The sequence below is a fragment of the Micrasema longulum genome, unplaced genomic scaffold (genome assembly GCF_059751315.1).
Source record: "Micrasema longulum isolate JH-2025_06_02 unplaced genomic scaffold, ASM5975131v1 h1tg000031l, whole genome shotgun sequence".
NCBI classification, from domain to species: Eukaryota; Metazoa; Arthropoda; class Insecta; order Trichoptera; family Brachycentridae; genus Micrasema; species Micrasema longulum.
The window spans coordinates 1,342,450-1,486,628 of NW_028277238.1; the positions used below are offsets into that span (position 1 = coordinate 1,342,450).

At 31.4% G+C, this 144,179-nt stretch overlaps 1 protein-coding gene across 3 annotated transcripts; it reads left to right on the forward strand.

The window, feature by feature from the left end:
* The first annotated feature begins 1,771 nt into the window (after positions 1-1,771).
* On the forward strand, positions 1,772-56,004 carry LOC148285500 (adenylyl cyclase X E-like). 3 transcript variants are annotated; one of them, XM_088224668.1, is made up of 19 exons: positions 1,772-2,310; positions 9,284-9,430; positions 13,332-13,488; positions 15,888-16,073; positions 24,937-25,086; positions 27,618-27,736; positions 30,110-30,254; positions 37,056-37,192; positions 42,945-43,094; positions 44,523-44,667; positions 44,754-44,813; positions 45,172-45,320; positions 46,485-46,652; positions 47,645-47,957; positions 48,655-49,018; positions 49,257-49,435; positions 50,755-51,025; positions 53,579-53,703; positions 55,704-56,004. In XM_088224668.1, exons 4-19 carry the CDS (start codon positions 16,065-16,067, stop codon positions 55,899-55,901), a joined length of 2,682 nt encoding a protein of 893 aa, XP_088080794.1. In that variant the 5' UTR covers positions 1,772-2,310; positions 9,284-9,430; positions 13,332-13,488; positions 15,888-16,064; the 3' UTR covers positions 55,902-56,004. The 3 variants fall into 3 exon arrangements, with proteins under 3 accessions (XP_088080794.1, XP_088080780.1, XP_088080787.1); XM_088224654.1 differs by having other exon boundaries at positions 1,802-2,310; positions 15,888-16,087; XM_088224661.1 differs by having other exon boundaries at positions 1,805-2,310; positions 13,332-13,478; positions 15,888-16,087.
* Positions 56,005-144,179: the final 88,175 nt, after the last annotated feature.

The following is a 144,179-nucleotide window of genomic DNA, read 5'->3' on the forward strand; positions in this document are numbered from 1 at the left end:
GTTTCAAACGACATTCGTTTGAAAATGCTCTAACAAGGCGAAACAATTGTCAAGAATTATTTTGTTTTATATTAGTAAAAATAAAATAAAGTGTTCAGTAGACTCAAATCAGTGTTTGATTTCTTGTATTATAAGTTTAAATATGGAGTTTAAATAGGTTTTAAGCCCTGTATAGTGTATTTACTCGTATGCTTAGATTTCAATAGTATCATTTCAAAATTGTTTTCCCTCTCTGTTGCAATAAATCCTAATCTTGATGACTCCCTGCAGCGGAATTGAGTTTTGTCAACAAATATTCGACCATACTCGAAATATTGTTAAATAAATAATGCACATTGCAATCAATCACTATTAAAAATGAATGGTAAAACAATAAACCAGTACGTTTTTACATCTTTGCATTTCTTAAAATAAAATTTCATATTTTACAATGGATGCAATACGTAAGCTTCCATAAGAAAATAAAATATTTAAGTAGTAAAACAATAAAAGAATAAACATAATGATTGTTATAAAAGACCTTATGGTTGTATAATTATTTTACTACCGAGATAAGGAAGTTATATTAACATCAAAAAAGTCTCCCTAGTCATTATATATCTTTAACCCTTTAAAATCCAGTGCAAAATAAAAAAAAAAAAATCCTTAAAAATACCACCGCTTTGCTTTACCGAAAACTATAAAAAAAAACTTTTTTCCGTAGTTTATAAAATATATATACTATTACGTAAATAAATTCGGCCTCGTGGCGTAATGGTCAGCGCTTTTGCCAACCATGCAGAGGTCTTGGGCTCGATTCCCGACAAAGTTGACATTATTTTTTTATTAAGGTGTTTATACACTAGAATATTTCGTATTCCCTGGACTGGTAAGGCCCCCATAAAATATATAAAAAACAAAAAAAAATGCATTTTTAAATTAAGCGTGGTTTTATTTGCAAACCCGGCTAAATCGATTTTTCTTTATTTTGAGCAAATAAAAAAAAAACTAATATAGTAATAGCTTCAACTTTTTTTTTCATTATTTTTTTTATCATAACCCGTTAATATTTTTAATAAATAATATTTTGAATAAGTTTCAATTCGTACCTCCCTTGATTAAGATCTTGGATTTTATCGAAAGTAGTAATTATAGATAATATTTTATACTGACAACGTTTTTAAATACTAACTGTATTTTTTTAAAACATCATTGGTAATAGATATTTTTTTTCGTTAAATATTTATAAGTTAAAATTCAGTTAGTCAACAGTTAAAATTCATCCAGTATCGATAAAAAAATCAGAACAATTTTTTTTTGTTCATTGTTGTTACCGCCGTTTTAAATATGTTAATTAGTAGTTTTAATTTTATGTATATATTGTTTAAAATAGTTTGTTTTATTTAGAAATTTTGACTTAAAACGTTTCACTGGGAAAAATGCCTAAACGATTTAATATCAGTTGGACTGCATTCTAAAAAAAGATTTTGAACGAAATAAAAGATCGAGATTGTAACAACGTATACGTAAATTAAGCAGAATCATCTGATTAATGTAATTTCGAGTTTAAATTATTTAAATTTTGCCAGATTACTAAATGTGTCAAAATAAACGTTAAACTCTTAAAGATTGATAAATACCAAAAGAGCGTGTAGTAAGCATTAGTACATTCGTAAAACAGTAAAGTACACGCAATACGATATACAATAATTTGCACAAGTGTTCTCATTGGACAGTCTTATACCTAATCTTATCGATACTTTTAAGTATAAAAATTATCTACAATCAAATCGATTTATCTGTATTCTTTAGCGAATCAATTATTATATCAAGTATATCGCTTCCACACAGCGGTTGATATTAATCAATTATTTAAATTCACTCCTAGTAAAACGTAATTTATTTAAACATTTAGTAAATAAACATATATATTTTATATTTAACCGCTGTTTTAAAGAATGTGTGTATAAGTGTGCTAAAATATTTTGTAAAAAAATGTTTAAAATGTATGGTGAAATGGAATTCAATTTACTTAAAATTGAAAATTTACAGGATAATATTTGATAGGAATCATAAAAATTTCTAGATATTAGTCAATTTTAAAAATTTCGTGATGTTGTTATGTTGTTAAGTGATTAAGTTTACGCTTTGTGACACAAGATGACTTCGGTTCGAGGTTCCGTGCTAATGCAAGTGGCTGGATTAGAGCTGCTTGCAAGGAATTCTCTTAATGCTATGAGACATTCTAGTTTACTTTCAAGTATTGAGGAATTTCGGGAAGAAGAGAGGGGTTCGGTTACAGACAAAGAGTGGAATTGGAAAATACTAAGGGTACATTTTTTACTTTTATTGTAAATTAAATGTAATATTGTTGTTGCTTAGAAAATAATTACGTTGGTTTCAGAGGATTTTTTATAGTAAAAGGAATATGTCGATTACAGTAAAAAATAAAATAAATAATTTTAAAATACTATATTACATTGAAAAAAATATATTTGAAACAAGCTTTACAAGTAAAACATGATTACAAATGGAAAAAATGAATTTAAAATGAATTTCGTTAAAGAAATATGGGTAATAATTTATAAATAGGTATGTGTAGGTTACTAAGCTGCAATGATTACTGTTGTTTCTGTTAGGTTTGATTTCGTTCGAAATTAAATAATAAAATACAAAATGAATAATTAAAATCGGGTTGTGGTCCTGTGGCTAGTGTCTCGGACTCACGGACCAAAGGTCTGTGGTTCGAATCCCACTCTACCCCGACTTGATTCCATTTTCTAATGGTGAGTTATTTACAACTCGTTGAAAATGGCCCTCAAAATGAAATATTTTGGTAAATCATAAGAACGCAAATGTTTTTTTCTAAAAAAAAATATAATTTTAAAAATCAAACGTTATTCTTCAAAACCAGCTGTTGATCATATAAAAACTTTATTTAATTTTTTTTTGTAAAAAAGTTTTGTCGATTTGAAAATGCTAAAATACTTAAATAAATGAATAATACAATTAGAAATATGATGCCAAACTCTATGGAATAGATAAATAAATCAAAATTAAAAAAATAAGCACTTTTACCATACATTATTATATTGATTATGATTATTAATATTGTTTTCCAAGCTATTATTATTATGGTTATGATTATAAATACTGTTTTTTAAGCTATCGGTTTACATGAACTCGGCGAATTTAAATTTTTCTTATATTTTTATCGCTTCACTCAAATAAAAAAAGGTAAAATAATACACTTAAGTATAAAGCTCAAACCGCACTAGAGCGGAACTGCGGGGGACTGCGCGAAGCGTCGTGGCTGGTCGGTGTAACACGAAATATTATTTTCTTCGTTTTGGATGAAACAAACCGTACTACAGCGAGCCACACTGCGCGGCACTACCTACAAAATTTTGTCTCTGAAGTGCAGCGACCCTGTAGTGCTGTTTGGCCATGAGTCGTTTCATCTAATATGTGGAATGAATTGTGCCTATTTGCTTTAAATAGTAATAAAACTAAACAAATCATTACGCTATTTCTCCGTAGGAGTAAGCAGAGAGAATAAAACGTCAAAGCACTCTGTTTTTATGTACGGACCCAGTAAAATTATAAAATAAATTGTGTTCATACAATTACACTAGTAATCATAGAACCACTTTATTTCTTTAAAATGATTATAACAACTGTTGTTTAATAACCCCGAAGAGAATAACGCGTTTTTGTCGAAACTAGTGGGTTGTATAAACAAATAAAATGGTTCACATATTACAATGATCCACACAGTTAGTACTACAAACAAAAAATATATCTTATTTATTGTGTATGCAAACAATTGGTAGAATTCCATATTTAATTTGGTAATGTATCCAAAATAAAACAAGTTTATTGGATTAAAATTCTACTTTATGTTTTATAACAAACTTTTGAGTTGTTTGACATTTTCAACAAACGAGTTTGTTTAAAAATGTCCTAACAAGATGAAACGCGTCACAATATACCTTTTGTATATTTTATAAAAAACAAAGTAGAATTATAATCCAATAAACTTGTTTTATTTTGGAAACATTACCAAATTAAAAAAATTATCAATGGTTGGTATAAATGGCCACTTTACACACTGTGTAACATTCAGTATTCTACTAATATTCGTTACAATTCTCATAATTTTTTCATTAGTTAATGTTGGTAAAGTTAAAGAGTTTAAACATTTTTTTGTGTGTTGATTTTGATAGCTCCTTGGGGGTAAAGTCTTATCTACAGAAATTTGTACATACTCAAAATATTGCTTTTTTTATCGGCTATCAAACTCAACCCTACCGTAAGGATGAATAATTTTCACTCGATTTCATTTTACCTGAGAGTAGACTCTTAAAAATAATATATTAAAAGTAAATCTACAGAAATATTACTATATTATGTGGATTTGCTAGACAGTGCCGCACAGTGTGTAATATGACTTGTCTGGTTTTACTTTAATACTATTAAGTTTATTATTAGCATAAAAAAAATTATGTAACGTACCATCGAAAACACATTTGGCTGTAAGTTAGTTTGCATAGCAAACTTGAGTTTTGTGTTGTGAAAATTGGGAAAATGTACAATGGAAAGCAGAGAAAATTATATGAAAAACACATTTGAATTTGTTGTAATAAATTAAATCAAACATATTTGTATAAATTGAAAAAAATGTGTATTGGTATATACAAACATAACATATTGCTACAATAGTATTATTACAGTAATCAAAAATAAAATAGCTACATAAAGACATATTTAAAAAAAAAGTTTTTTATTCGCTATCGAATTCACTGTCTTCAATGTACGTATTTTATGATGGATTTTTAGGTAAATTTAGAGCTTCTCTCGCAAAAACTTTTGATTTTCTTGGAGTGGATGTCCTCAAACTAAGAATTAACAGGTCTGAGAAAATGAACAACATCAGTTTCAAATCTCTATTGGTTAAGATCCAGGAATTAAACAATTTACAACAGATTCTTGTGATTTAAACATCCGCTCAATTGTAAGATTCATAATGCTTTGTAATTGTAATTGTGCATATGTTTTGGTTACAGTAATGGTATCTTTTGGTGGATAGCAAGCCTTCTTTGAGGTTTTCATTTGATAGTAAGGTGGATATAAACTAAATTGACGTTTTTTGGATTAGGAATGAGTAAATTTTTAGGTGTGTACTGTGTGGTTCACATCAAGAAAATAAGCAAAAGCTTCTTCACTTGTGTATGGAATCGGTTTGATTAACTGGAAACGCCCATTTCTTTTTATTTTATTGGCACGTTTAGGTGATGCAGTTGAAAGTTCTTTTAAAATATTGGCTGCATCCCTCTTTTTTGATGCTCGCAACGCTACCTCAGCTGCTAAAGTAGTTTCTTGTAAAGATTGATATTTAACAATATTTTAAACTTTTTTTTTTAAATTGCAGCACTGCAATTATCAAAATCTTTAGTAAATCCATCTTTTTGTTTCAATTTTTTCTTATTTGATGCAATTGTTGATAAAATAAAAGGATGAAATACAGAAGGAAACAATAACTCTTTATCCAGCCAGTTTGCATTTTCTGTAAAAAAACATTGCTTCACCGCAGTGCTTTTTCTTTCGCTGGTAATTTATTTTAGAGCCATGACGCTATATTTATATAAACATTTTTTTTATGAAATTTTTATTATAGTTTTGTAAATTAAACTTATCAGTTGTATAGTTCCAGAGGCGTTTATTAAGGGTATTCTTATTGCTATTCCGCCATACGCTATAAAATTCTCATCTTGAAATCGGTGCCCGACCCACTGAAAAATAAAAATATTTTCTAAACGGGGGAATTTGGGGAGTTGTAAATAACTGTATTGTAATAATAAGGAATGGAACTTAAAATACATATATTTATATCAAAACGGGCCTTGTGGGGGATTTTTTTTAGGTCTAAGTGAATGCACAGTTAAAGTATTTTCATCATTTTTTTTAATGTTTTATAAATTGGGTGAATTTACGTACTAACTCGAGTAGATCAATTATTTTTTTAGAATGAATATAAAAAACATATCTTGTTCTATAAATTTCCGTTTCAAAAAAAATAATTGAAATCACTACAGTTCAACGCACGTCGAATCAAACCGGGCGTTGGATCGCGACTGACTGGGAGATGGAATCTAGTGTCAAGGCGTTCATCAACTTTGCGACGTGATACATAATACATATTCACGCCTAAAAAAAGGTATGAAAGATTACACCGGTCATATATTAAGATGTTTCAATGCTCAAACATGTACAATTAAAATATGACAAAAATGATTAAAGTAAAGCTAGATCAGTCATATTCCATACTGTGCGCCGGTGGGAAATCGACTTTACATTAGTGAATTAAGTGGGTGATTTGAGAACATAAATGAAGAGGTACATATCTGATCTGATATGCGTTGAAATTTTCGCTAGACGTACGTCCATATATTATGTTTACCAGACGTACGTCCATATAATATTTTCATGGCAAGATAATTTATTCAGGTGATTTTGATCTGAATAGTCAATCCGTACTTTATTTGCTGAGTAAATAAACGAAGGAATTTATAAGGAGAAATATGTATATACTTATGTACTAATAATAATGAATCATGAGAGATCACGACTCAGCAATAAATCAAAAGGCATTTTGTATTGAAATAAGATAGGATTTAACGAAAATTGGACACTCACTTTGTAATTATACATTAATTTATTATGTTAATAATAATAATAAATAAAATCGGAAGTACTACAAGCAGAACAAAAAAACTAATTAATTTAAACAATAACTCAAATAAAAAAACCGAATTAACACGAATTTATTAGATGTGTAAAATTTTTGGGTAGATTAAATTATATTTACGTAATTATTAATAAAATAAAAAACCTTATTTGTCGATAATTCCGATTTTCCTCTAGTAGGGAAATATCACGTACTACGAATACCGATAAAAGTAAACGAAATGGGTTTAGAATAATTAATTATATTTTTAAACTCAATATGACTATTGTAGAGAAATGTTTTCATATAAATAAAACTTCAAAAAAATAATTATAAAAAAATATGTCACTAAAAAAACGCGACATTTTTGGTATTGATAGCTGTGACGTCAAGATTCGTGACGATGTTGACGTGAAGAAAATGAAAAAAATAATTATCATTATAAATTCAAAAAAATAATTTAGTCCAAAAAAACACCCTAAATATGTATTTATTAATTATCGGCCGTAGCCAATTTGTAGAAATTGTATAAAATAGTTAAAAAATAATAAATTATTACATACATATAAAGTTTATAAATCTTACATATTCGTACATATTTTGATAAACACATAGGCACATTATAAATGTTGTACACGTTCGTGTAAATAAATTTAATTTTAAATATTTATAAACTGATAAATTTTTGGTGCATTGGTTATTATTGTAATGTCAGTAGTATCTATTTCTTATGAACTACTAAATTAGTATGTTGAACCAATATAGATAGTATGATTGTTTGTGAAAAATGTTTCAGGGTGTCATACTAATTATATTTATTCTCCTAAAAAAAAAACATTAAAAAAAAAAAACAAGTTGTATTTATATTTATGTATAAGGGTGTACAAATAAAACATGGTATTATGCATTAGCTAGAAATACTGCGATTATGATCTCTGTATACTTAAAAAGTGACATATTCCGCTTGTCGATGTGGTCTGCAAATTCATTGCGCGAGGTTTTGCATTCGATGTACAGGAATATTGAATCCAGACACTGTCCGGCTGTTATAACTAGCACTTAGTTTTTACACATAATATAAATAATGTAGATGAATACAGAGGGAGAACCGAGGAGTACAGGAAATGTTTTTTTTTTCAATCAACTAATCGGCATTATATATTTTTTTACTCTATAATAAGTAATTGATCCATCTGCCAATCTGTAGCACTAACTACGCACAACACTCTTTTCTCTATCGCTTTTGCTGTAACTATAATTTTTTTTTTCATCAATTGATATATTTAACACGCCCCTTAATTTATTTAAAAATAAATTAGGGCTCATTCTTTCTGGCTGCGATACGGTCCCACTTGTTATTTAATTATGCTCATACTTACACACACCTGAGCACTAAATCCTACACAAATACACACAAACACACCTCTACACTGACTCTCATACAAATACACATAAATACACCCTTTTGTTGTACCGCAATTTAATGGTGTGATTTTTATTTAGAAACTTCGCTGTCTGTCTTTAAACTGTATCTTTTTTTGTTGTTATATCATTGTCGACTGTTTGTTTCTATAAAATAAATAAATAAATAGTTGATATAAATGTGTAATCTGTGAAAATTGGTAATTTAAAAAAATGTATTCGTAACCATGTATTTTTGTTGTTGAAGATTGTGGGATTTTCATCGAATTAGTAAATATGTATAGTATATTTAATAAATAAATACACAAAGAAATAAATAAATAAAAGATAAATAATTAAATAAATAAAGCTCCATACAATACTGCATAGGACAGTCCTTGAGTATATCTGCGTCCATGTTCTAACGGGAAGTTTAAATTTATCTTCAATTATACATATAAAGTAAAATTAAGTTTTCTGTATAAAAAATAGAAAACGTATACGATTAATATTTATCAACATGTTCAATTAAAAATTACAGATGAAGATATCTTGAATTTGCATACAAATTTCACATTTTCTGATATAAATATCGATGTTGGTTTATACCGTCTCGATACGTACCGATGCAGCGTATTCCGATTATTAACTGAGAGTAGGCATCGAGTCAAAAACATTCGTCTAGGATTCTCATAATCTCTGCATCAATAAATTATTATCACATGCTTTGTGGTATGTTATAACAGGGTTTTTCCGTGTCCGGTCAGATGAAGAATGAGTTTTTTGTACGAAGTGAAGTGGAATGAGAACTATAAAAAAAATATTTTTTGAATGGTTCGATTCCCAAAAAGGTCGACGTAAAATATTAATTTATTTATACAGATTTTACACTGCAATTTCAGTACTTCATAACCGGTCTAGAATCCAAAGCTTAAGACTGATCATCTAGCCTTTGTTTTACATATTACGAAATGACGATGGTCTTAGGGTAGCTAAATATCCGTATGTATGGTTTTATTCGTTTTACCTATATTAGTAATCTCAGTCTCAAAACAGGAACTGTTGTTAAGGGAACCAAAACGTGGTTGCTGCATAATTATTTCACCGTATTATGTATAATAGGTATAATTATATTTTGTTGACAATAAATTTAAAAATGATTTTTATTTGTTTCAGAATCAATTTTTACAAAAGAACTTAGAAGACTTGTATAGAAAATACGATGATAAATTGATGTTAGGATACCAGTCACTATTTTTAATTTTGCTGACTGTCATGTCCCTTACTCATATTTTAATTGTTGTTTTTGTAACGGGAGTAACCGTAAGTATGTTTTTTTTTACATTTATAAAAATATTTTAATTTATATTACTGATTGAATCGGCATTAATTTTGTAGAATAACATGATTAAATATAAAACAAATTGTTTTTAGACCACATGAGTGCATTTCAATCCACTGCTAGTTTCGAAAGGCAATGAAGGCATAGTTCTTTCCATCTACAGGTGTTATTATAAACTAAACAAATATAAACCATTAGAATTGATAGGGGTGGGAGGAGATAAAAAAGAGAGGGGGGTTTATATAATGGGAATATCATAAGTAATGGATTTTTCAGTCCGGAATTTTTAAATATAATATTATGAAGTAATGTTTTTTCCGAGTCATTTTTTTTTGTATTTCTAGATTTATAGCTTAAAAAATTTGAATAAGGCCCAATCTCAAAAAATAGTCAAACAATTTATAATAAATGTAGAACTACAAAAAAATTCTAGGAAAAAAAATTGTATTTAAAAATCCTCACCACTACTCACAATACTCTCGTTACACAGCCCTCTCCCTCCTTTACTAGCTCCTCCTACCCCTCTCAGTCACCAGATTTTTTCAGTTTATAATAACACCTGTAGATGGAATTAACTGTGCCTTACGAAACTAGTAGGACATTGAAATAAACGCAAGTGGTCTAAAAACAAAATGTTTTATTAATTTTATATTTAATAAACAGTTAAAACGTTAACGTTTTCGAATTAACTATTTAAAAATAAAATAGGATTGTGTAAGTCAATGGTTTCATTAAGAGGTTCTAAAAAAAGTCGAATGGAAAAAAGGATAAAAGTATAAACATAATGAATTTAATTGTTTTAAAATACTTTTACTTCAGGCATGCTTTTCTGGTTTAAAATATAAACACCTTCGTACTTAAGCAATCTAACATAAAAACACAGTCTTAAAACTTAAGTCGGTTAAGCTTGGACAAACCCTGTCCCCATAATCTATATTTGTGAAACCAGTGCAAGTTAGTCACAAAACCTATGTTTAACTTTTTGAGAACGAATCTTATTGAAAAGGGTTGTGGTCCTGTGGCTAGTGTCGTGGACTCACGAATCAAAAGTCCGAGGTTCCAAACCATACTCTACAAAAACTGAGTTTCTATTTTCTAATAGTGAGTTATTTACAACTCGTTGGAAATGAAAACATGGTTTGACAAAGTAAATATATAAATCTTAAGAACCGAGTTGTGGTCCCGTGGCTTGTGTCTCGGACGCACGGATCAAAGGTTCGTGGTTGAAAATGGCCCTAAAAATGAAATATTTGTGTAAATCATAAGAACGAAATTATTTGTTTTGTCAAAAAAAAACATAAATATTAAAAATGTATACACGAGTACAAAATAGTAAGTAAATAAACATTGCGTATTAACAGCATATATATACGTGTGATGATTCCGATTAAAATCATGCAATCTAAATGGGTTACAAAATTTCAAATGTAAACATGTAAAAGAACGCAAATCTTTATTAAAATTGCGATTAAAATGATCAATTTGGTCTATGAAAAATTAAAGCACATATGGCAAAAAGAAAATAAGGAATTTATAAAGAAGTTTTTGGCACCAAAAAGTGTTGGTACTTAAGTAAAAGTTAAATAACAAAAGTACATTGCAGTTGTAAACAGAATCTTAAAACAAGATGTTTATTTTTACGAAAATGGCTATTTTATCACACCTAATTAAAACATTTTTTTTTATTGTAGCTATGTATGTATAGTAGTGATTGAATATGTATTCTTTGTTCATACATATATGCTAATTTAAAAAAAATATTTTCGGTGTCATGAAGCATTTTAAAAAACAGTGTCGTGAATCAAAAAGTTTAAATATTTTTTTATGTATTATTATGAAAATAAAACTTTGTTATCAGTGTTACACAATTTTATTCTTTTACAAGAACACAACTATAGTTTCGGGAGAGCACTCCTCCCATCGACGGGTGATATAAAACTAATATAATAAACACAGAATATTGTTCACAATGTCATCGAATAAGTTTCACTGATTAATCTGTTTATTTTTTGTTTAGATTCGATGACATTGTGAACAATATTCTGTGTTTATTATATTAGTTTTATATCACCCGTCGATGGGAGGAGTGCTCTCCCGAAACTATAGTTGTGTTCTTGTAAAAGAATAAAATTGTGTAACACTGATAACAAACTTTTATTTTCATAATAATTTATAATGAAGTGTTACGAAGTGAATGCCGATTCAATTAAAAATATTTTTTTATGTAATTAAAATAACAGAATATTAAAAACGTTTATTTAACCTTTAAGTATGTATAATAAATTTGTTGATGATGTTTTTATTATTATTTAGTCTGCCGAATTAAAATTACATTATGGCCTCATAAAGGTGACAAGATAATTTTTAAACTCTAGTATTAATGTAGATAATGTATTTCAGGAAATGCAATACGTAATGTTTATTAATAATGAAGGTATATTTAGAAAAAATGTGTCATGTTAAAAAATTATAAAATAAAAACGGAAATATCAGCGAATAGCATAACATTTTAAAATATAATTTGAGAATGTATAAGAAAACTCGCGTTGTACATGATTAATATATTACACATAAAATAACACTAATAAAACGTAATTATAACAACAAGAAAACATATTACAAAATTGGAACATATGAATTTTATAATAAGTATATTTTTTTATTTATTTATTTATTAAAAGCATACAAAAATTAACTTATAAATTATTATATGTTAATTCATATAAATTAGGTCCTACAAAACTGCAACAAATGCAATTCGTTAGCAGGTGCCTTTAATTAAGATATAAACACTTTTCCAACAATTTTTCAACAATTTTCCAATTTTTATACTTCTTCTTTTACCAGGTAGTAATTCAACAATTGTTTCCAGGCGTTGCCTAGTAGGTGATTTGGTTCAGCCGGATGAATCTCACCCACGTGATAAAGGTTTCAGCTCTTTCACTTCACAAAAGTCAACAGATGGAAGAGTTGAGGAAATGTGGATGTTCAAACATGGGCAGAATGGTGAATGTTACACAGTGTGTAAAGTGGCCACTTAAACCAGCCAATGACAGGTCATAAGCCCTGTAAATGCCTAGACTTCCAAATTTCTCCTCGAAAACGTTTTCCCTCTCTGTTGAAATAAATTTAAATATGAACAACTCCCTAAGGAGGAAATCCAGCCAGTCTGCAAGCATTTGGACATAATCAAACATTGTAGAAAAATAATATATTATATATGACATGAGAAGAGAGAAAAGAGCTCATAAGAAGGTTAAGGGATGAGGAAATAGAGTGGAGGAGTGGAGGAGAGAGATTTTCATAATACACATAGTTGACCAATTCAAAACTTTTGATATTATAATAAAATAAACATAATTAAAGGAATATAAACTTATTACACACTAGCAAAATTTGCGGCTATTTGAGGTGGTGCGGCGTCAGGATGCAGTTCAACAAAATATATGCTCTTTTACCGTATCATAAATTAATGTTATTGCGTTGCCGTTATGGCCAAGCTATGGCATTGCTGGCTCAAGTCGACCTGTGCCCCTTTACCATGTTACAAATTTGATGAAATTTTAATCGTTAGAAGGCACAACTTGAATAAGGTCTTTTTTTACACTTTCAAAAAAAATCGACTTTGGTCCAAATGTAAAATCTTGTTTTTATTGTCAAAATGAGGAAAACATCAAATCGTATCTATTTCCCTTGTGTGTCATTGAATGGAGTTTCAAATGCCAGTAAAAACTCCAAATAGCAAAAAATCCGACTTGGGCCCCCTTTTCGTGACACCACAGATATAGTCATTGGAAAGGATTAAAATATCTGACCTTAGCCTGTCAAACAAATTGCCAAACTCAAAACGAAATTTTTTTCACGTGTTTATTTTTCTTTCAGTGTACTGATGACATCATAGCTGTAGTTTGCTATTCTTTAAGAATTATAATTGCTGCTCCAATAGTGGGAACAGCTTTCTCAGTAAGACTAACTACAAGATATAAGTGGTTAAATAATGTCTCCTCCATCGCCATTCTTTCAGTTCTGGTAATTACAGGTAACTTCAAATTAATAAAACTATAAAAATAATGGAGATTAAATCAAAAAATAACATTCTTCCTTGAACGGTAAATATCGATAGTTTTCACCATTCTTTCAGTATCTATAAAAAATCAACATTGTTGTTTAATATGATGTCTAAACCATGTTTATAAAAATGAGAAAGATGCCTTACGTGAGTATGGTAGTCAACTTTAACGTAGGCCGAAGGTAAATGTAATACAGCATGATGAATGATCACTAAATCCAGCCAATAATGATCAAAATCTCTGTAATATATCTAGGCTTACGTATTCTCAAGAATTCTGTTAAAAAAATAGGGTTTTTTTGTTTATCTGACCTCCATCATTTTTATAACAGTTACATTTATATTATAACATATTATCGCTGTATGAGTTAATTATAAAAAATATTTAAAAAAAAATGTTTAAACTGAATGATGATTTCATAAATAATCAGTTTTATACCATACTAATTAAAGAATTGTTTTTTATTATTAAATTAAAACCACTTCCAAAACCACGGTTATTATAGTAATCGACACATCCTTAAGACAAACTATCAAGCATTTTAATTGTATGTATGTACATACTAGTACATATTATATTATTTAAAAACATTTAAACGTATGAACAATTAATTTAACCCACGAAAGCTTTACACAAAAGTCACACATAACACGAAATTTAGAATCCTAATAGTTCATTAAAATAATTTGCATTTATGCTTAATGGTGATTATGAATATAAAACGTGTGATTTATTTTATCCGTCCCCTAGGATCATATTTAAATGCCCTTTATGGATCATTTTAATGATACTTTTATGACATGCCATACATTAAACCCAACAGACAATGATATTAATTACTCGAGTAATAACTATCCTTTAAGTATTTCACATCTCATGAGATGTAATTTATTATTTTAATTATTGTGTAACCGCGTAACCAACCTTTTGTCGGTTAGACTACGAAACACATTAATATTTTTATTGATTCGGCTATTTTTTATAACAAATTACCTTACATCGCAATCTTAATTTTCTGCTTATTCAACAGTTCAAATGATTTTAAAATCAACCTATCCGGTACAGCTACTATTCGCCACAAATGTCTTTTTGCAGTCCTTGCCGAAGTATTTAGACATGCGACATTTTTTGGCTAGGAAAAGCTGCAATTTTTTTGTTTATTAGGCAGTTCTTGACTACTGCCATCTTGAAATCTTCAGTTATATAAATTATGCATACTCGTGTAAATATTGAAACATACAGAAATTACGGAACTAACTAACCTTTCATCTGTCAAACGACGATTACGTAATACAAACCAAACCAATTAGCGCGCGTTCGCAATCAATGCGTGCGGGTGACTAATTTCTAATTTCGCTATTTAGGAAGGTACTAGGAGTGGAGAGGCAGCAAGTGAGAGAATTTTCCAAAATATCAAAAGCACGAGGTGCCGGTAGTCCATCATAAGAATGGTTAGTGATCTAGGGTGAACGTAAATGTATTTTTTACTCCTAGTTCGCTTGACAGTATTTTATCTCTCTAAAGGTGCATTCTGAAAGGTAATAAAAAAAAAGAATAGATGTATTTTTTTATAGGAAAATAATCTTTTTACCTGGTAGGATAGCATGTTAATATAATATAAATTATGTATTTATTTATTTAGGAAATCATACAGTCTTTATATTAGATTAGTGTGAAATCTGTAAGACCAATTACAGATTTCACACTAATTTACTATGAATGCAGGAGGAGAGGGAGAAAATAATAGAATTCTAAGAAAGTTAAAATATGAATATTAAATAAAAAGAACATAAAAGGGAGAAGACATTGTATAGCTCCAACTCTACTTTCCTCCCTCTCTCTCTGCTTCCATGAACATTTTAATTTCTTTGTAAAAATTCACGATCAACAATGATTTATTAGATGGAGGTAGTAGATGTCCATATAAATAAGTATAAATTAAGAGTTGAAATCAAAAGTTAAATTAAAATCAAAATTAAAAGTTAAAATTAAAAGTTAAAATTAAGAATAAAGACCAAAAACTTAAAATTGAAAGATAAAATTAAAAGTCAATTTAAAAGTTAAAAGTCAAGCGGGAGATAAATTTAAAATGTCTTTAACAGATCTAATAAAAATATGGTATTTACAATGTAATATGTCGATGTCACTAAAACTGTCATTAAAGGTAATCTGTATTCTTTGAAGAGTTATCAATTATGCTACTTGGGTTTATTTTATACCATATATTGGTAATTTACAAGTGTGCGAGCCTTAAAAATAATAACTTAGTACTCGTTTAATAAACCTATGTAATAAGCTATATAAACCCATTTAAGCTTAAATAAATTTTATTATTTTTGTTGCTATAGGTTTTTTAAAATTATTTTAGATGCTTGTGTACCAGTTCTTAGTACGGCGGGCCCAGCCTTACGACCTAGTTATGCAACTGTCACCCTACTTGCCTGTTACGTTTTCATGCCGGTTAAAAACAATTATGTGGCTGGATCAATAGCGATAGTGATCTCAATTTGCCAACTGGCCGTTTTGTGGACCGTCACCTACCTGAATGAGCCTAGTAAGTATAGAAAGGTATGTAACAAGGAGAGAGATGTGGAACTTTAGAAAAGATACAATATTACTATTTTGAATCAATAGATCAAGGTCATTAGTACCGAATGTACACCGAACGTTAAAAAAAAGACTCGATAAAAATTTAACGGAGTTGGTAAACGTTTTTCTTACTATGTTTTATAAATAGCTAGGACGCTAGCCACGCACAGTAGTTCGATATTCGATTCCAAGAGAGATCAAATGATTTATCTGTATTATTATGTAGGTGCATATAATATGCATTTGTGTGTTCGTTTTGAATCAACGTTCGCGTATTGTCAAACCTTATTTTATTGTTGTCATTATTTCGTATTTACTGCATTTTGTGGTTACCTACCGTATTGTATAGGACTCGTCGCACATTATTCATTCGATGTGTATCAGTTTTTTTTTTTTTTTTTTTTTTTTTTATACGCCTCCACTCGTTTGCGAGTGATTGTGATTTTGGCTCTTAGAAACAAGAAAAAGAAATTTAAAGAATATACGCTTCAGTGAACGACAAAAAAAAAACCCATACCCACGAAAAAATATAATATAATGTGAGGTAGTTAAAATCAGTATGAAAGAGTTGTGACAATAAAATATTATTACTGTATAAAGTAAACGTAAACATAAAATGAAATTTCGGGCCAAAAGTAAAGAGGGACATTCAATTAGACTTATTAATTAAATTATGCAAATAATATTTAACAAATTCAAATATTTTTATTATTTGTCCTTAGGAATTTAGTCAGAAGTAAATAAGTATCCAAATCATTCTGGGCTAGTAAAAATTTTACGTTAAGAGGGAACGTATTATATTCTTCACATATATTTTGAAGGAATTCACTTCTTTCGAAGAGGGGACAGTCAAAAAACAGATGATCTAATGTCTCGTCGTCATTTTCACAAAGACACATTGCCGAAGTAAAGACACCTATTCTCGATAAATGCGAGGCAACGAGACAATGTCCTATTCTCATTCTTGATATTAAAGAGATGTTCAATTTTGATTGCTTTTCGATTTCAAACCATGGTGTAACGGGGATGGAGCATTGAATACTCTTATAAAACAACCCAGTCGAGGAATTCTGCCAGAAAATTGTCCACTCAGATCTGATTTTATTAATTATAGTTGGTACACAATCGTCAGTAGGACGACTAAAGGAGTGCATGATGCTTCCATGAAGGCATGCTTCCTTTGCTAGGTGATCAACTCTTTCATTTCCAGAAATTCCGATATGCGAAGGAATCCAACATAAGGTCACCTTGAAATTTCTCTCGAACGCAAAAAATATAAGATATTTTATTTCACAAATTAGTCCATCATTACTACCATAAATTCCAGATTTCAACTTTTTGATCAGACTTAGGGAATCAGTAAAAATTATTGACATAGGAATCTCAAGGTGTATAACTTCCATTAAAGCCTCTTTTAGTGCAATGCACTCGGCAGTAAAAACTGAGGAATCGAAAGGCAGTATGAAAAGTCTACTTAATTGAAAAGTTGGAATATAAAATGCCGCACCACAACCTTGGGCTGTTTTAGATCCATCAGTAAATATAAATGTGGAACCAGGCCATTTTTCTTCTATATTCGCCAAGAATGTTTGGTTATTACCTTGGTGATTCAATCGAGCAAATGATTTATCAATACTTATATGTTCTTCTATTTGAGAGGAAAATATTAGTGCTTTAAATGGAGTAGAAAATATTGGCAAGTTGTCCCTGGGGTAAATTGTAAATACTGACTGAATATACTGCATGGACGAACACAATAAAGGAATAGATCTGCGAGCGTTTGTTTCATTTGTCATCTTTTGAGTTAGAATTGACAAGGATTTTATCAAAGGATGATCCTCAAATTCAATTCGTTTCAAAACAAATTTTATTGCAAGATATTTCCTGCTCAGCAACAATGGCATTTCACCAGTTTCTACCTGTAGAGATACAATAGGTGAGGACCTCATCGCTCCTAAAATTAAACGTAAACTCTTTGACTGAATTTGGTCTAATTTTTTCAATTGATATTTTGGCAAAGGGTCAAAAAAATAACTGCCATAATCGAGATGACTACGAATCAATGCTTTATACAACATTTTTAAGGTCGACGGGTGAGCCCCCCACCACACTCGAGACACGGCTCGAAGAATGTTAAGGTTCCTCTCGCACTTTGCAACAACCTCTTCTATGTGTATATTCCATGATAATTTCCTATGGATAGTCATACCCAAGAATTTCACTGACTGCTTAATTGGGATCGGTATTTCCTGAAGTTTGATGCATATATCCGGTATTTTATGTTTATTAGAAAATATTACTAATTGACTTTTTGAGGGAGCAACTTCTAAATAATTACTGCTCAGCCACAACTCTAGATAATGCATTATTGTCTCCATTTCGATCGCACCCTGCGTTATGTTTTTATGGTGGAGATAAATAACAAAATCGTCAGCATATTGTAAAATTTTACTCATACTTGGGAGGAAACTATGTAGGTCTATAGTATATATGTTAAACAGCAAAGGGCTTAGAACTGAGCCTTGTGGTAGGCCCTTATAAACAGTACGCATAATCTTACCAGTAGGGGTTTCAACTACTAGCTCTCTCTGGGAAAGCATATTGAATATTATACGTGATAATTTTTTTGGAATACCTGACGTACAAAGCTTTCTTTCCAGAAAAGGGAGGTTAACGTTGTCATATGCACTTGCTATGTCTACAAAACACGCAATAGTGCACATTTGTGATGTCTTTGCAGATTGTATATCCACGTATAGTAAAGCAATGTTATCTAGACAAGACTTTGCTTTCCTGAAGCCGAACTGAGTGTAGGGAAGGAGGCGTTCAGTTTCAACATGCCATTCTACTCGAGCCTTTATCATGTATTCTAGAATTTTCAGCATACAACAAGATAACGCAATAGGGCGATATGAAGAGCCTTTTGATGAACACTTACCAGGTTTCAAAATTGGAATAATAAGTTGTTGTCTCCATTTTATTGGGACCACAGAAGAATCGAGAACATTATTATATAATTTGAGAAGTTCAACGCGAAAGGAATTTGGGAAGTGTCTTATCATTTGATAAGAAATAAGATCTATACCAGGAGTAGAGTCTCGTGCATGACTGATAGCTAAAGACATTTCTTCCAGAGTAAATCTCTGAGAAAGCCAACTTGGTGACACAACTTTTTGTGCTTCCGAAAATACTTCACATTCTTGAGGAACGTACGGGGGAGCTAGTTTATTTACAAAATCTTCAATCCAATCAGTAGAAGAGCTAGATAATGATGATAAGCACCCTTTGAATCGACGTACAGCACTCCAAATTTGAGAAACAGGTGTTTCTGGTGAGAGTGAGGAACAAAACTCACGCCAACCTTGACGTTTTTTGCGCTGAAGAGTTCTTTTAGCTAATGCTTGAAGTCTCTTCAGTTCTAAAAAATTACCCAAAGACATGTTATACCTATACTCACGCATCGCTTTTTTCCTATCAGAAACTATTGAAGTACACTCATCATCCCACCATGGGGGACACTTAACTTGCTTACGTTTTGCCGTTTTCTTGGGGATAAGTTTATCTGCAACTGAGTACACTTCATTAGTTATAAATGATAGCATTGAGTTTGTATCTTCGAGTTCAAAAAAAGGAAAGCTAACCGCTTCCAAGGCAGTTTCAAAATCTTTCCAATCAAACTGTCTCAGATCGTAACCTCTAGGCTGCTGGTTCAGATAAATTGAGTGTAAGGTTCGTTCGAAAGCAAGAATAATTGGGAAATGGTCACTTGAGTGTGAGTCGTCTAAAACCGACCATTTAATTAATCCCGCTAAGTCCGACGTGCAAATAGATAGGTCGACTGCGTTTTGATTCTGTGTGGGGGGGCAAGACGGGTAGGTGACCCATCGTTAATTATGCATAAGTTAAGGCTATTCGTAAAGTCTAAGATAGCTCTACCACTAGAATCTGAAGAATTACATCCCCATGAAATTGAATGGGCGTTAAAATCCCCCAAAAGAATAAACGAAGATGAGAGCTTTGTAGTAATAGAATCGAAGTACGAACTATCAAAATGCATTTTTGGAGGGATATATATAGAAACAAAAGAGATTCCCGATATATCTATTGCAACAACTTGGTAATTTATGTGTGTTGGTATGGTGATGTGAGTGAACGGAATTTCTGATTTGATCAATAATGCTGTTCCCCCTCTACCATCAAGACGATCGTGTCGAACCGTCTTATACCCAGGGATATTAAAAGTGAAATTTGGTGGAAGCCATGTTTCTGAAATTGCAACTATGTCAACATTATGTTCTTGAAGTAATGATATAATTTCGGATTTGTTTGAAACAGCACTTCTGCTGTTCCATTGTAAAATAGTAAATTGTTTTGAGTTAAGTATCCACTTCACCGCCATTTTTAATATTATGAATTAGAGAGTTAATTATAGGAATAAATGAAGCAGCGTTGGACGGTTGATATGAATTAGGATTTGATATCAAAGTAAGTAGAAGTTTAGCAATAGAATCAATTAGACTAGAAATATTTGATGGAACAAGTTCTGATGATGTTGAATTCGATGAATTGTTTTGGGAATAAGCATTATTTTGAAGAGCACAGCCATCCGCAGGATTGGATGCCTGTCCATTCCGATAAGAGAGAAGTGATTCATGTTCCTTTGAATTCCATGCCTGAACATGTCTTGAATTTACAGCAGTAGACTTTATAGGAGGCGAAACCATTGTGATGGGAGTTGAAACGCGTTTAATATTTTTGGAAGTTTTTTCCGCATAGCTAATGGTAGATGTGGGATGTAAATTGGAAGCTTCCTTGTACGTCACATTACCAGCGGCCATTGTATGCTTTATATTCTTTTGTCGAGTCAGTTCTGGGCATGAAAAACTAGAGGCACTGTGCGAGCCATTGCAATTTACGCATTTAATGTTTTCAGTCTGGCATACTTCTCCGAGGTGAGATTCCCCACATTTGTAACACCTAGGGATCGATCGGCATTGTGTTTTCGTGTGGCCAAAGCGGCAACATTGAAAACATAAAATAGTTGGAAAAATATATTGCTCCACTTTTAAAGAATTATGAAACAAATAAACGTTATTGGGTAATGTTTGCCCCTCGAAAGTCAAAACAATCGACTGAGATGGTTTCCATGTCACAGTTTCACAAGATTTATCTTTATAATTAAGACGTCGAGCCTTAATTACCTTACCACATCCATAAGGGACCTCGATTGACTCAATAATTTCTTCAATTGTAAGATCTGTAGACACACTTTTTACAATTCCTAATTTGGTTACTTTAAATGACGGTACATAGGCTTTCAGGGAGTTAGTAACGACAAAGTTTGATGTTAAAAAATTGTTTGCTGCAACGGCAGTCTTAAATGTCAAGGAAATTTTAAATTTGTTTTCCACTCTCACACCTCCTAATATAATGTTACTAATTTTGTTGGTATATAAGAGTTTACCAAAAGTGATAGGATGAAGGGGTTTTGAAGATTCTTGGTATTGAACGAACACCAAGAATGGGCCAGAAGCATTCTCCGAATAGGTAAATGATGGAGAGGAAAGGTCGGGAGCAGGGAAAGGAAGTTTGCATGGTTGCAAATCAGGGGAACTGGGTGCCCTGGGTCTTTTTCTATGCTCAAGATCAGGAGGATCCCCAGGATCCTCCATACTTAAGCCTAAAACAACGAAATGCGAAAAAGAACGCAGTAACAGAAATTAAATAAAAATAAATAATAATCAAAAATCGAAAACTTGTCAAACGCTCCTCCCTCGATGTCAAGTTATAACTTGACTAATCCAGTACAATGCACCGAAGAAATATTGTTATTCACACAAAATTGTACGCGCTGATAACAAAACACACAACCGTCCACTGTCGATGCTACGAGACCAATCTTGTGTATCAGTTAAATTTTAAAATAAAATGCTTTTTTCTTTTTTTCAGAACACGGTTTTGAAATTTAACATACTTAAAAAAAATACAATTTATATCATTTCGTCATTTGAATTTTAACAAAAAGGTTTCTAACTTTTTACTAAGCTCTTTATTGTACCATTTTTAATACAACTTACAAGTTTTAAGCAAATATTTTTTTCATACTTACGCACACACGCACCCTCTCCCTCATTCATTCCCACACGCACATGTATCCTCTCCCTCATTCATTCACGCATACACACATTCACATACACATGAATACAAACGTCACACAAATACAATTACTAAACTTCTTTTCTTATATATTATGTGTCATTATATTTACAGTGGATTTTTTTAATTGGCTTTAGTATTGTTAAGATTTTTCTAATTATTTTGTTTATGTAATAGCTGTAAAAATCCCAAATAAAATAAAATAAATAAATAAATAAATTAGTATTCTTTGCAGTAGTTGGATCTGTTTTAGTTCCAAAAATCCCGAGTAGGTGTACAAAAGTTATATCAAGTCTCACATTTTTGACATAAATCAAAACATTTAAGTTCTACGAAATAACTCAGTGTCCAGACAGATAAAAAATACAGTTCTGTGTGAAATACAAAACTTTGGACGAGTGGTTTCGACTCAATTACTACTCTCAGGCAAAAATTCTGAAAAAGGAAATCGAGTGGAGAAAAGTCCGCCTCGCTGTGCAGTGGTTGGCGTATTTGCCCACCATTCTTGAGGTCCTGTGTTTGATTTTATGTTGGAATATATTATTGTTACTAGCATCTTAAGAGTAAGACTGATCACCTCACTTTTCATGCGACAAAAACTATCTAGATTTGCTGCATTTGGCGTGTCAATGCAGTTCAATACGATTAGAGAGATAATAATGTACGAATTGACAGGCGCCGTCAGTTAAATTACTAGCTATGAAACCGGCGTCGCCAGTTTGATTCCAGCCAGTTGTAAAAAAAAATTCAAATGCAATCCAAATATTTTTTATCAATCGGGCTTAATGTGGTGGTGCATTTTTCACAATTTCCTTATCCATATCCATATCCTGAAAAAGCAGATGCTTAGCAGGTTATTCATTGAAAAAAAACGAATGAAACTAATAAAATAATTTTAATAACATATATTGCAATGTATAAGTGTTAGTTTTACTTTTTAAACAGTTGTCATTTTGCGTTTAATAAACACAAAAAAAATTCGAAAATGTTTTGAATTTGTCAAAATTTTTGTAGACAAGAACTGGATTCACCATACCAAGTTACATTCGGATTTAACTTCACAAACGTAAACAGATGAAAGAATCGAAGGAATATAGATGTTAAAATACAGGCAGAATGGTGAGTGTTACACAGTATGCAAAGTGGACACTTAAACCAGCCAATGACAGGTCATAAGCCCTGTGGATGACCAGACTTCTAAACTCTCTTCTTTAAAAATGTCTTTTCTTCTGTTGTAATATGTTAACAACAATCTTTCTTTTAGCATAAAACGTTATTTTATACTGGATTCTGAAACATTAAAATAATTACTTTTCATATACAACTTAGGATATTTTCCTTACTAAAAAGAACTGTTACACGTTTGGTATGTGTAAAAATATGTTTTGAAGGGACTTAATAAAACCTCAATAAAAATGGTAGAGAGCTCCATACTAAATTGCTCTAATTAGTGAATAAATTCAGCAAGCACAAAACGAAAAAAAAAACATTTTGCTGCGCAATTTTTAATATTGCTAAAGAATTGTAAGGATTTTTCCTGTTCATATTAATGTGCACCTTTAAAAAGCTAAACGAGTCATATTTATGATAATTTACCTTTGAAACTCGTTAGTAAAACGTGCAAAAAGCATACAACGTATTATTTAAACAGTAAAATTAAGAAAAAACAAAGAATTAGGTACCCGTACTATACACGTTCAGATAGTTTAAAATAAAAGTTTGTTTTTTCAAAGTAACGCTAAATGCTATTTTTATGTTCGAGTTCTGTAAAAAAAGAGTAGCAAAACATAAAATTCTTGTAAAAAGTAGTAAATAGATACATAAGTTTACTTTGACCATCTTTATAAATCCAAAAATATAAGAAGTTTGTTTACAACATTCGAAGAAAAATCATTTGCCAAAACAACGTTAAATTATTAATTATTCAAAATTACACTCGTTTAAATATAAGTGAACTTACTAAGGTTTTTTAGACTATAATATGCAATACATAGTTAATATTTATTAAATTCTTAGAATGTCACGTCTCAGTTGGTGTAGTGAATAGATATAAATATTAATAGTATTTAAATTAACTGCCCTATTTGTAAAGGGCACAATTTGAAATCTTCATTGATGTTGTTGGGATTCATCTGGTAGAATTATTTCACCGTAGGGAGTTTAGGAAAAGTGGATGTTTAATTGGCAGAATGGTGAGTACAATACAGCGTGTTAAGTGGCCACTTAAGCCAGCCAATGACATATTTTATGCCCTGTAAATGCCTAAACTTCCATAATTCCTTTTCGAAAATGTTTTCCCCCTCTTTTTCAACAAATTTGGATCTGAATATTTAATATTCCACGTAACATTAAAAAACATTATTTTTATAATCAATAAAACGGCAGTAGAAGTCTACAATTTTATCATAAGATTTGCACGCGCAGGAAATGAGATAATTTACAGATAAAGCTTTGATGTTTTTCCCCTTTAACAACTTAAGAATTTCAAAATTGCGAATGAAAGATAGATTAAATTTATTTCAATATCACTGATAATCATTCCTTTGGCGCCTAATTTTTATGCATATTATATTTTCTAGTGATAAAATATATTTTACAAAAATGTCTTCTTCATTGAAATACTATACTAGACATGTCAAATTTGCATTAAAAATATTTTTTCTTAATTTTAGCTAGGTGCAGATTTGCTGTTTTTACTAGGAATTAATTTCCTTGGTGTATACTACAGATTAATGAACGAAGTTGTCAAGAGAAGATCATTTCTTGACAAACGGGGCTGTGTTGAAGCAACCCTTAAATTAAATTATGAAAAGGAACAAGAAGTAAGTGACATTTAAGCTTATTTAACCCTTAAAAGGACATATTTTGTGTTGATTTACGTCTTGCAAACCTAATTAAACATGTTATTTTTTAAGATTGTAAACATATTGCATTTGAAAATCTGAGTAGTAAACTGATGTACCCGTGTACGTTGTAACAATACGAAAGCGCTAATTGGTCAAACAAATAAGTGGAAGTGTACCAAGTATTTTAATTTATATTATATTATATTTTATTATTTTATTTTTATTATTAATACTAGTATTTACACGTATCTTTATTTTTTTAATTATAAATGGTATATTCTGTAATTTATTTTTGTTCTTCAATTTTTAATTACTAACGATATATTTTCAAATTTATATTTATGCTTCAATTTTTATTATAATCGGTATGTTTTCCAATTTATATTTTTGTTTAATTCCTTTATTACTAATGTTATATTTTATAATGTGTATTTATGCTTCAATTTTTATTATTATCGGTATCTTTTCCAATTTATATTTTTGTTTGATTTCTTTATTAGTAATGTTATATTTTATAATGTGTATTTTTTCTTCAATTTTTATTATTATCGGTATGTTTTCTATTTTATAATAATTATGTCTCATTTCTTTACTATTAATGCCATATTTTCTAATTTATTTTTATGATTCAATTTTTATTATTACTATCCACATGTTTTCTAATTTATATTTATATTGATTTTTTCATATGTTATATTATTATTTGAATTTATTAAGCATCATTTAATGAAATAATAGATAAAAAAAAAACATATGTAAAAAATAACGTCCTTCCTAAACACAGGAATTTCCTAGCTAGTTGGGACCTAAAACAAAGAAACTCTGTACATTTTAAAACTGTGAAATACAAAAAAAATAAAATAATAATAACTTATGTGTAAATATAAGTTACTATATCATATATGTCATTGTTTAAATGTTAGTTAATTTTTGTATTCAACCACCTAACGACTTTTCTTTATCTAGCGGTTTCAAGACTTACCTATATCTTCGTCAGGACATTAATTACACTAACTTATATAAATGAAAAAGCTGAAAAACTTTTTAGAATAATTATTTTACAAAGCGAAAAATATAAAAAAATAAATTTTGCTCTCTTTAAAATAAAAAAGTAGTTACTTTTGTATCGAATTAAAACAATTTGCATGTATTTAAGTGCGGTTTCTATGCTAAAATCTGTTATTTATCAGGTTAATGCTCTAAGTAACTGACATAATCAAAGAGAATGATTGATCGATTTGTTTGTGAAAATTATGAAAACTGTAAGTGCAAGCAAAATACAAATTGTTGAAAATATGTGCATATCACTGTATTTAAGTAGTTTAGTATCAATAACCATTTAATTTCGTCTACGGGATTAACTTGAATGTACCTTTGTTTTTTTAAGGCTCAACGCTATATTCATCATTATCATCGTCGTTCCCTTTCCACAGCTAACAGTGCATAGGACACTGCATTTGTACACCAAACGCATTGTATATTAATATTTTTTGTAACATAAAGGGAAACACAAGCGTAAGCTTGATATTAAATAAATGAAAAGTACTAATATAATAAGCAAAAAAGTTTTTGCAGTGCGATGAAGTTGGTGTATAATTTATAATTTGTTTAAAAAATACAGAATTAAAAAAAAAAAAAACCAGAGTCAACAAAAACATGATCATTATTTCAAAGAAAAGGTAAAAATCAGAATAATTTAGAGAAATGGGGTAGTAACAAAATTAAATTTTATATGAAGTAGCAAAAAAATACGATGATGTGGAAAAAACATTCACGAAGAAAAAAATATTGAAATTCATACCTGAAGGTTAAAAAACATGCGTAAAAAACTTAAAAATGAAATATAATGTGTTAATTGTTATTATTATTGCACACATAAAAATATACTTTAAATGTATCCTATTTCATCAATAAAAAAATAAAAATAAAGGTAAGATGATCAGTCTTACGCTTTAGATTCCAGTTAAAGGACTTAACTGCTCCGATTACATGACCACGATAAAGACATTGTTTTCACAAATATTCAATACCGTTTAGTCTGTTTTTTTCTTTTTTTTAGGGATATTTCTCATTCGGTACTAAAATAAAAATTAATATTTTTTTTATATACATGAATATTATTAATAAGTGAAATATGATTTTCAAATCTTTTCTGATAATAATTGTCTTATTATTTATTGTTCTTATAACAGATAAAAATATTTTTAAAATGTAAAATCATCATCAAAGTTAAAAAATACATTCGCCTTCATGTTTTTTTTTTAATGTCACAAAACATTTTTCGCTTTGTAGTATGACATTTTACACTTTTTAATTTATAAAATTTTAAGTCCCGATGACAAAAAAGTAAGTATTTTTATATATAAATTTATGTATAACTCAAAAGTAAAAGTTATTTTTTTCTTTTATTTAGTGTGTATAATTTGAGCTAAATTTCGGTATTGAAATTTTATTTGAACTTACAAGCTTGTCGATTTTCTGCAACTAATTTTTAATTACTATTTCAGGAACGGCTTATGTCTAGTATATTACCAGAACATATTATATCGATCGTAAGAAACGACATAAGTGAAATATTTCGTAAGATACAGACTGAAACATACCCATCACCTATAAAGGTTTTCAGGTAAGATTAAAAAACTTGTGTAGTAATTAACATCGGTGTCCAGTACTGAACTTTCATGATTAGTAATAATGTTTTTTTTCTTCATATAATGAAGTAAACTTAACTTATTTTAATTTATGTAATTTTTGTACGTCATTTTGGCGAACTTATTGCCAAATAGCAATTTCTTTCAACTAAGCAATAAAATATTTTTTTTATTTATATAATTCAAGTTTCAAAACATATTTAATAGAAAATAAAAAAATAAAAAAACTGACGACATAAAAAAATTGAAATAACTGTAATTGTATATAAATTACCTTAAATCAATACTATAACACAATGGAATAAAGAGGAAATAAGAAAGGAGGAGTGATTAAGGAAGAGAAAGGAGATGTTTTTTCAGATGTAATTTCGTTTTTTTTTTTCGTTTTTTTTTTTTTTTTTTTTTTTTCGTTTTTTTTTTTTTTGCACCACAACAGGCCAGGAGGCCTAATTACAGTGGTGAATTATATTACAGAACAACCAGGCTTGAGAAAAAACACATTTTAATTTTTGTTTTCTCATCGGGAATCGAACCCGGAACCTTCCGTGCGTGAGTCAAGCGTCTTGACCACTACACCACGGAGGCCGCCACTGAACTGAGATGCAGTAGTAACATTATTGATAGTGGATGAGAGATGATTCCACAGTCGAGCCGCATGGACACTAAATGTATTAGATAAGAAAGAGGAATTATGGATGGGTATTAATTAAGAAGATGCTTTGAGTACTAGTATATATATTTATTTAAATGACTTAGCTACAGTTAAGATACTTGACTCACTCACAAAAGATTCCGAGTTCAATTCCCGGTGAAAACACAAAAAATAAAAATGGATTTCAAAAAATGAAAAAAACATACAATGCAATGTTACGTGAAATAAGTGTTAGAACCTTTGTCTGTATAAACTGCTTTGTATCGTACATCTTAAAATTTTACGGTAAAAATACATGTTCTAGATGTCTGCATTATATTATCAAGTAGCAAAATCTAAACTCTGAGAAATGTTTGATAAATAATCAAGCAAAATATTTTATTGATTTCACAAAATGGCAGTTGTTCTATAAAATCGTTTTAAATTTTTCATCGTTATTTAAAAAAACCGTTGCTTGTGGTAATATTCTCTTTGCCATTAACACAGTGTACGATGAAGATAAATTGGCATGGGTTAGCTCGAATTCATATATGTTGATCGTGTTTACGAATATAATATTGTAAACTATTATTTTATTGCCCTTGTTTGTCTTTTCTATATGGTTTTATGTTCTTTTTGTGTACGTATGTTGTTTCATATAGCTGCTGTAATTGACTTAGGCCATATATGTAATAAATCAATTAATAAAATCAATATAAGCCAGAAACAAAAAGTTCAATACTTAAAAATGTTAAATGGGGGCAAAGCAAGATTGTAATTTTAACTAGTTATTATTACTTATTTATTGATTCCCTAAATAATTTATTTTAAATTATTACTAAAATGAATAAACTGACATCTCAACGAAAATTTTACACCTAAAATGATTTTGTATCTATGATTGAAAGATTAATTTATAAAAATACATGTTTTGAGTATGTTGCGAAAGCAATGAAACTGGTCACAAGTTGTTTTGAATTTGAGGATTATACGTACTATCACTGGTGTTGTACAATCATATACACTATGAATGGAATTACACTGAAACTTGTGTACCTGGGCAGTATGTCTAAAAAGGATAGAATGACTGAGAAATATACTAAAAGGAAGGTGAGTGCCGGAAACAGAGTGAATGGTGCACTTAAATCAACCCTGGCAAATAAATGTTTGTCACAGGAGGCAAAATTAGCAGTTCTCAATGGAGTCCTGGTGCCAATCTCTGTGTACGGGAGTGAAGTATGGAATTGGAAAAACAAGGATGCAAGTAGGGTGAATGCTGTCGAAATTTGATCTTAAAGATAAATGTGTGGTAAAACTATGCACGATAGGGGAACAAATGTCAAGATCCGTACATTATGTATGGCTGAGATAAGCATTATCGAAAAGAATCAAGAAAGGAATTCTGCGGTAGTTCGTATATGTTGAGTAAATGGACAGAGAAAAAACAGCTAAAAAGGTTGCTGATGCGAATGTTGATGGATGCAGAAAAAAAGAAGACCGAGAAAAACCACGGCATGACCGAATCCAAAAATACTTGAAGATGGACATGTCAAAAGTTGGAATAATCGGGGCGCGTGCATGAGAAGATGTGTAAATATGGAGGAATCGAGATCTGCAGACAAAGACATACTGATATCCTCTCTGCCTACCCTTCAAGGGAAACGGCGTTACGGTTCGTTTCTTTGTTTCTTTATAAATTAGTATTGTATTTTTACAGTCACCTGTACATTGAAGAACATAAGAACGTCAGTATTCTGTATGCAGATGTTGTTAACTACACTATGATAACCACCACGTTACCTGCAAGAGTGCTTGTTGAAACTCTTAATGAACTCTTCGGGAGATTCGATGAAGCTTCAGAAGTAAGAAAACTCTACATATTAATAGAATAACAACACCTATCCGTACATTGAGAATTAATTAATTTATTTAAAATTCCAACAATTGTTATCCTGGATTACTTTCAGACCTGTCCTATAATTACATTCCACTTTCTACCAATATAATAATATAATAGCTCTTCTGTTCTCACCAATATTTTATCTTTTAATTTCAATTATTACCAAGTTTAAATTGAACGTAGTTATGCAGAAAGCAGCTAGTCCACAATTTTGAAAAAAATGAGATATTGATGTTATTGAGAGCAGTAAGGTCAATTCTATGTTCTGCTAAAAATAGCCAGACCGCTTTCATACAAAATTCACGATCTGAAAATGGTGTCGATCACAAAAACGGCATTTCTCAATTTGCAGAAAACACCCACTGAACTAGAAAAATCTTCCGGTACTTTAAAAACCACTCAAACTGATCAATTACATAAAAAGATTCTTGTTTTTAATAAAAAATATTTAAAAAAACGAATGTTTACATTGTTTATCATTTGTTAAAGGCAAAAATATTCCAACTGTTGTATGGATTTGATTATTCAGTCTTTTCATAAAGTTGCTATTATCTCAGTTTCACTTTTCTATAGCTGGCTGTTTTTGCCATAACTACGTTCAATTTAAAATCTTTTCGATTTTTAAAAGTTTACATGATCCGAGTTCAAACCTTAATTTACAAGATTAATGTTTAAATGAAACTTATGAAAATTTTATTTTAACAATATTTTATACGTGTAAATAATTATATTCGTGACCTTAAATCACATAAGAGCAGGTTCATTATTTATTTTTACAACCATATGTCATTATTACCATATAGTTTGGTAAACTAAATGCAGTTTACTTTGGTCACATGTTGCATAAGGGTAGGATGATCAGTCCTACACTTCAGGTGCCAGTCTAGAACAACGCAACTAAGCAGCTTCGACAACTATTATAATTTATATTTCACAGCCACCCTGCTAGAAATTGAACTTAGGACCTCTAAAACGGTAGGCGAACGTTACAACCAATACACAACGAAGCAGACTTATCTCCACTTGATTTGCTTACTTAGGATTTTTAACTGAGCGAAAACGAGTCGAAAATGAAAACGAGAAAAAAAGGACTGTATTTTTTTATTTGCTTGGACACAGAAAAACACACAAAAAACATACTGGCTTCTTAATCAAAAATAATTTCAAATACATTCAAATCGCTACAAAAATCATACATTTTTCTAAAAACGTAGATTTATTACATTTGATTTTTTTTTATGAAAGAATTAAAATAGGCACATTTCTAAACAGAGACGAAGAACATGGTTTACATGTTAGTAATTTGACTATTCAGTTAACTACTCGTCAGTATTTCAATAAAATAAATTCACCTTTAAATTTAGTTCAACAATGTTTGAGTATGTCCAAATGCTTGCAGACTGGCTAGATTGCCTCCCTAGGGAGTTATTCATATTTAAATTTATTTCAACAAAGAGGGAAAACATTTTTTAAAAGGGAATATGGAAGTCAAGGCATTTACACTGACATGCCTAGACTTCCACATTCTCTTCTCAAAATTTTTTTCCCTGTTGAAATGAATTTGAATTTAAATTTAGTGTTTATCTTTAAAAATGAAAAGATACTAAAAAATACAAAATATCTGACACTATCGTATGACAAACACAAAGTTATCGGTATTATTTTGTGCTTAAACTGAAAATGCTTTCTCCTTCATTACACTCAAATTTTGGTCCAAAAGGGTTTAATAAAGAAACGCAAAAAATAACATGTGTGTCCCATGATGATCCCTACAAAATAAATTTCTCTTTTTAAAGGCACCTAATTTCATCATTTATAATATTTTCAGTAAATTTTGCTTTCAACCTAAAAACAGGGGGTAATGAATTTGACTGTTTTACGGGCTATGGCTACGAATTTATCTGGCAGATTTACGGTCGAATTACAAAATAACGAGAAAATGTACAAAACAAATTTACGGGCAAAATAAATATTACGAAAACTGCGTGTTAATGCTAAGTTATAAAAATACGGAAATATTTATTAGAAAGATATTGCGTGACGCTGAAATTAGAAATATAAAGATAACACCACTTGATGAAGTACTGAAACCTGTTTTTTACCCAACTAAAAATAAATTATGAAATAACATGCTAGTTGAAATCGTTGTTGTTAATTTTACAGGATTCCAATTTTAATTTAATTAAATAATTTTACCCCTATCAAAATGTATGAAGTTGCGTTTAAATTTAACATGCTCGCGCAGTGAATGGATACTTCCAACATTTGAAAATACATTTTAATATTAATTTTCCAAAATATGATATTTAAAATCACGTTTGTGCCGTATTTATTACCATCACATTAAAATAAAATAAACAGTTTTATAAAGCTGTTGAGGAATGAACAAGGTGTCAAAAATATCTCGTCCTAGGAGGAGGAAAATTTAGTATGTTGACTGTATTGTTGGGGAAGAAAGATTGCTCAACTCGACTAACCTGCTGATGATGAAGCGTGACGCATGCTGGAACCCTGGTGAAGCTAACAGTCGTGAGACACTGGTACAAATTGTATGGATCTGACGGTCTAAAGAACGCAAGCACAGCTCGCTTGAGAAAATATAAGTTGAGCACGTCAATTGTTTGATGTTAGATGAGTACTGATAATTATATTGTTTATTCCGGCACTCACACGTAGAATTATTGTTACATGGAATGCGCTGGGAAATGGAAAAGACGGGTAGGTAGATATGGATTGGGTTAAGAATTGGTCCGAACAAAAGCAGATATATATATTTTTAGCGATATATACTCGTAAATATGTTTTGAGTTCACGTAGAATAAATAAATAGCGCTATTTTTGGGCTCTCAAAGGCGCTTTACAATTGTATATTTAAATTTACATTCCAGCTAAGCTAAAGTGACATATTGTATTTTCTGATAAAAAATTGAGGGTATGATAAAATAAAGAAGTGGGATTTTAGTAAGGATCTGAACTGACTAGGACTGTCAATGATTCGTAAGTTTGAAGGCAATTGGTTCCAGGCAGAGAGGCCGGCAACGGCAAAAGCACGATTTCAAAATCTAATGTTTGGGGAGCGCCAGATTTCGACAAGTTTTGCTCTGCCTGAATCAAATGCTGACCTAAAGGTAGATTTTCTTTGACATGTATTTTCCCTAATACATAGGTCTGATAGGTATCTTGTCAATATTTAATGTCAGCCCTCCTAGGAATCGAACCCGGGATTTCTAATATGGCATGCGAACGCGTCAACTAGTACACTACGAGGCGGATTTATCTCCATTCGATTTCCGTTTTCAAGATTTTTACCTGAGAGAAGCCATCGAGCCAAGAACGTCCGGGATTCTGGTTCTATTTCACACACATAATTTTTATTGTTAAGAGGATATGCGGTGCCCGGTACCAGATAACTTTGATGAATAGGTTTTTGAGAATTGTGGCGTCACTCTCTCGCAATTGCCTCCCCGATACTGTGCGAAAATGACAAATGCACGTCGGACTGATTACGCCTAAAATCGACAAATCGACGTCTTGTCGTCCCGTTTTCCACACTTCAAAACTAAAACAGTATTAATATTAAATTTTCTGGGTCTTAACCTTTTGTATAAAAAAAACCATAATTATATTTGTATGACGTACGTCTGAAGATATCAGATATCACTGGGCGCTTGTAAGGGTTTGTGGGTGGTTTGAGTATCTATAATAATAATCAATTTATCAAATAAACAAAATGGTAGGGACACGACAATGGTAAATATCTATAGTGTGAACAAATTCATTGCTTAAGTGCCATAATCCAGATAGAAAATATGGGAATTCGTTTGAAGGAAGAAAAGCGAGCCCGCGTTTTCTCTTAATCCGCCTGCGCACGGAGAAAAATACACATTTATTATAACTAAATACCCTTATGTACTCGTATATCTATGATTATTTGTATACCTCAATGGCATTTGTAGTGGTATCTTATTTTTTTCTAGTCTTTAGATAGACTTACTTAGTTGTGTCCGGGCCGATTAAAAATACAGTTCTGTGTGTGTGTGGAAAAGAACCAGAATTCTCTACGAGTGTTTTTGGCTCAATAGCTACTCTCAGGTAAAAATCCTTTAAAACGAAAATTGAGCAAATAAAAATCTGCCTTGTAGTGTAGTTGATTACGCCACATTTAATGTATGTGTGTTACACGTTAAATTTTTTGCTTCCTACTGGGCCCTGGTTAAGATGTTGCAATTTTTACTGTTGGCAGGTACCACATTTTTGTCTCCGGCCCAACATAATACATTATTAAATTACATATGACAACAAAAAAACCAAAATAATAAAATATAAAAACCGAACTGTCATTATGCATGTGCTTTTGATATTCTTAGCGCGATCGAGAATAAATTATTTTTTCAATCAATAACTCACTTAATCCAGTGTGTAGTGTAATAATAAAGGAACCACGTCAAGTGCCCCTCTATCCTGACCACAGGATCTGATCTGATCTGATTCTGACAGCCGTGACAGGAGTTCCAAACAATAAGGTGTCAGAACCCCGGTACAATGTAGGAAATTGCATTCATTGTATCAGGGCAAAATGTATAAAAGATAATGCATCCCGCGAACCAGACCAATTTCGGGCGTTCATCTGCCAACAGGCAAGTGCCGCGATCAGTAGTGGTTGACTCGTTTTCACTATGTTAAAGACGTAAAATATTTGTTAATTAGGTGGTTTTACACTGTTATATTTTTTTATCCCTGTACTGACACTTTACCTTCCTAATCGAGATACGCTGCGTTAATTTTTATATAGAATGCTTTATGCACCATCAGGTGTGGAGAGAGTTTGGTGATGATGATAATGAAAAATAGATACTGGCAAGCGTTTCATAAAAAAATAATAAGTGAAAATACAAACATACTTTAAAAAAAAAAATGCATTTAAGAATAAACAAAGAAGACTAACTAACTAACTAACTCAATAAACAGAGACAATGAACAAAATTTTCAGACAGTTTTAAACACTACGTATTTATGTTTATAATCAATTTATCTACATATATATTATTCATATTACAAAATACACGATGAAAGAACAAAAACATAAAATAAGCTATACACTTGTTGAGCAGTTGATTTAATATTGGTTTAGGCGAATGAGACAATCCATTTTACTTCTACCTAGCTCCACTATCCATTTTTTTATAGCATTTTTAAACATTTTCTGGTTACTAATTGTTTTAATAGATATATTTATGTTTTAAGCATTTAATATGCTTGTCCACACTTGATGGTGAATATAAAATTGTATTTGTACGCTTAATCTAGCGTATATTGATCACCTGTTACATGAAGTAAGGTGTTTAGTTTAACGTTTCAGTTGCCAGTCCAGGAACAATAAAATATTGCGGTTTAGAACTACCTTTCAAATCAGCATTTAATGTCCACGAGAAAAGTCCGCCCTGTTGTCATCAAGTGGTTAGTAACGAAGTGTTTTTATTTCAATTTAAATTATAAAATAAATGATATCTGTATCCGGTCGGATAGAAGGCACAACTCCGACTGTGAAATATAGCAAGAATTCTGGACGAGTGTGCTTGACTCGATGGCTAATCTCAGGTTAAATCCTGAAAAAGGAGAAACGTCCGCCTTATAATCTAGTGGTTGGCGCGTTCGCCTACTATGCTTTAGGTCCCGGGTTCAATTTCAAGGTCGACATGAAAGAAGTGGTTTTAAATTTAATTGTATTTAGTACGTAAATACGCGGTACACTGCGCTTAAAAAGCGTTCATAATACCAGCTCTGGGTTCTCAATCACAAATGCTTAACGCGATTTTTATCATGCTTATTAAAAATCCTTAATCGAAACATTTTGTTAAAAAAAAAGTTTTCGCGTCGGTAAAAGGGAAACATATTTTTTTGAACCAATTTAAAGAAATACGGGCGTACGCAATACTGTCGAGTAAAAAAATATTTTTTCATAACATATTAGTACCATAAAAAATATTTATAAATTTATAATTTTGAACTCCCGTGAAAACGTTCATTGCATCGGCCACGCCCCTTATACGTCACAATTCATGTTAATTTTGAACTTTGTTTGTAACCGTTAAATTTTTTATGTAATATCGTCAGGAATCTTGACGTCACAATTATCAATGCCAAACATGTCGCGTTTTTCTAGGGGCATATTTTTTTATAATTTCTTTTTAAAAGTTATGTACAAAAAAAAACATTTATCCACAACATCCATATTGATTTCAAAAATACAATTATTTTTTTAAAATCCATTTTACATATTTTTATTGGTATTCGTAGTATGCGATATTATCCTATTACCGACAAGTGTGGATATTGTGATTGAGCAACTGGACTGTTAGTGTAGTATTTGGTCATTATTTGTGTATAGGTACTTGATTCTTTCTATTTTTGGAAAATCAGTTATTTGTAAATGTTCTACATATTATATTATTATTAAATAAAAAAAACATAGCCAATGAGGGGTGGGGACGACGTGTTGGCCTCTGTTCATACATCCTCTTCCCCCTCAATAAAATGCATAAAGTTTGCAAATAATGTTTTTCCTAACTTTCCCGTATGTTGATGGTGGGTTTTTGAATCTTCTCAATGTCCCTGGACTGGCATCTTACCTTTCCGTAACAGATGATCAACATTAGTTGTATGTGCTTTTAAATGCAGCCCGGATAAGGGTTTAATGCTGATGATGAATCATTAAAACTGACAAGTGTTTCGCCAGTAAAACAATTAAGATTCGTACTTCCAGGAGCACGATGTTCTCAGGATAAAGTTCTTAGGGGATTGTTACTACTGCGTGTCGGGGGTTCCAAAGCAGAACCGGCTGCACGCCAAGAGCTGCGTAGACCTTGGGCTGGACATGATATCCATCATCGCTGAAGTGAGGTAAGCCTTTAATTCGTTACGATTGCGGTGTGATCATCATGCGAGGGTGCTAATGTACGGCGTAATTACATTTTTTTGATTGACGGTAGGGGTGGTTTTGCTCTTGTACTGTGAGAGAAGTGTCGAGAATTCGTATTTCTCGTAAATGAATTTTGCTTCGGTTAATTTGGTAGTTTGAAATTTATTGCAACAGCGAAGGAAAACTTTTTTGAAATGATAATACAGAAGTCTAGGCATTTACAAGGCTTATGATCTGTCATTGGCTGGTGTAATTGTTCACTTAACACTGTGTAACATTCGTCATTCTATTTGTTTAAAAATACACATTTTCTTAACTCTTCCATCTGTGGACTTGATGATGTAAATAAGCTTAAGCCTTTATTGATGTAAGTGAAATTCATGTGGCTGCATTATTTCATCTACTTGGCAACGTTTTTCTTAAATATTTTTTTTTGTAGTTTTTACCACTCAGTTTAATCCACAAAAGTACGTCCAAGTGTTCGTAAAAAAAAGATTTCACTCACTAGGAAGTTATTGATATTATGTTTTGCCCCATAGACAGAAACTTTTTTTGAGAATGGAATATGGAAGTCAACGCATTTAAATGGCTTTAAATCTGTTATTTGCTCGTGTAAGTGCTGAAAGCATTTGATTTTAGAGCGATGGTTGGCAATAAAGATTTTTTTTTTCTATCGGTAATTTTTGTTTTTTTTCTGTGTCAGAGAGGTTGAATAATATATGTGTGAAATAGAATCCAGAACCCTGGATGAAAAACGAAATCGAATGCGAATAGTCATCATCGTATTGTGGTGGTTGGAAAGTTAGCCAACCATGCTTGAGCACGCTGGGTCGATTCTTGACCAGGTCAGCGTGAAATATTTGTGTTAAAGGTGGTTCATAGAAATATTTTAGTGTTTCTGGACACTCGCCTGCAACGCACGGCTGATCACCTGGCACTAAGGATTGTCACAAAATAAGATAACATAATGTCATTTTTAAATAAAAATTGCGTTCTTACGCTTTACGGAAATATTTTATTTGAATTTTGAAGCTATTTAATTTTTTTAAATCATTTGACATTTTTTAATTATTTAAGCAAATACAAGGTATTGTGGTGTGAACTAGTGTTGAACGACTTTTATCATATTTTGATACAGTTAACAAACCTTCACTGAAAACAAAAACGTTGATAGAAAATGGAAATCAAGTTGTGATAGACCGGAGTTTGACCCTCGGATATTTGATTCTCGAAATTACCACGGGACTACGATTCAGTTAATTTTTAAAAGCATAAACTTTTTCCTAGTTTTTACTACGGTGAGGCACGGTTCCGATTAGTAAGGTACGACTTTTGGGCAAATATTTTTTTCTTTTGTGGCTCCAAGAGTGTTCAATATTTGGGATGAATATGTGAAGTTCTCAAAAAGAAAATCTGTCAACAGGTGAATATTTAAAATTAGATTTTATCTAGGGAAAGAGATCATTGCAAGACACTGCTGCGTGAAATTGCTTTAATTTAATTTTAATCATTACATCGTGCTCACTAAAGGTGCTTTAAAAAAACAGTTTTTTACAGAAAAGGCTGAAACAGTTTAAAAAAACTTTTAAGATGCTTAAGTAATAATGATTTTTCTGAATTCGCAAATCATCTGATAATCATAACTTCAATAAAGACACTGGATTAAAACTACTTCACGTTGAAAATAAAATATTAAAATTAGACAACTTAAAAATTAAAAAAGTGATTTATAATAAGAAAACAATAATTAATAACCAAATAAACAATATTTCTTTTTGTCCTCTCCTGTGTTTCTTCGAAAATAGTGATATCAAATTACCACCCGTGTAAGGAAAAAACGAATTAATTTATTGGGTCCACGTGTAGTATTTAGTGAACGTGATAAAAATAAAAAAGGAATCAATTCATTAATTACGTAAACCTTGACGAAGAAGCTTGTTTGCTTTGAAACCAATCGGTGGAAAAAAAAATAAAAAATTAGTGGTTAAAAACAAAGTTGTTTTATTTATTTAAATAAAATGAATAACCACAAAGTTAGTGCTTCAAATATAAAGTTTATATCAAAAAACTCTATTTAAACTCTCTACAAACGAAAAACGTACCAAGACTTATCATTAAACGATTTCGATTAATGACGCCAATAATTAAGTACTTGATAAATGTAATGCCAAAAATGTGACTGTATTTGCATTGAGTAATCAATAAAATTAAAAAGGAGTGCAATATGAATATAATGTTAAGTCGTTATTTTTTAATGGTTTCACAAAACAGTTTGAGTTATGATCAAAAAAGGAAAATGCCCAATTCTAGTGCACACATAATGCTTCGCGTTGCTTCAGATAGTGATATGTAATTGTTATTTTTACTTTTGTGTTTTTAAATACATACGGCTCCACTTTCCATTATGCTGTATTTCAACTCAACACATATGTAGCTTTTGGTTTCGTGGAGTAAAGGATAAGTTACATTGTATATTATTTTATATAAATATGTGCTCTTGTAATTAATATATACATTGCTGTAACAATGTGTACGTAGATTAAAAAAATGATTTTATGCAATTTTTCTAAAATTTTTTGACAGTTATTTCAATATTTGATTTAAAAATAACAAAAAAAAGTTTGTAAAAACGATTTCGAAGGAAAGAACTTGTTAGAACAATATCGCGATAACGACCAAGTAAATTTTATGAACCATAAAAGAATTCCTTAGTTTCGTAAAACGAGTATATATTATGTATTGTGTCATAATTCAAGCTAACTAATGATTATATTAATTAAATTGACTAATTTTGATCAATAAGTGAAATAAATAGTTAAAGTTATATTTCAACCTGTCGAGGCTTGTAAGATAACAGAGGTATTCATAATTCGAAGTTTTGAGAATAACGTTATTGCATTATGAATAAATACCAAAGGACATCGATAACGATTAGCCGTATTTTACAACACGCCTAAAAAAAGAACACGTTAATACGATTGTGAAATTACAAAGTTCATTTTCAGTTGAAAATGTAAAGAAACTTAACATACAATGACGATTTCCGATAGAGTCCATACTAAATATTTATTAAAAAATGTGTTTCTATCCAAGTCCAAAAACTGGTACCTTAAGCGTAAGAATGATCATTTTATTTTTAAGTTAGAAAAAATATTAAGACACGCTGCTGTTGGTGCACACATACAGTGCCTTATGCACTAAAGGGTGCGAATAGGATCTATGAAACGCTGTAATCAGCCGGTATACTAAATACTTGAGAATGGTATCGAGGTTACGAACGGATATTTATAAAACCGAATCTCAATAAGGCAAGCGTGTTTAAGCCTTTTCTTAGTAATGTACGAGTGTCCAATAGACAGGATACATAATATGATCCGATTTTTTCTCTTGAAAAAACACGAATAAAACAGCGTTAAACTAAATTGCGTTACCATGTTTTACAATCTTAATTTATCACAATTCATAATAAACTTTGATTAGAACCAAAAAAAGTTTTTTGGTTCTGCCTAGGTAAGAGTTCAGGGTCTTAAAAGCACTCCCTCAGTATGGGGCTTGCCAACTAAGCGAAATAAAAACAAATTAAATAGAATAAAAAATATAATTCAATTTGAACAGCAATACCAAATATTTCAATATTTTTAGTTTGTAGACAAAGACTGGGTTTCACCCTCTAGGGAGTCATTATGATTAACAAATAACAACAGGAATCGAGAACACTGAATACATAGATAAACCAAATGGTCCAAGAAGAAGTATAAAAATTGGAAAATTGTTTCTAGGCGTTGCCTAGTATGTGAAATAATTCAATCAGATGAATCTCTTCACAACAGTAAAGGTTTCAGTTCTTTAACTTCACTTAAATCAACCGATGGAAGAATATAAGAAATATGTACTTAGTGGTTATTCATTATAATAAAATAATATAAACAACTTTGTTTTTAACCATACATTTTTGATTATTTTTTATTATTTTTCACCGACCGGTTTCAAAGCAGACAAGCTTCTTCGTCAAGGTTTACGTAACTAATGAATTAATTCCTATTTTATTTTTATCATGTTAACTAAATACTACACGTGGACCCAATAAATCAAGTATTTTTTTTCTTACAAAGGTGTTAAATTGATATCAATATTTTAAAAACTAGACAGGAGAGGACAAAACGAAATATTGTTTATTTGTTTTTTTTTCTTATTATGAAATAATATTGTTAAAAAAATCACAAAGACAAGGTCCATATATATAATAAATCTGGGATTCACCAATTAAATTGTAATGATTGCAATTCAAGCTACATTGGAGAAACCAAAAGAAACTTTACTATTAGAGTAAAAGAACTCTTAAGGTGCTTAAATAATAATAATTTTTCTGAATTCACAAACCATCTGATGTAAATAATCATAACTTCAATAAAGACATTGTATTAAAAGTACTTCATGTTGAAAATAAAATAATAAAATTAGACAACTAAGAAATCTTAGAAAGTAGAAAGCGAATCATAATAAGAAAAAAATAATTAATAACCAAATAAACAATATTTCTTTTAGTCCTCTCCTGTCTAGTTTCGAAAATATTGATGTCAAATTACCACTCTTGTAAGAGAAAAAAACTTGATTTATTGGGTCCACGTGAAGTATTTAGTTAACATGAAAAAAATAATAAAGGAATTAATTTATTAGTTACGTAAACCTTGTCGAAGAAGCTTGATTGCTTTGAAACCGGTCGGTGGAAAAAAAAAGGTTAGTGGTTTAAAACAAAGTTGTTTTATTTATTTTATCTTAATTACTAGTTTAATTAAGCATAATTTAATAAACTGCTTCAGCTCGGTGACATAATTATAAACGTACGTTTCTTCGTCCATTGTTTTAACGACCTTAAAGTAGGGTCGTAAAATACTTTTACTAGTCAGCTTTCTTTAACACAGTTAAATATTAACATACTACAACAGAGATGAAGAACATTTAAGAAAACGTTATATGTCTAGGCATCTACAGGGATTATGACCTGTCAATGGCTGGTTTAAGTGGCCACTTTACACACAGTGTAACATTCACCATTCTGCCCATATTTGAACATCTATATTCCTTCATTTCTTTCATCTGTTTTTGTTTGTGAAGTTAAAGAGCTGAAACCTTTATTTATGCTGGTGAGATTCATCTAATTGAATTATTTCACCTGCATACTAGGCAACGCCTGAACATATTGATTTTTCAATTTCTATACTTCTTCATGGACCAGGTGGATTTATCAACAATATTTTGAGTTTGTCCAAATTTTTGTAGACAAGGACTGGATTCAACTTCTTGGGAGCTGTTTATATTAACATATTACAACAGAGATGAAGAACATTTAAGAGAAGGTAATATAGAAGTCTAGACATCTACAGGGCTTATGATCCGTCAATGGCTGGTTTAAGTGGCCACTTTACACACAATGTAAAATTCACCATTCTGCCCATATTCGAACATCTATATTCCTTCAATTCTTTCATCTGTTGATGTTTGTGAAGTTAAAGAGCTGTTATATGTTGTAATATGTTGAAATACGTTGTAATATGTTAATATAAACAGCTCCCCAGGGAGTTGAATCCAGTCCTTGTCAACAAAAATTTGGACAAACTCAAAATATTGTTGACAGTTAAATATATTAAATTTGGTGGTGGGGATTCAAACAATATAAGATATTGTTGTGTCTCGGAGGAATATTGTAAACAAAGAAAGATTATTGTTTTCTAGGGAAAGAAGGCGTCTCAATATTGATATGAGGATTGGAGTTCACAGTGGAGACATCATGAGTGGACTTATTGGAATAAGAAAATGGCAATATGATATTTGGTCCAAAGACGTAACGATTGCAAACAAAATGGAGTCAACAGGGAAAGCCGGGTATGGAGAAATATAAACAAGAATGTCTTTTATATAAATGTTCTGAAACGATATTAAATTTAGGCGAATTTACTTCAAGTTTTTTGCTTTTATCTGTAATGTATCACAATAAGTAACAAATAAATATTTATATTTACTAAAACAGAGACAGAAAATATTTAAAAAAGTCAATATAGAATTTAATACATTTAAAGGGCTAATGACCTGTCATTGCCTGGTTTAAGTAACTACTTCACACCCTGCGTAACATTTACCATTTCTGCCTCTGTTTAAACATCCACATTTCCTCAGTTGTTCTATTTGTTGACTTGTGTAATGTAAAATAACTAAAACCTTTATTGATGTGGGTAAGATTCATCTGACTGGGACAAACAAACAACAGATACAAATGTGTGAATTTGATGTTAAATGATTTAAATGTACTCACATAAAAGCAAAGAATATTGTACAATACGATGATATTTGTGTATTATATTATTCATTTATTAAAAAACACATAATTTTAGGTAAAAAAAATATCAAAGCCAATAGGAGCATAATAACAATACCAGAAAAGAGGTAAAATCAGACACCCATTCAGAAAAAATGCGAAGTCACAAAATTAAATTTTATCGTCATCATCATTCCCTTTCCTCACCTAATGGTGCATACGGCAATGGTACACTGATCGCAGGGTATCTTGTTTAATTTATTTATATTGTGAAAATAGGATGTCTTACGGTTCAGGTACTCGTACCAGTCCAGGGACTATGAAGTATTCTGGCGTGAAAACACTCTTATAAATAAATATTTCATATTAACAATGGCGGGAATCGAACCCAAGACCTCTTGCTTGTATGGCAAACACGCTTACCAATACACCACAAAGCAGACAAATTTTATGTAAGACTTATAAAAAATATATATTATAAGTATATAAAGATATGGGACTAAAACATTTATGAAAAAAAAAAACAAAATTCAAACAAAAGGTTTAAAAATATTTGATAAACAACTTATAAATGAAATAAAAGTACATTTTTATTATAAGAGCACACACAAGAACATGTTTTTGTCTGCTCTATTTCAAAATAAAATAAATAGTTAACAATATTTTTTTTTGGAATCCCGACCTACCTAGAATTTTTCATTTTTTAGAAGATATTTTTTTTATCTATCGCCTATCCGCAATGCAAGGATATCGAGGATGTTCAGCGTATCCAAAAGTTAAACCAGCCAAACCTAGATGGTCATTTACACACTAAACGAACATTTTGTACCCACCCGTGTTATTTATGAAGTGAATAAAATGTCTCATTAAATTACTATTTTTACGTCATTATAAAATTTTACCATTCCGACTAATTCCTCAAAAAACAGGTACAGGTTTGAAAATATTACATTATCATTTAAACAAAAAGATAATTCGAAATGTTTTTTTCAATTCAGCAAAGTGCACATAACACAAAGAACGTTAGAAGAATTAAGCGATGATGCAAGAGACTACATCATAGAACCATATTTTGAGGCTCGAAATGATCCACTGCTTTCAAAATATAAAATTGAAACCTTTCTTGTGACAAAACAATTAAGGGTGAGTGAAATATGGATGTATTTTTTAAAAAAATATCGTGTTTAAAATAAAGCTGTAAACGTAAACCTGATGAGAATTTTTTTCAGAACAATTTTAGAAGAATTTCTGTGGGAATGGATAAATGGCTTAAGAAAGGACAAGTTAAGGTGAAAATATCATGTTATTTAAAAATGTATTTCTATTTAAAAACTTATTTAAAATAATAAATGTATAAAAGTAAAGGTTTAATTTAATAAAAATTCATTTCGTTTCACATAATATCCGAAAATTTATTTAGAAATATTTTTTAATTATTCTATTTTATCTATATGTTTATATATATGATTTTAAGACGATGTTATTTATGGTCATTAAAATGTAAAACATTTTCCGTTGTTATTTTCTATTTGAATAACGTATTGAATTCTTAAAATAATCGTGTTTTAGTCTCTGTTGATATAACATAGAGAATTTGTATTCTACACTAAAGATTTGGCTTAAACCTGTCCCGTTTCTCTGCTAAAGGCTAAAGTCCCGGATAACTTAAATCCCATGCCAAGAAGACGAACCACCGGCTTTATGGATAACAACTTGGTGGCGTACAGGCGGATGTTGAAGGATGCGGATGTGCAAATGGCGGAAGTTATTGACAAGATGCCCTCTGGTATAATAAGGTTACAATTTATATATTTCTTCATCTTTTTGTTTTATTTTATTTGTACATTGTGGGGGCCCATTGCAAAATGTCAATTTCTTCTAACTAATTTAGTATTATTTATTAATATAATATGTCGAGACACTGTTTAAATTGTTACACAACACATATTTTTTTGTAGATAATGTTTTTTGTATGCCCAAATGTTTGTAGACAGGCTGGATTTCCTGCCTAAGGAGTTGTTTAGATCTAAATTTGTCGTAACAGAGAGGAAAACATTTTTAAGAAGGAAATATGGAAGATCAGGCATTTACAGAGCTTATGACCTACCATTGGCTGGTTTCAATGACCACTTTGACTGTATAACATTGACCATTCTGCCCATGTGTAAACATCCACATTTCCTCAACTCATCCATCCGTTAACTTTTGTAATGTAAAAGAGCTACAACCTTTATCATGCGGGTGAGATTCATCCGGCTGAACCAATTCTCCTACTAAAATTGTTTTCAGGCGTTGCCTAGTAGGTGAATTGGTTCAGCCAGATAAATCTCACCCACATGATAAAGGTCTCAGCTCTTTTACTTCACAAAAGTCATCGTCGGTGTAAAGGAAAACGTTTCTAAGCGACTTGTAGCTAACTTTACAGAAGATCCAATGAAAGTTTTTTTTTAATAATAATAATTCTTGCATTTAAATTTTTATTTAAGTTATTTAGGAATTAAACCAAAATAATAGGTTTTTATTAGATTTATAAAATTAAAAAAAAAAAAACACATAAAAACTTTGATTGGCTCTTTTGTAAAGCTGCTTTATGTCGCTCAAGAACTTTTTTCCTTTTCACCGTTGATATTATAAGGTACTATAATCATATTTAATACTAATGATTGATTACTATTGAAAATAGGTAAAACGAAAAAATACAATTTTTTATAAGATCGCATAAAAATAAATAAATAGTATATTAATAAAAAAAATATTTAAGTAAAGTTAACCAATCAACCTAAAACGAATATTATCCAAGAAGAAAATTACCCAAGACAAAAGTTTACGGAGTTTTTTTATCCCGAAAATAAAATAAATCATCCCAAAAAATAGTTTCTATTTTTCACACCTCAAATATTATCTAATAAATGAACTTTCTTGTTTTCTGGAACAAAATGAGAATCTGGCAATATTTTCAGCGAATATATGGGAGAGGAGACCATAAATCCTTACACTCTTCTGTATCGGAACGCCACCTGGGAGAGGTCTTTCATCGCTCAGCCGGATCCTCTCTTTAAGTATTTTATTGGAGCTGGACTTTTTGTCTTAATTCTCATGATGGGAATTCAGGGACTTACTATCGAAGCGTGAGTTTATTTTTTTCTTCCAAATTTCCCCAGTGTATCGTGTGCCCTCCGTTTATTCCATACTGATAATAATATCATTCGGCATGTCTCTGAAGCGTCTCTTCGTTTTTAATTTATATTACTCGTGCCACCTTTAATAAATTATCAAAAAAGTAATAATGTTTTGGCGAATATTTTGATTAAAAAATACGTTTTTTACATACAAATAATCTCAGCTCTCTTTTCAACATTATTCGCTTTTAAAAATGTAATAAAAAGCACTCAGACTAAGTAATAAAAAAGATTTTTAATTTAAGGTACTTTTATCAAGCCAAAATCCCATGACGTTATTTGAAATTAGTATAGTTTAAAATTGCATAGGTTAGCAATAGTTGCAATAGTATAGGTTAAAGTATTTTTTTGTTGGAATAAACAAGCGGTTTCGATATCAAGTAAAATTAATATAATACTTTATGTACATGAATTGTTGTGCTTCAACAATTTTTTTCTGCGATTTCTTTTCGTTTTGTGCTGTTTTTAAATTAGTATAATCCACATTAATTTTGAGTTATGCATCAATCGGTTTATCTTTTTCTCTACTACTTTATCACTACTTTATCTTTTTCTCTCTTTTCTGTTCCTTTCTTATAATACTTTAAAATATGAATAGTAACGCAAGTCATTCATAATTATTATAAATCCTGATGATGAGGAAATATATTCGAAACCTGTAGGCGGATAATTCAAAATTAAAATGGATTATAAAAATCTATAAACAAATATTATGTTTGTGGTGCAAAATGTGATACGACAAAGATGAAAATATTTAAGATATTAAAAACATATTTATTTAAAAATTTAAATTGCAGTTTATAAGGCAGTTAGTATAGAGTTAATAAAAACGTGTTTTTCATTTACGAAAAATTTACAAAATCACACAAAATACATCAAATAAAGAGATCCCCCAATATAAAGCATGCTAACTTAAAAAATGTTCATCTGAATATTTTTAGGCTCGGATGGAAGACGCTCGTCATAGATGCATCGCTGGCCATTCTCTTGTTGATTCTCCAACCATTAACTTGGACCGTCTTTCTCTGGAGGAAGTGGAATTATCGGAAAGAACCAAAGAATCGCTTTATCAAGTTCTTTTACGATAGATCTGCTGCCATTGTATGGAGTGCAACATCCAGAAGTATTCTTTACCTCATAGTTAGTACTATGTTATCAGTCAGCTCACTGATCAACCTAACAGAGTGTGATTTCAAGTTTACGGGAGATCCATTGAATCCGATTATATTTGATGAGGATTGTATAGCTCCTTGGGTAAGATATTATTGACCTTTTTACTAAACATTAAACCGTAAAGGGACTTGAGATTAACTACAAGCGTCATAGTTCTAGCGATAATGAAAAACCTTGCACGATTTTTATAGTATTTGAACTATAATTGTGTTGAATTGGTAAGAATCTCCTCACATATATTAAACTGTTAAAACATAAGTTCAATCACCTTAAAAGTCCTATCAGTTATAGCCTGACAAAAATATCAGTTTCAATAAACTAAAGATAGCAGCTTAACTCATATCAATATCAAATGTTAACTTTAAATGTCGTCACCCTAACTTGTAAAACTCGTCGACAATGGTCAAAAACGATATATTGGTGTTTTCTGTTAGGATTTAAAATAATCTATACGTGTGTGTAAAACTTAAGTATTCGTTAACCGTTGCGTTTAAGAAAATATGTATATGTCGGGAAAAAAAACTTTTCTACTGAAATAAAAACTGTTTTTCTTCTCCTCTGAATAAAAATATAGTTGAGAGTTTTACAAGTTATGTCAACGATATACTATTATAGAAACTATTGCATATTTGAAACAATCCGAAGTCATTATCATGTTTGGGATAGTAAAAAACAGTGTTTTGATTTAAAGTAGGTACACTACACTGTCCTTAATCCCAATCCCAAAGATTAGTAAATATTTGTAAAATTAATTCATAATTGATTTGTTTTTTTTCAGCACTTGGCCCAGACTTGTACACTAGCCTTAATGATGAGTTTCCTATTCAGTCGTGTATTTTTTCTCCTTAAATGGACAATGGGGCTCACATTGACAGGAATTTACGTCTGGTTAGTGTGGGATATCAAATCGGAGATCTTCGAGCAAGGTCCATCTTGGAACAGAGATATGGATGCAAGGATTTCTCACACACTCGCGCTTATCTTTCTTACGCTGACTCTGCATTGTACGGATAGACAAACTGAGTATAGAAACCGGCTTGATCATAGGTGGAAAAGACAGTTAACACAAGAGCAAGATGCAGCTTATACGATGAAATTGGTCAATAACATGTTATTGAATAATATTCTTCCCGCTCATGTTGGTAAGTCTTGAAAATTTAGATAAAATAATAAAATGTAAATTTATGTAATGAGGGAGCATTTTTAACACGCGAGAATTCAGTTCTTCTAGTCTTTGTCATGATAGGCAACAAAGAGTTATAGAAAATATTGTAAAAATAGGTTAAACGCGGATTTTTTTTGTTTGATATGTTACATGGAAAATGTATTCAGGAAAATGTTGTTTTTTTTGAGAAAATCAATGTTTTGCACATATTTTAGCTGACATTTATCTCAACACCAATCGGAATCCAGAAGATTTGTATCATGAAGAGTACAGTACCGTGTCTGTTATGTTTGCATCATTGACAGATTATAAACTGGGTATTGATGACGATTCGGACGTATCAGAGAGAACCATGCTAAAAATTCTAGATCAACTTATATCAGATTTCGATCAAGTAAGTAGCAATTTATTAAAATAATAAAGCTAAGCAATTAATATAAAACGTAATATCTATGGTAAGTCATTATCGGTAAAATTTAATACTCGTTTGTCCAATTTAATCCTGTTCCATCTTTCGTGCCTTGCGAAAAATGTATAAATGTCATAATATAAGTGCAGATTATGAGAAAGCTATCGGAAAATTCAATGGCTCAAGCATTTGGAATTCGGAATGAATAAACGATGATATAATGATTAAAACGGTGATAATCAGCTTGACAAAAGTCAGCAAATAACTTTGTTAAATGTCCATTATACTCATAGGTACACAAGTTTGTTTATGTGGAGTTTTAAGTATTTTTTTATCTTTATCTATAACTAATTAATGATTGTCTTTTATTATCTTCCTATTTTAATTGCTAAAACTCACACTTGTGGTTAATCCGTGTTGATTCTCACTTAAATTAAAATAGTTCTATGTATTTTGTATTTACCACAAATCGATCATTTTATTAAGGCTACTATTATTTGCTCCAGGGATCTCGGGGTGCTGTTTGACGCTATGTTTTCATTTGATCTACAAATAATATCCTAACGCAGTAATTCCCTTTAAAATGCTTCAATTTGTTCTTAGAAATACTATGATTTTTTCAAATATTCAGGTTTTAAAAACATTGTATAATTCCTTGGTAAGAAGCCGTTTGGAATTAAGGTCCATCATTTGGTCGCCAAATAAAACCACATATTCCTCAATGATAGAGAGGGTGCAAATAAAATTTCTGCATTATCTGTATCTCAGGGAGTATGTATTTTACCCGTGGTTTTTCCCGACTGACTTCTTACTAGGAATGCTGGGCTACCAATCATTGTTGAGGAGAAGGAATATTCATTTGGGTGTTCACTTTTTTCAACTCATTGGTGGTCGCATACGTAATTCCAATATTCTGAATGAATTCGCTCTATTTGTCCCTGATAATTATCTTCGACAAAGGCAATACAGTGTTCTACCTTCCACGATGCAGAACCAACCTACCGAAGGTAATGCCGGTAGGTAGAGCAATTGTTTTATTCAATCCTGTTGCCTCAGAAGTCATCTCTTTCATGGCAGTGGGATTTCTCTGAGGAAGGCAATTTCCAAATTGTATTATGTATGTCCATTTTACATTACATTTTTTTTATCTTTCCCATTTAATAAATTTGATGTGTATATTTTATAATATATTGATGATGAACTGGATACTCTGTAATGTTTTTAATGGAAATAAAAATAAAAATAAATAATTTGAAGAACGCTAATAATTTTAACACACTAATGATTTATCTCTTTCCCTTCAGCTTCTTCTTTCTGACAATTCTAACCAGTTAAAGGTTGAGAAGATCAAGATGGCTGGCTGGACCTATATGGCAGCCTGCGGACTAGAACCGGGACGAAGAGCCACTCATACGTCTGTAAACTCCATGTCCACTGGACCAGTGCGGTCTAACCAGGTATACGAAGACGATGTCATAATAACAATGCTCCAGTTTGCTGCCCAGATGATGAAACAACTCCGCGCGTTTAACAGAAGTTCTTTTCAAAGCTTTCAAGGAACTAATTTGAAAATCGGTAAGCACTGCTTTGACTATGAATAAATTTATGAATCAAACAATGAACTTATATCCCTCCATTTTTGGGCACGAAACTCAATTTTATTGGTTATTTATTGATGGTATTCACTTCGCAACAATTCATAATATATTTTTTATAAAATAATGGCTTTGGTATTTTTTAACAGAGTCCTAATATATTGGAATTGGTGATATATAATACAATGAATTAACCTAACCTGAATAATCTCAGAATCTATTAATAAATGTACAATCGGTATAGGTAATGGCATAATCTGGGCCGACATGGCAAGTGTGTCATCTCAAGTCAGGAAAGATAACACCGTTTGTTTCTTAAATGCTTGCCCTTGTTGTAAAAACACACCGACAGTACTGTTTAGTGAGATTTTGTTAACTAGTCTGAGGATCCTTGTCAGAGGGGAAAAGAATTCGACTAAGGTTTTAAATTTCCCATAGCAAAGACATCATTGATGCGCAAGTAACTCAAATGTGTTAACAAAGTATTTAGTTTTTAATAGTTTAATGTTATTTTTATTTCTATCTTTTGAAATAGTAAGTCTGTGAATACAAGTATAAATAATTATTGGTTTGGTGGTTAAAAAAGTATTAAGTAATTAAAACAACTGTCCTCATTACAAAATTCCTAATCCAGTTTTCGTCTGCAAAGATTTAAACCTAATGATCTTTTCAGCCCTATTATCGGTTCAGAAATAGAAAATAAATAAATAAAATAAATAAATAAAAATACACATAAAAAATGATAAACAGTATTATTATTAAACAAAAGTTTTATTTTCGCGTAGCGTTCGCACTGTAATAAAATAAGTAAACCACAGGATCTTCGAATTCACAACATATTTCCGCACGTTTCTCGAGAGTTGGCCAAAACAATATCCAACATGGTAGGAGTTAGTGATGTCTATAATGATGATGATTGAATAATTCGATTAATTACACAACTTAGTTATTCGATTTAATTTGTAGAATATAATAAAAAATTTCAGATATAAAGTATAGAAAAAGAGGCCATTTAGTAGTCACTAAATAATCACTGAATTTTTAAAAACAAATCGAATAATAATCACCAAAGTAAAAGTAAATCAGACCACTCATACCTTAGTTAGACAAAAAAAATTAAAAACTTAAAAATATATCACATTCGGTGCGATGACGGTACTTGTACATAAATAATAATTGAAATTGTTAATGAACAAATCTTAAAGGATTTTATGATTTTTTCCACTTTTACCAAATAGTTCACAATCGACAACCAACGTTTAATAATATTCATTGATGGGTTTATTTTTACATAACACAACATTATTAGTAATAATCTGTTTTTGTGAATTAACTTATTATTTCGGTCCTAATACGATAATAACTTATTCTGACCAAACATTATAAGTTGTCAATCAAATATTCTTATTAACATATCACAACAAAGATGAAGAACATTTTAGAGAAGGTAATATAGAAGTCTAGGCCTCTACAGGGCTTATGACCGATTGTTGTTAAATATTCTTATATTGATAAGGGGTCTAATATCTTGCGGGCTAACTCTTGCACAGCGTTGGTGCAACTTGGTTAAGCTTAGGCTATACCCTGTCTGCGTAATTTATAAGTGTAAAAGTGCAGGAATTAACCCATTATGTCAATTTTTTTAACCTTTTTTGTTGTTATATTTTATAAAAGAAAACGCCCCCACTTAAAAAACTTCTAACTTCAAATATTTCAAATCAATATTTTTCCTTAAAAACAGTAAAAATTTAATTATTTTAATCTTTAACTATATTTTTAGTGTGTCCAAATGTTTTTAGATAGGCTGGATTTAATTTTCTAGGGAGTTACTTAACGTTATTTAGATGTTTCGAGATTTTAATTTTGTGATTATACCATTTTTTTTATTTAAGAACAGAAGTAAATAATCTATTTGTTAATACAAAATGTTAATTTTTTATATTTATTATTACAGTTTTAAGTAATAGCCATGCTATCTTGAGATTTATAGAAATATAGTAATATTTACAGTTTCTATTATATAATCACAAATTTATCGATCTGTGATAAATACAACAAATCTACTTCTTTTGCGTGACAAGTGACAACAGAAAAATATTTTGGGATTAAAAAATAGCCAAAACAGGCGTCGCGGGTTCGATTCCCGCCAGTTGCAAGAAAAAAAAACCTATGAAAGATTTTTATCTCATTTAGTCTGGGTGTTTTGGTGTATTTTCATAACATCTTTCCATATCCTGTCCTTACCAAATACTGAAAACCTCGAAAATTGAGACTTAGCGGAAATTTCTTTTGAAAAAAAATATTTTAAAACTAGGATGTAATTTTTTTTTTGATAAAACGGAGATCTATTTGATCGTACTAGTGATGTAAATATGACAGTGAAATAAATGCGAGTATTGTGACTAAATGAATTAATCCACCAATATGAAAATATTCATGTTATGAATTATTTAGTATTTTTTATCCACCGGTTATTCGCATTACTATGAGTTTTCTTTACCCTCGTATCAGAAACGAATAATGATAATTCCAGGAATATCGCACGGCGAGGTGACGGCTGGGGTAGTGGGCTCGCTCAAGCCGCTGTACGACATTTGGGGGAACGCAGTCAACATGGCGTCCCGAATGGATTCCACAGGAGAGGCGGGGAAGATTCAGGTTCGCCTTAATTAAACTTGTACAACTTGTGGCGGACAAATTATTTCACCGTCGTTATTATGCGGAATCATAGGGATTTGGCTTTTGGCCTAAATATTCGAATGTACAAACAGGTATTTTTAGTCAGATTTCTCAATAAGTTCCATAAAGCAATGAGTCCGTACTTTAATTACAAGTTAATAAACAAGGCAATTTTTTGTAAAAATATACGTAAAAAAATAAATTGTAGGTAATGTACTAGAATTTTCTACCATTTTAAATGATATTGCATTGTCAATTTATTTTTAAATAGACTTCTAGCGTTTGATGGAATTAATTATTTCAAAATAATGAAATAGATACTTGGTTTTGACTAAACCTTTACTCATGTGGAATTCAAACTTTGACTTATATTTTGATGACTCACAGATAAAATTCGAGGCTCAAATCACAACCTAACACAACCTGATTCTTATTTTTGCAGAACAAGTTATTTACGATCTTTAGGAAATCGTCAACTGTTGTCTGATTAAAACACCTTTTTTATTTCCACATTAATTTAATTTATCAATTAAGTATTACTTATATTATTATTTTGGATAAATCATATGGCGCCATTTTTGTAATATAATACCTCAAGGGAGCTTTATAAAGTGATTTCATAAATAATTAATTATAACTTTAGCTATTCAAATTTTTAATTTAAGCAAACCAATTTACTTTCTTATCACACGCCATAGATTTATTCAAATGATTTAGAGAACAAGTGGGTTTTAAGATTACTCAGAAACATTACTTCACTCTCACAGTTTCGCACTTCTGCTGGGAGAGCATTCCACGCCATAGGGCCTGCGACCGCAAACGCGCGTTCAGCGAATTTAGTGCGCTGTTTGCGTAGAGGTATTATTTGTATGTATACTCTTCATACAACGAATATTTCAGTATAGTATGTATGTTAGACCATTTCATAAAACCAACATTAGCAAATCGGGATAGACACATGACCGAAATTAGTAGCCCCCGTGGTGTAATTTTTAAGACACATAACTCACGGATGAAAGGTTCCGGGTTCGATTCCAGGTAAAAACGCGAAAATTACATGTGATTTTTCTCAAGCTTAGGTGTCCTGTTCCGTGATTCCCTCTGTACCTTCTGGAATGCAGTGGTGTGCAAAAAAACCATTATTATAGTTATAATTAATATTATTAATACAAATAACTTTCATGACTTTATTACTTATTATTTCTTCTATTTACATAAATAAATAAACCATGTCATATTTGGAATAAAACTGATGTATAAGTAATGCGCAATTTTAAGTCAGTTATTATAATTACTAATGATGATCATCATCATTCTCTCGCCGAACATTATTTTCGGTGCAAAAGGCACTACATCAGTATACTTACGAGTTAAAACATAAATAAATAACATTGTTTGAGTATGTCCAAATGCTTGCAAATTGGCTGGATTATTTCCCTTCTCAAAAAAAATCCCTCTCTGTTGCAATAGGTTTAAATATGAATAACTCCCTGGGGATGAAATTCATCTAGTCTGCAAGCATTCGGACATACTCAAACAATGTTGAATTAACTACCCGGTAAAACAAGAAGCATAAATGCTTTGGTTCAGTCGGATGAACCTCACCCGCAAAATAAAGATTTTAGCTCCATGACTTCACAAAAGTCAACAAATAGAAAAGTTGAGGAAATGTGGATGTTCAAACATGGGCAGAATGGTGAATGTTACACAGTGTGTAAAGTGGCCACTTAAACCAGCCATTGACCACTCATAAGCCCTGTAAATACCTAGACTTCCATATTCCCTTCTCAAAAATGTTTTTTCTCTCTGTTGCAATATGTTTGAATATAAATAAACAAGCCTGCATACTGATTTATAAAAAAATGTATTAATTTATATTCACACGAAGGCATCAGATTGTTTACAGAAAAAATCCTTCGTAACATGATTATTTCCGCTTTTGTTTGAATTTTTTGATGTTTACGTATTTTCTGTTGAAGGTAACCGAAAACACAGCAATAGCACTTGACAGGCAAGGTATCCTGACTCAGTACAGAGGGAAGATCTTCGTCAAAGGAGCCGGATACGTAAGGACATACTTCGTACCACTCGATAACGACTTCAATGTTTTGTACAAAAGTACAGACTCCCAGGTATCTCTTCAGTCCGAAAACAACATTGAAACGACGAGATTGTAATAGTAAACACGTTACAGATACCCAACGCCAACGGTGAAGTGAATAGAAAGACAATATTTTTTGTACTATTTAATTCAAATGTAATTAAAAATGTTTTTATAAATTCATTTTGTTTGTAATGTTTTAATTGATTATTGAAAAAAAGTTTTTTACAATGTTTTTTATAAAAAAACATAAAAATACATGTAAGTCCGCTATTCAAGATATTTGTGGTTTGTCAATTTGACTTAAAACGTTATAAAAAACGTATGAAAATACGAAAAGTGCAAGGTATACAATAATAAAAATAATACAGTACTGTGCTATAATTGAAAAATAAATAAAAGTAAAATAATAGTGAAAAAAAAGAAATGACTTTTAAAACAGAAGTTTAAAAAAAGATAGACCCATAGACATATTGTCTCCAATAATTATCATCTTGGTACAAGTAGCTAAATAAATAATTTATATATTATATTATATCAATTAAAACGAATAAGTAATCTCTCTTCTTACTTACCTAGTACGCAATATAAATAATATATTATTTCGACTATTATCATTGATTTTTTGAAAGTAACTATTATTAGACGAATTATTGAAACAAAATAAGGACAAAAAGAAGAATATACAGTTTATACCAAACAATAAGTTCTTCACGTGACTTCAAGTATTACCACATATATCCCTCTACATTTTACCATGCGTTAACCCGCCTGTTCCTGTGATTTAACGCAACTACTATGAATCGATCTTTTAATATTTAAAAAAAAGTGTAATCTTCAAATAAACCTCGACACAATTTTTTTTTTAATCTTTAGATATTAGATAATTTTAAATGAAATATTTTTTCAATCAGGATCTCCAAAAATAACAAAATATCATGTACCCTGAGATAAATATTTAAAAAAAGTCGATTTAGAGAAAGATATGTAATCTAATTAGATCACTAAGCAAAACACATGCGAAGGTAATACAAAAATAATATAATAAAGTAATAAGAATATCTGCAATTCTTAGTAACAAAGGTCCACGATGTACGCAAGAAGAGCTATAATATGCTAATATATAATTTTAATAATGTAAAAAGAGACATTGAATAAGGCGATCATTTCTAAATTTCAGATTACCTCACAGTGACTCGAAGGAGTTTTTTCACACAGTATGTAAAATATTAAGAATGAAGAGATCTTCGAAATGCAGGAAGATCGATTTCAATGAATACCTAGTTGTGTGAGAATTTGTTTAATGTAAATCAATAAATTCCACTGGATGGATGGTAAAATGACACTATTTATATGAGTTTTTAGTTTGAGATAGAAAGGAGGGTTTTTAGTTCTAAGCACCGTAAATCGTATCGTGGATCATAAAAGATATCAAATATATATTTTCAACAATATTTACATACACGGTCGAGTTTATGTTTTTACTAATCTCGAAGAACGTAAATCGCTTAATATATAATACAAAAAACTGTTCCTGATTAGCTCACTATAGGATATTCCAGCTGATTCCAACACGTAAAAAAAGAAGCTTATTAAACGCAGAAAAATCCACTTTTATGAATTATAACCCCTATACCATAGAATTAAGAATAGTCCAGAAGTAGGTAACAATCATATTTGAATACATCGGACGATGTCCGAAAATCCTCTCATTCTACACCACTTACACCGCACTCATGTTTGAAGTCGCCGCGTAATGTTTCCAGATCACGAAAAATATAAACATAACACAAATGTAAGATAATGATATTTTTTAAATCTCTAAAATCTTATTGTACGGGCGGAAACATTGATTGACACAACAGAGTAGATAAGTAAAGGGTCATTTAATAAGAGTAATGTAATAAATGAACTTTGAACTGAATAAATAAAACAATTTTTATTTTACATAAAACGGATATTTTTATGTCACGTTAAATAATATTTGATGTTTTAAAGATAATTTCGGTCAAATGTCCACCACGTCTTTGTTTAATCCGAGAGGTCAAATTTTTGTTAGTTCTCTCATTAGATGAGCAAAATGCTAGTCCATGATTTGAAAGTTAAACTAAATTCTCGGATAGATACCGAGGTGCCGGGTTTCAAAGAATGTTGTGTAAAAGAGAAATAAATTGAAAAGAAAGCCATTAAAACTATTTTCGAGAGAAAAACATTTTTTTTAATGAAGAGTCCAGTAAAACTTTTTACCAATTTCCTCATTCCTATAAATAATACCCTTTTAATAAGAAAATTTTAGTACAGTCTACCCAAAAGTTTTAATTTCCCTTTTGTTGAGTAAGCTTTTTATAATTTTTCCTTTTAGAAACATAACTAATCAGTGAAGTTTTACGTTTAGATAAATGACCCTTTGTGTTATAAAAACATTTCTTTTAAAAATGCATTGAGCAAATTATGCTTCGTTTTATTGGTTTCCAAAACTCATTTCGCCGTGTTCTTTGTATTATTTTTATCCACTCTGTTTTCCTTCTTTTATCAGCAGGGAAGCTTTAATTCCAGTAAATCAATTAAAACTAATGTTCTTATGAATAAAAAGTAGCGTAAAACATTCACTACTATGGCAACACTAACAAAATATCCATTTTGTTTTCTTTGACAATCTGACAGGTAGAAAAATAATAAAAACTTTGAGTAATGCATTTGGTACTTACACATGCATTTACTACTTACACATGAAATGTGATCCCATCCTGTTTCTTGTTGATACCAGCATCATTTCTACACTTTAAAATGACACAACACGGAATAGTTAAATTCAAATCGGGAGTTGCGTACTGAGCGACGTCTACAAAGAAACTAATGGGTCAAAACGTAAAACTACTCGTTTAAGAGTAGTTTAGTCGCCTTCTGTTTGATGCGCGTATGCGGTTTCTGGACCATTCTTAATTCTATTTCCTGTACGTGATAAGTAAGGTAAATAATAAATGCAACTCCCATATAAAAAAATATAAAAAAACATAGAATTAAGAATAGTTCAGAAACCGCATACGCACATCAAATCACATCGAAGGCGACTAAACTACTCATAAATGAGTTGGTTTACGTTTTGCCCCATTAATTTCTTGTAGACGTCGCTCAGTACGCAACTCCTGATTTGAATTCAACTATGCCGTGTTGTGTTCTTTTAAAGTATAGAAATATTGCTAGGATCTTAAAGAAACAGGATGGCATCACATTGCATGTTTAATTAACAAACGAATGTTTCAGTAGCAAATGAATTACTTAAAAATTGAATTATTTTTCCATCTGTCAGATTGTCGAAAAAACAAAATAGAAATTTCGTTAGTGTTGCCAGGGCAGAATTTTTTTTCACCCTACTTTGCTCATTTAATAAAAGAACTAATGAAAATTAGACCTCGGATTAAACGCCGTGAGGGACATTTGAACGAGATTATCTTTAAAACATAAAATATCATTTAGCATGATTTAAAAATATCCGTTTTGTGTCAAATAAAATTTGTTTTATATTTTATGTTCAAAGTTCAAAAATTCAATTACTCTAATTAAATGACCCTTTATTTATCTAATCTGTTGTGTCAATCAATGTTTCCGCGTGCACAATAAAATTTAAGATAAATTGACAGATTGCTTTTTTTTTTACCTTACATTTGTGTTATGATAATTTTTTTTCCCATCAAGCAACATTACCCGGCGACTTAACGTATGCACGCGGCGGAAGTGTGTCTAAGTAGGGGAATTATTGGACACAGTCCGATGTATTCAAATATGATTCTACGCTCCGAGCTTCTAGACTATTCTTAATTCTTAAAACACCGATTACATGATGTTTTTAATTGTATATAAAAACACTCTTTGTGTACCCTTTAGACACCTAAACAAATAGAATATTCGAGACGGATTAATATCAACTCTTTCCTAAAATTCATTCCCAATTCCTATCAGTCTTATATGAAGTTCTCATTGTTGTTCATTTGTCTTTTTTCCACCGGTGACGCGCAAATTCAAATATCGTTCGAAAATTCATTTGATTCGTAATTCATGTAGTAGGTAGGTAGGTGCCTGCACAATATTTCTTGTTTATGCGTAAGGCAATGAATTATTTTTTTATGGCCATTTGGATACGTCATACCTAATAACAATTTCCATACAATCCACTAAATTCTAATTCCCTCTGTTATCAGTATACAATGAACTTTTTAAAACTTTTTTATTCAATTTTTATATTTATTTTTTTGGAATTATTTTTATACATGGTTTTCTTGTACCTTGATTTTGTTAAAAATATTGTATGATTTCCAAACTGAATAAATAAATAATATACAAGCAAATCCAATATTTAATTCTGAGGAAATAATAAAAAAATGAACAAGTTGTGGTAAATTTGTATTGTCATTATTGCTATGAGTGTATTTTTTTTTCTGTGTTTAGGCGGACGATGAATACAGTTATGTGCGGAAAAAACAATCAGATTCCTCGAAAAGTATTTTTGACGTGGTTTTTAAATATTTTTTTATTTGTTTATTTTTCCATACATATTAACATAAACATCGAATTTTATTTATAAAAGTACACTTTAAAAAATACATCTTACAATTAAGCTATAACATAATTTTGAAAAAATTACTACAAAGACTTCAGCGTCTGAGCGTGGGTCATTCCCTTTTAATGATTAATAAGTTTAAAGCATATAAATATGGTATGATATGACCATGAAAAGAAAAAAAAAAGAAAAAGAAAAGAAAAAGAAAAATAACAAATGCTGATATTACGAAAACAGGATTTATTTGCAGTATGCATTTTATTTTTTATTTTTTATTTTAATTTTAAAAAATCAAAATAGGTATCTATCTGTTCTTTCTATGCTAATCAAAGACCTTAAACCTACTTCAAACTGTACCAGCGATTTAATGTTTTGTTATTCTTTAGGTAAAAGATGGAAGGATCTTAGACCAACATGTAAGGAGTGCCTCTTTGCGAACTTAGTTCTGCATCCTGGAACTGACAGTACACTATCGGATCTATTGCTAATACGGTTTAAATTATTAATAAATAATTCCCTATTAAAGTGAACATATTTCAAGCATTGAAATAAATGTAATTTTCTAAAACTAAGGAGTCCACTCTCTACGTTTAGATCATCACTAAGAAATGGTCGATATTTTTTGTACATTATCTTAATTATATTTTTCTGTGCAATTTCTACTGAGCGACTATGCACGTCCAAAACAATGCAATGGTTGATTTTGAGGAGCGGACGAGGTTAACTTGTTTTGGAAGGATGAAAATTTAGAGTGGACTGTATAGTTGGAGAAGGATGGTTACGCAACTCCACTAACCTGTTGATGATGAGGCGTGACGTGTGTCGGAACCCTGGTGAAGATGGCGGTCGTGAGATGCTGGCACAGCTTGTATGGAGCTAGCGGTCTAAATAAACGCTGACACAGCTCGCTTGATGAAAGATTTGTTAAGCACTTCACTTGGTTGAGATTTGATTAGTAGTACCTACAATATTAATGTTGTGATTGAGACTCACATGTAGAATTATTACTGCGTAGAGTGCGCTAGGAAATGGGAAGAACCGGAAGGTATATATTGATTTAGTTGAGAGTTGGTCCGAACAGCTGCTCTCAGGTAAAAATTCTAAATCAAACAATCAAACAGAGATAAGACGCCTAGTAGTGTAGTAGTTGGCGCGTTCGTCTATCGTGCTTGAGGTCCCAGAATATTTCATGTTCCTAGACGGGCAACTGAAGCATAAGGCTGATCACCTCACCTTTGTGTAATAGTTAATCGAAATACTCTGCATTCGATTTACAAATGTAGTTTCCTATGCGCCGCTGAGTTCGCAAAGGGATATGCTGTAATGGTGATGTTTTTAATAACAAAATCCAGAATCGGGTTATGGTCCCGTGGCTAGTATCGCGAATTCACGTATCAAAGGTCCGAGGTTCGCATCTCTCTCTACCACAACTTGGTTCCCCTTTTCGAATAGTTAGTTAATTACAACTCGTTGGAAATGGCCGCTTAAATTGAAATATTTGAGTAAATCATTTGAACCTGAATGTTTTTTTTTGGTTTTTAAAAGTACATTTATGACAACTTTTATTCATGACACTAAGAACAATAAATATTCGCGTGGAAACTATTATTTGAACTTTGTAGATTTATGGCTATTCAGATGCAAACACAGACTTTCTGGGTTATTGCAAGAGAGTCGTCATCATATTTTACAAAAAAGGGCTAATGATTTACATCACAATGGCAACCTCCGTGGTGTAGTGGTCATGACGCTTGATTCACGCACGGAAGGTTCCGGGTTCGATTCCCGGTGAGAACACAAAAATTGAAATGTGATTTTTCTCAAGCCTGGGTGCTCTGTGATGTGATTCGCCACTAGAATTAGGCCTCCAGGCCTGTTGTGGTGCAAAAAAAAAATGTTAAAAAAAATAACGCGAAAAATTCAATGTACAATTAAAAAAAAAATTAACTTTTATATGACAGATTATGTCAATATGGAGTGCGCTCCCAATCTAAATATTACATACGAAAGCACCACGTCATTACTGAAGAATGCCGAATGCTTGATTTTGGCTTTTAGCGCACGTCCTAATATTATATCATGCATCCAACGAGCTCGTAGTTTTAATTGAATATTTGCATGTGATTTGCATTCTCGAACAGGGTCTAGCGTGATACTCCTAGTTAGCTGAATACCCGCTAGTGTGATATGTGATAACAACTAAATTACACCTCTTTGTAGCGAGAACTGCGTGCAATTAGATTTTTAATCCTAGACAGCACATTATATGAGGTGACTTTAGAAAGCACGAACCTTTATTACACAAAAATTAAAACATTAAGGTATAATGCACATATCGTTATAATAAATTTACTTTGTCAAGCCTTTGAAAAAATGCACATATTTAATAAGGGTATTATAAATGCTTTTTTTATGGCAAACATGAACAGCTTTTGCATGTAGAATGAATATTTTTTAAATATCGTAGCTTGTATTTAGTGTTTTTTTTTTTTAAGTAATGACTATAAACATTCGAATATGTGCAGGGGTGTACATACTATACTGCCGTTTTTGCAAAAGTGGTATTTGAGATATGACGCTTTTTAGTATTGATCAACTTTATGCAAATTAAAATGAAACTGTTAATAGTGGTAAGTAAAAATACGGTATGTCAATTGTTTCTAAAGTATAAACCTGTGTTTTTTCATATCTTCTTCTTCTTCTAGTGCCTTGCCGGGTCCCCCCGACGTTGGCGGTCACCTCAGCGAAAGCATATGTATCTGTCCTACGCTACTTTTATATTTCGCAGCCAGGACGACTGCTAATTGATTATTGATAATGTACTCGCCGTAGTGATATCTACACTGAGTTTTTGCTTATGGATCTCTAGATATTATGTAATTGTTTGAAAACTTAAAAACGTTAAAATCATCATACGGTTTTTTGTATCAATATTTTTTTGTTTCTTTCTTTCTGCTCTTTGCTTTATTTAAATGGTTTGAAATTTCCTGTTATTATTTATAAATGTATTTTGTGTTTTTTGACAAAAAACTGCCTTTTTGCTTATGAAGTGTCACAAACAGTTGGCCCGCAGTACGGGGATACATAATTATATTAAAAGATCTTCACACTATAAAACTTATATTTGTTCAGGGATAGAGAGCAACGGAGAGGAGGATGCGGACAAAGACAGTTTATTACCTTTGGCAGTTTTGATACATTTAATGTTTTTGGTAAGTATACCTATGTCGTTAAATTTCCTGTTAAACGTATCCATAATACGGTTAATCGTAGCGTTTTTTGACGAATTTGTTCTGCATTTAGGTATGTGAAAAAGTTGTGTATAACGCGTTTGTCTCTGTGGTACCGTAAGATGAATGCGGGTAACCAATTCGGGGGAATCTATTTTATCAGATATTATGTTGGTGAGTAACACTATATCAGCCGTGGTTCGTCTATCAGCGAGAGTTTAAATATTATGCAGAAGAAAAATTGTGTTGACGAAATACAACATTTCAGGCGAATAATATGTGGTTAAAGCATTTTAACTTTACGAACCGACATCTCAAGAGATAAGTATTTTTAAAATAATGTTGAATTATATAGTACAGGGGTATTTTATTATTATTTCATTTGTTAATAGACTATTAAACTAAGCCAAACAAAAAAAATAAAATTATATGTCGTAATATCATAGCAATATCAAGTTTTGTTATTTTGAAACTATACCGTCCGTGAGGCGACGAGTTGAAGTTGGTGAGTTTTTATGACATGCAAAAGGGGAACTCTGTACCTGTCAAAACACCTAAACGTCAAAAAACATGGCTACCCGGAAACCGGAAATCTATCACAACACATAATAGCGCTACAATAACGTGATAAGTTATTGGTCACCTAAAGCTGTGACGTTTCACAGTAGTTTTGTTTTTAAATTTCCATACGTTTTCGAGAAACTTTGCCGTACAATTAAATGCTCTTAATTTTTACCGTGTGTAAGAAATCATTTTTTGTATTCCCGTAGAACTGATTATTATCATTCGAGAAATTAAGATGGATTATCAGCCTATTGACAAAACTTTGCTATTGTGCACTTTTAGTCAGTTATGGGGGGACCAGAGAGTGAGAGACGAGGATGTGTTGTTGTCTATGACTGCAGTGCCCAATGAACCTTTATAAGGGCGCGTAACACGTCATTTGCCCTTCTCTATCTTCATCAGTATTTAAATTCACCAAGTATTTTTTGTTTAATCTCTGTATTTTTGTGTGTAACAAACCAAAAGTTGTAAATAACTTTATTTATTTTATTTATTTATTCCTTGAGGTTAAATCCATTAAATCTATTCAATCATATGTTTTACTTGAACTAAAAAATAGCTACTACCTAGTTCAGTATAATAATAAACCCTCTACAGTTAAATAAAAATATTACATTAGCCCCTTTCACGTTTTATATTTGGCGTTTGTTATACCACCTTAAAAAAAATAAAAAAAGAAAAGGCAATAATGTCTGGCCGAGTTGAATGTAGGAGAAGCCGGGGTAGAATCCCATATAGATAGAGTGACCAAATAAAGGTGGCTACGGGGCTAAAATTTGACGAGTCAGTTCGTCGGGCTGAAGACAGACTGGAGTGGAACAGATTAATCAGAAGTGTTCATAGTGATCACGATCCTCAGCATTGAGGGACTGACTTGGAAGAAAATACCACCTTGCTCTCTATTTATAGAATTATTATCTTTAAAAGAGAGCTTCTTGTCGCATCTTTCAAATTCTATTCTGTTCACCTCTAAGTTTTATATTATCTCTCATGAAACCACAGGAAAACACTATTAAATTATTTCAACATCCACCGCCCATCTTTCAAAAGGTATAATAAAGCTTCGAGTTACGACTTTTGAAGCTCCGTAGTACACAACATGCGCCACTACGCTAGCGCTTTATGGCAGCCTTTAAAATGCACAGCAAAATCGATTAAAATCAAATGTATTCATAAAGTGAAAGCTCTGACATTGGTTTATGACCCTTGAATTTTATGCGACTGATTCTCCGTTTACAGTCTGGTTATTTTAATGTAGAAACCCCATAAATTAATGATGATCGCATTATGAGGTATTGATGGGAAGTGGCGGAATCTCTTCATGGGGTTGCGGTTGTCTGGTTGGTTGTTCGCTTCTTTTCCCCTCATTTTTGCAATGTTGGCGACATTCATGATATCGTTTTCAAAAGTTGTGAAAAGAATCATTAGTGCGAATTTATAAGCTAGGGGAGTTGGTAATGATACGGTTTGAATCATTTTGCTTGTTAGGGGATCGTTTGCCGATTAAGAAATGTTAACTCAAAATATTTTTTGATGTTTTTTTTATTGATTTTATTTAGTAAATTTGTAACCTATTAATATACGATAAAATAAAGAAAATAGGTATACAGATTTTAAAATTAAGTGAGTGACTAACAAATAGTGTGTGGCCAACATGCTCATATTATCGTTCGGGAGAAAATCCATAACTGATAGCCGGTAGATAAATCTATTAATTGTATATGTTTAGAGAAAAAATAGGTTTTTAAAAAAGCAGAGGAATTATAATCCAAATATTTTGGATAAGAAGGCATGCTGGGTACCGACAATGTACGGCTGGGAAATGACACAACATAATATGAACTAGCAAGAGCCGCAACTTACAAAAGAACGGCACCCTTATCTTAGAATAGGTGAATATCACATACTACGAATACCAATTAAAATATGTGAAATGGATTTGGAAATATAATTTCCGTTTTCAAAATCAACATGGAGAAATGTTTTCATTTGTCTTTTTTGAAATATTTTTTTTTCTTAAATAGTCTCTTCTAAAACGCAACATGTTTGTTCTTGACAATTGAACGTAGTTTTGCAGAAAACAGCCAGTCATAGAAAAATGAAACCGAAATAACAGCATTTTTATGAAATGACGGAATAATCAAATCTACACAATAGTTGGAATGTTTTTGCTTTAAAAAACGATAAACAATGAATACATTATTTTTTTTATATTAAAAACAGAATCTTATTATGTATTGACAAGTTTTAATGATTTTCAAAGAAGTATAAGATTTTTTTCGAGTGCTGTGGGTGTTTTCTTCAAACTGAGATGTGTGGTTTTTGTGATCGACACCATTTTCAGAAGGTAATTATTAGAGTATTTTGTATGAAAACGGTCTGGCTGTTTTTAGCAGGAAATAGAATTGACCTTACTGCACCCGAAAACATCAATACATCCAATTTTTTTTTAATTGTGGACTGGCTGCTTTCTGCATAACTACGTTCAATTGTGAGGTCAACATTCGTGACGATGTTCAATTTAAATTTAAACGATTTCATACAAAGTTTGAAATTGAAACTAATCGTGACGTATTGGGAACGTAGCCGATGCTGTTTGAATGAACCGTTTTCGATGGAATTTAAAATTATAAAATAAAAAATATTTTTTCTTCTACCAATAAGAAAAAAAAACAATTTTACTCTACGGTATTTTATAGAACCTAATTCATTTAAAAATAAAAAAGGGATATTTCCGTATTATCTTTTAGTTTTGCTAAGCGCTGTATAAAACAAAACACTCAGCACCAATGAAAGAAACTTAGCTGTACCTCTCCCATATTTACAACATTTATCATTGGTTGATTTCAGAGAACTAGTGACGTTGTTCAAAGTGGTTAATTTTTGTTAGTTTTTCATACATTTTCGAGAAACTTCGCCATAAAAATGCTCTTATTTTTACCATGCGTAATTATATCAGATTTCTGGAAGCACTGAACTTCCCCATTACGTAGATACCAGGGGCGAATGCTCCTTATAATCGATTACATGCAGCTTACCATATTTTTTTGACATCGTAAGTAATGTTTTATAATACTGTAGTATTATTAGGAAAAAATACATCACCAAAAAAATGTATTACTTTTCTTTGGTTATTAAATTTATATCATATTCCTTTATTCCATACAGCGACCAGTTGCGCCTTTATTGGCCAAAATTATTATTACTGGATTACACGAGATTACTCTGCTCTCTTTAAAATCACTAATTCAAATACGTCTTTAACCTAAAACTTTAGAATCTCGTTCGAAAAATTACACTTGCGATTACAGTAAAATCTTGCAGCTTTCATCAATGCAATTTAGTCTTTCAATATTTTTTCATAAGGGCTAGTATTCTTTGAAATACATTAATTTGACTTACGACAGTCTAAAGGAGGTGACAATATACGCACTCGTTATGTGCAAGAAAGAGATAACGAATATATTTTGTATGTCATTACAATAATAAGTAAGTAATTTAGCATACTTATGTTTCGATGGTTTGAAAGTAAATTTACTTTAAAATAAATAAATATTTTGATATTTTAATCGAAACGAATTGATATTTTAATCCATAATATAGTATTTATCCTTAAGTGGGTTTTAAAAAACAAAGATTCGCTTATTTTTTTAAAACTGTAATTCGTTTTTGTGCATACGATGAAAGTTGAATATTGTAGGTTATTCTTCAATATCCATTTAAACTTTTGAAATTTAGTTAGAGTTATGATAAAAACGTTACTAGTGTATAGTGTTAAGAATAAATATAAATGAAGAATTATAATATGTATAACTTATGTCGTTTTGTAAATAATAATGTGATATAAAAGTCGATGAAACAATGATTCTTAAAACGTAATTTATGTTTTGTTGGGTGAACTATCGTACTCGGTAAGGAATACTTTTAAATTATTTAATTATTATCATTTATTAAGAAATAGTGTTTTATTTCAAGACAAGTTATAATAGCCTGACTTAACCAAAGATGCACCGGTGCGCTAATGAATTATTCAGTTTATTAATTACTTTTTGACGCTAGCCCAAAACGGGAAATAGCTGCGCGGATGGGTCGTTGCTTTCTAATGACGCAGGCAGGGGTTCGAATCCAAAGGGGTTCCAATTTTTTTTTGCAAATACTTTTTTTAAAATTGTATTTTTAAATCAAATGTTTGTGCTACATTAGAAAATATTTTTACTGAAACCATTAGCCGCTGGAGCCATTTGTTAGGAATAATTTATTAAATATAAAATAGACTTGTTTTTTATATGCCATACTACCGCTATGGACATTTTATCAGAATTTTCATAGTTACAAATTTAAAAACTTACCGCTCGCCACTGGTAGATACTCAATATTCTAGTGTCTCGCCAAGTATTGAAAAAAAATGTGGATAATTATGGTTTAAAAACACGATAAAACTTATCCTTCATTACGAAAACACAAAAAAAATAAAACATGTAAAAGGAATTGGTACTAATTAAAATTAATTACTAAAAAGTTTATATCTATGCATAATTTATATTTTTTTAACTTTAAATATATAGAGCATTATTTTGTTATGTTTTTGAAATAATGTAATTGGATAAAAGGTAACTATTTCTTTTAATTTACTAACAGAGTCTCCTAAATATCAAATCCAGGATAAGATTAACAACTATATTATCTTGATAAAGAAGGTTCTGTAGTTTCTAAACCGGTTGGGAAATACATTATAATATAAGCCGTACATAAAACTGTGTTATATTTGAATTATAATGAATAACCACAAAGTGAATGCTTCAGATATACATTTTACAAAATACTATTAATATTTCAAGCATTAACTTTGTGGTCAAATATTTATTTAACTTCTTAATGACTTTTTTCTGTCTACCAATTTCGAGACGTACTCGTCTCTTTGTCAGGACACCAATTAAACCAACATGCAAAACCCACTATACACCTTCATAATAGTTGTTACACAATAATATAAAACATAAAAATGCCATGCATTTTAATAAGCGACCCTTACATGCACTGATTATATTATGAAAGTATTTTATGCTGTGGGAGAAACAGTTGAAAAAAGAGACGGAGGGGATAAAGGCAGGGAAACAATGGAACATCATAAAATAGGCTATATTGAATGATTTTTTGATTAATGATCAAATGAAATTAGTTTTTAAAACTTTTTTAATGTGAAATATTTCCATATTATTTTTCTTTAACATCTTTAGTATTTTTGTTAAAGTTGTGATAAAAACGGACGGTGATTTTTTAATTCGAAGAAATTGTTATTGTGAAGACATGTGTTCTTTAACACGAATATCGAAATTTCTTGATGTTTTTCCAACGAAGATGAAGAGACGGGTACGTCTCGAAAGTAATAAAAAAGTCAGTAAGTGGTTATGTACATATATTTCATAACATTTAGTTTATGAAATACATTTGACGACTTAATTCATAAGTAAAATCTTCATGCATTTCAAACAAATCCATGTAGTTAAATTCCACCAATCGAAAAGCCATATTTACATTTCCATTGGCATTATTTGACTGAACAACGAACAAACGCACGAGAAAGCTCGCTCACAGATCTGTGGAAAAATTGCTCAGTCGACCGAAGTCATGGACCATCGGCTGAATAGTCCAGTCCGCGCAGCAACATTACTGGACCATACGGGATTCGTCCGATTATATTATAACCCATTGTTTTATGAGCTACAGTGTACACAGCTTATGTCGTATGAATCGCCCGCTACTGCCGGACGAGTGGTTCGTTGCGATAGATTCCGTGCGAGTAAGCCTTTAATTATTAGGTCATTCGCAGGCATATATACTATACCACTGGAAACGCCTTTTGTGAAACGATGTTATTGCAACTGCAAGTATAATATTAATACACTGTAAAACCTTTTTAGACGGGGGATAGGTTTTAAGTAGTACCGTGTGTTACGTACTGAATTTACATTTTCTGTACTGGCAACTCATATAAGACTAAATATTCTTTTCCTACCCAAATCCTTCCTTTTTCAAAAACTTATGCTTATACCGTCCTGTGAGCAAGTCACATGTGAAAAGTTGTCACTCTGATATATCTTTATCATATCCTGCGTCATCATATTTTGTACAAAGTTAAGTGAGTGTTGTATAAACATACTAAATTGTACAATTCATCATCATCTACACAATACCGGTATCCGTGCTGCAGTAATAGCGAAGTGCTCCATATAAGAAACAATTGGAAGTACTTTAAAAGTGAGAAACAAATTTCCATACAGTTCACTAATCTCGAAAGGCATTGAACTGACCAAACACCGTGTAAAAAAAATATACCAAAAAAAGAACAATGGTAAATAGGTTAAAATGAATAAATAAATTATTTAGTATTTATCGTGGTTTAATTTTGTGGACAACGAAATACTTAAAAAAATAGTAAAACAGATTATTCACTATCACCATCATTTATAATACGCCTAATAAGTAAAAGAGCGATATAGGGAATTTAAAAAACAAACAGTATTTATAATACGGAAATATCAGACATGAAATACTGTCAAGTAAAAAAAAAAGTTTTTTGTTACTTTTTAGGAGCATAAAAAATATTTTTACGTTTGTAATTTAGAATTCCCGCAAAAACGGTCATTCCATTGGCTACGCCCCTAATACGTTACGATTCATGTTTATTTGTTTCCGACCATTTAAATTAGTTTGTAACATTGTCACGAATCTTGACGTCACAACTATCAAGTCCAAACATATCGCGTTTTTCTAGTGACATATTTGAAAAAAAAATCTGTATTAAATTTATGTTTAAAAACATTTCTCCACAATATCGATATTGATTTTGAAAATACAATAAATCATTCAAAATACATTATATATTTTTTAATCGGTATTCTTAGTATGTGATATTCACCTATTATATAACTATTACGCATTTAAAAAAAATCTGGAAAAAAAAAATTAATTTGATTTTTCTAATGTGTTATTTCGAAACCGTATGTAGGATTTTGCTTGTTAAAGGCTGTTGGAGCTCCTACCCTAATTGGAGATTGACAAAATTTATAAGGTTGATACATGCCGAATGAATAATAAATTGAATTATGTAGCGCGAGTGTTACAGCGATGAGGAGTTGAACTGGCTGCACTTGAACTACATGCTGGAATTGGTTTGCTGCACGACTGGGTTGACTTGGTTAGGCTGACTTATTGGGATAACTGGTTGGGCTGACTGGGCGTTACCGCGCTCTGTAGTCTCTATATAGGCCGCAATTCTTTGTTCTTCGTGTCTTCATGGTAGGAACATTGTTATTTACTGAAGGGCGTTGCTCTTGTCGTTATGTGCAATACTGTTAGTTTTTTAGAAAAAAACGTATTGTATTCAATATAAAATGACGACTTGCTTCATTGGTCGTTGGTGAAATTATTATACGCGTGTGTTTCATCGATCGATAGACGGTGAACCCCACACTTATTAAAAGAGGTTCCAGTGTATTATTATTACTATTTAGGTAATAAAGAACACTGGTTATGCATAAAACACTGTATTGGGTCTTATCGTGATAATTTTTTTTTTTTTTTTTGCATCCCGACAGGCCATGAGGCCAATTACAATGGTGAATTATAGTACAAATTACCTGGGTTTAGGAAAATTGCATTTCATTTTTTGTATTCTCATTGGGAATTGAACCCATAACCTTCCATTTTCCTTTTAAAGGGGCTAAACCACACAATGGTCTCGTAGTTCCAAATGTGAGCTGCTTACGAATTATCAGCAAAGAACGTCGAGAACGGTGAGAACCTGATGCCTCGTAAAAGCTCTGATGAGATTTTCGCCGTATGTAACCCAGCTACATACTGCGAAAGTTGTTGCGTCCGTATCCCCTTACTTCATTTCTGATGAAGACAAATTAATTAGTAAAGAATGGTTATTGTTTATGAGTCCTATTTGCGAAAAAAGTCTACAATTTAATTTCTCGGATTAAGAGCACACAAAATAGCTACGTCCTTTTAATGCACGTCGTTTAAAAAGTAACTTTTTCCACAACTTACACTGCTATTCACTGTACTTATTATGGCGTTACTCTGATACTAAAAATATTACAATTTTAAAAACTCATCTAGCAACATGTTGACAATAGCAAGAGGGATGAGAGTAGTAGATAGTTCAGAAAAGTCCCAAGACAAACATTACTCTGAAATGGTGCCTTTCATTTTGCTTGAGTTATTACAAATTTAAATAAAATATATTTTATTAATTTATTTATTTATAAATTTATTGCAAAAAAATAATAACATAAATAATAACAAGGAATCTATATAAAACCAATTAATGTAAAATGAAAACGGAGTGTTCTCTGTTTATGATATTCTCTATGTAACATGGCACAGTCTGTTCTAAGATGGAGATTTTTTATCTTTAGAGCGTAAGTAGTCCGATACTAATAAAACAATAACATAAAAACGAAAAACTAAAACTACTTAATTAAAAATGCCTAGCTAATCAAATGTAAGAAATTAAAAATCATTATTATACTAATATAAAGTACTTATATATATGTGCCAAGAATATATGTTACTTAAACATAAATAATATAGTATAATATATAATAAAACAAATAGAAAGCAATGAAATACATAAAAATATAAATAATATGTGAACCAATTATATAAAGTACTACGTTTATTGATTTACATATATTTTTCGAAAAAATCTCTCGCTAAACTTTTTATACGTGCAGTTATTTTTATTTTAAAAATTGTTTTACATTTTGAGTCTTTTATATTTGGTAATAAATCATAAAATATTTTTGGAGCAATTACATTGTATTGCTTTTTACCAAAGGCGGTTGATACAAATGGGACAATACAGTTAATTTGTGTTGCTGAACGAGTGTTTATATTTTGTTGGGTTACTATCCTACATATTTATTTAAAAGATACAATTGTTGGGATCGTAGAACATCGACGCGTGTGATTTTCTTTAACTTTACGTAAGGGCGGTTTTTTTTCGCTTGATGTCACAACTTTATAAGTGAAAAAGTATGCGATTTGATACTTGGGTAAGTTAAATACAATATATAAATAAATAAAAAATTGAAACCTCGAAAAAAAAAAAATTTTTTTTTTCAATATCAACGTCGCGTTTTTCACACATCCGTCGTTTTTCTACGATTCCGACGAAATGCATTTTAAATAATACTGAAATATTTCAAGACAATTTAAATATGGAGAAGATAAAATAGTTGTTTTAGCATTTGAAAAACAAATGGATCGTCGTTCACTTATTTAAATAATAATTTTACACACTATGAAAAATTCACGATTTCGTCTACTTTTAGATTTGAATCAGATTAAAAATATTGAAATAAACTTCTTGGTTTGAAATATTTTAGAAAATATTCATTTGTGTACGATTTTTCCTTGAAAGCTACTTTCTGAGCTGGATTGTTATTTTTCGGCAATACCAAAGAGAGATTTTCACAAAGGCTCAAGTATGATTTACAGAAATAAAACAAAATATGCCACGATGATAGGAATTAAACTGCCAGTAGGGTCGCAGTGAGTCACATCTTGCTGGAGGGTGTGATTCTATAAAATGCTGCAAGCGCCCATTTGCATTCCACCTGCAACACTACTGCTATTTTAATTTTTAGTGTCCACGTCACGAATCCTGGGCAATGGGATTACACTTATAACGGTGTGATCACAGCAGATAACGAGAGGATGAAAGGCAAGTTTCTGGCGTCTCAAAACCAAAACCAACGAGCTAGCAGGGGCGAACCGTGTATTGAAACGATTATGCGCAGCTTATTATTATATTTGACAAACTATAACAATATTTTACCGTAATTTTATTAACCGAAAAACAAATAAATAATTGCTTATTATTTTAAATCATATCCACCGTTTGTATCTTTATCCAAATATAAATATATATATTAATATTAAAAGCGCGTGCCCAGCGCCTGCGGTGAGATAAGAAACTAGCAAATTATTCCAGATTATGTTTTCATACAAATAAGTATACTACAATTTGAATGTCTTAATCCCAGTGCGGGTTTTTCTTCTTCCATTAAACTTGCAGATTACACAAATTGTTTGAAGATTCTTTATTTGGAAAACAGTATTTCAAACATCATTTCTTAAGGGCTATTTTTCTTTGAGATGGTACTTTTGACACAAGACCATTTACTTTCATGCGTCATATTGCAGGACATATGGCGCTCGACGTGGCCATTTTTAGCACAATTAATTTCTAGAACAATTTGGCCAGTTGACATTTCAATTTAATATTTATTATAGACTGAATTTGTAGTGCTATTTTTCATTTATTTTTTAATGAGTTATGTATTAAAGTAATGGATAAAATATCTTTATAATATAATATATTACGAAGTTACGTCGTTTAAGTTGATTTCATGGATGAGAGTTGATGTATCACACAGAACCACAGAAAAATATCAATTTATGGTAAATATTACTGACATTATATTATGTAAGTTCTATGTAGGTACAGATATATGATATTTTTTAAAACCTACATGTAAATAAAACCACCACTCGCCACTGCCAGCAAGGGAGGGTAACCCGGATAGGAAAATCCACCAGAGAAGCCAACGGGAAACCACTCTGGTCAACTTTTCACAGAAATCATTGTGGCGAGTATATCCAATAAGCAGTTGTTCTGATTACGAAATATAGGCGTGACAGAGAATCGTCGTAGTGATTTTCAACAACAAGGGGATCTGACAAGCCACCGCAGGAAGACTAATGATGATACTTATCATTTTTACTGCCATTATTTGACATGTACGAAAAACAGTAATAAAAGGTTGGAAAAGTTAAAACATTTAAAAGTTTGATCATATGTGATTTCTTTGATCTAATGTGATTAATTTTACTACAATCAGTAAAAAATCTACATTTTTATATTTCATGGTTTTCTTTTTTATATTCTTTTAAACGCTTGCCAAACACAAGAGCCTTTTTTAAAAAGATCAACCTGAATGGATTTTTTTTGGGTAAGTTTTTTTTTTAATTAAAAAATATTTAAGATTAATCTTTTTGTGCACATACCATATATGCGAATACTACATTATCAATACTTTCTTCGGTCAGCTTTTCTTGTTATACAATGAGAATATTTTTCTTTATATTTTGGCGCCGCTGAGCAGACGTACGTTTTCAAATGCTGTGTGCGGTATTTTGTTGGTTAATACTATGATAAATTTTATCTAAAATATCTAACCAAAATTGTCGAATGTCTGTTACTAAATGCAACGTGCAGTTTTGACTAGGGAAAACAAATACAAAATGTAATTATTCTGAACAAATACGGTCTTCGTATCACCCGATCGTAAAATCCTCTGAACAATTGGATGAAATCAATAGGCGAGATTCCGCAACAGCCTAGTATTGTTATAATATTATAATACACGTTAAACATTTTCACGAGAGCTGCGCTGAAAGTGCTCAGAACAATGGGATAACTGAAATCGCATTAATATAATGTCATTATGATGAAAGCACTGTTGTATCTGAATTCAATATTTAGACAGTTTCAGAATTGTTGGCTTTTGTTGGTTAAAAATAAACAATAATAGGTCGTATTTGCTCCATAAAATTAATTTTCATTTCTTCATAGGTTTAATAATTCCATGATTAAGTACTCCTCTGTAAGCAAAAAATACGAATATTTTTACTATAAAACTCCTGTTTTAAATGCTTATATACCTTCAACGATATTTCTTAGATCTTTGTATTTGAGTTTTTCACGTTTCGTTTGTTATTTTAATATATACTCGTATGTACCTCATATGCATTTTTTGCTTCATTTTTCCTTGTCTTTTATTTTTTCTTGTGCATAGGTAAATGTGGTTTTGACGTGACCTTGTCGTTTAATTCGAAACCAAAAGAAAAGAAAGAACTAAGATAGAAAATATTGTCTTGCAGTAGTGATTTTTTTTTGTCCTAGCTTTTATTTCATTTGTAGTATTTTATATCAGAAAATGTGTTGTTGTTGGAATGGACTGTATAAGTCCGTCAATAAATATATAAATTGTAATAAAGAAAAATGACTAAATCGTGAAAGCGTGCAAAACTGTCCGGATAAAAAAAAATACTTTTCATTGATATATAGGTACTCATTGAATTCCAAAACTAAAAAATTTGAATATTGAATTTTATTAGGTACCGGGTACTTTTTTTTTTTTTTTATACGCCTCGTTTATGGTTGAATTCCAAAACATAAAATAATCAATTATTTTCAAATAAATAATCTTTTTAGCAAATGTTTAACTCTGCTCAGGGATGCACTTTAGTCAGGAATGCGATTGTCAAAAATGTATAGAATGTCAGTTAATATTATTTTAGTAAAACCAAAAATCCAGTAAAAAAAAATAAATGGGTTGAAATTATAAGGAATTTAATCAAATAATCTGACTGGGTTCAATAAAAAAACGAATTTTGTTTGTAAACATTATAAAACCACCTTTTTTTATGCACAAAAAAATAACCTGCATCCCAAAGAATTAAGAATAGTCCAGAAGGAACGTAGAATCATATTTGAGTACATCAGTGTCCAATAATTCCCCCACTATGCCCTAATTTCACCGCGCGTAATGTTGCTTGATGGAAAAAAAAATCATAGCACAAATGTAAGGTAAAAAAAGCAATCTGTTAATTTCTCTAAAATTTTATTGTGCACGCGGAAATATTGATTGACACAACAGAGTAGATAAGTAAAGGGTCATTTAAAAAGAGTAATTGAATTAATGAACTTTAAACTTAAAATTTAAAACAAATTTTATTTTACATAAAACGGATATTTTTATATCGTGTTAAATAATATTTGATGTTTTGAAGATAATTTCGGTCAAATGTCCACCACAGAGTTGTTTAATTCGAGATCCAATTTTCATTAATTCTCTCATTAGATGAGCAAAGTAGGGTTAAAAAATTTAGTACCGAAACAAAATTTCTATTTTGTTTCTTTGACAATCTGACAAATGGAAAAATAATTAAATTTTTAAGTAATGCATTTGTTATATACACATTTATAGTAAATAAATTTAAAAAAAGATAAAACTTTGGATGAAAATAAACAAAATGATAATATTTATTTTTTAAAATGGCAATATTTTTTTTAATGGTTTGCCATTGCCTTGTCATCCCAAAATGATCGGACACATGCGCCGTTACTACCTCGAGTACGAGTACACATAAAGACGGACATTTTAAAGGTGCCAATAACTGGCAACATTGCTGTGGCAATAAATAACTAGAGGTTTCAATAAATGGCTGAAATAGTATGTTTTTAACCATCTTTTTTTATCTTAAAAATTGAAAGATCCTTTGATTATCAATTGAAAGTTTAAAATCAACTAACATTTGTTGTTGCAAAAAAACGTTTATTCAAATTATGATTGTTTATAAAGTTCATCTGATAGAAAATAATCATAACTTCAATAAAGACACTGGATTAAAAGTACTTAATGTTAAAAAAAAATTATTAAAATTAGACAACTTAGAAATCTTAGAAATTAAAAAAGCGATTCATAATAAGAAAACAATAATTAATAACCAAATAAACAATATTTCTTTTAGTCCTCTCCTGGCCTTCTTCGAAAATAAGGATATCAAATTACCACCCGTGTAAGAAATAACCTCTTGATTTATTGGTTCCACGTGTAGTATTTAGTGAACATGATAGAAATAAAATAAAAAGGAATCAATTCATTAGTTACATAAACCTTGACAAAGAAGCTTGTTTGCTTTGAAACCGGTCGGTGAAAAATAAAAATTAGTGGTTAAAAACAAAGTTGTTTTATTGATTTTATTATGATAGTTTAATTTATAAAAAAAAATTGACTCAATCAATACGCTCAAAATGCCAATCATTGGTGGTTTTACCCTATATCCCATATTGCATAGAACAATAGCGTTATAAATTTTTGGTTGAACAACAAACGTGTAGAGTAGAGAAACTCTCCGTAGAGTTACGGTTTGTGCTTGCAATTCTCTTAACCCGAGTACCTACCGCTCATTGGATTTGTATAAAGTGTAGTTAACTTTGTCATTGATAATCATATAATGGGTTTTGTCCGTATGAGCGGGTGGCGTATTATTACGCTGAGGTCAGTAGTGTATCTTCGCGATCGTTCGGGAGAATTTATCTTCAGTAATAGCGTCACAGTAAATATATGTCACTTCAATGCGTAGATATGTGTCATTAATGTATTTACGTAATGTTTTTATTTAAGATAGTTGTAGAAATAAAATTTGAACACCGAGTTATACCTTAGCTACAGATTATTTTAGCGACATGAAAGTGTGCTATAACCTTGCTATAACAATGGTTATAAAGCTCTACACAAGGTCCCCGAACATTGCATTCCGATTTGGATTCCGTATCTTCCGGTTGTAATTGCTCCCCTGCTGGTATTTTTAGTAGGCATTTTAACGAAAAAAGAACATCTAAATCTCCAAATAGCTAAAAAATAAATAGATAAGACGGAAACACTTTATTTCAATGACTTTAAGATTTCTACAATCAGAATCCATTGACATGTTTTAAATACAACAAATAAAAATCAAATGAAAAATAATAACATTTCTGATAGTTATGAGGGCGAAATGCACAATATGCCTTTCGCCTGGGCGAATGCGAGAGTTGAATCAGTGGAATGTACTCGAATGAAGAATCGATTCACAATAAAGTTTGTGAATAGATCTGACTTTGTAGGTTAATAGCTGGAAAGGTAGGCACTGGCGCTTGTATATTTCAATAAATGTGGAAAGAAGTCCGCCGATCTCGAAGCCTTCGTTCTATCGATCACATTCCTGTAAAGACATCCCTTCACCACATTTGAATAGGCGCCGACTCTAAAGCAGTGATGTACATATTGCTTCTGAATAATTCATATAAATGAGTAATCTAATATTACTGAAACAAATATATGTTAAATAGGAAATAAATTATTACTGGAATACATAGTACAACAGAGATGTGGAACATTTTAGAGAAGGAAATATGGAAGTCTAGGCATTTACAGTGCTTACGATCTGTCATTGGCTGGTTTAACACTGTGTAACATTAATGATTTTTCCAATATTTTAACATCCATGTTTCTCACGTCTGTTGATTTTTGTAAAGTTTAAGAACTGAAACCTTTATTGCTGTGGGTGAGACACCCGTATAAATAAACCAGGGGTGCAATTATGAATGTTCTCTATTCTAAGAGAGTGGTTAATTTGGGAATATTTATTTTTTCCATGCGACTAATTTTTGTTTTATATATGGCCACACTGATGATTAAACGTTATAAAATATGAGCACGTAAAATCAAACAAATTGATTTTCATAAATAAACAAATTAACAACTTTGTTTTTAACTTTGGCTAAAAACAAAGTTGTTTTATTTATTTTATTATAATGAATAACCGCAAAGTTAGTGCTTCAAATATAAACTTCATATTGATTTTCATTTGGTATATTATTGCGACCTAAAGAATTACCCAAAACACTTAATTAGGTTGAATTGACCAAACCGAATTAGTTTTATTTCCGTTTTTAAAGCAGTTTTATACACCATTTGACTTTTAATCATCAGTGTGGTCATTATATAAAGTCGTCGCATTACAAAAATATTTTTTTTCAAATGATTCACTCTTTAGGGGGTAGAGAAGATTCAGAATACCACCACAGGCCATCAGCCCTAGATAGCCTAGACTTCCATATTTTCTTTTCTTAAATATTCTCCATCTCTGGTGTAACAATTTTAACTGTTTTTATCCCTGCTCCAATGTTGCCACAATCTCGATTCCCAGCTACGTTCCACCAATTGGCTGATGCCAACATCCCATTCGCGCTTCAATGCCAGGAAAGCTTGTATAGGACTTTATGTTTATCTCAATAACTTCTCTGGGGTAAAATCCAGTCTTTGTCTTTAAACTTAAAACATTTATTTATTCATTTATGCTTTATTAAATTAAGTTAGTTCATAAGAACAAATATAAACTTTTAATAACTTAACATTTTTTTTGTAAAAATTTCTCAATAATTATAATAATAAAAAACTTTATAGTTTAATTCCACTTTTATTTTAACTTTTACTTTTTTTACTTTTTTTTTTTTTTTCCTAAAAGTGGAATAAAACTATAAAGTATTTTTATTTTTATTATTAAAATGCAGTTCCACCAAGAAATGTCAGTAGAAAAACTAAATTTCTCAATAACATATTGTTGTATAATTGGCAGTTTAATTTAAATAACGTCGATTTTCTCTTCGATGAAGCTCTCAAAAACTCTCAGAAACACGATGTTAAATTTACCTTGTTTCCAGGAATTATTATTATAACAGTTTTTTGGAGCAAAACATTAGAATAAAGCTTCTTTTTTGTATTTACAATAACGCATTTGTGTAATCAGAGACTTAATCACTCATCGCCAAAATAAGACAAATTTTAATGATTATTGTTTGGATACGCTTTCATGCAGAAATATATAATATAACTGTTTCTCATCATCTTTTTTTAATTACTTGACATTTCATTTTTTTTTAAGTAATATTCTGGCAAGAGTAGAAAAATTTCCAAATATGTTTTTCTTTCAAACCCGGTTTCTAAGCTTGTTTGCGTTGGAAAAATCAGTATAAAGATAAATTAAACATTTTTGTAACCTAATAAATATATTTGATATTTACACTATACACGAAAAAAGCTAAATAAAACAACAACAACAACAAAAAATGTGATGAAATCTCGAAAAAATAATTTTGTAGTTTAGTGTGAAAAGCTCTCGGATGACATAATTTCGAAAGACGCGAACTTAGCAGTTTGTTTACGTTATAAAGTTAGCTCGCAGTGAATACAAAAAAACGAAAAAAAATATGTTGTCAGTAATTTTTTTTTAAATAAATGCCACGGGAAAATAGGGTCAGTACTAACTTTGCAAATAATCTTCAAAGTTGTAAAACAACTCTGGTTGAAAATGGGTTAAAACCACATGGGATTAGTTTTTAATATAATAATTTAGATACAATTGATGAATTTGTAATAGAGCCACAAACTCGTTAAATTTTAATTTCTACGCCACTTTTTTCAATCCATAAGTCACGTTCTGAATTGAAGAAGCTTCTAGTCTATTCGCTTTTGAACGGAGCCGTTATTTCCATATTAAATTCTTAAAATCTTACTCGAGTTAAGGAGCTTGAGAGAAAAAAAATTTTTAGAACTTAGGGAGTTGAAAATTTCTCTTAGGGATTCTTCGGTCTCTTTTTGTGGATGTGCAATTGAAGAATTCGTTCTTGAGGTTGAGGTGAAGTTTAGCCCGCTTTCAGATTCCTTTTGCACTTGGCATAGGAATATTTATCAGAAATTTGGAGGGGAAAATACTTAACGGGGCAATATCCCACCTGCGGGAATTACTCCTGAGAAGGATCTATGGGTGAAGATTTGGTGCAATATGGGAAGGAAGCACTTCGAGTGCATTCAAATGAGAATGGATAAGTCGATGATTAGAAATAAGAAATAAAAAATTGTACTCCTGCATCCCATAAAATCCTCTACTGAAGGTAACTGTACGTATAAATAGGCTAGGCTTTGTTATCCAACAAAGTTCCAGTCTGTTGATGCATTAAAAATATTATACATGACTTTAGTAAGAAGCCTGTTAGAATATGGGTTTTCAGCTTAATCTCCTCATTAAGTTACCTATATAAACAGTATGGAGAAGGTCCAACACGAGTGCTTTAGATTTATAAATTTAAAATTGAATATTCCAATTTAAGAGCTTTAATGAAGCAGTTAAATTAATATGTTTTAGTGATAGAAGGGAAATTTCAGATTTAGTGCTTCTTTTCAAGCTATTAAATAATTTTCTTGACAGTCCCGAGCTTTTAAATTGTGTGAATTTTTATGTCAGACAGCGTGAGACGAGACAGAATTCTTCTTTTGCTGTTGATTTGCATTGTTTAAACTATGACAAATACTCACCTATTCCACGGTTCCACATGTTAGCAAACAAACATGGAAACTTAGATGTATTTAATTTATCTTTATACCAATTAAAATCATTACATCAATCACTTCTTTTCTAAATTATAAAAATGAAATGAAGTGTTTTACTGTTTATGCTATGATACATCGCCTCTGTTACTTAAATACTTTTTATTTAAATCCTTTATTTATTATTAATTTGCTGCATACCTATGTTAAAATTTCTTATTTAATATTTCTTTATTATTTCCTTATTTTCTGCTGATTTTATTTCATATATCTTTATTTTTTATACTGTGTTCAGGCGTAAGCCGTCGAAATAAGTAAATGTATCACGTTTAATAAGCTTATTGCAAATATATCCTGGTTGCGTCACTTTAAGCTATGTCTCTGTAATCACACCGAATCGCGGTCTGACTTTTTTTTCTACAAATGTAGTACGAGTAGCCTGAAGTAGGGAACGGGAGCAATGATTTTTTTACATACTTTAGATATTTACAATAGGAAAATATCACTTTTTTTACAAATTTTAAGTCATAAAGTTGTATAAAATACTGTCCGGTTAAAAAAAAAATGGTTACTTATTAGTACCATAATACATATTTTTGGATTCCCGCGAAAACGGCCATTCCATTGGCCACGCTCCTAATACGTCACGATTTTTTTTTGTTCCTGACCATTAAAATTTGTTTAGAACATTATCACAAATCTTGAAGTCACAACTTTTAAGGACAAACATGTCGCGTTTTTCTAGTGACTTTAAAAAAAATAAATATTTCATAAATTTATCTATGAAAACATTTCTCCACAATATCCATATTGATTTTGAAAAAACAACTAATTATTCTTAATCCATTTCATGTATTTTTATCGGTATTCGTAGTATATATATAATATTTTTCTATTCACGTAACCGAATTGTTTTATTTTTTTGATTATTATTTCATTATGCGAATTAGGACGACCCAAAAAACACTTTGAAGCGCCCAGTTTAATCTGTCGTATCTAGACCAACGGTATACAAACAGGATATTTTTGAAAAACGCAAAAGGCACCAACAGAAAAAAAATCATTCTTGAACTTTTTCTAAAAAAAGACAGCCAAACCGATTCAGTTTTGGGGTAGGGATAATGGGACAGCGAATCGTCGATTTTGTTCATTTAAGTTAGGCATAATATATCCGGCGTGCAATTGTCTTTTTCGCACAGTATTGACGAGGCATTTGCAAGAGAGTGACACAAAACTATGCTAAAACAACTGTTCATTAAAATTTTCAGCCCCCCCCCCCTATCTTCTTAATAAATATATGTATTAAAAATGTACTTGTCGAATTAAATATCTACTCCTGAAGACAAAAACTATTCATCTGACGAAGGCTTGCTGATACGCTGAAATTCGAGTACCAATGTAGTGCCCTAAGCACCATTAAATTTCTGTGTTAAGCAGACGAAGAAAGCAGTTCTGCGTTTGCAATATAACCAGAATCCTAGACGAGTTCTTTTCACTCGATGGCTACTGTCAGATTAACATCGTGAAAAATAAAATCGAGTGAAAAAATTCCGCCTCGTGGTGCCGCGCTTTAGGTCCTGAGTTCGATTTCTGGGAGAGTGAACATAAAATATTTGTTAATGAGGTGATTTAACACTGTAAAATTTTATTGGCCCTTGACGAATTTCTAAAGAGTAAAACAGATCATCCTTTCCTTCTGTAACACGTGGCTTAGATACACAGAATGTACTTTATTAATAAAGTATCCTATGCACCATTAGGCGCGGATCAGGGTTTGATGGTGGTGAAGCAATTTTTTTCTCTAAAACTTTTCACCTTGATATTACAAGTGATGCATCATATTATATAAAGTATGACGACGTTTCATGGTTATGTTTCGTGGCTGGAAATGGCACTTGTTACGCTGTCTGCAGGCAACATGGCGGAACTCAAGCGCCAACTTGTTTAGCTCAAGTGTCAAAATCAGACAAAGGCAGTCAACTAAATATTACACCCAAAATCAAGGTTACCTTATTTATAAAGAATTATTATTTCACTTTCGCATGACATAAACTTTAAGAACTCACACCTAAGTAGTGGCGATGCACCAAGATTTTTTTTACACCACATCAGGCTAGAAAGTCTAATTACAGGGGTTAATACCCAGGCTTAAAAAAAAAAACTAAACTGTTGTCTACTCATCAAACCCGAATCGAGTTTTAATAAAAAAAGTAAAAGCCAATTAATTATTTTTTATTATGTTGTATTTATTTCATTTTATTTTGTTAATTAATTTTATTTATTTATTTATTAATTCAAATATACATATATTACAAAAAAATAATAATAGCGTATCCCAAACTTTATGAGGCCACAAACCCTGTGTTGATTTGGGGATATAACATAATGGAGAGTGGAAGCATGTGCGAGAACTCGTACATTATTAAATAAGAATAAAAATAAAATTGAACAATTATTAAATAAACATATATTTCAATAAACATATGTTATTGCAATTTGCTTTGTTTACATTGTACCACCTTTTTTTATTCACAGAATATTTATTAAAACCCGAAAATCCGGTACATTATTTAAAGTTTTATGTTAGAAACTATATGTGTATTACACTAACATGCATAGCTCACTATACACCTTGACAATATTAGTTGCACGTTGGTGTCGGCTTCTAATGACATGTGTCCCGTCAGCAGGCTGATTTTATAATTTTGTTCAATTACTGTGGTAAAGGTGTACAGTGGATTTTTCTCGATAGTATAATTAGTACGACAAAGATTTAGGTGCGTTTTGAAACAAGTAGAAAAAGAAAAACTGGTAAGTGGTTGGTTATATACAAATATTTACAAGCACTGATTAAAAAAAATCTTAGGTTTTAAATGGAAACGTTACATTTATTTGACACTTTAATTTTACGAGGAAGATGTCATGAATGAAAAGACAGCTCGTTGATGATGTTTATGTTTCAAAGACTATAATTTTGATCTAAACGGCATGTAACGTTTCAGACGACCAGCGGACTTTGACAAGGACCGCTTAAATCATATTATTCACGATGATCCCCTTCAAACCAACATAGAATTGGCTGAGTAGATAAATTGTAGCATGACTGTATTCCGCCATCTAAATCTATGGGAAAAGTCTGGAAGTTCGGCGCTTGGGTTCCACATATTTTTAGTGAAAACAACAAAAATCAACGTTCGACAATTTCTGTTGGTTTGCTCGGGCGTCATCGTGCTACGCATGTCCGCAATATAAGATGTGTTCGTTTTTTACAAATGAAGAGAACAAAAAGACGCAACAAAACGAATAAAACGAATTAGTCAGTAATGCATTCTCCCTCATTATTTTACAACGAATTCGTCAATAATTCATAGCGTCTTCACCATAATCCGCACAAATATTTATTTAACACTTTGTATACATATACAATTTACATACATACAATGGCGAGCTTATTGCCGTAAGGCGATTTATTTCTACCTACTCAAACCGTTCAGTTTGAGAAAATTACAAGTAAATGGTGTTAACGAAAAGGCGGACTGTAAATGAAAAACGAATTTCATTCAGTTTTGTGATAGGGAAATATTTGAAGAAAGGATAGGAGCATGAAATGGATACCTATCTTCAATATAATGGGAATGTTCTTCGATTTCGGGCACTGGATGACAAAATGAACTATAAAATGTAACAATGTTTTTCACGACGCGCGACGATTCCAAGCACTTTTTTATCCGATTTTATGTGAAGTCAAAAATGTTTTTTGGTTTTACTTTTAAATCTGAGTCTTCTAATTTTGAATATCTTTTATCTTGATGTTAGGTAGGTACCACAAGGATAAGTCAAGGGAAGGATGGGAAAGAAAGGTAATCGGCCAGGAATAGTATCGATAAATGCTGTTATTTACTTAACACTTGGACATATTTTAACAGAATCTTATAATTTTATGCTACTTGAATTTAAATTAATCAAAAAATTTACACTTTTATGCAAAAATAATCTTTAAAAAAAGTAAACTATACTATGAAGAGAAGAAAAGAGAGGTGATAGGATGGAAAGAAGATGGAGAAAGGAACAACTCAAACATTTAGATAGTGACATTTCAATCTTGATTTCGATGGAAATAAAGACGGGGCGTCTCATACATGAGTGGATAGATTATTCACAATCACGCAGCTACTACTGTGAAAGAGGAGGCATGGAAATAAGAGCGGTGAAGGGGTATCAAAAGGGTTCTCTCGTTACTAGAGCGAAGAAATAGTCCGTGTTGTGATAGAAGTTGGAAGAGCTCTCTCAGATAAACAGGCGAAGTAGGATTATTCAAAATAATATAAGGAAGGAATAGAATGTTAGTGTTTCGTGAAATTGGAAATATCGCGAGCAGCTTTGGTAGCTTTATTCCTTCGATTGAACGCAAACATAGGGCGTCGAAAAAGCTCACTTTCCTCTACTGATATTCCATTTTGAAGGCATGTAATAAAATAAAATGATACATGTAACGTAAAAGCAAACACCATGTCTTGTAAAAAACGGACACAATTTATGCTAACATCTCATATTACAGTTAATTTGGGTACATTTTCTCGTTTTGATAAAAATGTTTCGCTGCTACGGTAATTGATGTAATATGAAACAAAATTAAATGGATTCATATTATATTATATTCATATTTATATATTTTTATTATTATTATACAAATATTTCATGTCCACCTTCTGTAGAATTGGGCCTAAGACTAATGCATGGTGGGTAAACGCAATATTCATTTAACCGTAAAACATACATAGTTATAAACGGCATGTTTATTTTTTTAAAAGGCACACAATTTCCAACGAAATTGTTTTTTAATGTAAAATAAAGATAAGAAAATTTCTAAGGGTTGAGCTTCTTGTCTAAGATTAAAATACAAAGAAGGGCACAACAATGCTTTCCTTATCCTAACCTCTAATCTACCTTAACGTATTTCTTCAATATTACCCTTGTCCCTTTCCATATTTACTCCCTGTTTTGTTCGTGGCAAAATTTGATTAAAGTTTTCATTTAAGGTAATTAAAATGGCAGACTTAAAAATATAAAATATGATAAGCTCTGATTTTCTAAATAAAATTATAAGCTATGAAATAACTCTACGGTATGAAACAACTTTACGTTTGTCTAAGACTAGTTCTTACTTGCGGCTTGGTTTTAGGGAGAAATTATTTAGGTTATTCATATGTTTTGTTGTTTAGCGATAAGAATTTTTCCGATGGAAAGATATATTTTTTAGGACAGAAAGTAGTCTGTATCGATTGTTGGTCCTCGAACTATCGCCAAGAAAAAAATAAGATGATTCGTACGTTTATGGTGACGTAGCATCGTTATTCTGTCGAACCAAACTAACCATAGATCAAGCAAGTAAATTTTAGAAATTTGAAGAATTAATTTCAAATGAAATATTTTTGATATCCCACCTTACTGCATACTCATTTTCAAATAATATTGTTCATTATTGAAATATCTTGTATTTGTTTTATTGCATTTTTTAAAGTTCCGTATGAAAAATAAGTATCTTGTTTTATTTCTCACCTTTCCGGCAATCCATATTTAAAAAAAAAAGACAATTGGTCCCTCCGTTGAGACGTGAAAGACACAAACAAAATAATATTTGAGAGGCTTATTAGCGTAGGAAAGAAAGGATATGGAAGGAAGTTATGAATAATACACCACAACACCCAGTCCAATAGAGAAAAAAAAAATTGTTGAATTTTTTCTTGCAACTAGCGTTAATCGAACCCGCGACGCCAGTTTCACAGTTGGCCGTTTAATTAACTGCGCCACTGTATTCAAGATTAGTGCAAAATCCAACTGGTTTGTGAGTTTAATTTCAATAAGAAGCTTCAATATTTTGTTATATATATATATTAATAACTTAATTGATTGATGAGTATACATTTTGTTGACATCTATAAAATGCAAAAAATCAAGGTTTAAAACCCGTTTCCAACTTAAATGATCGGTATTTCTTTTAATTAAAAAAAACGACACCTAGTAAAGTCATTCCTAAAAATAGTACAATTAACTATTACAAAAATATTAGATATATACAGAAAATAACCTTAGTAAAAATCCCAAGAAATTCTAGCAATTGGTTTCTCAGAAGCGGAAAGAAAATGGACTTCCTTCCAGTATGGTATTTGAAAATCAGTCTGCTAACAATGAACAAGACATAGTTTATCTTCTTGCCTCCCACTTTTCATCTGTTTACTCTTCTAACTGTCCACTGAATTATGTCAAAACATTTGACCACAATAATACAGTTGACCTTAGTTGCTGCCATATATCAACCAAAGACGTATTTATTGCTCTCCAATCTCTCAAAGGTAAAACCAATAATGGTCCTGATTGTATTCCCGAAATATTAACTAAGAATTGGAGATTTGTTATTTCATAACCCCTATCTATCATTTTCAATCTATCACTTCAATCTAGTGAGTTTCCATTAGCTGGGAAATCATCGTTTATTACACCTATCTTTAAATCTATAAACAAACCGGACGTCACTAACTATAGACCAATCTCAATTCTATCTCACATACCTAAACTATTCGAAGCAATTTTAACGCATAAAATTACTCATATTTTCAAAAATATCTTGGTTCATGAGCAACATGGTTTTTGGTCTGGTAAATCAACCACGACCAATCTCTTGTCTTTTACCGACACTATTTTTAGGGGTTTGGAGAAAAATAAACAATTCGATTTGATTTATACCGATTTTTCTAAAGTTTTTGACAAAGTCGATCACCAAATACTGTTGACCAAACTGTCTTCGTTTGGAATTCGTAATCCATTGTTATCTTTTATAAAGTCATATCTTAGTGAAAGGAAACAGTTTGTAAGGGAAAATAATTCCATCTCAAATAGCATTAATGTATCTTCGGGTGTACCACAGGGTGCTCACCTTGCTCCTTTGCTATTCAACCTGTTCATCAATGATATAAAAAATGCTTTTCTTACTTCATCAATTTGGCTGTTTGCTGATGACGCTAAAATTCTTAAACAGATTGACAGCCCTTCCGATTGTTCACTATTACAATCTGACTTATTGTCTTTTAGCACCTGGTGCTCATCCAATAATCTAAATCTCAACTTAAGTAAGTGCAAGGTTATGAGATTTTTTCGTCTAGAAAATCCAATCAAATACGACTACTCACTGAACGATGAAATATTATCATCTGTGTCTAGTAGACGAGATTTGGGTATTATACTTGACACTAAACTTTCTTTTACAATTCATATTGAACATGTTATCAATAAATCCTTAAAACTTCTTGGGTTTATTAACAGAAGCACAGCTGACTTCAAAAATATCAATACCCTTAAAACTCTCTCTGTTCCCTAGTTCGCCCGCACCTAGAGTATTCCTCTGTTATCTGGTCTCCATATTATGATGTTCACATCAAGAATATTGAATCAGTTCAACATCGATTTTTAAGAAAGATAGGCTGGAGGTTGGGCTTATCCAGAGACTTATATACGTATAATGTGTTAGAAACTACTTTGAATATATCTTCTCTTCAAGACCGTCGAAATAAATTTGACCTTATAGTATTATTAAAAATTCTCAACTCACTCTTTGATGCGCCTGAACTACTGAGCTTAATAAAATTGAATATCTCAACTAGAAACCTCCGACAAAACTTTCTCTTTCATACCGATAACCATAGAACTAACTATGGTTTTCATTCCCCTATGCCCATAATTCTTAGGTCAGCCAACAAACATACCAGTCTTGATTTCTTTGATAACAAGTTGTCTTCTTTCAAACGATCACTGAATTCAATTATAAACATCTTTCTCCTGCTTCCACTCCCACAAAGTCAACTATAAACCATTGAGTCTTTCTAATTTTGTTATAATAATTTTCTATGTATAAATGTGTCCATAAAAATGTCCATTGGGCGTATATATGAATAAATAAATAAATTTATTATTTAGACCCAATTACTAATTATTTATTAGTATTAAAATGAGTTTATTTGGACTTAAAATACTTACATTCATTAAATAATCACAAGAAAAATAAAAGCGAATTGTATTAAAAAATAAAGTAGATCATTTTGCTTTATTTGTGTTTCTAAACACAGTGATGATATTTTCGCTACTGAATATTCTGTTGTGAAAAAATCTAATTATGAGTTCGTACTTTTGTTCTATCCACTACGTAATTAAATAAAAGGTTCGGTTGAACTTTGAGAGTATAGATGCAGAAGTTGCCATATTACAGTTCGTAGATGCTTATCGCCTATTGTCTCTCCGGAGCTTTTTTATTCCGGAGGCGAGAGTTCTTAGCGCCGCACCCTGGCTGTTAATTAAATAATCAAGTTCTGAAGGAAGCAGAGCCGCCATGATTATAATTAACTTTCCTGCCAATCCTTGCCTATTTACCTTATTAATTATCAATTTATTTCTGCAGAATTAATTAAAAGCTATGATTATAAGTCCGATAATGGCCGCTGGCTGGCATTAAGCACCTACGGCCGGAGGGATGTTTATTGTGTTAGTTGTCAAAGGAAATTAGATTACCATCTGCAGTCGAAAAAGTACGTGCATGAGTATTGCGTATTGTTTGCTTTTATAGAACTCTGCACTTGGGTTTATTCAGATGTTTGGACCATTGTCTTAAATTGGGTCAGTGGTAAAAATACACTTCATTAAAAATAATTATTGGCGAATGCTTTTATTATGCGAAAATCAAAGATTATTTTTTTTTAATTATTTTGTTTACGTTTATTTTGTTGAACACAACAGTTTTTACAACACAAAAAAAACAACATATGGAATCATAAAATAAAGCTCGAAAAGAGTTCCACAGAAATACGATTAAAAAAGTCCAGTTTAGGTAAGAAAAGAAAAGAAAAAAATACTAAAAAATAATTATGTACTCGTATGTAAGGGGTTTGTAGGAATGGGAATGAGGTTTGATTTTGGTGAGTGAGTTCGAATGTGTGAGTATGCGTTTGTTTGAAATAAAATAAAAAGACTCATTAATAATATTTAAGTACCTACCTAAATACTTGTAAAAGGCATTCATTTAAACTCCTTTTTAATAAATTCATGTAATGTAGTCAATGCCAATTTTTTTTACCAAAATTCGGTATTTTTTTAACAGAGATGAAACTGTAAAGAATTTATAAGTCTTGGGATTTATAGACCTCATGATCTGTCATTGGCTGTGGTAAGTGATCACTTTGTACACTATGTTACATTAAGGATTCTGCCTAAAGGTAGTTGACTTCCATGTGTACGTTTGACATTTTTTGATTGTCTATATATGCTTAGTTTGAATATTAAATTCGCATGCATATTGATCCACTACAGAAAAAAGAAATATGAAGAAATTAAAAGAAATCTATTGTTGGAAAGGGATAAGTTTATTAAAGACAAGCAATTTCTATATTTGACAAGATAGACAACGGCAAGAGATTTTGAATTCTTAATCTTTTACTAATCATACTTAAATACTTATAGGCAGAATGATGAATGTGACTGATGACAAGGCTCAAAATAAAGGCATAGCGGGTTATTCCTTAAAAAAAAACAGCATTTAAAGTGATCACCTAACCTCGTCAATGATAGGTCATAAGCTCTGTTAATTATGTTCTCGAAAAGTGGTTAGAATATCAATGCGTTTTATTTATTTAATTTTTTGAATATCTAAGATTTTCGTATGATAAAAGCATAAGTATTTATTTATTTATTTATTTATATATCAACGGTTCAAAGAACCTTTTACAATAAAAAGTTTTACAGAAATAATCACAGCAGTGAACAATTTGTTATGTAATATATAATATGAAATATAACTAATTAATTCAACTAAATAATTAAAACTAAACAAATTAATAGTTTTTTTTATATTTTTAAACTGGAAAAAAGTAAAAAAGAAACATCCAAATCTAAGATGACAAATAAAATATTACAATCAAAGTGAGAAAACGTTATGTTCTAAATATAAATATAGAAAATTAAAATTGAGAGTAATTTAACATAAGCATAAAGTGACTAGTATTTAGCTAGGTAATAATGAAAAAGAAATTAATAATATATTTAAAAATAAATTCATTCCTTTTCTAAAAAATATGAGTGAGATTACATTTTAATGTACTAACAGAGTTAGTATTGAAAATATCAAATATTTGTTCGAACTTATTTCCATACTTATGTGTCCTGGATAAAGGTGGATGCATTTCGAAGTTGGTACGAGAATTGTTACAATAAAATAATTCTGCAATGCAATGGTCAAAACTTTGAAATGTAATTTGTCTTCTGATTCTAGAGAATTTTTTTTTATAACATTATAACATTTAGGGTAGGTCGTTTCTTGGGCTTCTAAATATATTCAATATTTATTATTACTGAAAAGAGTTGTTTATTATTTATGTTCAGTAGTGTTTTTAATTTTAAAGTTAAATTTAAAAATGAATTTGATTCTTCAGTAGTAATTAATTACGTATCCTGTTAGTGTGTGGGAACTCGATCGAGATTTCCATGTTCCAATATGTGTGATAAGGTTGGCGTGTTCAATTAGATTCACCCTCACTCCTCCCTTCTTCCATACATCTTATATGTAAAGTACCGAGTACCAGCCTACTGTATTATTACCAAGAGAGGAGGAATACCAAGGGCACATTTGCACATTAATGTAAATTAAACTAAGCATGAATTGTGGTTACCTTGAATTACGTAAGTTATTAGTCAACAAGCTTATATTGAAATGTTTAATGAGTAGGATTTTGCTTTTGGTGGATTGTGAAGCTCCTACTCCAGTGGGAGGTTGTCAGAAAACACGCAATCGGTGTTCCAATGCATATTTATTATATGGTGAATTAATACACGGCACTTTTACGGAACACGAGAGTAATGGCGATGATGAGTTGAATTGGCTGCATTCAAACTACGTGCTGTAACTAAGTGACTGCGTTGAGTTGACGGGGCTGACTTGCTTGGGCTGACACTTTGGGCTGACTGACGTTACCACACACCCTGTGGCCTCTTTAAAGGCCTACTTCGTATTCCATGGAAGGAATGTACTGAAGGACATTGTTCTTATTTAAACGGATGTTTTTTGTACAATACTGCAAATCTTGCAGAATTTTTTGTATCTGGTGTTTTCCAAAAACAATTTTAAGGCTTCCAAAAAGTTTTGTAATCATTGCGGCGAATTTATCATGTTCGATCAATTTGATCCCAGACATTGAAGAATTTACTTCAATATTATGCATTTCTGAATTATCTTCTTTCAGAATGAAAAAGACTAAATACAAGTAAGTATTTAATAGAGATAAGCATATAACATCCAGACAATTATGATATAATGTTTAGGACAAAAGTCGCAACTTTGGTTTAGTCACGCAAGTTAACAATAATTGTAAACGCGCAACTATTTTTATTATTTATTTATTCAATTTTTGTCTACTCATCAAACCCGAATCGATTTATTTTAAAAATGGTAAAATGTAAGTAAATTGTTTGTTTTTTTATGTTAAATTTATTTTATTTTATTTCGTCAATTTTTTTATTTATTCATACCAATACACATATATTACAAAAAGAAAACGTATTGCCCTGTATTGAGTTGGGATACAACATGATGAAAAGTATGCAATTATTAATATAACAAGTACCCGATAATAGTTGAAATAATCAGTTTTCGGAGTGAGGTTCAATACTCTTTTAAAAAATCTTGGAATGACAACATATTTAACAAGTATATTCAGAGTAAAAACTTAAATGTAATAATATTAGTTATTACTAGTAATGTTATCCTTCCAAACTCTTTTAACTGGTTCAATGTATTTACAATAAAAGAATTAATTCAGATCAATGTCCTGAATTATCACCTGACTCATTATCATAGTTTTCCATTTAAAAATTTAAAAAGAGATAACATTGAGTTCTTTATGCATCTGCAAATATCAAGCGCTACGATGATTCATCATTACGAGATGGTGAAATCACTTAATCTTAAGGATAGTATATTGTTTGAGTACTCCATAATACTGATTATATTACTATATGTCAACCCAATGCGTATATTAATCTTGTTTTTCTTTTCGTGGTAATGTCATACCATATTTAAATCTTATAAACTTATAAATTATTAAAAAAAGAATGGCCCACGCTCAGACGCTGAAATCGTTGTGGGATTTTTTCCCAAATCACGGGTAGCTTAATTAATTTTGAGATGTATTTTCGTAATAAAAATTCTACGTAAATAAATGTGTGGAAAAAAACATAAAAATGGGTTACGTAGACTCACGTCATAGCCGAAGGGAGAGTTACAGAGGATAAGGTTACTTGAACATCTTGGTGCCATGACAAAGGCCGCGAAGTTGGTCTTTTTTCTTGTACATAGGCTTTCTTGGTGGTTGAATTTCAGGTGTGTTTTATCTTTAGCATTCCACAGTTGGTGGTATAAAAAGACAAGAGGTTATTATCGGTTCCCGCGCGTAGACATTGTTGCTAACCGAGTTGCCACGCTTTCATGGCTAGTAAAAAAATAGCGTCAAGCTATCGAGCTTCGTTCTCGCACGTAGGCATGGTTGCTAACCAAGTTGCCACGCTTTCAAGTCTATGAAAATGACAAAACACATTTCGCAGATATTTTGCAAGAGAGTTTGTACGTATAAGCCCAATTTGACGGAAGAACGCAGCGTATGACGTATGAACGAAGCGTGTTTTAAATCATATATAAAATGGTTTTCGAAAATGTAAAATTATTGCTTGATTCCCATTACTTGTATTTAACTGACATCTACCCTTTATAACCCGTAAACATTTTTTTCTTATTAAGGTATCTTGAAATGTACAGACTTTATGTCAATTTTTAATAAACAGAAATGTAAACCATGTTAACTACCATGAGATGCATCTTTTAAATCCTGTAATTCCTGTACCCATTAATTAGTTTATCATGCGCATCATTGGTTTTAATTAATAATCAATTTATCCCTTTATTTGGTCAAAATCTTTAGTCCCTTTTGATCTGTAGGTGCCATATATTTATGTTACCGAGTACTAGACGATTTTAATGTATATTTTTTGCTCTACCTACGCATAAAACTTAAAATTGTTTTCCTGTTCTTTTCGAACTTAAGATAAAAAATTAAAATAAATTTCACCGTATTTTCAGAGAATGTTTTTCTTTTAAAAATGTTTTTGTAAGTTTTTTATTTTTTAATATTTTGAGTATGCCCAATAATATGAATAAATTTTTTTTTTTTTAAATTTAGGCGTTGCCTAGCAGGTAAACTAATTCAGCTAGATAAATCTCACCCACACCATTAGGGGCGTTATCTCTTTTACTTCGCCAATGTCAAGAGTTAAGGAATGTGTATTTTTAAACATAGTGTATAAGGTGAACCAGCCAATGACAGATCACAAGCCCTGTATATGCCAAGACTTCCATATTCCCTTCTTAAAAATGTTTTTCCTCTCTGTTGCAATAAATTGAGGGGTTTCTATTGTTTTGATTGCTGGTTTATTGAAACCTATATCAGTTGAGTTTAAAACTAAACTTTTGTATCCTTTAATACTTATATTCCTCCCTGAAAGCCCTCCCCCGCACACGAGTAGTTAATCCGAGAGCGGCGGTTTACTATACTAATGAATTGTTTTGTTTCCATTCGGAGCTCCGCGGTTTTCTTGGTTAGGATCCCTACAAACAGATGTCGCTAGTGTTCGATTCTAACCGGGTTGACAGTTTCCGATAAATACCCGACAATAAATTCGAAGTCGCTAAATCTAATGCGAATTCAGTCTGTCAAACCGAAACTACAACATTAAAGAAATGACACAGTAGATAAAAATTTGTCTAAGGCTCTAAACAGTTTTATTTATCTTCAGCCAAATTTGTAAAATTTAGGAATGAAAAACTTCAAAAAAAAATATTGAATTGGAGAAAACACAGAGGAAGGATCTATCTTTATTTTACTTATTTAAATGAAGAAGTTTTTATTGAAAAAAATACCTTTTTTAAATTTGCCGTTTTCTGTAACATTGTAAATCTTGATTTCTAGAACGGGCATCTTTTTATGTCTACATAGACATACAATCATGTAAAACAATATTTAAAATACATAAATAATAAACAAAAATATTTGAAACGATTATGAATGAATAATGGACATAGATCGATCTATTTCTAAAGTTTATTTTACTTAAAGAACACATGAATAGTTTCGGAAGATGACTGCTCTAATCAAAGGGAATTTAATTGTTATTTATTTGTTTAAAGCCATTAAATATCTGGGAATAATTATTGTCGAAAATCTATGATGCGAGGTTCAGCTCCAATCGTTGGTTTCCAGATTAAGAAATATGTGTCATGTATTCTGCTCACTTAGGAACATTTTGGACATTGGCACTCTCAGAACTGGGAATTTTGCTCTTTTTAAGTCAATGGCAATCTATGGTAAAGTGGGCTGGGGAGGTTGCCCTGCGTCTATCATGAACCCCATAATAAACGTGCAAAAATTGATGCTTAGAGTGATGCTGCGTTGTCTCCCTCCTTTTCTATATAAAACATTGTTCCAATTCATGAAGGTACTGGACATTAGACAGTAAAAAAAGAGTAATTGACACATTTCTGGTCATGCGGCTAGTACGAAGTTTTCCTGTGATTTGAATTATTTAATTCCAAAAACACGTACGAAGTGTGCTCAGAGGAATTTCTCTTTTGTGGCCCCAAGAGTGTTCAATTTCCTGAATGAATATATGAAGTTCTCCAAAGGGTACGTTATTCATATTTTTTTGTAATATTTATGTAATTGTATGAATAAATAAACAATGTCCTTCGGTTAGTAAGTTAATATTCATCTAACATGGCTCAACCTGATCTAAAATGGAGCTATTTGTATTTTATAAGAATATGAACTTAATAAAATAATTATTGGACAAATATAAAGGATAGATAGTTAGAATTATATGCTAAGAATAAATAATGCTAATAAAATATTAATAATATGGTAATGAGTCGGGTTGTGGTCCTGTGGCTAGTATCGCTGATTCACGGATCGAAGGTCCGTGGTTTGCACCCTTCTTTACCACACCTTGGTTTCCATTTTCTGATAGGAAATTATTTTCAACTTGTTCGAAATGGCCGCCAAAATTGAAATATTTAAGAAAATTTCTTAAGTTAGGGATCAATGAAATATTATCAGTAAAAAAAGAATCAATCATTTTTGAGCCTATAAAATATGCATATCTCTGTGCTAGCCTCGGTTTACAATGTGGTATTTCTAGCACACGATTCTTTCTTTGACTTGATCTATTTGAATTACTTGTTTATACATTTTGGTTCTTAAATATAAATATATTTTAAACACCGAAAAAAAAATATTTGTCTTATTTCCAAAAGTTCAGCTTCTTGGAACAATTGGAAAGAGGGAAAAGTGCCATTTTTGTGCAGCATTATTTTTAAGATAAATCTTTGAACAGTTACTAATGGTTTAATATAGTTGTTAAAAGCTCCCCTATCCAATTATTCCATAGGAAAGCGATGACTGTACAAATGTATAATATACCATTTTAATAGTATTTAGCTGGGCGTAAATACCGTTTGAACACAAAGGTTAATTAATAGGTCTCAGTTTATTAATAATAACTTCAAGATGATTAGTCTATTTAAGTTGACAGTCAATGATTACTCCCAGGTATTTTATGCATCTTTCAGACTTCATATTTTTGCAGTTATTACATATTACATATGTCAAGATAACAATATTTATTATGAAACATTACATTAAGGGAAGAAGAAGGGGAAGATGATTTTAAGTTATGAAATGGAATAAACAGTGTTTTATAACAATTTAGCGAGAGAAGATTTCTATTTAACCACTCCTTGATAATAGTTATACATATATATTGTCTTTTTTGAAAGTATTATCCCATGTATCACTTTGTACAATTATTGCAGTATCATCTGCATAAGAAACTAATTTACATTAATTAAAAAAAACACCGCACAAATATAAAAATATTAATTTAATAATGCATAAAAATAAGATAATATTTTTATTATAGTATCCGTTTTTTAAATCACCACATTGCTCTTATACTTACAGGCGCCGAAAAGTATGCAAAGCGTGATAGTGAATTATCTATGTTAAGGTTTTTTTAAAGTATTTTGTTATGTTATATTATTTAAGAAAATTATAATACACTAAATACCTCTAGATCAACTCTTTGCTACTTAAGTTTTGAGATAGACAAGTAATAACAAATATTTATAATCGAAAATGGCTTTATTGTTTTTCTAAATATTTTCTTTAAAAATAAATACACTTTTGCATACGTTTGAACCAAATTCGAAGCATTTTTTCCAGTCCGATTGAGGTTCTTCCAAAACACGTGATTTGAACGTAACAACCGCTTCTCAAAGCGTCAAAAAACGTTGACCCTGCAATTTATTTTTTATATGCAAGAATAAGAAAAAATCATTGGGTATCAAATCAGGACTGTACGGCGGATGACCTATCAATTCGATGTTTTGAATGCTCAAAAATTCACTTGATTGAGCTGATGTGTGACAGCTTGCATTTCCGTGGTGGGGAATGATTCGTCTTCTGCAATTGGTTTGCCTTATTTTTCCAAACACTTCTGGCAAACAAATGGTAGTATACCATTCAAAACTGACGGTTCTACGTTAATGGAACGGTGGAAACATGTTCAGTTATTCCGAAAAAACAGGCGACCATTTACAACTTGTACAACTTTTGTTGGATTGGGCTCGTCTTGAAAGACCTATAAAGTCGACTGTTGTTTAGTTTCGGGTTCATATGCATAGATCTATAATTCGTCACCTGCCACGATCTTACAGGCGTCTTTTGAAGCACCGTGATTGAATTTTTTAAATATTTGTTTGCACCAATCGACACGAGCCTTTTTTTGAGCGATTGTCAAATGATGCGGTATTCTACGCGAACAAATCTTTTTGATGACCAAATATTCATGCAATATTGAATGTATGCAAATGAAACTAATTCTCAAGCATGCCTCAATTTTACGGTATGTCAGAAGACGACCTTGCGATATCAGTTCACGCAAAGCATATATTTTTCTGGCACAACAGCCGATTTAGGACGACCTTCACGAAATTCGTCCTGTAACGAAGTGCGACTACGATTGAATTCAGAACACCAGCAAAACACGATAACTCAAGATAGTGCTTCATTACCAAAAGTCGCAGCGAGTTGATCGGCACTCTGTTGTTGGTTTAATCCACGTCGAAAGTCATAGAATATCATCGCACGAAAATGTCTACGATTTAGTTCCATTTTCTTAAAAAAATACATTTTAAGTATCCGTAAACAACACAAATATCACTCGTATGACAAAACGTTCTAAGTACGTTTACCATTTAAATTGGAAAACTTTACGATGACAATGTCAGATCTGACATATTCATACTGGTGTTGCCATATCTCAAAACTTAAGTAGCAACCATCTAGCCCACAATTTCTTTTTTTTTCAATCTTGAAATGATTTTTATGTAAGGAAACCTATCTACTATATTGTTTAGCACACTTTTTTTACTCGGTATTACGTGGAACCATAGAATTAAGAATAGTCCAGAAAGAGCGTAGAACCATATTTGAATACATAGCACTGTGTCCAAAAATCCTCCCATTTTGCCCCACTTTTACTGCGCGCATTTGTGGAGTCACTGCGTAATGTTGCCAGATGGAAAAAAATATAATCATAATACAAATGTAAGGTAAAAAAAAACAATTTGTTAATTTCTCTAAAATTTTATTGTGCACGCGGAAACATTGATTCACGCAACAGAGTAGATAAGTTACAGGTCATTTTATAAGAGTAACTAAATTAATGAACTTAAAATATTAAAAAAATATATTTTACATAAAACGGATATTTTTATATCATATTAAATAATATTTGATGTTTTAAAGATAATGTCAGTTAAATGTCCACTACGGCGTTGTTTATTCCGAGATCCAATTTTCATTAGTTCTCTCATTAGATGAGCAAAGTAGGGTAAAAAAAACCTTGGCCACACTCACGAAATGACCATTTTATTTTCTCTGACAGATGGAAAAAAAAATAATTAAGTAATGCATTTGCTAGTTACACATGCATTTGCTAATTACACATGATATGTGATTGCATCCTGTTTTTTAAAGATCCCAGCAGTATTTCTACACTTTAAAATGACACAACACGGCATAGTTGCATTCAAATCGGGAGCTGCGTACTGAGCGACGTCTACAAAGAAACTAATGGGTCAAAACGTAAAACTACTATTTTAAGAGTAGTTTAGTCGCCTTCTGTTTGATGCGCGTATGCGGTTTCTGGACTATTCTTAATTCTATGCGTGAAACGTATCTTCCGTGTAAAAAGAGGTTCTAGTGTATAGTTCAGGATGGAAAAATACAAACATATTTCAAACACTCGTAATATAATATGTTATTCCACCTGAATAAAGCATGATAAATATCATGAGAAAATCGAAATGAGAAACGTTGAGGATAATGGAATGGATTGATGTATTTTCTATACCAGGCTATTGAAAGCAGATAGGGGTTGGTAAAACTATCTGGTATGAGTATGGAGATTAATGTTGGCTGAAACACGTACCCATTTCGTATTCGTACTTAGGGTGGAATAATTAGCCATCCTGTTAGGTGTGGGGAATTTATCAATTAATATTCTACATGGTATCAATTTCAGAAGTTTTCAGCACCTAAGAGCCAAAATTAAAACCAACCGATAAAAAAACGAAACATTGCATACATTGAATAAACATCCATTTTTATCTTGAAGAATAAAATAAAAATATTTTCTGAATATTTATTGATTTTTAATTTTTTTATTGTCGTTTCAGTTCAATTCAGACTTAAATTGTGCAGAACTGCTGAAGCAATGGCTGCTGCTGTTGCTCTTTCAAATATTCCAAACCAATCGGAAATTTTCATATATTTGGAAAAATCTGTATTAGTGTCAGTCCAATGTTACAAATTAGTGTTGCAGTTTTGGAGATGATCGAGACCTTACATAAATCGAAGAATTCGATGTTCTTTTGTTATCAATTTAAATCTCACCAAGAAAAATACAAAAATGGTGTTGTTGGTATAATATAAATGAAATGGATTTATATAATTGTATTTATGTGGAAAAGTAATTTGGCTTTATTTTACGATTTTGTATAATGTTGTATTTATTTTTTTGTATTGCTGTTGTTTTTCTTACTAAACAAAGTAAAATAAATAATAATAAGTTTAAAATTGCTGTGAACCGAATCTCATTTATTATTTATTTTTACTTTTAAATTGTTTGTATTCTTTTTTTATACATAATAATGTTCGTGTCCCGTGCCGAGGGAAACATTTTACAAAATGTGAAACATGCCTTCAATTAGCTATTCAACAAAGTTAACATAATAATTACAATGTAAAAACGTAATTTATCCAATTAACCTAATTATCATTAACAAAATAATCAATATAAACTAAAATAATTACAAAAAAACATAACCAACTTATATAGATCAATAGAACAAATTTTACAAACAGTACACACATTTTACCTATTTGGCTAGATCCACTCATCGATCCGTGACATTCTTGGTATTGAAGGTGACATTTCAGCCTTCTTCACTTTTGAAGAAGCAGGGTCTGATAATCCTCCGGCCCATAATTCGCACCAAACAGTGCATTGTTCGAGCTACATTGGTAGCTGATGCATCGCCTCTAGATTGGAGTTCCAACAATTATTGTGCTTACTGACAAAGGCAGAAATGAATAAAAGTAAATCACTAGATTTTGGAAATAAATTTCCACAATTTGTAAACGCTGGTCGCATGTAAATCTTTTTATAATGAAATACCAAACAATACTGAACGCAAAACAGCTGTCAACTGCCCAATTGGTCGTCAGCTTTCAACTGAAGGTAAGAAATTTCATTTTTTAAAAACCTAAAAAACATACTTTATTATACTGCTTGACTAAGAGGTCGTCACGCATTTACAGATTTATTTATCTTTACATATATAATTCTTCAATACGTGTGATGTCTCTGAACGCCTCCTAAATGGCTTAACCGAATTTTTCGAGATTTTGTGTTTGCTGAACCAGTTAATAGCAGGCAAGTCAACGCTCGGGCAGGACAACGTCTGTCGGGTCGGGTAGTTTATTAAAAAAATTAAATCCGTTTATATTACTCACAATAATGAAAAAATCTTTTTTTATGATTTTTTTTTAAAATAAAAAGATCAATATTTGCGTTCTTATGATTTACCCACATATTAAATTTTTGAGGGCCATTTTCAACGAGTTGTTAATAACTCACTATTAGAAAATGGGAATCGAGTTGGGGTAGAGTGAGATTCGAACCACAGACCTTTGGTCCGTGAGTCCGAGACACTAGCCACAGAACCACAACCCGATCTTTCACTCAAGCATATTGTATATTTTTACTATATATTTTTTCATTCATTGTATTTGCGCTCTGCCACGAACTAAGCAAAACCATTTCACACGTCTTTATTATCGGATTGAGTCGAAATTCTATGTAACTTCAATAAGAATAAAGTTTGTAAGCGCGCGTCTACTAGCTTCGAAAAGTATTTGTACTTATGAGATAAACTTTGGTGTTCTACGAGTATATCTACATATTACTTACGTCTAAGATCTTGAAAGAACTTACGAAAAAGAGATTCAAGTTCAAACACGTAAGAAAACAGTTGAAAACTAAGTGAATACAATGTGTAGGTATATACTTATATTAAAATTCTTTAATCACAATTTTTTTAATTGTTTTATTATAATTTATTGAAATAATCCAAATATTGTGGGGCAAATTTTTATTTATTTATATAAACGCCCAATGGGCATTTTTGAGGACACATTTATACATGGAAAAAAATTATAAAAAAAGTAGAAAGACTCAATGGTAGACTTTGTGGGAGTGGAAGCGGGAGAGAGGTGTTTATAATTGAATCTGATTCAGTGATCGTTTGAAAGAAGACAACGTGTTATCGTAAAAATCAAGACTGGTATGTTTATTGGCAGATCTAAGAATTCTGGGTATAGGGGAATGAAAACCATAGTTAGTTCTATGGTTATTGGTATGAAAGAGTAAGTTTTGTCTGAGGTTTCTAGTTGAAATATTTAATTTTACTAAGCTCAGTAGTTCAGGCGCATCAAAGAGTGAGTTGAGAATTTTAAATAGGACCATAAGGTCGGATTTATTTCAACGGTCTTGAAGAAAAGATATATTTAAGGTAGTTTCTAACTCATTGTATGCATAAAAGTCCCTGGATAAGCCCAACCTTCAGTCTATCTTTCTCAAAAGTCGATGTTGAACTTGTTCAATATTCTTGATGTGAACATCATAATATGGAGACCAGATAACAGAGGAATACTCTAGGTGCAGGCGAACTAGGCAACATAAGAGAGTTTTAAGGGTATTGATATTTTTGAAGTCAGCTGTGCTTTTGTTAATAAATCCAAGAAGTTAAAAGGATTTATTGATAACATGTTCACCATGAATTGTAAAAGAAAGTTTAGTGTCAAGTATAATACCTAAATTTCATATACTAGACACAGATGATAATATTTCATCGCTCAGTGAGTAGTCGTATATGATTAGTCAAAAGACAATAATCAGATTGTAATAGTGAACAATCGGAAAAACTAGAGGAAACACGAGGAAAATGCGGCCGCGCGCGTTGGTGGGGGTTATCATTATTCCGCGGAGATAGCCTGTTTGTCTGTCTCGGGAAAATTTTTTGTCCCACAAATTTCTGTTTACACGTGGACAATGGTAGAGTTCTGGGACAAAATACTATTCAATTTTCAACGTGTAAGCGGCTTTTAATGGTCGGCGCGTTTGTTCACCATGGTATATAAATGCGGCCTCTTACACGGTAAGAGGTCTCGGGTTTTATTTCCGACATATTTGACATGAAATATTTATTGAAAAATATGTTTTACACGAGAACCTTACACAGTTTTGGATTGGCACCTAGAGTGACGATTAAATTTCGTGAAACCTGTAAAAAAAAAATTAAAATACTCAGCGGAGTCGCAATGCAGTACCGAATGCACCATTAGGTGGGAAAAGGGAATGATGAAGAGATTTGTAAAAAGTGTTTGATCAATACATAAATACCATTCGCATATTTTTTACAGGTGCCAGGCCTACCAACACAGAAGCGCAACACGTCACCAAAGAATGAAAAACAATATTCAACTTTCTCCGCCAAAAATTGATTCTGGTTGTCTACGTAACAACGTTGTTAATTGCCTATACATTTAACGTGAATTAATTTCAATTATCACGGTTAAGTTCAACTAGTTATTGTTCAGTATTAATTTTATTTATTTAAAGTCAATTAAGTTGGAAATAAAACTTCCGATAAAAATGTTGAAATCTTTTATTTTATACACGCAACCTTCGCCAAATAACGCAAAATTTCGGTCCACACAAAAAAAGTCGAAATTCCATACAATTATTATTTTACACGAAAATACATTCACTTCAATCCTTGAAAATCTGTACAGTGTGACTATTCAAATGATTGTTGATTGATGTTCATTTTTACTCTAGTAATAAGTTTGTACCTATTAGATAATTAATTATATATTTAAAATTCATATACTTCAAAAGTTAATTTTTTTAAATTTCGCAGTCGATATTAATTTATTCATGCAATAATTATTCACTTATGAAAATTATGTTCCTAGATACTGAGAGACGATCATAAACCTTGCAATCTAAAATACTAAAATCTCAACTGGATTAAAATAAAACTGAGTACAAGAATGACTTAATCAGACACGCGATATTTCTCACCCTGTTCACGCTAGGCGTCTTACCCTTAAATCTTATTCTGATCCCCAGGTAACATTTAAAAACTATTTTTAAAGAATATTAAAGTTTGTTAGTGAACATTCTTGGTGGAATTTATTAAAATTTTTCAATTTAAGTATCGCTTATCCAATAATAAAAATCTGTTGTGAATTTTTTTTTTATAATTCCATTTTCCTCTAGGGATGCGAATCGTGGTACCTTACTATGGCCCAAAATAGAAAAAAAAAATTTAGAAAATAGGTTTCAGACATACACAGCTGAATCGTCTGAACTACTATACACGGATCTGACTTTAGAGAACGCACAGGAGTAGGCCGTAGATAGAGAGGCCTGGAGAAATTTCGTGGGCTCCACAAGATCCACGTAGGGAGTGGACATGGATTATCTAAGTGTTTGTTAAAAAACTTTTATAACAGCGTAGGTATTTTAAAAGCTCTGTATTCAGAAAGCAAATTTATTTTAAAAAGCTGAAAAAAAAATGTTTACAATAGTCCCGACGACTATTGTCAAAAAATCAAAAAACCTTTTGGTAAAAGTTAAGCTTGTAAACACTTTCAGTAGCTCAATCACGAATAACTATCAAGTGCTAATAAGCGACGTGATAACTATTTCTCATCATGGCTGTTTATCGTATTCGCGATCACAATGAAACATCCGTGAACACCTAATATTAGATGTCAAAATATTTACGTTTAGTGACGTATATTCCTGCTGCGTAATCACTTAAATTTTAACGGTGTAAATATGGAAGATAATCAAAAACTGCCATTTCTATTTATTTTTTTATTATTTATCATGCTATTTATTGCATTTGGCCGGCAGTTGGCTAGCCAAATGAAAAAAAAAGCAGTCACCATATTAATTGTAATTTAACGTTCACTTTTTATTGTTCATTGTGATTGCTCAAATGCTAAGCATGTTTTTAAGCACGTCGATAGTTATCTGTGATGGAGCTACTGCTCGGATGTTAATTCAAATATACACGAATTTAAAGATTTTTTAGTTTCATATCTACCGAAATTTAAAGTTAACAAGAGAAGAAACCCTAAGTAAGACTCTGTTTTTTGTATACGTCAGTAATCAGCATTACATAGGATAGTTCGTTTTTAACTTTCTGGTAGGTTTGTTTGTTTTAGAGCGAAATACTATCGTGCTTATAAATGATATGTAAGACAAGTGGCAAACATATTTCAGTAAAATTTAATTAATTTGATTGAGTGAACATACTCGTATATTGTAAGACACAAAACATTTCAAATGAATTTTGTGGGTTGATTATTAGTAAGAGATGAATTGTTTATGAAAAATAAACTTCTATCTATCTCAAGATTATAGAAGGTAAAAAAACCATTAAAAATATAAAAAAATTTAATGATTCCTTTACCCAGAATAAAAAATGTTTTTTTATCCACAGGAATTAATTTAGGTCTAAAAGGTAAAACAATTAGTTTGTTTTAATAGTACCTAATAGGATGAATCAATAAACTAAAGATAGAATAATATATTTTGACCACTTCTATGAATACAATAAAATATTTGTTTTTCATCATAGTATTGTTCACTGTTATGCTTGTGGCGTGAAGGGATGTTAAGCATTAGGCATATAATATACTTTAATTCCTCTCGGTCGTATATAAGCGAAATCCACTAAGTTTTGAATGCGATCTCTAATCTCTGGTAAAAAAAAACTCTCATACGGGGCATTGCCACGAACTGTAACTCTTTGGGTAGAATTTACATGTCTGCTTTCGGAGTGGATTTTGTTTTTGAAAACAATAATTTCGCTGGTGGATTCCACGAGGTTGCCACTGAGTAGCGCCTACTAATGTCACTTAACAAATTTATCCTTGTTTTCATTGCAGCTTAATGAAGCGCTTATATGCTTTAAGGTCTTAGGCCAAATAATTAAGAACAGTGCTTTTAGGACTTCGTTGGTTCAATGATTTGGTCAGTTTATCTGGAAGAAGACCGTCGTTTTACTGAAATATTGCAGTTCAAAAAACTTTTAGTTATTATTTTTCGTTAATTTTGCCAGAAATCGAACCGAGGACCTTAATAGTGGTAGGCGAATGCATCTAAAACTACCCAACGAGGCGGGTTTATCTCCACTCGATTTCCTTACTCAGGATTTTTACCTGATAGCAGCTATAGATTCAAAAACAGAAGTCCAAGGTTCTGGTTCTAATTTACTCAAAGAACTGTATTTTTCATTCGCTTGGACAATGAAAATTTTAGGTACAGCCTTCATAAAGCCAACTTCACCGGTGTTTTTCAACCATTTTGAATACGCGATCTCCCTTCAAGTAGAAAGTAGCTGGCAATTTCCCCCCCCTCCCCAACCAGCCAACTTTTGCCTTGTTTGAGGAGGTCGCAGTCACAAGCAATGCAAATGTTAAATTAAGGGTAGCGCCAGATGTCTCAGGATGTCATGTTCATACTTTAGTTTTTACTTTTGCCTTGCTTGTGCCCACGACCGCTGGAATGGCTTTGCGACCCACAGTTTGAAAAACTCTGAACAAATAGATTTTGAGAGCGAATGAAGGTGTTATTTTATCAATAATTGTACTAGTGTTCAAAACCCCAGTTATCTCTGCTTTTTATTTTTGTCACATAACACCTTTATCCACTAATGTCTTCAATTGTCTAACAAAATACAAGTTTATAAGTTAGTTAGTAAGCAAGTTAAATACTGGATAAAAGTATTACGATGTATACGCTTAAAAAACGTTAGCATTAATCCTCTACTTTTGGGTTTATTGATAAGACAAGAGATCCTATTGCAACAAGTGCTTCCATTCAAGACTCGAGATTTTTGAAATTTCAAGAGTCTGAAGAGATTTTCAATATCGAGACTCTCGAGATGCTAGTATCGAAATTTCTAGACCAGCAGTACGATTCAAAACGCTCTCGTAGAAGACGCGTTGCTAGCACGTAATTTACACACCCATTTAAAATAAAACGATGACAATATCATATTATATAATATAGTAACGAAAATGATGGTAGAATTTTACAATCTCAGTACTAGCGCAGGCATCACACTCGCTGGGTCAAAATTGCTGTCATTGTCTGGTTTAAGTGGCCACTTTACACACTGTATAACATTTACCATTCTGTACATGTTTAAACATCCACATTTCCTCAACTCTTCCATTTGTTGACTTTTGTGAAGTAAAAGAGCTGAAACCTTTATCACGTGGGTGAGATTCATTCGACTGAACCAAAACACCTACTAGGCAACACCTGAAAACCATTTTCCAATTTTTATACTTTTTTTTTTACCAGGTAGTAATTCAACAATGTATGTCCAAATGCTTTTTGGACACACTCAAACATTGTTGTATTAATTTAAATAAAAAGTTTCATTGAAAGTATGCAATGGTGTTATTTATTTACTTTGTGCCCTTTTTGTGTATACGAATTATCGTTAGCATCAAATAATAGTCTCAAAGTCTCGCAATGTCTCGATATATCGAGACTTGGTCTCCAAGTCTTGTCTTAGTTTTGAGACGCAAATTTGTGTCGAGACTGGAAGCCCTAGTTGCAACTCATGCAACATATTGTAAGATGGTGTGTGAGGATATGTGTTAATGTTTGAGAGGGTGTATGCGTTTGTGTTTGCGTAAGTAAAAGCGGGAAAAATGTATGACAGATAACTGATCATGAAGGTTCTATCTTTCATTATTCTCAACTGATAGATTTATTTCTTAACCGGCGGGGTGCCCGCCGCATCAAGCTCCCTTGCCGATTAATTATTTAACGGGAGTTTTACAATTTAATACACACAGCGGAATAATGCCAGCGCAAGCCAGCGTGGCCCGGCATAATTCTCGCCGAGCACGACAATTTGGAAGCGGGGCGTGTGTTAATGAAGGCGGTCGGAAATTTTAAGTCACAACTTAGCGGGGACACTTTCCTCGCACGAGGATTTGATATGCTAATGAACGTACACATGCTATGGTTGAGGCGAACCGTCACCCGACAGAGTGTTTTCCAAGACATAATATAATAGTGTACTCTTATGTTATGTACAATCTCTTAATATTCAGAATAATAACGGAGGAATAGAAGAGCTGGCTAACAAAATAAAATAATTATGACAAAATAAATTTAACAGGACAGCCAACAAAATTGAATACGCATCTACGTAAACGCAAATTATAGCGTTTTTTAAGTACTGTTACAAGAACTGCTTATAAACATAAAAGTACTTTCCAAATTTTTACTTTGTCTTGGACGAGTTGGTTTAATCAACAATATTTTAACAATGTTTGATTATGTCCAAATGCTTGCAGACTGGCTGGATTTCCTCTCTAGGGAGTTGTTCATATTTAAATTTATTTCAAGAGAGAGGGGAAAAAAAATTTGAGAAGGGAATATGGAAGTCTAGGCATTTACAGGGCTTATGACCTGTCATTGGCTGGTTTAAGTGGCCACTTTACACACTGTGTAACATTCACCATTCTGCCCATGTTTGAACATCCACATTTCTTCAACTCTTCCATCTCTTGACTTTTGTAAAGTAAAAGAGCTGAAACCTTTATTGCGTGGGTGAGATTCATCCAGCTGAACCAAAAATTGGAAAATTATTTTCAGGCGTTGCCTAGTAGGTGATTTGGTATTTATTTATAAAAAAAATATGTTGGAATAATAGATAAACGTCGTGAAATAGTGGATATTATTTATTTACTAAAATTTACCTCTGGTTCGATTGACTGTCCGGAACTACTTTGCAAATTTTCTATCAATTTTCCTTCCAAAGTTTTAAGAAAAAACCCTCTTCTTCACATACCTCTTGTTGCACCTAATTATTGGCAAAATTCATATTTATGGCGAACTTTTTATAATTTTAATGTAATAAATAAATCATTTAACATCGATTTATTTGCAAATAATCTTAATGACGTACGGCGTTTGCTTTCGAAATAATTGGTTGTATTTTTTCTTTTCTTTTGAATTTACATTCAATTACTATTCATTTTATGTTCGAGAATTTTTTTAAACTTACTGTATTGCTACTTGTGAAAACCTGTAATTGGCTTATTTGTTATTTGTTTTGTTATATATATATAAATGTAAGATAATTATAGCGGTTGGTTATCCAAATAAAGTAAAGTCAATAAATAAATAAATATAATAAAATAACCAAATAGTCTAAGAAGCTAAAAAAAATTAACATAATAAATTTTTAGTTTGTAGGTTAAATAATTTAATTAAATCAATCTCACCCGCTTAATTAAAGTTGAATCTCTAAAACTTTACAAAAATTAATAATTGAAATAAAAAAATACTTTAATGGACATAGGCTACTGTGGTACGAGTAAATTCAGTTTTTGCTACTAGTCATGTCCAATATGGTCTTGAGGATGAATGGATGAATATTAAGACTAGGAAGTTTCACGAAAATTCAACGTGTCTGACATGTGTCTGTATTTGTTATTGTTATATTGTATCGATAAACCCTTAGAACCCTCTGACCATCCTTTGATTAAGGAATTTGTCTTAATTATTTGACTGTTATAACAATATGATAATATTATTTTTTCTTACTTTCCATATCCGCTCCGCTTCATAAGTGGAGCATGTGCTATATCCGCTCCATAAGTGAAGCATGTGGACATCACCAAACGCCTCCAGGAGATCGTATAGTTATTATTCTTAGTGGTAAGGGTTAGTGCTATGCAAGCTCCTGACGTCACTGCGACCTGTGGAAATCTATTGTGACGGGTTCTCGCGAATAATTCTCGCCCTCCAAGCCCAGGTATATAAGAGCCCGGCTACTGTGTGGAAGGCGAGAGTTTACGTTTTGCTAAATCTCCCTTTCCAAGCCCAGATCCGTAAAATGTCAGGCTTTGAGGTAGGGGGCGAGCTCTTTAACACCCTCCGGTTTAACCAGTGGTCCTTCGAGGATGAGGCTTCTTTTATTATGTAAATCACATTCATCACATTCACGTATAATGTGTATATGCGTTTCCTCACCTGCACTGCAAAACCTATATCAAAAAGTTTATTCTAGCAAGGTGTTTGTTCAATCTGCAGTGCCCTGGGCGGGCTCAAGTGATAACCCTCAATTGATTTTGGCTGAGCTTTATTAGGTCAAAAGTAAAACTTTGCAAGTATCCTTTTATCAGTTTCTTCGTATGGTGCTGACCAGGTACGTTTTGCCAGAGCATTACACTTTTTTTGCCAGAGCCCATGATCTAAATTCATTACGTGGAGCACCCTACTGTAGGGTTCAGGGCCTATTGAGGCTATCTCAAGATCCTATCGTTAGCCAGCACTTTCGCCGTCTCTTACGTCGATTTCGCATCTTTTAAGCTGAATAAATCCGAAAGAGAGATCTTCATCGGAGGTCTTTCAGGACGGCGGCGGCGGGACCTTCTGGGTGTAAAAAAAGGTGACTCGGGTTAAGGCTCTCCTTAAGCATCCGCCACACGTGTCTAAGTCGGAATTATTTATTTATTTATTTAATAGCATAATTATACATTTTTACAATTTAAAAAAAAATCACTTGTTATATTTTTTTACTAAAACTAAAATCCAACCAAGCAACTTTTTGTAGCTTGTTGGTGAAAATTATATTTATACTGACTTAATAATATTATTTAAATTTATAAAAACAATGAATAACAGATAAAAATTAACAGCCGGAAAGATCAGAATAAACATGTTTATACAAATAATAATATATAAATTTATTTTTTAAATACAAGAATTTACACCTAAGCTACTATTCATATATAAACTCTTGATTGAGTAGCCACTCTCTTATTTTGCTCTTGTTATAATGTGAGTTAAATTTAAGTTCTTTTGGTAATAAATTAAAAATTCTAGGTACCAAATATTTGAGAGTTCTATTTCCATATTTATTACATACTTTTGGTACTACCAAGCCATCATTTGACGTGAAGCGTGTATTATGGTTATGTTTGAGAGGAAACTTGAATGTATTACTATTAAATTGTTCCAAAATGATGCAAAGCCACAGTAGTCCTCGAACAGGCAGAGTTTTGATTGTTTTGTACAGGAGATCATTATTACTTCTTTGTTCGTAAATCTCTGCAGGTACAATTCGCTTAACTATAGAATACTGTAGACCCTGGATCATTTTAATATTAGTCGAATGTCCCCACGACTTTATACCATATCTTATTATTGATTCTACTAAAGAAAATTAAATAATTTTAAGAGTGATTTTAGGCAAAATAAAAGATAACTTATAAAAAGCACTTACAAGAGTCCGCAATCGATCACAAAGTTTAAATATGTGACGATCCCATTTAAAATTATGATCAATAAAAATACCCAAATACTTATACTCCTCCACAAATTCTATGAGTTCACAATGAATGATGAGGAATGGTATTGGATTTCACTTTGCCACATAAGAATAAACAAACATAAAGTTACTTGTATTTCGATTCCTATATTATCCTGAACTGTTTTCGTATGATATATCTAACGCTTCCATTAAGTGGGTTCTATAATTATATTACTAGTAATTTCGTATTCCAGATAAACATCAGGTTTGGTTTGAAAGGGGAGATTTTCCGCTCAAAATCGACATTATTGTCTCCGGTTGAAGTGAATCACATTGCAATCGGCTAATATTATTACGGAATAAAAACTTTTTAATGTTTTTATTTAATTTATAGATCTTAAAATATACGCAAACGAAAACAAATGAAGTAAAAGACATTTTCTTAGACATTTTAACTGGAGATGCAGGTATACCAATCTCAATTATATGTCTTCCTGCAAAAAAACACCACTTGCTTACTTTAGAAGATCGCCGTCTACTGTTGAACATGGGGGTGCTTCATGACATTCTTAGTGGACGCCTTGATAGTCCGGCTCTTTTGTCGGAGTTATCATTAAATGTCCCCGGCTACCGCACCCGTCACACGTCGAGCCCTCTATTTCATGTGCCAGCAGTTCGTACGAACTATGCCCAGAACTCTCCACTTATACGTTTTGCTAGTGAATAAATTTTGAACTTTCCCCTTATTGATCCATTTGATTGTAAAAAAATAACATTTAAAATGCGCGTCTTAAAACATACTTTTTTGTCTTATACTTAGTTTCAATAATATAGTCTTATTTTATCTTACTTTATTTTATTTTATTATATTTTATCTCTAATTCTTAATATTTTGTATATATTTATATTTTCGACACTTGACACTTGTGCAATATTTACATACATGTCCACCCTCATTCCAATATAACACCCACTCACCCACCCTCTCACTCACTTACGCTCACACAAACACACTAGTCCCTGGCTACCGCTCCTGTCACACGTCGAGCTCTCTATTTCATGTGTCAGCAGTTCGTACGAACTATGCCCAGAACTCTCCACTAATACGTTTAGCTCGTAAATATAATTTAAGCTTTTCCCTCATTGATCCGTTTGACTGTCACAAATTAACATTTAAAATGCGCGTTTTAAAACAAACTTTTTTTTCTTATACTTTATTATAATATAAACTTTTGACACTTGCGCAATAATATTTACACACATGTCCACCCTCATTCCACAATAACACCCACTCACCCACTCTCTCACACACTTATACTAACACAAGGACACTAGCATGTATTGTACGTGTATTTAATGTATTTCTGTGGATATCTGTCATTGGTTTTATTCTCTGTATATTTTATTTGTTATATTTTTGTTACATGTATTACTGTTGATATCCCCAATAAATAAAAATAAAAAATAAAAGAAAAGAACCGAGCCCTCATTTTGTAACAACTTATTTTTGTAAAGTCATTCGTATCTTATGAGCCGGAAGGAGAGCAAAAAAGATTTTAATTGCGTTAAGATGATATGAATATATGAAAAAAAAAAAAAATGAACGAACTTACGCAACGAAATTGTGACAAGATAAGGGCTCTAAAACCTTTATTGACAAATGAAAAAAAATGAAAATATTCTTTTGTTTGAGAATTAATGAAAATTATTAAAATAATAAAATCCTAATTTAAAACACGTGTATCATTACCTACTTTGCTTTTCGACTCAGTACCGGCAGACAATCGACTGATAAGAGCCTAGTTAAGATCCCGGCCCCGATTACAGTAGGAAGTTAACATTACTATTTGATTTTATCTACAAAGTAAAATAAGTTTTCGGTATAAAAAACATAATATGCCCACATTTTTTTCTTCTAAGCAAGTTTAGTTATATGTTACCGACGAATATACTTTAAAAGCTTATGCAAATTTACTCATTTTCGTACACAAATGTCGGTTTTTCTTTATAGACAGTCGAAGTTAACTTCCCTTTGTAATCGGGGCCCAAGAATGGTGTTCCCACTATCCACTACCCGCTACCCGCTATTCGCCTAGTCTAATGTTTAACGTCTAGCATTCAATGCAGTTGGCGAAGTTGTGAGAAGTGAGAACTTCGTGCGGTGAGTACTGGAGGTAGGTTCCACTATTCTACATGCAGGGTGTATGTTCGTTCTCCGGTCCTTTGACGATATGAGTTCTCTCATTCGTAATCAGAAGGAGTATTTATCTTGTACGTCGAGGCCTTGGATAAACTGGATAACGCGAGTTAAGGCTGGTACACTCGTAACTCGTATTTCTGCCTCCAGTTGACTTGGACGTGGTTTTACGAACCCCGATCGTGATAAGCGATTAACGCGGGTTTATTGACTCCTACATTCAATACTTGTCTTTAACTCTCGTAACTTACATCAGTTAGTTCTTTAGAAAGTTTCATTTGACGTATTTATTTTATTTATTGCGCAGCAACGAGACATTTTAGTGTGAATTGTTTCAGGTAGTGTACTGATAATTGGATGGTGTTATGCAAAATATTAGTACAAAAGAACAATTTAAAAAAGTAAGACCAATTACAGATTTCACACTTATTTATTATGAATGCGGGAGAGAGGGGAAACAATTATTAAATTTTGTAAAAGTAAAAATATAAATATTAAATAAAAAGTACATAAAAGGGAGAAGACATTGTATAGCTCCAACTTTACTTTCCGCCCTATCTCTCTCTGTTTCCATGGAAATTTCTATTTTTTTGTAAAAATTCACAACCAACGATAATTAATTAGATGCAGGTAGTATATGTACATATGAATAAGTATAAATTAAGAGTTGAAATTAGAAGTTCAAATTAAAATCAAAAGTAAAAGTTAAAATTAAAAGTTAAAATTAAAATTAAAAGTTTAAATGAAAATTAAAAAGTTAAAATTTAAAGATAAATTTAAAAGTCAAATTAAAAGTTAAAAGTCAGGCAGGAGATAAATTTAAAATGTCTTTAACCGATCTGATAAAAATATGGTATTTGCAATGTGTCGATGGAACTAAAATTTTCATTATAGGTAATCTGTGTGTTGAAGAGTGCCATTTTTCATATAATTAGTAAAGACTACTCTAACTCAATGGAGTTAGGAATGTCAAAGAGTACAGATTGACGAGTTCAACAGACAGGGATTCGATATGAAATACCTCTAACAATTTCTGAGCTATAAATTAGGTTATTAACAATTTTGTAGACAAAGCTCATATCCAACATGGTACGGTAATTATACAAAAACACAATGTTGCACTTTAGAAATAAACATGAAATTTTGAATAAATCAGTTTTAACTCAATGTATTATATAAATGAGAAAAATAAATGCAAATATATGCCTCGTGGTGTAATGGTTAGCGCGTTTTCCTATCATGCAAGAGGTCTGGGGTTCGGTTCCCGGAATGGTTGATACGAAATATTTATTTAAAAGGGTGTTTTCATACTAGAATATTTCATTATTTTATGTCTGAAGCATAAGACTGATCATCTTACCTTCATGCAACAAAAATGATCAGGATACGCTGCGATTGGTGCACCAATGCAGTGTCCTATGCACTATTAGGTGATGATGATGATGATATTATGCAAAAAAGCGCTAAGCCACACCAACCTCGAAGACATATTTATAATAATAATAATCACGATTTATTAACAAAAATTACAATTACTTTACCTACTACATGTTTTAGCTAATAAATGTTAAACATCAGGCGCATTTCAAAAATATATGGTTCATAATTTTGCTTGGCAGTTCAGTTAAATATATAAAAAGTACTTAATAGAACAAAAAAGGATGATAAAATTTGCATATTTATCATGAAAAAATAACAAAAAAGAATGGAAACCCATTTTTACATCACCATCGTTCCCATTCTGCACCTAATGGTGCATAGAGCACAGCATTGGTACACCAATCGCAGCGTATCTTGATCATTTTTGTTACATGAAGGTAAAATGATCAGTCTTACGTTTCAGGTACCAGTCCAAGGATGATGAAATATTCGGGTGTGAAAACACCCTTTTAAATAAATATTTCATATCAACAGGCAGGCTAACGTGCTGGCCTTTACACTACAAGGCCGATATTTTTACAGAACGCCTTAAAAACTATTATATTTTTTTAATATGTATTATTTAACTGAGTTTGAAAATTCTGATTGAAAAAATGAATATATCGAATATATTATTGAATATGTCTAATTGAAATAGAAGCTTCAAGTTCTTAATCAGATGACAAAAATACCTAGGGATTTACTATCGATGAATCCCCAAATTCGAAAAAGTTAGCCGACGTTTGTAATAAACTAAACTTGTCGGCGATTCTGGCAAAGAAAGGGCTATTACGAGTTGCGAGGTTAACATTTGACCAATATTGTTATCATGTTAGGCCATGTATTAATCTTAATTTGCAACCATACGTTAAACATCTAAAGCAGTGTTACATAGTTATTGATTCTGTTGCATGGTGAGTTTAAACTCATTATACTATTTTTTAAAGTTAGAATATCACTTTTGGATCATGATTCTGACACTAACTCTTTTCAATAAGATAGATGCTTAAAACATGATATCTCAAATTAACATTAATGTTCCAAATTGCACTGTTTGCAACAACTCCAACAAATACCAAAATGCTTAAGCTTTACAATGAAGTATCTAAAGACAGCTTGCCCACAAAATACCGCACACCGCAACTAAGGACATAAGTCTGCTTGGCGGTGCCCACATACACGGAACGAGAAAAGCTGCCCGAAGGAGCTCTCCGTAATCCGGTATCCTTGGTATCTTTGTGCTGAAAGGAGGTTATCCATAAATATTTTATATACACTTCATTGGATTGTGCAGCAAAAACAGTTGAACAAAAAAATTGCAACAGAGAGGGAAAAAAAATTCGAGAAGGAATATGGTAGTCTAGATATTAACATGGCTTATGACCTGTCATTTGTTGGTTTTGGTCACTTTAAACTCTGTGTAACATCCACCATTTTTCCCCAAATCTTCCATGTGGTGACTTTTGTGAAGTAAATACCTAGACTTCCATATTTCCTTCTCAAAAATGTTCTTCATAATAATAACTCTCTAGGGAGTATAATTCAGCTTGTCTATAAACATTTGGACACACTCAACATTAAAAAAAAACAATATGGCTTACTTTTTGATAGATGAAACTTACCGACGAGGCAATGTCAAGTCTCTCTGAGAAACCAACACTATTTTTGTATGTTTTTGTTGTTTACAGTTCAATGTCTTTTTGAACGTGTTTTGTTTTTGTTATTAATTAATATATATTTATACACCAACCCATAAGGGTTGATTCGATAAACTTGTCGATGGGCTTAATAAGTAAAAATATATAAATTACAATAATAATTGCTGATACGCTGCTTTTATCAATGCAATGCCCAACGCTCCTCTAGGTGCCGATAAATAAATAAAAGATTTATAGTTGGATGATCTATAAAGCGCCATTTCTGTGAAAATCACTTCAAGGGATCAATGTTAACCAACACTGACTATTTTTTCAATATTTTACAGATAGGTTTTGCAGATTATCTTCGGTGGAATAATACAATAAAGATATTAAGATTATAGTAAACACGACTAACAGTAAACACGTACATGGGTAAGATAATATTGACGTACAAAATGGCATCAGTCAATTTACCTATCTTGTCCAGTTTCCCTTTTAACTTCACATACTTACACCCCATACACAATATGCCATTACGACATGATATACTTGAGTGATTCCTTTTAGTGCCGTCACCCTCTTCCTGTTTTCTGTACAAATAATGGATATTTACTGACTGCCTATGTTTTGAATTACGTCTAATACATCACAAAAGTGAAATCATGACATATGCAGTTAAGTTATCAGATATCTGATGTTTCCATAACTGAATTCAGCGGAGAACAACTTGATAAACTCCAACTACTTCAAAATATATGCTTTAGGTATACTTTTGGTTTTAGGAAAAATGACCACAATTCTGTTTATTGTAGGCAACTGAAATGGCTTAAAATTTGACAGCGGAGAGATTGTCACTCCTTCACACTTCTGTTTACTGTACTTTATTGTCCTAACGCACCTATATACTTCCGAGAAATTTTTTAATATTTTTAATAGTTTTTTCCTTGAGAGCCTTATACGCTTGTTATGCTTCAATCCTCTTCAAGAATAAGATGGTAGGTTGCTCTGGTGGAGTGTAGATTGAGAACACGACTTTTAGGGAATTACCAATTTAATATAATTAAAATACACAAAGTAAAAGACTGATTACAACAACGTTAAGACAGATGCTAATGTCAAGAAATCCAGAAGATAAAAAGATGGTGAAACAAAGCGCGTTTGACTTTATATAGTGTTGATTGACGGGAATCTCTATTTTCACATATCCTGTTATTCCAAGTTCTTATCATAGAAAAATAAGTTAAGAAAAATATTCTTCTCCTCTAGTTAATTGTAGATAAGGTTTGCGGAAATAGATAAGGCTATCAAGCTAGGGTCCATAACACGCTCTTCCAAAATGCTGAACGCTCCCATTGCGATAAAGGAGAGATATCTCTAAGCAAAAGTCGTACGGTTTTAGGTATGACATAATTCGTACTCTAAGAACACCTTGTACGAACAATTTGTTGAGATCTGTCCTTATTGTTCGAACAGAAGTGTGTAAGTGCTTCTTTTAGATACAGTTATTTCATAGCCAGCACCTTCATTGAAACAGCTATTTGGACGGGTATGTTAAAGGGCGCCGGAATATTATTCACAATAATAATTTCTGTGAAATTTAAAAAAAACTAAAAAAAAAAAAAAAACTTCATAAATTCGATAGTAATAATTTCTGTGAACTTATTATTATCGAATTTATAAAGTTCCTAGACTTTAATAGCCTTTCAATTACTTGTGAAGTTTTTCTGATTTGTTGTGTGGTGAACTTATTATTTTTTGCCGGGGTTTTGGAAAGAGTTATTGTCCCATCATCTGGGTTGATGTAGTTTTAATGTCTTAGTGTAATTTAGTCTCAGAATAATAAATTGCTAGACAAGCCCTTCAAATCTACTGCGTAGAACAAAACCGTTGCAAATTTTTGGTTCGGTTTTTAGTTGAATAACAAACGTGCAACGGGCAGTTTCGGTTTGCGCTTGCAATTCTCGACCTGAGTACCGACGGCTCGTTGTTTTCCTGTAAATTGTACCTAACTTCATGGTTAATAATCACATAGTTGTTTTTGTCTGCATGGGCGACTCTATTAGCCAATGGCGTATAATTATTCTAAGGTTGTAGTCGTATGACGAATTTGTACAGTACCGTAGTTGGCAGATTTAGGTTCTATTAATTTATGTATTTTTATAATTTTTATCAAAAATGTATTTATGTAAATATGTTCTATGCCGGTAACCATAATATTGTCATGTTTATGCCATAATTTCTATTTATATAATATGAGTGCGGCTCAAAACATCATGGAATAATTATTATTATGTATAATTCTACTGTATATACGCATAAACTTTCTAAAAATTACCTTAAGGGCGCTATTCTGTATTAGGGTATTTATATATTATAATATTTATACTATTTTGAGACCAAATATATATTTTTTTTAAATATCCTAACACATGCTACAGCTACAGCGCACATAGAAGGTTTGAATTCTAGTGTGTAGTTTCCAATACCAATAGAATTTATTAATTATTCATAAATTTAACTGATTTGCTGCAACAGGAGAATGAATGCAGTGCCATATGCACCACATAGTACGAATGGGTAATAAGCAATGAAAATGCATGCGTATTGTGTTTGTTGACTGTTATCTCGAATGTTTTCACTAAACACTTAAACACACAATTAATGTTGCTATGTGTTTTAAAACGTATTATAGAAAATTTCCGCTTAACCGTATAATGCTGTTGGGAAAGTAATCTGATTGTTTATTAAACATACTGTCAGAATGCCGAGTATATCACGAAGCGATGTCATAAGTACATTTATCATGCGAAAATAAACTACAAAAATCCTAACAAAACATGTTAGTTCACGCAGTAAATCTCGCGTGACATTGGGAGAAAAACGAATTACATTTGAACAAAATACTGAATCATAAATCTTCACCAGGAATTACGTTTGTATTAAATATTCTGCCAGTAATATACTTTGTCAGGTATAGCTAAGATATAGGACAAACCCAAGTGTAAAATTATAAGTTTTAGATAAAAGGTTTTGAGTATAGATCTGAGATTCTAATAAAGGCAATGACGAAATGTTTCCCTTTTTCTTAAGAACCATGCGTTTTTGCTAGTATGAATATGGTTAAGGAACGTTCTCACGGATACGTAATCTAGCATACTTTGGAAGAAAAATTGTGCGTGTTTCTTTACACTGCTACCTATTGGATAACTCGAATATCCATTACAGTTTTTGATTTGTTTATTTAGAATATTTTAGTACAGCTGTTGAAGTTTTTACTACGTAAAAAAGTAATGCTTTTTTTTAACGTAACATTAATTTTGATCATGCCTCTTATTCTTATTTTTATAGGTGAGGGTCAGTGCTTCACACGCTTTTGACGTCTCTGCGACTAGTGAAGATTCATTGTGACGGGATCACGTAAATAGTTCTCACTTTCCACGCCAGGGCCATTAATGAGCCTGGCTACTGTGTGGAAGGCGAGAGTTGATAAATCTCCCCCTCCAAACTCAGATCCGTAACGCACCTGGCTATAAGGTAGGGGGCAAGCTCATTGACATCCTCAGGTTTGACCAGTGGCCCCCGAGGATGTGGCTTCTTTTAGAATATAAAGCATCAGGAGTTTCCTAATCTGCACTGCAGAACCTACACCTTGAAGTTTTGGAGAGGTTCATTCTAGCAACGTGTTTGTTCAATCTGCAGTACCTTGTAAGGGCTCTAGTGATTACGGCCCAAAGTATTTACAAAAAAATAGTAATCTTCCTTAATTTGTGTAAATTGCACATGTTTAGTCGACTTTTATTAGACAATACCTTGAATCGACATATCGTCGGAATCGTAGAACAACGACGCATGTGATTTTCTTCAACTTTACGTGAAAGCGGTTTATTTTTTTTGGAGGTTTTATGTCACAGCTTGATAAGAACAAAAGTATACCATTTATTACTTGGGTTGGTTATATATACATTATTAAGACTTATTATTTCTGGCTGCGATACGATCCCACTTACTATTTAATGATGCACACTCCTGAACACTTACTCTCACACTAATACACATAAACATACATCTACACTTACTCTCATTCAAATACACATAAACGCATACTTTTGCTGTAACACAATTTAATAAAACGTATGATTTTTATTTAGAAACTTTGCTGGTCTGTCTTTATGAAAAAAATGTTATTATCTCATTGACTGTCGACTGTTCGTTTCTTTAAAATAAATAAAACATTTGTTTTTTCAAACCTGGATTTTTTTTTATTTATATAACTTTTCACAAATACAAAAGAAAGTCAATGTCGCATTTTTCGCACATCCGTCGATATGGGCATGAAAATGTACTATTCTTTGATTATCATCGAACATATTGATTCCAATTATCTGAAATTTTATTTATTTATTTCATTTTATTTGGGATTTTTACAGCTATTACATAAACAAAATAATTAGAAAAATCTTAACAATACTAAAGCCAATTAAAAAAATCCACTGTAAATATAATGACACATAATATATAAGAAAAGAAGTTTAGTAATTTTATTTGTGTGACGTTTGTATTCATGTGTATGTGAATGTGTGTATGCGTGAATGAATGAGGGAGAGGATACATGTGCGTGTGGGAATGAAAGAGGGAGAGGGTGCGTTTGTATGGGTGCGTAAGTATGAAAATAATATATTTGCTTAAAACTTGTAAATTGTATTAAAAATGGTACAATAAAGAGCTTAGTAAAAAGTTAGAAACCTTTTTGTTAAAATTCAAATGACGAAATGATATAAATTGTTTTTTTTTTTTTTTAAGTATGTTAAATTTCAAAACCGTAGTCTGAAGAAAAAAAAAAGCATTTTATTTTTTAAATTTAACTGATACACATCGAATGAATAATGTGCGACGAGTCCTATACAATACAGTAGGTAATCACAAAATGCAGTAAATACGAAATAATGACAACAATAAAATAAGGATTGACAATACGCGAACGTTGATTCAAAACGAACACACAAATGCATATTATTTGCACCTACATAATATATAAATAAGAATAACATATAAGTTTAATAGAAATGATTCGGATTATAAAAATCAGGTGTCACAAACAGTTGGCCCGCAGTACGGGGATACATAATTATATTAAAAGATCTTCTCACTATAAAACTTATATATGTTCAGGGATAGAGAGCAACGGAGAGGAGGATGCGGACAAAGACAATTTATTACCTATGGCAGTTTTGATAAATTTAATATTTTTGGTAAATATATCTATTTCGCTAAATTTCCTGTTATACGTATCCATAATACGGTTAATCGTAGCGTTTTTTGACGAATTTGTTCTGCATTTAGGTATGTGGAAAAGTTGTGTATAACGCGTTTGTCTCTGTGGTACCTTAAGATGAATGCGGTTAACCAATTCGGGGGAATCTATTTTATCAGATATTATGTTGGTGAGTAACACTATATCAGCTGTGGTTCGTCTATCAGCGAGAGTTTGGATATTATGAAAAACGCACGCTTGGCGATAATCTGGAAAATTGAGATGTAATCTACGGTTTAAATTTTTTATAAACATTTTTTGAATTCTTTCAATTTTGCAGGAATGAATTTTATAATAAGGAGACCAGACAGGTGAAGAAAATTCTAGTAAACTACGAACATAAGAAAAATATAATTTTTTAAGAGTATCGGTATTTTGAAACGGTTTGCCTGTGCGTAGTATAAATCCTAGTGTTCTAAAAGATTTTTCAGTAATACCATCGATGTGACGATTAAAAGTTAATTTTTCACCTAAGAGGATACCTAAATCACGGACTGTTTTGACAGATTTAATATTTGTATTATTTAATTTGTAATTAAAATCGATGGCACGGGTCTTTCTTTTGAATGTTATTTTTAGGCATTTTTCAGGGTTAAGCGATAGTTTATTATTTATACAATAAACCGACAGTCTAGTGAGGTCCTCCTGCATTTTATGACAGTCATTAGTATTTTCAATATTTAAGTATACCTTCATGTCGTCTGCATACATAATGTATTTAGAGTTATTAAAACAATCGCCTATATCATGAACATATACATTGAATAAAAGGGGTCCTAAGTGGCTACCTTGAGGGACACCAGATGGAAGCAAGGAAAAGTCAGAAGAGTGCCCGCCAACGACGACTGCCTGACTCCTTTTACTGATGTAAGAACCAAGCCAACATAAGAGATCTCTATTAATTCCGATTGCTATTAACTTTTTTAAGAGGATTGAATGATCAACACGATCAAACGACTTTGAAAAATCAGTGTAAATAACGTCAGATTGTAATCCCTTGGCCATATACTCAGCAATATCGGTTGTGAAGAGCGTTAAATTAGGAACTACTGATCGTTTCCGCATAAAACCGTGCTGTTCATTTGGAATGTGTAAAGCAACTTCAGATAAAAGGTGATTATAAACTAACATTTCAAATATTTTGCTAAACACTGGTAAGATTGAGACCGGTCGATAATTCTCAACTTTATTTTTGAGGCCACTTTTATGAATGGGAATGATAAGTGCTCTTTTCCAGTGACTCGGAAAGACTCCATCTTTTAATGAGCGATTGAATATAATTGTTAGAGGTTTGGCAAGTTGATTTGCACATTTGATTGCGAATAATGGAGGAATGTCATCGCTTCCAGCACCTTTGCTAGAATCTAATTTAGTAAGAATTTTACGGACATCGTCGTAAGAAAAGTTAATTGAAGATGTAGCAACATTGCGTGTGCTTTGATGGAGTGGTGAGGTTATGCAGGCTTCATCGATCAAATTGCTTTGAGTATAGACCGAATTAAAATAATTAGAGAAGTGGTTGACTACTTCTTGGGCATTATTAGACACTTGGTTTTTATACTGCATATTCAAGGGAATGTTGTTAGAGTTACGTTTACTTTTAATAAAAGACCAAAAATATTTAGGATCGTTCACAATAGCTTTCTCACTTTCGAGTATGAATTTTTTAAAACATTCTTTTTGTATTTTTTTTTGCCTGGCTCGGAGCAAAACAAATGTATCATAATCACGTGGATTATTGTATTTCTTCCATTTTTTATGATATTTGGATTTCTCCTTAATAATTTTTATGAGAGATGAGCTGTACCAGCGAGGATATGAGTTATTTTTCAGTGTTTTTAGAGGTACAAACTCACTGAGAACATTTTTTAACTCTAAATAAAATTCCCGTGTTGCAGAATTCACACAATCACAATTAGAAAATTTTGTTTCCCAATCAATAGTCGAAAGAAAGGAATTAATACATTCAAATTCCGCGCGCTTAAAATTAAACGCAACACGCTCCACTTCAGGTAGTGTCCGGGCGTTTAAAATATTCAATTCAACAAGAAGTGCTGGATGATGACTATCCTCTTTAACCAATGTAATATCACTACGTTGAACCCTTAATTCTACGTAACTAAGCATTAAATCAAGCAACCTGCCATTTAAGTTCACTGTACCGTTATACTGGTGCAAGTCAGAAAATGACATGCACTCACTCAAAATATAATATGTACTACCTATGATATGAGGTTTAAGAGGTAGCGAAACAGGATCTCGTTCCCAAGTCATGTGTGGTAGATTAAAATCTCCCATTATTAGGAATTGGTCGTCAGGATTGTCGATGGAGAGCTGGTCTACTAAATCACAGAAATTTTGTAACTGAGAGGTGTGATTGGGGCCACCAGGTATATATACACATGCTACGTGAAGTTGATTGTTATGGTTAAAGTTACCTGAAGGAATGGTGACCCAAGTGCAGTCAGCCTCGCACTGCCAGTTGATATTGTGTTGGGCGCGCAGTGTACGTCGCGCTGCAATAAAGACACCACCTCCGCGAGATCGGCCGGTACTGGATATATCACGGTCACATCGAAACAGATCATATCGATCGTCTATTATTTCGGGGCCAGCTATACCATCAGTAAGCCAGCTCTCCGTGACAGCAATTATATCAAAGTAGTTATTAAGTACACTTTGTGAAAATTTCAGTAGCTTTGTTCTTAAACCCCGCACATTTTGATAGTATACGCTTAACTCGCCGGTGATGGGTAACTCAATAGTTTAAATAAACAGAAGTCAGCATAAAATATAAAATGAGAAATTACAACTATTATATAGGTGTCGCACATTAAACATTCCATGTATATCAATAATATACCAAGTGTAAGCATTAGAGTAACATAGGCAAAATATAGGATGGTAGACCACTGGTAAATATTAGAGGTATAAAAAAGAAAAGGTATTGAAGTGGTTCTACTAGGAAAAGAAAAAGTAAGAGAATCGAAATAAAATGTTTGCAAAAATAGGATTAAGCATATTATGTATGAGTATGCGTGTGTTTGTGTAAATGTATTTGTGAAGTATAGTATGTAAACAAATATTAAACTATTTTTTTTAAGTCGTTCTCCTCGCTGATTAGTATGGGTGGCGATTCTTCGTTGCGGCGCACGTATATACGGCAGTTTTTTGTCCATGTAAATTTATGTCCTTTTTCCTTAGCCAGTAGTTTAGTTTTTTGTAACAGAGTCTTATTACACGGAGTCAGATGTTCATTCACGTAAATTGATCGACTCGGTCCGTGGATCCCAATATCAGGTGTGCTAACACCTCTGCATTTACGCGCGCCAGAGATGATGTTGTCCCTCGTTTGTCGACATTTAAGTTTGGCTACTATGTTTTTCGGTCTGCTTTGATTAGCAACTTTAGGAGTTATTCTTGAGGAAAACTCAATATCCTGCCGGTCAATATTTACTCCAGCCTTTTTTGCAACGGAAATAATAATTTCCGCAGTATTTTCTCCAGATTTTTCTGGAACCCCAACCACCTCAATATTTGAAACTCGTGCACGTTGCTCGCGGTCCTCATTAAAACGAAGCACGTTATTTAATTTTAATTTAAGTTCTGCGATTTCTGTCTCGTGCCTCTTAATTTGAGAATTGTTTTCTTCCATATTGTAAGATAAAGATGCAATGGTACTACACAGTTCTTCGAAAATGAAATGCAAATATTACTTTTTTGAATTGTGACTAGGTAAAAAACCGATATAGTCTTAACTTTTTTTAAATCAAAAACGACAAAAATTTATCAAACTAAGTTTATTACTTTGTCGAGACGCGTTTTCAGCAAAACTTTTGTTAAATTAGCTACTTAAATAGTACAATGAAAATTCATGAAGTCATCTTATGTTTTCGTATTAATATCACTAGAAGGAAAAACAGTAGTTATAATTAAATGATAAAAATAATATTTAAAGAGCTAACTTTGCGATTGTTCGTATAAAGTAATATAAATAGGTATTCAGTTTGTGCAAAATCTCTCAAATAAATTTGAAATGCCTATCGGTTAAAAAGGCTATAAATAAACTAACGCTCAAACAAGCTGGAATTTATTCCCTAAAGAGTGACTCATTCTCCAGTTTCTGTATTGGTAAAACAAGTAGGTATTTCATTACTTGTACAAGGGAACACATAAGGTGTTTATGTAATTAAAACTTTTTGGAATTTGCTAATCACCCAATTGAAAATAATTACACTTTCCATAATATTAATTGAAGAAATATCTTACATATTTGAAATAGGTATAGAGTTCGATAATTTTGTAAAATTAGGAACCCAAAAAGCTGTTAATTATAATAATTTGAAGTTAAATATTTAATTTAACGATACAAATTACAGTATTTTAGTGAACTTGTTTAATCCTTTGTTTTCTGAACGTAGATTTATTACAGTTTTTGAACTTTTTATTTTTTAATTGTGTTATTAATTGCTTGAAAGCAATTATATGTTTTTTTATGTAAAAAAATTGTGGCACAAATTTGTACCATCAGGGAATTACAATATAAAAATTTGTTATTTTTCCAATACGATCTATTTATAAAAATAAATTAAACCCCCCCATTATAAACAAACCAATTAAAAAAAAAAATAAAATTAATTATTTGCTGTCAAAATTATAATATTAAGGTTTGTGTAGAAGTAGTCATCATCATCATTCCCTTTCCGCACTTAATAGTGCATAGAGCACTGCATTGGTACACAAATCGCAGCGCATCTTGATCATTTTTGTAACATGAAGGTAAGGTGATCAGTCTTTCGCTTCAGGTACCAGTCTTGGGACCATGAAATATTGTATTGTAAAAACACCCCTTTAAATAATATTCCATATCAACCATGTCGGGAATCGAGCCCGAGACCTCTTGCATGGTAGACAAATGTGCTAACCGAAAGCCGAATTTAGTAGGAGTATTAACTAACACAAATCCTCACGGGTGACGGTGGGTTCATGAGCTACCCGCATCGCTTTATGATCTCCAAGATCGATAGCTGCTCATGTGATGATGAGCACCTCAATATGTTTCTCATCTGTTTGCCCCATTGCTCATTTTTAAGCTTTCAGAGACAACAGCTAGAGGCACAATGCAGAAGTTTGGGCAAGGGCCCATGCGACATCAGATCGGTGACACTTCATAAAGAACTCTTACAAGAGGTAGTATCTTTAATAGTCAAGTTAATGCAGGACGTTGGGAAAATAAACTAAAGTATCTAATAAATTAAGTGCAGGGTATTGTTACTGTAGAACAACCCTTTTGAACTATTTCAAAGATGGTGAATGGTAATTATATTTATTCATTCATGCATTTCATAATATTTACAGTTTTTTGTTCACTTTGCCCAGCTGTATGAAACAGTTCTTATGATTTTATGGTTGTATTACTGTAGAATGTTTTATTGTTTAATTTTGTTCTTTACATTTATCCTTGAATTATTTAAACTTTCTACTGAATTTGTTATATAATTTTTAGTTTGCATTTTTTTTTAAATCTTGGGTTTAAATTTTAAAAAAAATATACATTAAGCCAAATATGTTGGTATTATAAATTTTTGTAAAAGGCAGATTTGTCGTTTATGTTGATAAACTAAAATAAAAATAAAGTAGGAATCAAATGTCGAACACTCTTCTAGTGGAACGGAAAGCCTTTCGATGATTGTCAACAGACCGGCTTCTTCTGAAAAGTTTTAAGTGGTTTTTTCTTTACTAGAGCAAATGCTATGGAAGTTCCTAACTGGTCCACTATAAAATATCCTTCCTGATACCAACACTTAAGATAAAATAGAACCTTATTAGAAGCAGAAAAATCCACTATTATGACTTATAAACCTTGTACATAATAAGTCAAAATGGCAGAAACTACTAAAACATTTCCAGATATGTACCAACAGTGATAAACTATATATTCTCGTACTTCAGAGGCAGACAAATGCAAATCCAGAATTTGATGAAACGACATTTCAATTTTTGTACCCAGTTTATGATTATGTCCATTGATTTTGAAAAAATGTCAGTCTTATAATGAATGAACCAATGTATTAAGATTAGACAAGACAAATTAATGTTATTAATGATTAGAAATCACTTAGAGAAAGTAGATTCTTTAGGCTTGTGTTGAACATTTGACGTTTTAATTTGCATTCGTCTGCCTCTGAGGTACAGATATATTTATTGTTTTATTTTTAAAAAATATTAGTATTTACACAATAGTCTTAAAAGTCCTGCTGAATTTTAAGCATACAACTCGTCAACAGGTTTTTATATTTTGCATCGATTTTTTAATATTTAACCTACATTAAAGATGATTTTATTTGAAAAACTTTCCATACAATACATATTTTATATTTTATTATCTTATCAGAAATTAAAAAAAGTATCATTAATACAAAAAAAATCCATAGGAATAGTTTTTTTTTAAATGACATTGTTATTTATGTGATAGTAGCAAAATATGACTATGATCCGTGGGTTTTTAGCAACTACAAAAAAGTTTTTTTTTTAATTGAATTTTTTACACCTCAAAAGACCAGAAGGCTCAATTGAACGTATTTATGTAGAAAGCAGCCAGTCCACAATTTTGAAAAAATGGGATATTGATGTTATCAGTTGTAGTAAGCTCAATTCTATGTTCTGCTAAAAACAGCCAGACCGCTTTCATACAAAAAACTGTATTTATCACCTTCTGAAAATGGTGTCGATCACAAAAACGGCATTTCTTAATTCGCAGAAAACACCCACGGCACTAGAAAAATCTTACGGTACTTTAAAAATTATTAAAACTGGTCAAATACTTAATTAAATTTTTGTTTGTAATCAAAAAAAAAACTAGTGTATTCATTGTTTATCGTTTGTTAAAGTCGAAAACATTCTAACTGTTGTGCAGATTCGATTATTAACCCTATTCAAAAAAGTGCTATTATCTCAGTTTAACTTTTCTATGGCTGGCTGCTTTCTGCATAACTACGTTCAATTACAGTGGCGAATTATAGAGCAATTTCATAAAAATTCACATAAAAGAGATATTTAATTTTTTTACACTTGAACAAATTGGTACTATCAGGGGAAAAGGGTTAATAATTTAAAATATCATTTAATCCAAGACCTACACCTTATTCCTTTTCTGAGAATTTGTTGCCATGACGTAAGCATTGAGCCCATGTTAGCAGATGATGTGTTTTAGGTAATAATTTGGAAAGATTTAAAGCATTGAGTGCTAGTTTACAAGCTTTAATAAGTTTTTACAAAGAAAAATTCATGTTCTAAAACCGATCGGCATATTCAATTTATTTGAGTAGTTTTATACAAAACAAAATACGTAGATAGTTGTATTATTTATATTCGAATTATTTCTGCTTTCTAATAATAACTGAAATATGTAGTAGGTACTATAAAAGAAAAGAAGGATCAATCAAATAATAATTTGAAGGATGTGTTTTGGGAAGTAAACAATTTATTTACACTGGATGATGCCTTTCGTACAAACACCTCCTTATAAGGACGTCTACCGTATTGGGGAGATAATAGTAGAAACAGCGCTACCCTTTCGAATCCCATCTGAATAAACTCTCGCCTTCGGGAATACCCGCACATTTTTACTATGCTTACAGCATATTAAAGAACATAATTTTGTGCTTACACTTCCCGAGTGTACCTGTCTTACCTAAGCCTGAATTAAGTGACAGTTCGGGATTCCTGTTCCGAGTTTGCATTTGAGATAGAACGGAAGGAACAAACTCGTGTAATACTGAGAAATGAAATTTTTATGTAAACATTCGTAATTCAGCGAAACGCAATTTTGATTTACACGTTTCAAAAAAGATTTGTAAGAGTTGAAGTTCGATTATCGGATAATATTTTTGCTTGCATGCATAATTCTGTTACTAACGCCAGCTAGAAATAAAATTACATTTTAATTCGTATTAATTTATTCCTCTTCGCCAAAAATAAAAAATTAAACAACCATGTTGGTTTTTCGAAGCTCCATTTTTTCGCCTATTGATAAGGGGCTTCACACGCTTGCGCTTGTACACGCATAACAAAAGTGTGGAGCCACCTTAATAACGGACCATAAAATTGTACTTTAAAAAACCTATTCAAAATTCGCCATTCACCAAATTGAAATAAATCACGTTTTTAACAATAACAATGGAAAAAGTATCTTCCATAACATTTGTTATAAAGGTGTAGAGTTATATAATTATGTAAAATTAGAAACTCAAAATGTTGTCAATTATAATCATTACAATATTTGAGTTTGTCCAAATGTTTGTAGACAAAAGACTGGATTTCACCCCCTCGGGAGTCATTAAGATTAACAAATTAAACAGGGATGGAGAATACCTTAATAAGGGAATATGGATGTCTAGGCATTTACAGGGCTTATGACCTGTCTTTGGCTGGTTTAAGTGGCCACTTTACACACTGTGTAACATTCACCATTTTGCCTATGTTCAAACATCCATATTTCTTCAATTCTTCAATTTGTTGATTTAAGTGAAGTTAAAGAGCTGAAACCTTTATTGTTGTAAAGAGATTCATCTGACTGAATTATTTCACATGCTCGAACGTTCGGATGTTCGAACATAGGCAAAATGATGAATGTTACACAGTGTGTAAAGTGGCTACTTAAACCAGCCAAAGACAGGTCATAAGCCCTGTAAATGCCTAGACATCCATATTCCCTTATTTAAGGTATTCTCCATCCCTGTTGAAATTTGTTAATTATAATCTTATCCAAGCGTGGACAGGCGCAAGCGTGTGGATCGGGCGTTTGGCTTGCCTTGAGGATGCTTGCGGGATTTGCGACGTTCCGCTGTCGGTATTTTGTGAACAGATCGAAGGAAGCTATTGACTAAATATATACAATGTAGGCTTGAACCAATGAACGCTCAAGATTACCTGCTACATTCGCAAGCGTGTGGATGCTGACGTTTCTTGCACACGCTTGCCAAGCTTTCGCCAGGCGACTAGTTGCAAGCGTGTGAACCTACCAGTAAGTTTTTGTATCATTAGGTATCTTTTTAGGATTTCAATCGTGTTCAATGAGAAATTTCAGTGAATTTTAGTTTTTATTTTTTTGTTGAATATTGAACTGAGCCAAAATGTTATAAAATATATTTTTATGTATCGTATTATCAGCGCTTTAATTTTTTTAAGTTTTGTGATTTTGAAATTACTCCACCTGTGACGTCACTCTTCGGTGAGTTATTCTTTTGATAAATTGCTTTTCGGTAACCAGAAATCTATCAAAAGACTTTAATTGGTTGATTTCTGAGAACTAGTGACGTCGGCGTCGTTCAAAGCTGGTCATTTTTACGAATTTTTTCGTTCATTTTTGAGAAACTTCGCAATACGGATGTTTAACGCGGGTAAAAAACATTTTTTATATCTAGTTCTCCATAGCAATTACGTTCTTATTACAATTTTAAATATATGTAGTTTAATGTTCATATTCTAATCAGTTGCACTATCAAACTACCAGTCTTTATTTAAACTATGCTATTCCGGTGTACCCCAGGGATCCAACTTGGGAACATTATTGTTTATTCTCTATTTTAATGATATGGGCAACGTCTCTAAATTTTCCGCATATAAAATATTTGTCGATGACACAAAAATATACAAGAAAGTCACTTCCTTACAAGATTATCTTAATATGCAAGAAGATCTTGAAAACTTCTCTACTTATCGTGTAAATAATCCGCTCTTATTAAACCCGCTTAAATGCAAAACAACTACTTTTACGAGAATAAAAAATCCGATAGATTATTCGTAAGTCTCTATCGGGTACAGTCTTGCACCGTGTTTAAGAAATAAGAGATCTTGGAGTAGTGCTGAACTCAAAATTGGCTTTTCATTTACATATTGAAGAAGCCTATAAAATGTTAGGCTTCATTATACGTGTATCTAAGCCCCTTAAAAACGAGTTAACAATGAAAAAAACCTTTATTATGGCTCTGTAAGAACCCATCTAGAATTTGCATCCATCATTTGGAATCCACAATACATTACCTATTTTGACAGGCTGGAGAAAGTACAAAATAATTTTTTAAAACATTTGAATTTCCGATGCTCTCCTACATTTTATTCACATTTCCCAATTATGATTTATCTGGATGCTTTCATAAACTTATTAATCTTGAAAAAAAGATAACATTAATGTACCCAACTTTCCATAAAATTATAAACCGCCTTGCTAATTCATCTCAGCTCCTAAATAAAATTCAAATTAACTGTCTATTACGTGCCCTACGAAATCACCTAACCTTTCGAATACCCAACGTCAACTATTGTCAGAATTCGTTTTTACATAGATAATGTTCAAATTTTAACAGCTTTTCAACCATATAGATATCTATCATACAGGATTACAATTATTCAAAAACAGAGCTCTGAAAACTTTTTAATAAAACTACCGTTGATCAGCTATGCAGGTCTACCAATGAACAAAATGACTCGCCTACAATCTGTATTGAATGCCGCAGCGAGACTTATTTTCGGAATCTCTAAGTTCAGTCATATCACTCCACTACTTCGGGAACTACACTGGCTACGTTTTCCACAGAGGGTCGAATACAAACTCTGTTGGCTTATGTATAAGTCACTGCACAACTCGGCTCCGGAATATCTAAGGGAACTATGCATTCCAGATGAACTAGCTGACAGGCGTCTCACGCTTAGATCAGCTACGTCTACAGGGAGAGGAAAAGTTATTATTCCTCTACGCAAACAGCGCACTAAATTTGGTGAACGCGCGTTTGCGGTCGCAGGCCCTATGGCATGGAATACTCTCCCAGCGGAGGTGCGAGGCTGTGAAAGTGAAGTGATGTTTCGGAAAAAACTTAAAACCCACTTGTTCTCTAAATCATTTGAATAAATCCGTAGCACGTGACAACAAAATAAATTATTTTAATTAAATTACAAATTTAAAAGCTTCAATTAAATTAACTTAACAATATAATCACCATGTAAAGCGCCCTTGAGGTATTTTATAACGAAAATGGCGCTTTATAAGTTATCCATAATAATAATAATAAGTTCTTACTCTTTTTCTCTTACATCACATCACATCACATACTTTAATATTGTTATTTTTAATTCAATTTCTCCACTGAATTTTTTATTACTGCTAATATTGCTTTAATTAAATTATATTAACTACATTCGTTTTAAAATCTTCTCTTAATACTGCTTCTTCAAATTTTAAAGATAACTTGATACACTTGTTATTCTTTATATTTTCTCTGCTGAGCTTAACATGTTTTTATACCTATAAACTACTTCTTATTACTTTTAGAATTGCTTTTATAAATACTAAATTGCGATTCTTACTATAATCTGTCATTATTTTTTAAGGTGTTTTTATAACTTAAATTTATTGTTGTTTCTTTTAAAGTTTCTTCTCATCGTTTTTTTAATATCCTCAAATATGTATGTATACTAATATATACATGTTTTTTCTTTTTGAAAATGTTATTTTTTATCATTTGACCATGTTTTTTGTAATCTCATTTATTTTAATACTTACCTTTTAATTACTATTTCAATTTATGTATATACTAACTGTAAACTTTTAAAATAGCTTATTTTACTTTAATTTAAAATTAACTATATTCATTTATGTTTTTTCCTTCTTTTTTGTACTTGAAAAAATAAAAACAGTTAATTGATAACCTTTTAAATAAAGATAATATAATATGGAAACTTAACTGGTCCATTAAAGTGAAGTCTGACTGTGTCTACTATAAAACTATACAATTGTACTGTATGTTTCCTCAATAAAAGAAAGTAAAAATAATACGTTACATTTTGAGTAACGTGAAATTTTCTTAACCTAAGTAGGAAAGTTTTGAGTTTAAGGATTCTGTATTTCTTATTTAGGTCAACTCTCTAACTCAAGAGTATCTTGAGGAATGATAATACAAGAATCGACTTAAGAAACATCATATCCACTTTCCTTGAACCAAATATTACTACGATTGGATTCTCTTATACGAGTTTTCTTTAAATTTGTACATTTTCCATACATTTTCCGTAGTAAAAAGGTATAAAAACGATGGTACATATTTTATAAATTGTATATTTACAAAAGATAAACGTAAACATTTAAGTGTAGACTTGAACTAAAAACGAAAATTTCTAATACTTTTAAGATTAATCAACTCATTGGCTTGATAATAAGTAATAAACTATACGTCCAACAAAATGTTGTGTCAAAAAACGTAATTTTTAAAGCAACAACAAAAATTGCAGAAATTGCCTAGACTTTCATATTCCGTTGTCAAAAGTGGTTTTTCCTCTTTGTTGCAACAAATAATAATCAACAATATTTTGAGTTTGTCCAAATTTTTGTAGACAAGGACTGGATTCAACTCCCAGGGGAGCTGTATAACATATTTTAACAGAGCTGAAGAAAATTTTAGAGAAGGTAATATAGAAGTCTAGGCACCCACAGGGCTTATGACCTGTCATTGGCTGGTTTAATTTCACAAAATCATCAGATAAAAGGATTGAAGGAATGAAGATGTTCAAATATGGGCAGAATGGTGAATGTTACACAGTGTGTAAAGTGGCCATTAAAACCAGTCAATGACAGGTCATAAGCTCTGTAGATGCCTAGACTTCTATATTACCTTCCCTAAAATGTTCTTCATCTCTGTTGTAATATGTCGACAAAATATATGATCAATTTAAATTAGATTTAATTTTTTAAATTTAGATTACCTATAATGACAGTTTTTGTGACATTGACCATGTTATACAGTAAATACCATATTTTTATCAGATCTGCCAAAGACATTTAAATTTTATCTCCTGCTTAATTTTTAATTCCAACTTTTACATTTGTCTTTTAATTTAAATTTTATCTTTCAATTTAAACATTTAATTTTAATTTAAACTTTTAATTTAAATTTCAAGTAAAATTTTTACTTTTACTTTCAACTGTAAATTTTTACTTTTGTAAATTTACTACCTGCATCAAATTAATTGTTGTTAGTTGTGAATTTTTACCAAGAAATATAAATGTTCATGGAAGCAGAGAGGAAGGGGAGGAAAGTAAAGTTGGAGCTATACAATGTCTTCTCCCTTTTATGCAGTTTTTATTTAATATTTATATTTTTACTTTTTCAAAATTTTATTTTTATTTTCCCTCTCTCCTGCATTCATGATAAATAAGTGTGAAATCTGTAATTGGTCTTACTTTTTTTATTGTTATTTTGTACTAATATTTTGCATAACACCATCCAATTATCAGTACACTACCTGAAATAATTCAGACTAAAATGTCTCGTTACTGCGCAATAAATAAAATATATACGTCAAATGATACTTTCTAAAGAACTAACTGATGTAAGTTACCAGAGTTAAAGACTGTATGATTTTCTTAATAAATAAATAAATACATTTCAGTGCTACTGGAAATAGCGTGTGAATTTTTTTTTTCCTTATTACGGAAAAAATGAAAGCATTAAATTATAATGCGGAGTTCCTTCAAAATGTATGAAACAAGTAATAAAAATGATTTTAATATAAACAAAATACTTTAAACGATGTCACTAGTTCTTCCAAATCAACAAAGGATACCAAAATTACAAAACTTTAAAAAATCGCGGTGCTGATAAAACGAAGCATTATTATGATTTTTTAATTTGGCGTAGTTTGATAGTCTATTTAGAAATATAAAAAAATAAAAATTAAACCGAACTTCCTCGTTGTATTGCATTCATGACTAAATCAGTAATGGATTTTTAGTACTTTTGCCGTTCAGAAAAGATGCCGCACGCCCCTGAAATACCGGCGTATTTGCAAGAAAGTTTGTTCCCTTCGGAGCTGCAAGAAGTTGATTTAACATATTACACACCCGTGTCCATCTGTCCGTCCGAGGCTTATTTACTTGACATCAAGACCGGCTCTCGTTAACAACCCTCGTTAGCTGCTTCGGCTACAGAAAGATGGATCGATGGGCGTGTCAGAATTCAGAACATGCTGGTATGATGATACTCAGAACTGAGGCATCCAACATGGACCTACGTCAGAAACGAAGAATGAAACAGCTATGCGGAATTTCTGCAAACATTTCTAAAATATTGGGCTTTGCTTTGGAAGTAACCCCGGTAATTAAAATATAATCAAGATTAATTTAAAATTAAACACTTAGTAATTTTTACTACAAAAGAGTTTAATATAAAATTATAACACAACTAGCTTCAGGTATTCTGAATTATCCATCATCAGGTGTAAATATAAACTAAACTAAAATGTACAGACAGATAATACACAGATTTAAATATATACACAGATTGGAGTGTGCTTATGGCATTTTAGTCTGGGGTCGGGCTGTCAATATTTCCGCAGTTTTTGTTTTGCAAAAGACGGCAGTGAGAGGTATTTACAACTCAAATTTTCGCGATTCTTTAAGAAATATTTTTAAAGAAATAAAAATTATGACTGTTTATAGTTAGTATATTTATGATAATATTATGTATGTGCGTAAAAATATATCTCTCTTTCAAAAAATAGCGACAATCTAGAAATAAAGGCAAGTTGGTAATCCCGAAATTGAAGTTTATTAAGGTAAGCACATCGTTGGTGGGGCACTGCGTACGCTTCTACAATATACCTGACAATGTCCTAATTATGACGGGCAATAAATTCAAAATTTTCATAAGAAGCGTACATAAAAAAGGCCTATTATAAACTTAATGAGTACATGGAAGATAGCAGAATATGGAACTAATAGTATTATTTATTTGATTATTTTTTAAATGTGTAGTTATTTATTAAAAACTGACTATCTCTTTGTGTTGTTTTGTTTATTTATTTATATATTGACTTTCAATAAGCGTAAAAATTATACCCATATTGAAGAAAATATACAAATTAAAAACTAAAGTGTTAAAATATATTAAACCCTTATGTGGTAGATATTACAAAGTGTTTCATTTGAAATAAATTCAAAATGTTTTTCCGCAAAGTAAATGCTGAAACAATAAATAATGTAATGAGGGTTAGAAGTAACATCGAAAATGTGCACGATTTCAAATTTTTTATTTCATTTTCCTTGAATTCCTTTTTTTAATCAATTTAAAATGAGAAAATTAGAAATAAATTAAAATGAGAAAAAAAAAGAAAAAGCAGGTTTATTTAAAATTCTTGCAGTTAAAAAAATAATCTCATACTAATTATTTCTTTCTCCTCACCCGGTAGTGCATTGGAATTCCAAAATTTACATATGGTTTAAGTAGGAAACTCCTTAATAATTTTTTAATATTTTTGTTTTTTTATATGAATAAAATCTTTGTCTTTGTTCTTTACATATTGATGTACCATACGTTATTTTTTATTATGTTTATTATTTTGTATAATATTTTACCGCTTTGATAATTTACTTAATTATTCGTCCCAACTCAACACAGGACTTTGATCTCATGGTGTTGGAACTTTTGGATCAAAAATCTAAAATAAAATAAGAGCACAGGAACAATTATATTATATCGCGGTCAATGCACTCCCTCCACATACACAAAAATCGTTTTGAAGACCGAGGGTCCTCTAATCGGTTTTGTTCATATTTAAAAAAAAAGCTAATTTTCAGGCGCCAGTCTATGGATTATGAAATATGTTTAATTCCATAAACATCTTTGAAATAAAGATTTAATGTCAAGCGTATCAAAAATCGAATCCGATATCTCTTACGTGGTAGGTAAACGCGTTGATTAATAGACCACGAGGTCACGAGCCAGACAATATCAATGTTCAATAAAACGAATAATCTATCTAAAACCCGATTCGTTCAAGGAACTTTATAACTTCTTTCTCAAGCTATTCAATAGTGTGATTTATTTGGGTTTATGAGATCGGAGAACATGGGAGAGGAAATAAGTTTATTATTCTTATTCTAATTGTACTAGTTGGTTAAAAATTAAATCAAATGCTTATTTGAGTTATTAATAATATATATTAAAACCAGCCAACCCGACAGACGTTATCCTGCCTGAACGTTGGCTTGTCTGCTATTAGCTTGGAAAAAGAGTTTATATTGATAAGTAGGTACCTAGATACTTGTTTATGATTGAATTCTACAACTAAAAATTATTAATATTCAAATATTGAATTTAAGTAGGTACCTAGGTACTTGTTAATGGTTAAATTCCAAAACATAAAATAATTTATTTTAAAGTGTGGGATTCTTTTTGGAAATGTCAAACTCCGCTCTTCTCACCAACAGGGGTGCGCTTATGTAGGAATACGATTTTAAAAAGTATTGAATGTCATTTAATATTATTTTGGTATTACCAAAAATCCAGTAAAATGAAATAAATGGGTTGAAATGATAAGGAATTTAAGGAAAGAATCTGATTGAGATCCACAAAAAACAAATGCTGTTTGTAAACATTAAAAAACAAACTTATTTTATACACCAAAAAAAAACATCCTTCAATTTTTTTGCATATGCATTCTTCTCGAATGCAACCCTGATAGATCGATAAATAAAATTTTTATGCTCCTAACTTCAATTTTACATATTAGATTGAAGATTTTAATATCTCCGAACACGTGCAGCGCAAAGATCTACATTTCTCTATAAACCACACGTAAATCGGTTAAGCCGTTTAGTATTAGTTCAATGACATCACACGTACAGAATAATTATATAAATTAAGATAAGCATTTAGTATTTGTTTATAATATGTAGTATTTAATTAAATGTAGCCACTCCACTTACTAGTCCATAGCCATGTTTCAGAGTATCAAGTTTTTTGTTATACCTACATAAAGTGTGTATTCACATCGATTATATACGGTTTTTCAGGGCCAAACCACGAAACTTCAGAATTACATTTGTAATTATATACTTTTAAAAATATACAAACGTTTTTTTGGATAATCGTTTTTTTTATTTAGAAAAAAAATTGAGACAAAAAACGTATTTGACCAACGAAACGAAACGCCCCAGACAAGGGCAAGGGAAGCGGATGGGTAGGAGTTTTGTGAAAAGGATGCTAGTCCAAGACAAAGGATTTTCTCCTTTTTTTAAATTAGAGTTATTACTTTTTTTCATTTAAAATATTAGATTTTGAAAAACCTTTTCTAGGATTTAAAAAAACATTACTAGGAGTCTATGGAACACCGTGTGAAATATGAATCATTATTTTTAAGTGCATGTAAGTAGTTATTTCTTTTATTAAGTTACAACTACAAACATTGAGGTGAAGTATTACAAAATAAACATTTTTATCAATTAAAAAAACACTCTTCACAAACTTGCTAAACTTTAATGACTTCAAAAAATGGCACAAACAGCAGCGTCTCCCAAAACAACAGAAGCTGACTAAATGACGAAATTATTTTTTTATTTTTTTTTGACGTATTTCAATGTATTCTTTCAAATATTTTGATAATATTTTGAGTGTGCTCAAATCTTTGCAGACAAATTTAGGATTTTTCCCTGACAGGATTGATATTAGATTTTTTTACTCCATTTCAACAACAGATGTCGCTAGTTCTCTTTTTAGTAAAACTAACACGCGTAGTAATGCAATATTCAAACAAAATAATCACTTAACCCAGCCCATAACCGATCATAAAGTTTGTAAATACTTAGACTTTTAGATTCTTTTTTACTTTCTCTCCATTAACAAAAATTCTATCAAATTTTTTATTTTGTTTAATTAAAAATAATTTAATTAACGTTATTTTAAGAAGAAAAAAAATCACCGCTTTCCAAAAACTTATAGACAGTAATAAAATACATTTCAACACTACTTTTGTTTGATCTCTTGTAAAACATCATTTCAGACATTCATATGACTGTTTGAATGATGTGATGTTTCGATAATTTCGTGTTGTGCTAAGTCTACAACTTAAAAAATAATGTTTTACCATCTTATCTGCTGTAAAATGTTTCGAAGTATCACAGTCAATCCGAAAACAATCTAATGAATCTTTCCAAGACGCGAAATCAAACATGAGAGAAGCCGTAAAGTTGCTCGCCCCGGGCATAACAAAGTCAGATTTGTGTATCTAACTGACTCCGATTTGCATAATCAGAGAAGCGCGGTACTGAAACAATATTCCGCGGGTTGATAATTCCCCATTGCTCTGTGTTCTCTCTACTGTTCATTTACTCGTAATGGAATAATTGGCGTTAGCATTATGAATTCACAAATGAACATGAATAGTGTTAGCAAATGCTAGTAGAAGTTGCTAAATGAAGCAATACTCAATCCAAAGCACGCTATATGGAAATCTAGTCTATACGCTGTCAAAACAAAATACCGACTATATGTATCTTGTAGAATGCCAGTACTTCTATATAAGTGCGAATCCTGGCACCATAATAGAATTCAAAACACCAAACTTATTTCCTTTTTTAGTTTTATAGAGTAAGTTGTCGAGGAGAATATTAAAATTTAACCAAGTTCACTTTCCTCCATACATTCGGGCTCCCGCCGTGAAGACCGTCAATGACGGAAGTGAAGGACGCGGAGTTGACGTGGAAGGAGACGAGAGTGCTGGCTAGCGATATGGTCTCCTAGATACGTCTAATGATGTCCGCATGCTCCATTTACGAGCAGATGCAGAAAAAGAAGTGTGTTTTATTTATTATTAAAGACACATGTAAAAATAAGTTTAATGTACAACTGTATGTACTAAAAATAAAAGAAATGGCGCTTTACAATTAAATTAGGAGTAAAGATCTTACTGACTTGGCCCGTTCGTGGGTATATTTTCATTAAAAAAAACTACTAGCTTAACTAAATACCGCGCTAGAATGTGTTTTTATTCTAGTTGTAGGTTCAGCAATGAGAAACACTTATTACTTTTCGAGTGTGATGCTTTGTGCCACAATATGCCCCGTCTTTTTTAAGATTACAGGTTGGACCTGATGACATGAAGGCGCTCGCTCCGGCATAATATCTCTGATCTTAAAAGATCTGTGCTTGGAGAAGAAAATTTAGACTAAGCAAAAGTACTCGCCCCTCACCTAGTAAAGCTGCTCGCTTCTTTCACAGGCCGCAGAAGTAAGCAATTTGTAGAACTATCAAGGATTTAGCTGATTAAGCTGAGTAGTTACTAACTTCTCATGCATCAGCACTTATTGAGATACTGTAATAGTGGGTGCAATCGCATCGGAGAAGTTGATCCGTCGCGTTTGCTACACAAGGCACTTTAAATGCTATTAATATATATGTATGCCTAGTAGATACTAGAAAAAAAAAGTCTTGGAGAAAAAGCAGACGAGGGAAAAAAAATTGGTTTTGTAAGTTGTAAAACAGCGTATTACAGGAATAAAAGAAAAAAAGTTTAGTAAACATTATAGATAATATAAATTAGGATTTATGAATAGCATTCAAAGTCACACAGATGTCACCACAGATAACTGGGCCATACAAGAGCTACGGGCGGGCATACATAAGTTATCGCTACCTAGAAATCCTTCGCAGACTCGCCAGGATTTAATGCCGATGGTTGCAACGTGAAGCAGGTTGGGTTGTAAATCCGGTATCGTTGCTGCGAAGCGGAGCGGCGGTATATTTCGGATGGTAGCCAAGGTCCAAATTATGCGCGGTCCAAAGAATATCAGTAATCCGGTTCCAAGGAGCGGTGTGACGGTCAAATATTCCAGGTGAAGAGGAAACATTCCTATTGCACCATGCTATTTTGGATAACACGCTAAAAAAATATTACCAATAGCATTAATTTCCATCAAATTTGTATAATATATCAACTCGTATTTTGTCTACTCCCCACTAGACACTGGACCGAATCTTGCTCCACACTGCTAAATTATTCACTTATTGAATGGATATTTTGATTTGATTTAGGATCTACAGTCTACATGTACGTTCATTAACTAATTTGCATAATAATTCTGCATACAAAAGCGTTTCTGCTTTAAACGAGATAGTTGCTTTAGACCATTACGTAATTTAGTTTAATAGATGAAACGATATTCTTATAAAATTATCCTTATTACATATGATTAACACTATAAATATATCTGTGGCTTAGGTCTAAAGGGCCAATGTCGTAATTACAACATTGTATCAATAGTTATTTTACAGCTATTTTAAGACGTTATAATAAACGGTTTGAAACTACATTTTTTAAATATGTGTATTTTTCAATCGACATAAACCCTCTACAAAATGTTAGCAAGAAAAAAAAAATTCCGAAATTGGCCCTTTTGAATCCAAGACAAAGATATATTAGGTGTTAAATAAATTGTGTCCGTTTTTCCAAATGAAGAGTGCGAGACATAACAAAAAATTGCAACAAATTAGTCAATAATTCATACCATCTTCACCGTACACTTTTTGAATATTGCAAGCGGCTTTGGCAGCTTTATTCCCTCGATTTAACGAGAGCAGAAGGAGGTTTGAAAATGCAGAATTTCGTCCACTTAACATTCCATTTTGAAGGCTTGTAATCAAACAAAATAATGTATATAACGGAAAAGTTAACAAGTAGATAAAGTAATAGGTGTAGAGTTTGGTGCACATTTTAAAATTGAAAAAAAAAATGGACACAACTTATGTTGACACTCAATATAATGTATATTTTTAATGTCGAAACCATTTTTCAGTTTATAGTAGGACATTTTACATGGAAATAAAAACATTTTTTTTTTTTGTATCTGTAGTTTAGTATTAGCTATATGTAAATGAGAATTTCGATGGGAATATCAATAAACAGACTTGAGATTTTGAGTAAGGAGCTTTGTACCGGATATTTTCACAGAGGCACGTTCCGAGGTATCGGGAGTGTGTTGATTGCATGTTAACTTTTCTGAATTGGGAATTAAAGTATATGAGAACGCGTGATTGCAAGGGTCCTAAAATAACAGCAGGAAAGGGGCCCGGGAGTTTAGTCTCTTCCATACATTCGATTTGGTGTAAAATATCGGGTGTCCTTTGCCGGCTCGGTAATCCTTGAAAAGGCGAAGGGACTGGCTAAGCTAGTTACAGTGAGGTGCAGATAGAATAACTTATATTTAGTTCTATAATTATTATTATTTCCTTATTTTTATACAGTTTTTTTTGTTTTAATATTGTAACGAAATACATTTTTTTATATGAACTTAGTAAATATATTTTTATTAACGTTTCCCATAAGGTAAAAGAAAAAAAACAACTTTTTTACTCTTAAAATTATTTATTTTTCTTTAGTAGAATTAATAATAAGATATGGTCACATAGTATGATAAAGTCGTGGGGACATTCGACTAAAACTAATATTAAAATGATCCAGGGTCTA

Excerpts from the sequence above, each read along its gene's own strand:
- LOC148285500 (XM_088224654.1), top strand. The coding sequence starts at position 2,140 with ATGACTTCGGTTCGAGGTTCCGTGCTAATGCAAGTGGCTGGATTAGAG. Across the intron at positions 30,255-37,055 it reads GATTCGATGAAGCTTCAGAA|GAGCACGATGTTCTCAGGAT; the intron begins GTAAGAAAACTC and ends TCGTACTTCCAG. Across the intron at positions 44,814-45,171 it reads TTAAGAAAGGACAAGTTAAG|GCTAAAGTCCCGGATAACTT; the intron begins GTGAAAATATCA and ends TCTCTGCTAAAG.